Raw genomic sequence first — 144,179 nt, 5'->3', positions numbered from 1 at the left:
CAAAGGAACGAAACATCACAGAGCTGCCCCTCAGAACTTCTCATTGCAGTCCAGATGTTATACTACAACACCCATTATCCCTGAATATTGGCCGTGCTCGCTGGGGCTGATGGGAATTGGAGTCCAACAGCATCTGAATGACACCCCAAAAAGAGCATTGGTTTACAAAACCTATACGCTTCCATGGAGGGTGGGAATGCGGGTGGGGGAAGTTGGTGGGAGGCTTTATGATTGCTGTAGGTGGGTGGGTGAGTTTTTACTCATTGGTCACTTTTCCCATGGGGCTGCTCCTGCAGGAAGCCAGCTGTTTGTGGCCAGTGTATTATAGAGTTTGCTCTACAAGATAGGCAGAGGAAGCTGGGGAGCACATCTGGGAATTGCCTCTTGCCTTGTGTCGATAATGGTTATGCCTGATCTGGACACTAGTAGAGTTGTCCGCCAACAGCTGTACAGAAATAGAGCTGCAAATTTGCGTTTCCCCCCACTTCCTGTAGGGGGCAGGGTGATAGTCTTTCACTGTATGAAGCAGAAGGGGAACACACACACACACACACACACACACACACACACACACCCAGCAGTGCTGTAAAACAAGATTATTGCACCTCTATCCCTCTTTCCTTCCCTTAGCTGGAAGAAGGCTGCCTTCTTCAAGCTCCAATGGGTGTTGCATTCCAAAAACGAGAGAGAGAGAGTTGCCTAACTATCAAAAGCCTCCTATCATTAGCTCCCAATGGTGAAACATCAACTGATCATCCCGGGTTATTCGCTGGCACTCAACCAAACAAACAGATGTTTAGTCAACAGGTGTAACAACATGGGATTGCTAAATAACTCCTGCATGGAGCTGGCACCATAATCTCATTTTGTGACGACTCTCTCATGTTAAACCTAAACCTGGCTATTAAAATCCATCTTCTGCTTTCAACTCTGTACCACCTTACTGCGCTTTTTGGAACTTCCCACTCTACTACTGAAACCCAGTCATACTGTTTTGTCTATATATCCTCAGGTGAGTTGCCCTTCCCTGCTGCACCCTTTTAATGGAATTTCTCCTGTCAAGGCACAGCTTTCCTGCAGCGTCGCCTTATCGCAAAAGCATGATCAGATCTTTTAAATAAAAATAATGATAGTGATGATAACCCACTCTTCTACATTCGCACTCAGGGCAGTTTACAACAAAATACCAATAAATATACAGCAATAAGGCAATAAAATAATCCCATTAATGCTGCTAGCAGCAGTTCTAAACCCAAGGCAAACAAAATATGGAGGCAACTGCAGAATAATCAAACACTAAAACTCTGTCAAAATATGCTTTTATGACAGGTTTTATTGTCACTTTATCACACAGCTCAGTCTGTGATTCTCAGGCAAAATCTTGCCATATCAAAACAATCCATGTTTCATGATTCCTCAATAAAACAATTTCATAATTTGTGTAATCTCCTGTGGTTGTTTACATAACACTTTGTTACTAGGCTGATCCTTTTTCTCCTGCGGTGGAACCACTTCAGATCGCAGGTGAGGAAACTGTACATTTGCATGCCTATCAAACTAAGATCAGCTTGTCCTTGGTATGCCAGCTTTCCACAAGCAGGGATATTTTCACAAGGGGAAACATTTAAAGATGCAACTGCGGCAGGTAGGTAGGGGTGTGTGGGTGTGTGCAGTGCTTTTTCTAAAAAAATGTTTAGGGGTAATCTCATTTTGACTCAAGAAAATCACCATTTTATAGTTCAAATTGGTAGAAATAACCACCATACATCCACATTCCACACTGCTTCACACATTAAACACTCACTTCCGTCTGAGACTCAGGAAACACTGGGAAAGGAAATAAAGCCCCCATCAGAGGTGGTAACAACGAACTGATCAATCAACATGCTAGATTCCAATTCCTACTTCACACATTAAGTGCTTGCTTCGGTTTGAGAGTCAGGAAACACCGTGACAGGCCGCCATAGGGGGTTGCAATGGAACCAATGATTCATCATGCTATTCAACGGAACTGACAATTCACCGTGCTAGAGAAGAAACTAAAATTTAATATTTTTTTTAGTTTCTTCACCCATTAGATTCACAAAATGTTAGAGGCCTTAACGGTTGCATTAAGTAAGATAAGTGATTCACTGGAACAGCTTAACAAGAAAATAGATGTGACAAATGTGAAAGTGGACGCTGCAACTATTAAAATTGACTTAAATACAGAAAGTATAAATAATTTGGGACAAAAGGTGAATATCAACACAGAAACAATCAAGAAATTGATACAGGAATCTACTTTGATACGGCAGACTGTGGAGGAAGCTAGGGAGAAAGCCGTTGCTGCTGAATGTAAAGTAACACAATTGGTGAGAGAGAGAGTCCCAGCCTTACAGAGGCAACTTGATGACCATAAGTTGACGCTTGCTATGATTGAATTTAAAGAAAAACAGATGAATTTGAGGATCAGAGCCCTACCTGAATTGGAGAAGGAAAGTTTGATAGACTTCTTCACACAGGAATTTGCTGATTTTTGGGACTTGGATCTGGGTCAAGAAGAGTTTAAAACTGTGAGGGCCTTTAGATTTGGAAGAGGAGGGAAAAAAGAGAAGAACAGAATAAGAGACTATTGGCACTACCAGAAGAACCTAGAAGTACAACAGCCAAGAGTGGAAATTTTTAAAGACGTCCCGAAATACCTTTTGGATCTTAGGTCTAACTACGGAGATTTGGTTGCCCTGCTGAGAAGGAATAAAATCATCTTTAGGTGGGAGTTTCCTCAAGGTCTATTCTTCAGCTTTAAAGGAAGGAAAATAAAAATAAGATCAGTAGAAGACAAAGTAAAGTTTTTGTATAAATACGAAGAAGATTTGCAGAAGGGACTTGGAAAAGAGCTAAGAGCACCGGACAGAAGATCACCAGGTTGATGGACTATATGGAATTGGCGGAAATGACTGGCAGAATCCGAGACCAGGGAGAAGAGTCGGTGGAAGAAGATTGGAAAAAAGTTTAAAGACTATTTATAGAAATATTGTAAAATTAATGAATGTTAGGAAAATGTTGGAATGAAGTTATATGGCTTTAGTAGAAATGTTATAAGGAATTAGGTATAAATAGATTATTAGAGTATTAAAGGAAAAATAAGGTTAGAATATGTTAAGATAATTATAGGACAGAAAATAGAGGAAGATGGAAAGGAATTGCTGAAACAATTAATAGAAGTGGAATACAAAAAGGGAGGTGTGAGGAGGTCATTGAAACAAGTGAATGAAAGATAAGATACTGAAATTGTATGATGTGTGTTAAACTGTTTTTGTTTAGTTTAGTTTATTGTGTTAGTGTTGTGTAATTTTTTTATATTGTATTGTATTGTCTTTTGTCTTTTTTCTTTTTTTCTTTCTTTTTTTGTAGTGTTTAAAAGTAATAAATATTATTTTTTTAAAAAAAAAATCACAAAATGTTTAGGGGTATGCGTCCCCCCAGAAAAAAGCGCTGTGTGTGTGTAATTTAATTTTTCCTTAGATAACAATAACAAACAAAACAGAATGAATGGATACCATTTCAAGACAATCAGTCGTTCAAGAATATAAACTTCTCTACATGAAACGGAGCAACACAGTCCTATCACTTAACAATGAATAAAGTCAACTAAAAATGTCCTCACCATGTGTTGATGTAGACTGTCAACCATGTTCTTCATGTGAAATATATGCAATAAAGCAAAAGCAATATGGCTTAGGTCCAAGATATCTGAAATAACATATTCCCTTATATGAACCTGCCCAGATTTTGAGATCTTGGGGGAGGTCCCATGACCCTCACAGACATGCTTTGTGGGAACGCAGAAGATGGCCTTCTTGGTGGCTGCTCTCAGACTCTGGAACATCCTTCCCAGAGAAGCTAGACTGGCTCCCTCCTTGCTGTCCGTCTACAGGCAGATGAAGACTTTTTTGTTCTAACAGGCTTTTGAGAACTTTTAATTAAAGGGCTGGTGGCGTGCTGTTTTTATTGTAATTATTTGTATTTTTAAAGCAGATTTTATATATGCAAATAGTTTTGACTTTACCAGTGTCTAATTATTTTTTAATGATGGGGTTTTTTCTGTTTTTTCAGTGCTTCCTGTTTTTATCTGTAAGCTTCCTTGAGTCCTGTGAGGGAAAAAGGCAGGTTATAAATAAACACATAATAATAACAATAATGCCAGCTTTCATTAAGAACAGTCTTTGACTGCCATTCAGCTTCTTCTGCTTTAATAATTTTTCCATTAGTGCAATCAGCCATAATTGTTGGTACCACTTCTCCATCAAGTTATTTAATGTTTACCAGTGGTTATTTTGGCTGCAACAAAGAAAAATTCCAAGAGTTCCTTGTGCAAATCAGCTTTCCCTGCTCCAAAGATGGAGTATCTGGCTTAAGTGGTCGGCCAGTTATTTGTCCAATCTCACTTGTTCAATAATGTATTTTTGTTGTGTTATACTTTCAAAACCTAGTCAATGGCCCAATAGCCTGCTTCTTGACTTTGGATATTGATAAGAAGTGCTGTATTTGGTGGGATTGTAGCCAAGTGTATCAGGTATTATTATTAAGCTTTTCCTGAATTTGAAGTTGAGTCTGCATTAATGGTGATGCTCCTGAATAGATATATTTTGCCATATAAATGCCAAAGTCTTCCCAATGCCAAAATTTCCAAAATCTTGATAGTAGAAATGTGAGCATATTTTTTTTCAGAACGCATGAGTCGGCTCCAACAGTGGCCAGGCTCAGTTTCATTAACCACCTATTATTATTATTATTATTATTATTATTATTATTATTATTATTATTATTATTATCTTGTATATCACCCTTCACCCAAAGATCTTGTGGCAGTTCACCATGCCTCTCCTCCAGTTCCCCATACAAAAGTACAGCTCCCATGTACCTGGCCATGTGCCACAGGGTAAGATGGGAGCCTTTCACCCCTTCCATGTCCCAGGAAATATTCTCTTCTGTATACAGCTGCCCCATGTGGTGAGCTAACATGCTCCAGCCCTGGACTGCCTCCACCCACCCAGGCTGGCCACTGGGCTCTCTGAGACATAGAAAAGGCTTCCTGTTTTGGCTGCGATGCTGGATGAGCAATAAGGCCTTCCTGATTTTGGAGTGTTTCTTGGCTCTGCCTTTCTGTCACAGGGCTTGCTTCACCTCTCACAACTTGGACAGTATCCACAATGAGGCTATCCATAATCTGATCCTTGCAGAGTGTTGGTTGGAGGGAGCGAGTTTATTGTGACCAGTTAATAGGTGGATTGTGGGCCTGTTGAAACCACTGTAGATTTTTTTAAGGGCCTGTTTTCTTGCTTCCTAAGGTTGCAGTGATGGATCTTGTGCCAGCAAAGTAGTTTGAAGACCAGCGCCTCCGAGCATGAGTCATTATTTCCTCACTGATACCTATCTGGAAGTCTCATTACTTGTGCAGTATTATTTATACATACATTCTTATTTTTCGTTGGAACCAAGGTAACTGCTTGCATGTTTGACCTGCTCTTAAAAAAAAAAGACACCGCTTTTGAAAATATAAACTGTCCAGAGAGGTAGCTGTGTCAGTCACTTGCAGTAAAAACAACCAAAGAGGTTTGACGCACCTCAAGAGACAAATGCAGCCACGTTTTGAATACAGATATGTTGTTTTTCCAGTCACGTAAACAAATCCATTTGCACAGTAACATTATAAAAAGTGAAAACTGGAGAGGGGAAAAAGGGCAGTTAGTTGTCACCCAGTATTACCACATCCTCACAGCTGTGACAATACAATACTGTGACAGTTGGAGTATCAGTTACCGCTGAAGTAATAAATGCCACACAGTGAATCCTGGACAAAAACCTGTTTTACTTGTTGATGTGTAAATTAAGGCTATGTTCCTTTTCATTCAAACACTTTTTTTTCCAGCCACAGAAATGCTTCACAGTTGACTAAGGAATGTTTGTCCAATTCCTTTAATAAGCCCTTTGATGTAGTGATGTAACAGTGAGTAGGCACTATTTAGGGACAAGGGAAATACAAGAAGTCCTCATGGCAATCAAAGTGTGCTTGGGAAGGGCCATGGCTCAGTGGCAGAGCATCTGCTTTTCATGCAGAAGGTCCCAGGTTCAATCTTCAGCATCTGGTAGATAAAGGCTGGTAGATACTCCCTACTTGGAACCTTGGAGAGCCTCTGCCAGTCAGGGTAGACAAAACCCTGAACTAGATTGATCAATGGTCTGGCTCACGGAATGCAAATTCCTATGGATGCAATGAATCTGAATCTGGAGTGCAGCAAGTAGGACAGGACCCTAGTCCAACACACTACCTATTACACTATGCTGGCGTCCCAAGGCATTTGGGTGGGTGACTGCGTCATGAAGCTGGATCCAGGCAGATACACACAGTTGTTCCTTCCTGGTATCAGCGTATATAAAGGTAAAGGGACCCCTGACCATTAGGTCCAGTCGTGGCCGACTCTGGGGTTGCGGCGCTCATCTCACTTTATTGGCAGAGGGAGCCGGCGTACAGCTTCCGGGTCATGTGGCCAGCATGACTAAGACGCTTCTGGCGAACCAGAGCAGCGCACGAAAACACCGTTTACCTTCCCACAGGAGCGGTACCTATTTATCTACTTGCACTTTGACGTGCTTTCAAACTGCTAGGTTGGCAGGAGCTGGGACCAAGCAATGGGAGCTCACCCCGTCGCAGGGATTCGAACCGCCGACCTTCTGATCAGCAAGTCCTAGGCTCTGTGGTTTAACCCATAGTGCCACCCGCGTCCCATATCAGTGTATATAGATTTTTATTTATTTGGAAATTTATTTCCTGCCTTTCTGTTTCAAAAGAAACACTCTAGCGTAAAATTTAAAGACAACCAATCAAACATATAGAAAATGATCTACATAGACCACTTAAGATGGGAATCGCAGCAAAAGTGTCACAGAAAACTCAGGAGGCATTAAGGGGACATCAACAGCTTGATGGGCCAAATGCCTGTCAAAATAACAAGATGGGTTGGTAAAAGCAAAACCATCCAAGGTAGGGGACAGGTCTCCCTAGGCTGGGATTTCCACAGCCTAGTCTGAGCCAATGAGAAGGCTGTCTCCAGCATCCCAAGCAACAATAGTTCTGACGTTCAGAACCAGAGGAATGCCTCTCCAATTGTTCTTCATTGGGCAGATTTACATGGGAAAAAGCAGTTCTTTAGAGCAGTATTCTTTGACAATGGGTTCTCAGGTTAAGGTGGTTGGGGATGATGGGAGTTGTAGTCAAATGTTATTTGGCGATAAGAAGTTGAAGAGCACTACTTTGGAGAACCTAGTCTTCAGTACTGGGCATCAAACTAGTCTCTGTACCTTGCCACGAGCTGGATCGTGTCCAATCCCCCAACCCCAAAGACCTTGCCTCTTAATCCAGAATTTTAAATAACCACAAACATAGAAGGGAACCTTTGTAAATACTTGGCCAAGAGGGTGCACTTACTGATTTTGCCTTCTAAGCAGAAATGGGTGGACATGGATGGTGGAGGATGCATATTAACGAATCAGAGATAAGAAAACAATGTGATACAGTATTCTGTGCCTGGGTGTGAACACGGCCACATCCCGGTGTTGCTGTTTTGAGGGGTTTTAATCGCAAAGTGTCTAATCAATTTAGAGTAAGTGGCAGGCATCTGGCCTAGTTCCCAGGGTCTGCTTTTCTCAGAGAAAAGAAAGGATTCTGCGAGACACAGACAAGAGGCATCATAGTGGCTTCTTGCATTCCAAGCATTGCATCAAAGATTAAGTTGGAATGGTTTTGCTGTTTGCTGAAATCTCCTAGGTGTTGCAGACTGTATCCCCTTTTTGGGATGTGGCAATCCAGGTGGAGTTTCTTTACTCAAGGAGACCTTTGTGTACAGAATGGCATTCAGAGCCTGTGAAGGACTAGGTGGAGATGGTATGGAATAAAAGGACATTTTGACTGTTGATATTGGAAGGCAAGTAGCCGGGCTGCAGGGAATTTTGCACTGGAGCCGGTCCTGAAGAACAGGGCCCACCCAAGAACCGTTCTACATGCATTCCAGAGGGGAAAAGCAAAGATAATCTGCTTAGCCCAGACAAAACCTCTGCAGTTTGGGTGTCTAGAAATAACAAGCAGATAATTACATGTTATTTTTGGCCTTTCTTCCTTAATCAGGCTGTAATACATATAATGGCTTCGATCCAGAATTTAGAGAAGACCCATTGAAATCAATGGGGCTTAAGTTAATCATAACTGTCTTAAGTCCTGTTGATTTTCAGTGGGTCTACTCTAAATAGGACTCTAAGTCTAGAGCCAACCCACAGTATAAAATTTTAATACTTTGATAGTCAGCCTCTAGTCTTTGTCCTGAGTGCTAAGCTTGTGGCACAGATACTCAACGCATTAACCCCTCTATTTACCGCATTGCTTCATTTACAAGGGAGTACGTTCCATCCAACAAAGTCAGGTCTACTTCTGAGTAAACATGCAGAGAATTGTGTTTGACAACTCTCTAAGGGGTTCACAATGTTTCACTAGGACCACACCAACATGCCAATGAAACACACACACACACACACAGCCATTTGAATGACTTAGTGCCTGCCATGAACTGGCAGAATGAAGGGAAGGAGGAAGACGATCCCGGCAAGGGGTGACTGGGACACACTGGGGCAAGTAGGGAATGAGGGAGGAAGTACTCACAGGGGTGACAGAGGATGGCGAAGGGATGGAAGTCAGTGCACAGGAACCAGAGCAGCAAGACCCATCTATATCAGGAAGGGTTGCTGTGATTCCTCTGCTGGAATAGGCTTGGAACAGGTGAGGGTCATGTTTCTCATCAAGCCCAGTTGCTTCAATCAGCAGGCAAAGTACAAAAGGGAAGCAGAGGTGAGGCACTGTGTCTGCTCAACTGCCCATGTTGATGGGCCTTGGCTTGGATGCTCCTGGACCTCTATGGGACTGTGCTTTGGGTTTGACAGTACACTGTATCCTGACGGCTGGCCTTCAGACTTGGCTACTTGGATTGCGTTTCTTCACCTTTGGACTTTGCTTGTGTGGTTTGGCCCCCTGGATTTGGACTTTGGACTTGACATACTGGCTTGCTGCCAGGTAGGCCAGGGGTTCTGAATAGTGCCCAACCATGTACTTGATGGAACCTCCTTTCATATCAACTGGCCTGGGCCCTGAAATCAGCTGGGGGGTGGTATTCAGCGGGTACTACTTGCTGTGTGGTGAAATGGAATAGGGTCTTCTCGGTAGTGATGCCCTTATCATGGAATTCCGCACCCCTTGGAGGTACAACTGGTCCCTCCTTGCAGTCTCAGGCTTCTAACACCTGGTCAAAATGCATTTGTTCACTGTCTTGGGTGAAAGTTGAGTGCTTGATTTAATATTTTTCCTATAATGTACTGCTGTTGTATTTTTCAGATTTGAAGTTTCAGTTCTATTGCTGTCTCAGTTTTAAAAATTTGTATATTGGTCTTTACTGATAGGCAATTTTTGATGTGATGTTTTGTGAACTGCCCTGTGATCTATTCAATGAAGGGCAGTCCATAAGATCGCAGTGAATACATCATATGTAGAATAAACCCTCAGCTGCTGGTGGTGTAATAACTTTACAAACCAGCTCCTAGTACCAACTGCCTGCCAGGCAGCTCCATTGCTGCTAAGCATGTAGGCATCAGATTTTGTGTTGACCTCCACGAGGTGGCTGGACAGCCCTCCTGCTGGTCACTGCTCTACCTACCAGCATATAACCATGATTGCTTGGTTGGCCTACTGCTCCCAGTTACATCTGGAAGACCAGGAACAGGACCGCCACTTCCATTCATTCAAACGTAGACACAGAACTGCCCCAACCCATACAACTTGAGGGTCTTGATTAGATGTTATAGAATTCCATTCAAATAAGCATTCAGAGATACTTGTGGCCTTTAACTGATCATTCCTAAGTGCATTGAATACAATGAGTTGTAAGTGCAGATGTAGGGAGAATGAGAGGAACTAAATTTAATATGACTTCTAAGAAGCAGGTCACACAGGAATGCAATAATGTCTGAAAATATATAATAATATAATAATAATTTATTATTTATACCCTGCCCATCTGGCTGGGTTTCCCCAGCCACTCTGGGCAGCTTCCAATGGAATATTAAAATACAATAGTCTATTAAACATTAAAAGCTTCCCTAAACAGGGCTGCCTTCAGATGTCTTCTAAGAGTCTGGTAGTTGTTTTTCTCTTTGACATCTGGTGGGAGGGCGTTCTACAGGCCAGGTGCCACTACCAAGAAGGCCCTCTGCCTGGTTCCCTGTAACTTCACTTCTCACAGTGAGGGATCTGCCAGAAGGCCCTCAGCACTGGACTGAGAGCCAGTGTGGTGTAGTGGTTAAGAGCGATAGACTCATTGTTTTGACACATATTCGTCATTTTATTTAAGCAATTTAAATACTGCTTAACTATAATAGTATTTAGCGGTTTTCAAAGATACAATGCAACAAATAAAAATCAGTTAAAACTATAAAAATCAAGCTTCAGTTGTTACATTGCTTGCTGGAGTTGAAAAGTCTGCAGTAGTCACCAGAAATTCAATAGGGGTCTGACCTGTCCAAACCATGCCTGAACCCAAATTGAAAGAGATCAAAGTAATTTGTCTCCTCCAGGAATTCTTGTAACTGCTTGGCCACCACCCACTGCCCCACCTTACCCCCAAAAGGGGTACAGTGGAACCTCTATTTACGTACGGCTCTACTTACATACGATTCCAGTTACGACCTTCAGTAGGGTCCCCATCCCACCCCCCAAGCTGTGGAAGAGGTGCTGCCTGCAAGAGGCACAGCAGGGCGCACTGCAGCCCCAAACCCCACCGAGGAACTAATCTGAGGAAGTCCAGAGAAGAACCTGGCCTGGCAAGGAAAGCAAGTGACCCTGGCCGAAGTGAATCAGCTCTTTACTGACCCTTGCCCCACCCCCAGCTTGCCCACCCACCCTCGGTGCACGTAAGGAAAAAAAAGTTAACTTTTTTCATCTACAATACTGTCTTATTTATTTTATAGTACAGTACATTGATTATTGCCTTAAGTTTATGTATCTATGGTCTCGTTGGAGAGTAAAATCCACATTAAATTGCTGTTTTAGGGGGTGTTTTTCATCATCTAGAACGGATCAATTCACTTTTCCATTACTTTCTATGGAAAATTGCACCTCTACTTATGTACGTTTCTTGTTATGACCGGACCTCCGGAACAGATTGTTTGTAAGTAGAGGTTTCACTGTATTTGAAACTGGGTGGTACTTATAAACTCTAGGATTCAGGTGTTGTTTTTTTCAGGAGTGGGCACACTACTGACTGCTTAAGTCAGGCATCACTCCATCACATAAAGATGCATATAATGACTCTCTAATTCCTTGTAATGTTTGATGCATTTACAGAACAGCAGCTGACAGCCCAAATAACACAGCATATATGGATATAATATATATCTGGAATATTTTAAATTGTTAATTTCTACAAAACCAAACTGAGCAGCCAGAAATAATTGTATCCTTATTTTAACTCAAGCTACAGACATACATTTTAACATCTTATAGGGAGTTTTCAATTAAGTTTGTGGGGGTTAGCCCATAAAGTCTTACATTTCTCATGTCCCATGTCACAATTCACGTTTTCATGACAATCCATAAAATGTTGAAATAACACTAGTCTCAGAAACACGTGTTGCTTTTGCAAAGTGCAATGCAGTCAATTTCTTTCATTTTTGCTATGGTCAAAGTGCTTGGATGATTCAGTATAACCATTTCCTAAATGCTCAATACTTTAAAAAAAATATTAAAATTTGCTCATAAATTTTGTAATGAATGTGTTGGAAAAGAACAGTTCTGGAATTATAGTGTTGGTATAATGACTCAGACTACATTAGTTAGTGCATCAGCTTTTTTTCAACCCATACCTATGAACCAAAAGCATTCTATTGATGCATCAGTGGTGAATATTTAGAAACAAGATGGCCTTATCAAAACTGTGCAATGCTCAGTATATTGGATTTCCAGCTATTCTCTCTGCTCAGCCAGCTCAGGCTTCTCTGGCACCTTTAACACAGCAGTGGATAACCTTTTTCAGCTGAAGGACCACATTCCCTTCTGGGAAAAGCCTCAGAGGGACCAGAAGCAAATGTGGGCAGAGAAATGAATGCTAACTTTACCTTTGCACTGTAGGCTCATTTCTACTCATGCCCCTCTCTATCCTCTATCCAGGTAAGCATGAAGCATTATCTCAGAAACACTGTTGTTTAGTTGTTTAGTCATGTCCGACTCTTAATGACGCCCTGGACCAGAGCACGTCAGGCACTCCTGTCTTCCACTGCCGCCCACAGTCCGGTCAGACTCATGTTTGTAGCTTCGAGAACACTGTCCAACCATCTCGTCCTCTGTCGTCCCCTTCTCCTTGTGCCCTCCATCTTTCCCAACATCAGGGTCTTTTCCAGGGAGTCTTCTCTTCTCATGAGGTGGCCAAAGTATTGGAGCCTCAGCTTCAGGATCTGTCCTTCCAGTGAGCACTCAGGGCTGATTTCCTTAAGAATGGATAGGTTTGATCTTCTTGCAGTCCATGGGACTCTCAAGAGTCTCCTCCAGCACCATAATTCAAAAGCATCAATTCTTCGGTGATCAGCCTTCTTTATGGTCCAGCTCTCACTTCCATACATCACTACTGGGAAAACCATGGCTTTAACTATACGGACCTTTGTTGGCAAGGTGATGTCTCTGCTTTTTAAGATGCTGTCTAGGTTTGCCATCGCCTTTCTGCCAAGGAGCAGGCGTCTTTTAATTTTGTGACTGCTGTCTCCATCTGCAGTTATCATGGAGCCCAAGAAAGTAAAATCTCTCACTGCCTCCATTTCTTCCCCTTCTATTTGCCAGGAGGTGATGGGCCCAGTGGCCATGATCTTCATTTTTTTGATGTTGAGCTTCAGACCATATTTTGCGCTCTCCTCTTTCACCCTCATTAAAAGGTTCTTTAATTCCTCCTCACTTTCTGCCATCAAGGTTGTGTCATCTGCATATCTGAGGTTGTTGATATTTCTTCCGGCGATCTTAATTCCGGCTTGGGATTCATCCAGCCCAGCCTTTCGCATGATGAATTCTGCATATAAGTTAAATAACCAGGGAGACAATATACAGCCTTGCCGTACTCCTTTCCCAATTTTGAACCAATCAGTTGTTCCATATCCAGTTCTAACTGTAGATTCTTGTCCCACACAGAGATTTCTCAGGAGACAGATGAGGTGATCAGGCACTCCCATTTCTTTAATAGTGTCAGAATGACCGCTCCCTGCTTAAAATGGGGGGCGCCCTTTGCGTGGACGCGCACAGCCCTGGATCTGGAGCGGCCCCATCAGCATAGGCTTGGCTTTGCCTTCCCTCAGGTGGGATACTTAGAGGTCTCCGCCTACCTCAGTCAGTTGTCCAATCCCACCTGGGGGAAGCGTTGCCAAGGAGACCAGGCCAGGTAGGGGAGGGATTACCTGCCCACACAATAGAGGGAGGATCTTACCTGGGAATCCTCACTTGGCTCCAGAGCTTCTCCCACCCTACCCACCCTCAGTTAATGTCTTCTTTTGCAGGTTAACTTTTCTTCATAGGTTTTGCAGGTTAACTTATCTTCACAGGTATGCGGGCGCTGCTACGTTAAGGTCGCTGTTAAAGGGCCGGAAAGGAATTTCCCTGCATTGGCAGGTTTCGCCTTTCCCGTAGCAAAACGTCACAACTTTGGCGGTATCAGGCCTTGGGCGGAATCCTTTAGTCCATCTTCCTGTTTGCGGCGGCGATACCAGGGTTCCCTGTTAAAGGGGTTTCTGAAGGGAGGCTTTGACCGTACGCTGAAAGGTCGTCATTGCTCTCCCCTGTGGCGGCGGCGTAACGGAGGCGGCTATCTCTGCTTGAACATATGTTCTCCAGAGCCGGCCCATCCCCCCCCACACACACACTGGATAACCCTGAAGCTCCCTAGGTCCCCGGCTGGGGACTGGGGAGGGATAACGCCCAATGCCTGAGCCAAGGTCTACCCACATTTGAAATTTAATAAAGTTGTGGCCAATTTAATCCCATAGCACGTTGTCTTGAGTCGTTATTCCACATGACGGGGGGACCGCTCGGGATCTGGGGACTCCGCCTGTCCATGCAAACACTAGAGCCACGCAAAAACACATGAGGAGGGTGCAAACCAGAAGGTGTGACCTGGGAAAGTTTGTGTGTCTGGGAAGGGTATGGCCTGAGGAGAATCCCAAGGACAAGACAGCGAGGCCTGGAGGTCACATTTGCCTCCCAAGACTAAGATTCCACACCCCTGCTTGGTGAAAATTTGATCCACAGAAACTAGATGCATTTATCAGGTCATAATGGTAAAAAGGATCACCTGGCAGTTGCCAGTGTCCAGGGGCACCAACTTGGGCTCCAGATTGTGGGTGCCCATCAGTGCCCACATGTTCTCTAGCTTTCCTTGATTCAAGAGTTTTGTGTGGCTCAAAATTTTGCATGCTTTCAAGCTAGCAGAAATCTGCCAAATAATAACGACCAAATATCACCTTACCTGTTATAAAGAGCTCATTCAGTGGTTTAGAAAATGCAATTGGTCTCTAAGGAAGCCATTTGAGCCTCAAAATGGGAGTAATTTATATAAAGAATCAAAGGTACTCCTAACATATCATTAAACTAGCAGCTGTTCTGAAAACAGAAATTTGTCTGCAGTGAAAATATAACCTGGTTTTTATTTATTTGTTTTGTATTTTAAAGGACACATGCAAGCTTTGGCACCGCCTAATCAGCCACCCTTAGTGCAGATGCAGGAAAAGATTTGAAAGTGCAATGAAACACCATCTAACTTGTAAAGATAAGGAGAAATGATAAAACAATAACTACAAAGCTGGCAGATATGATGCTTCTCTGGATTTACATGTGCTTTGAGCATATGATTAAAGAAATCAAGAAGCCAAGGAAATGCACAAAAGACATATCTGTTCTAAACATTAATTAAAGGATTAAAAAAACAAAAAGAAATCAGCAGGTGTTCCTAAAAGTAAACACAGATCCATTCTGGGATTGTACACCTGTTAGCTTTGAGAAAGAGTTATGGTTATTGCATTTATTGTTAGCAATCTGATGATGCATGTATTGTGGTAGATTTTCTTCCCTTGTTTCTCTAAATAGCACCAAATAGAAACTGGAGGGTAGGGAATGCCCACCATGCCTTCCCAAGCGTTTATAATCCCCTAAAATGTTACCTAATTAGCAGAAATGGCCATGTGATAGCCAGAGTAATAAGATATGATCAAGCCTGTGAGATGTCAAACTGACTGAATGGGGGCACCTGGTTAACATCTTGCATTAGAAACCACGAGAGACATCGAGGAATCTAATCAGCTTATGCAGAATTTGCTCATTAATTGGAAGGACATGGTCACATTGGGCATCAGAAAATCTCCTTTATTGCTGGCAGAGTTGCCGCTTTGAAGTGATTTGTGGCAATATGTGACACATATGGAAAGTCGTAGGGCAGCTGCTTTGCATCCAGAAGGTCTCAGGTTCAGTCCCTGGCAGCTCCAGACAGGGCTGGAAATATCCCATCTGAAATCCTGGAGAGCTTCAGCAAACAATAAGGAGCTAGATGAACCAGTGGTCTGACCCAATGTAGCTTCTAATGTTCCTGGAAATATACATGCAAATACAGAGGGCGATTGCAAAAGAGAAACCTGAACGGTCCCTTTGTATATTTCCTGCTAGAATCAGAGTATTTGCTGTGGTGTAGATAATAAACAAGTGGTTTTGGAGTGGGGTTCTTATGGCACGCAATTATTAGACGAATACAATGCTGGAATAATTAGTCAGGGTATAGAAAGAGCTTTGAATAATGGAACGCAAAGTGATATTTTTGTGGTGTGGGGGAGGTAATAAGGCTCTTATCAACTGCAGGTGGGTCTTTACCCCCTCTGGAACTCCCTCCCAGTACATTGAACTCAGGAATATGCACATCTTAAAAGGAAAGAATAGTGGCTGACAACCATTTAATGCTTGGGAGAGACTCTCATTTAAACTGTAAGCATTTTCCCCTCCTCTATAGTGCATAGTTAGTTAGGCATTGGGGGCCAGGATGGAGAAGGAGCTGAAGAGAGAGAAAAGTCCCTTTCAGTCTCTATTTCATGGTTTTCTCGGCAGAGAGGTAGCCCTCACGTTTTTGTCAACCAATGTCTCCTCTTGCCATCATTGTGTTTGGAATCCCCCCACTGGACTGACAGCATGGATTTCAGTTCCTCACAGCAGGAGACAAGCAGTCTGGAAGCCAACTAGTAGGATGTCTTTGTCGCCATTTGACAATTCAGAGGAGGACAAAAGTTCTCCTGCAGGTTAGGAAGATGGATTTGCTTACTATTTGACCAAAGCAGATTTCATCCCTAAGATTGCCTAGCAGCGCAAGATGAAAAAAACCACAAAAACCAGGCAGGATTTGCCTCCATATTTGCTCCCTAAAGAACATTGACTTGATTTTTCAGTTAAAACCACATTTGCCAACTACTCAGATTATGCCCATTATTGACCTTCATCTGCTGGGTGCCGATTCCTTATTACATTTATATTCCGCTCTTTTTCCAAGGAACTCAAGACGTTTATATATGTTCTCCCTGTGTATATAATCATTTTCACAACAACACTGTGGAGTAGGTTAGGCTGAAAGTGGCTAGTCCAGGATCATTCATTGTGGCCAAATGAAGATTTGAACATCAATCTCCTAGGTCAACGCACATCAGGCCCCAACAAATGGGGTAGGAGTACCAGATGTTACAGAACTATGGGCATAGGCCTCCTCAGCCTCTGGAATGGGAGGCTAATGTAAAGGAACCCTATGGTAGAGCAGGACATCAAATAAATAAAATTAATGTGAGACCTGCAACAGAATGTTGCGATGTATGATGCTCCTATTCAGCGTTCCAGCCCATCAGCCATACTTCCTTGTGGGAAATTCCATTCTGTTCCCTGTCCACCTTGGTTTTCCATTTCCCATCTCTTGAGAGACAGTCGTCATTCCATCTCCATTAATTAGCTCTGTGCTAATTCATTTGTTAGGAGGACTAGTTTCTTGATTAGTTTCTCAATCCTGCTTAAAAAAAAAAGCTGCAAAACATTAGGGTTTTAATGAGCATACCGTTACCTCCGTCTTATTTGTGAATGCTGCTGTTTAGGCTATGTAAGGATATGTACTCAAATAATTGAACTCATTATTGGTATATATGATTTAAATAATGCTTATGTGTATGTATAGTTCTGTTGGTTTCACAGTAACTACCCCTGAACTTTTGTGTGATTTTCAAAATCGAGGATAAACTAGGAGAAAGGGATGTAAGTGCTTAAAATATAAGAGGAAACAAAAGAATCACCACCCAAGGACATTCCTTTTTTTTTTTTTTTTTTTTTGCAACATCGCCAAATGGGATGTTTAGAAATCATATTTGGAGCTTTATGTGCTCTAACCCCAAATTTATAAGCTGCTTTTGACCCACTGGTTTATTGGTGACTCTTATTGTAAGCATAATATGACAGCAGCAGGAGCACACATTTCTGATTCAAGCAAAACACGGACATTTTCTAAACATTTGTATGTAGTAGAAACATTTTAAGACACTTTGGTAAAGAAACAGAAATGAGAACTTGCAACACTGGCTCGAGTCTCCTAAATCTAAATTCCCAGTATTAAGTGAATCATGCATGTCAACCCTGAGAACAGCCCCAAACCACCAGTCTTCATTCTACCTAGCTACACCAGACATCAGCAAGGACCTGCTGCTTTGTGGCCCCGCCCCTCCGAGAACTGTTTGCATCAGCATCCATTCTACTTGGCTCTATTTGAGGAAAAGCCAAAGTAAGCAAGGACCTCTTCGTTGGCTCAGCTGGGACCTGCTGCCATTTGGCTCCTCCCTTCCCAGGATGCCTCTGCTGTGACCATTCCACCTTATCCTCGTGTTATTTTCTTTCTTCAACACCATGACAGGGTTTATATACCTGGATAGGATTCTGTTCCTTTTTCTTCCCAGTTCTGTTTTCGTTTGGAATCATGCCCCTTACAACTGCAAGCTTATAAAATGAAAGCTACCTCAAGTACTTTGGCAGAATATATTTAAGTGTAGTAAGGAAATGAGTGAATATGTAAGTGAGAGGCATGCGCCCCTAAGCAGGGCCAGAAGAGTTTGTTCGCTGTTCTTCTGCTAACTGTACAATGTGAGAGAAGATTAGTGATGGCTGACAAGCTAGAATACTATATCCCATACCAGATTTTACCATCATGGAACCTTGATAAACCCTGAGAGGTCTGTGGAGCACAGTTTGAAATAACACAGAGATTGGTTTGGAACAGTTAAAGGCCATGATAGTAATTCCACCTCCACGCCCTGCAAATTTATAAGTTTCCATTGTATCCTAAGCAAGGAAAGCACGAGAGATGCAGGAACACCTGTCATTTAGCAGTTAACTGCAATGATATCATGTTCTAAGTGGCAGGTGTTAAAGTAGTATGGTTACTCATAAAGGCTAAGAGCGTTCAAGGACTAGGTTACTACAGATTAAAATGTTTGTTTGAGAGGGCAGCGCTCCAAGCTCTGCCCTCGCACACTGACATGTAAATCCTTTGGGAGCCCATATTTAATTTATGTTAATAAATTGGTTTGAGACTGAATTGTTCTTCGTGCTATTCCTCATTTTGATCTTGTATTTATTTTTGCAAACCAAATCCTTAAGAGAACCCTTTCAAAACAGAATGCTGAAGCCAAAGTAGGGTGACAACACTCAGGTCACACCGGCACTGTACATTTAAAGCAGTATCAAACTAGTTTAAATAGTCATGGCTCCCCTCCATCCCCCCCAAAAACCCCTGGCAACTGTAGTTGGTTAAGGATGCTGGGAGCTGTTAGGAGCCCTTTATTCCCCTCAGAAAGCTAAGGTTTGCAGAGTGGTTTAACAAACAATCCCTCTTCTTGGGGAACTTTGAGAATTGTAGCTCTGTCAGAGGGGTCTCCTAAAAGCTCTCAGCAACCTTAACAAACTACATTTCCTAAGATACTTCAGAATTGTTCAAGTGGTATAATAGTACTTTAAATGTTGATGTGGATGAATCCTGAAGAGGAGCAAAAATCAGCCATTGTTGTATTCATTGGAAACTGGATAGAGGCTTGATTTACAGAGGTGTGCTTTAGTAATTTTGGATTCTACACAATGGCTTTAGTCTCTCTCTCTCTCTCTCTCTCTCTCCCTCCCTCCCTCCCTCCCTCCCTCCCCCACACACCCACACACCCACACCCACACCCACACACCACTCTTTATAGAGTAATGTATATTGCTTCACTCACTTCAAAACATTGTACTGTAAGGTGTTTTATTGGGGGACCAACCTATTCATTTTACTAAGTAGAACCCTTGATTTATGCTTGCATGTCCTGCCCTCATGGTACCACTGCCAGGTGAGGGGGTTAATATTGTAAAGGGTCATTCAGATATTGCAAATGAGTTACTAGCAATAGATTTTCCTTAGGAAATGTAAATTGGGATTAAATTGTGATGGCGGGAAGTATGTCAGTATATGCTCTCCATATGTCCAAATAAGTATTCGGAAGTTGCTTTAAATAGTGTACTGGCTAGAGACAGGGGGGATTGGATTCAGTTTACCCTTAAAAAAATTATGCCTAATTCACAATTTTTGAAACAATATGTGAATCAAAACAGGCATCTTTTGAAATTTGCCTTCCTCTGAAATTCACAATGCAGTTTTCTCTCCCCCCCCCCCATGCATATACTAAAGTGTGCATAAGAATGCATATATTTGTAGAATGAACTTGTGAGTAGGTGAAATAGTAGGTGAAAGTACATGGCAAAAATGTGTATATTAAGCAAAATTGCACACACAAATGTGTATACTGGGGGGAAATACACAAAAATGTGTATGAATTTTCATTAGGAGTTTTCTTTTTAATTGCAAACTAATGTGGAGAACTGGAAACTGGAAAGATAAGAAACTGAAATAGATAGATTCACCTACTCAAATGTAGAGAGGGTAGTAAGGGCTTTGGTTTATGGAATAACTGGGGACAGAGAGCTAAGTTTCCACCATTGAAGTATAAGTCTCTTCATCACTGAAGGTGCTTTCATAGTCTATTTGTGTTGCCTGTCTGTTCCAAAGAGCAGGAATATAATATAGAAATGCATGGACATTCATGCCATGTGCATTTGATGTCTGTGATTGTAGATAAGTAGCCCATAGATTAAGTCAAACATCTGACTGTAAAGATTTCTATATGTTAAGTATATATTACCTTCCTGCCATAAAATTCAGGAGATTGTCATCATGTCATTAAACGCCCAGCATAAATAGCCTGTTTCATGCAGAATTTGAAAGTGGATTGAGACTGAGCTTTTGCTGTTGAGACATCTAATAAACCATACATTGAAGGAAATTTCTAAATATCTCCAACTCATTTTTTCTAAGGGGGAGAACAACATCTCTTCCCTAAGAGTTATTCTCATTCCACTAGTTCATTACTAGACAATTATGCAAAAATAACAGAAAATTATTACAGGCAGATATGTAATGAAGTAGGTGGCAGTTTGTTCATTCCATATACGTTTGGGTACTGTGGGTTTAGGGACGCGGGTGGCGCTGTGGGTTAAACCACAGAGCCTAGGACTTGCCGATCAGAAGGTCGGTGGTTCGAATCTCCACGACGGGGTGAGCTCCCGTTGCTCGGTCCCTGCTCCTGCCAACCTAGCAGTTCGAAAGCACGTCAAAGTGCAAGTAGATAAATAGGTACCACTCCGGCGGGAAGGTAAACGGCGTTTCCGTGCGCTGCTCTGGTTTGCCAGAAGGGACTTAGGCATGCTGGCCACATGACCCAGAAGCTGTACGCTGGCTCCCTCGGCCAATAAAGCGAGATGAGCATCGCAACCCCAGAGTCGGCTACGAGTGGACCTAATGGTCAGGGGTCCCTTTGCCTTTACCTTTACTGTGGGTTTAGATGACAAAGTTTTCTTTCTCTCCCCTGCATAAAGAAGCAACTCCTAAGGAGTGTGTGCAGAGAGGGAGGGACTCTTTCCAGGCTATGGCAGTAAGAAAGTCAGCTATTTTCCAGGGACGTCCCTGATTTAGAAAAGCACTCCTGTCCCAATTTTCCTTCTGCTTTCATTGGAGAAATGTTGGAAGGTATGGAGTTATCCAACCCCTGAGCCATTTGAAGGCAATCCTGTATAGGTAAGGTTGTTGTTGTTTTTTACTCTTTAATGCTCTATTATGTTTTTATATATGTTGGAAGCTGTCCAGAGTGCTGGGGCAACCCAATAAGATGTGTGGGGTATAAATAGTAAAATTATCATTATGGAAAAGATGTCCCTATTTCCATTGGAGAAATGTTGGAGGGTATGGGATCCCAAAACAGACTGTTTAGCCACAAGGTTGCTTGAAAAGGAAGCCAGTAGTGCCTTCCCCTCCTCCTTTGTTCCCCCTTGCCCCCCATTCAAGGTGAGCTTTGAGAGCCATTAGTTATAAATAACATTTATTTTGTAGCTTTTATGGTCCCACAAGACTCTTTGCTGATCTTGAACTCAGCCAGCAATTGTCGGTGAAATGGTCTACATCAGCGGTTCCCAGTTCTACATGGACTTCCCGTACTCTCTGCTACCCAAAAGAAGAGATTTCCTGGACCATTGTTTTTGTTAATAATGATGATGGTTTTATTTATCACCCCTCCGCCTTCACCTTAAGGTCCCAGGGTGGGTCGCAACTCTTAAAAATACAATAAAAACAGTTTACACAACTTAACAATCACAAAAATTGAGCGGGTCCTAAAAATATAGCACGTCTCAGCTGTCAAAAGCCTGGGTAAAAAGCTGTATCATTCACTTTAAAACTATAAAGTGAAGACACCTATGGAGGGAGGAGATTCACTACTTTGGGGCTGCTACTAAGAATACTCTCCTAAGCCATCACCACCTTGAGCTTTTGAGGGCAGTTAGTCATCTGCTGATCTCTAAGGAAGGAGGCAGTCTTTTGGATATCTGGAGCCTAAATAGTTTAAAGCTTTAAACGCTAATATGAGCACCTTGAATTGGCACCAGATGTCAACCGGCAACCAATGCAGCAATTTTAAAACTTGGAGGATATGATATTTAAATGGAACCCCAGCCAGTAGTCTAGCTGCTGCATTTCAGATCTGTTGAAGTTTCTGAGTCATCTTCAAGGGCAGATTCAGCACACACTGTAATAATCCAATCTGGAAGTTGGCGGAGTACAGTGGCCAAGTCATTTCTGTCCAAAAGGGGTCGTAGCTGGTGAACCAGCTGGACCTGGAAAAACAGTTGTCGAATCCAGGAGTACGCTGAAGTCCTTGCTCCTGTAGCCTTAGCATTTACGTTCTACCTAAGCTTCTAGCCAACTCCATGTCATGGATCTCATCCTGTCAGGTACCCCCCCCCCCAAAAAAGCTGGAGAACTGATAATAGGCAGGTCCTGCTGTTGGGCAGATTGAGGAAACTGCCTTCAGGCAACTGATTTGGGATGTCATGAAGTTATTTAATTTCTTGCTATTTGCTTTTTACTCTCAGGGGAGGAGAGCCGTTTGTAGATTGTTTGTTATTTTCCTTAGGTGCTATGATAACTTTAGCCTTATTACTATGCATCTTGGCTAGTGGGTTGGGGGCAGGCATTTGCTGCTCTGCCTCAAGCATCGAAATTACTTGGGCTGGTCCTGGAACCATTATATTGCCTTGTACTACAAGTGAGAAACTTCTGTAGGGTTCAATGACTGCTCCAAATGTCCAAGAACTTGCAAATGCAAACTCAGAAGGGCCACCCACCTACCTCAGCAATGCACAGTACATTTATTTTGAACTCAGATGCAATGTCCAGAAGCTACTTCCAAACACAGTTGCAAACAGCATCCATCTTTGACCTCTCTGTCTACATCTCAAGAGTTTATGCAGATGGAACCACCTGTGTCTATTACATTTCGGTGCATCAGCATCTTTGAATCAGAAGCCCCTTTCTATGATTTGACAACATGAATTTCATTTCTTGACTGTGCTGTTGCCCTTTAGTGCGCTGTTAACTCTTATGATGGTGGTCTTCATAATGAAGCCTTGATGGACATCATTAATAGGTATTATATAATTACTGAATCACCCACCCAGATGGTCACAGGTTTTTATAGCATTCTATATACAATATACAATTTATTTTTGTACTTGGAATGCCTTTACAATTCATTTCTGCATCCTCAGTTCTTGTTCCATAGATTCAGTTTTCACATATCTGCATTGCATTTACCAGATGGATTAAAAGGTATTAAAGAAAAGCCTTAAGGGATGTATTATTATCTCCATGCAAGGGAAAGTCGGCTGGTGTTAATGGGAGTTAGATGTCTATTGCCACATACAGGATGACAGTATACGCGCTGGAATGCAGATGGAAGGCTTTACATGTGGAAAACACACCTTCCTGTGCTCACAATGAACCTCTTTTTGTTTGGCAACTTGGCCAAAAGATTCTTAACTACTATTATTAAATAGGATTTAAGTCACGGGGACTTCCGAGAGCACTGCCTGCTGTTGACATGCTGGTTTGATTTAGAAGCATAATGCTACAAAACAGTTTATAGTTAGAGTACAGTAACACCCTATTTAAAAATAAATAAATTTAAGAGTATCCAATAAATTACCCTTATAGACAACTATTAAATTAAGGATTGGAGTGGAGGTTGATTGTGGGACGTGGAAGGTTATAAGAAAAGACACACATGGCAGAAGATTCCTTGCTCCCCAGTGAAGTGTAGTGTTGAGCTGTGAGGTTTACATAGAACACTGCAGTGAAAATGAATTTAAAAAAATATCTGCGTGGTGCATACAGGACTGGAAATCATGTTTATGCAAGGAATGTGTTATGCACCTATGGTTGTGTTATGCAACAATGTGGGGATTTACTAAGGAAGCTACTATACTGAGTTAAATCACTGGTTTATGAAGCTCAGTACTGTTTGCAATAATTGGCAATAAACTTCCAGGATTTCAAACAGGAATCTTACCCAACCCTTCCCAGTGATGCAGAGGGACTGAAACAGGAATCTTCTGTAGCAAAGCAGATGCTCTACCACTGAGCTATGGCCCCCTCCCCCAAATGATGCCCCTAGATTGTAAGAACATGAAAACGGTCATGCTGGATCCATTCTACTCTATCTTGTTTTGTATTTAAAAGATCCATCTAGTCTAGAATTTCAAAGCATTCCAGTGTCGTGGTTGTGCGCAGGGACCTCTCCCTCCCAGCTGCAGCAATGTGAGCACACCCACACCCACACCCACCCAAAGCTGGGCTTTCCCCAGAGCATCACCCAATGGAACATGTCAAGGGAAATATCCCTGTGCATGTGTGGAAGTGCTTTCTGCTTGTGCACAGAGGTGGATTCCAGCCTCTTGTTTCCTCTACCACTAGCCAAAGATGCCTCTGGGAGCTTATAAGCAACAACTGAAGGTTATGGTTGGCACGTCTGTTATCCAGTTAATTGCCTCCTCAAGCTGATTTTCCATAAATGAATTGCAAACATCATTTACCGAGTTAGGAACCTAGGTAGCTGCCTTATACCAAATCCATCAGTCAAGCATTGTCTACATGGAGAGGGGAAGCTGCCATGTATGCCATCTTGAACACCTTGGAGGAAATGTGAAATATAAAAGCAAAAATAAGTAAATAAAACCACCTGGTACCTTGTCCTTCTAACTAGAGATACCAAGAATTGAACTTGGGACCTTCCACATGTGTAGTATATTCTCTACCACTAAACCATGGTGGTTCTCAGGGGTCAGAACTGTAGTTTCATAAATCTTTGGGGCATCAGTGGATCATTATTGTTACACATCCAAAGCTCACTTTATGCCTTAACAAGCAGCATTATTTTGCAAGAGCATCAGTCTATTTTTTATGAGGTTGGGGTTTTTTTTGTTCAAATAAAACTACTGAAGTAGATTTTAATGTGTAACATTTGGATAGCTTGGATTATTATTCTATAAAGATTCAGTTTTGGTTTTTTTCTGGACATTAATAACAAATTTAATATAATATCACCACCTCTGTCATTCAAAATGTTTATTTCTGGTTTTAAGAACTTGGCACAGTATAATTAGGGTTAGAGAATGTGATGTCATTCAGATGCTGTTGGACTCAACCTCTCATCAACAACAACAACAACAATGATAATAATATGCTGCCCATCTGACTGGGTTGCCCCAGCCAATTGTCAGGGGTGGTGGCAGTTGGAGTCCAACAGCTTATGATGGCCAGAGTTTCCTCATCCTTGTCTTAGCTACTATTTTGTACTTGGCTCTGGATGATGGCCCTTCGGGTTCTACCACCACCAACATATCTCCCACAATGCTTCAAAAATGATACAAAAATTTAGCACATTATTATTATTATTATTATTATTGACATAATTGTAGGACTTGCATTATGTCTTCTAGCCTCTGCAGTGAATAACATCTGTGGCATTCTACAGCCACAGGACAGTTTTCCTACATGGGGAAATACTTTACGTATATATTGTAACATGAAAAAGTGCACATGGCTCTATTTGTTCTCATGCTGCAGCACCAAAACTCATTGTGCAATGTCACATGTTTTAAGTGCTGTTTTCCTGCATGGAACTTTATCTCTGTTTTTGCAGCTCTCCAAATAAGTTACATTAATTTCTTGGCTCCAAAAATTATTTTGGGAGAATCAGAAATGTTTGTATCGGCAGTTCAGAGCCTATTTAAATACAGAAATCCATGTTTATTTTTTTTTATTCTTATTATTACATGGTGAAAAACAGCAGGCAGAATTTGCTTGCAAATTGTCGCTTCAAGAAACATTTTTCTTTCCTTTCCCCTTGCATGAACAAGCTGGCCATGAAAGAGTTCCTATTCCCCAGAATAGGAATATAAAGACTACCTACCTGTTCCATTATTCACCTGGGAATAAAATATTTTCCAGATTGTATCCACATATTATGTTTCCCAATTTTATGCATGTTTATTTGAAAATATGCCTCATGGAGCTCATTGGGATTTACTCTTAAGTAGGTCTACAGGATTGCAACTATACAGCATGAGCCTATGCATGTTTACTCAGAAGAAAGTGCTACTGAGGTCATTAGGGCTTACTTCCAAATACAATAGGATTTCTATGTCCCCCAGAATGGTAATTGTTGTGGTTACTATCAATATCATTAGAATACACTGGAGACTGATTTATGGGGTGGATTATGTGCATCCGCAATAAAGAAAAAAATGAAATGCATTCATAGAGTTTCCACATACATTATTTCAGAAATCCTTATAGCAGCCATACATAGGTCAATATTAATTATCCCCATATTGCAGATTGGTGGAATCTGGGGCACCTAATGAGTTAATATCTGAGGTGAGATGTGAGTTGAGCCTGAAAGTCCCTGCTTCATAATAGCAAACTATTTTCACAGCAGCTATGACCATCCAATTAATACTAAAGGAACCAAATTAATACTAGTGATGATTATAATATATGCTAACCATGACAGCAACAACAATCATTTATTTATTTTTGCATTTGTACCACACAGAGCACTCCGGAGCAGTAATGATAATCATTGTCCAGCGCTGAGCACTTGGTAGCAATTATAATAAATGAAAAGTAATATTTTCACATTTGCACAGCACCAAGCTCCCACAAGCAATGATGATGATGATGATGATAATAATAATAAATATGTTTGCATTTGTACAGCCCTGAGCACTGGGGACTAATAATACTAAGAGCAGCAATATTTGCACTTAAGCAGTAACAATAATATTTGTGCTGTACAAGGTACTTTGAAATAATATAACATAATAATAAAATATAATAATGTATAATAATAATAATAATAATAATAATAATAATAATTTTTGTCAGCTGTACAGCAGTGAACACTCGGTAGTAATATTACTAATAATATAGCAGTAATAGCATGATCGCGCCTGTACAGCCCCGAGCACCAGGGAATAATAATGACAATAAATAACGTTTCTTTGCATTTGCGCAGCCCCGAGCACAGCGAGCAGCGCAAGCGTGTCGGGCTACCTCCGCCCGCGCTCCTCCCCGCGGCGGAGGGCTGCCTGCCTCCTCTTCCCCCCGGGCTGCCCCTGCCCCGGGGCGCCTGCTCCTGGCCGTTGCGCTGGCTGCTGCGACCCTTGCGGTATGTGGCTGCTTTTGGCAGCGAGCACATGAAGGATTTCATTGAGTGTGAAGACAGAGAGCAGAGACAGAAAGCAGAAGGAGGCGGCCGCTGCCTTTGTAGTCGGGGAGGAATGCGGAAATGTTGAAGCACTATGTCAAACTTTTTTGAAACGGGGTCAAGTCACATTCAGCCAGCGTGGGAAACGGAGGGGGAAAAAAAGTGGAGGCGAGGTGGGGGGAAACTCTTCTACTCCTGCTGCTGCTGCTACTCCCAGACTGAGCACAGACTGAGCACAGGAGCAGAGAGAGAGAGAAGCGGCGGCAGGAAAAAGAGTGGCAGCGTGGAGAGCTGGTGTAAGAGCCCCGCACTCTCGGGAGACTGATCGCTGCAAGGCTTTGATCAGCCCCAGAATAGTTAGCACAAGCCTCTCTCTCTCTCTCTCTCTCTCCTTCTTCTCCCCCCCCCCAAGGGAGGGGGGAGGAGGCGAGATCCTCTGTGCATTAAGGTGCAGCCTGCCCTACCGCTTGCAGGAAGATGCGAACTCAGGGCAGAGGCAGAGCCCCAGAGGAGACGCTGCGACTACCTGTGTGGCCCCGCCACGGTGCCTGCTGAGACCTGAGCCTGCAACCTCAGCCACCATCACCATGTGAACGCTTCGAATCCGGTTCGGTGCTGCTGCTTGGACCCATCATTCTTATGAGATGCTGATTATTTAAGGAAAAAAGAGGGGGAGGGAAACCTCTCCCCCATCTTTTCTTGTTTTCTTTTCTTTTTCATTCTTTCACCCCCTCCCTCCCCCCCCCCTTTTTTTTAAAGCCCAGCTCTCCTGGAGATCACTTTAGGTGGGAGTTTTCCTCTGAAGACCGAGGCAGTTCCAGAGCAATATCAGGTACTTTGGAAAGTGCCCATGTGCTCTCCTGGGTAGACCCTGTAACTTAATGCTCCACTAATTTCCTATTTAGGGGTAGGGGGTGGAGAGAAAAGTGGGTGGGAGCAGGAATCTTTTCCTCCCCCCCCCCCCGCCCGAAGATCTCGCTCTCCGCCTTTCAGACATTCCTTATTAATTTGCAGATTGTGCCGGATCGAGCCCACCCACCCATCCCGGAGAGGGGAAAAAACTTATTTTGCCTTTCTCCCATTGCGTGCATGCTGTATAAGGGAGCTGCTTTGGGGTGGTCCTCGAGCACGTTTTCTATGAAATGCCACGAAGGGCGGGTGTGTGTGCGCGCATGCATGGATGTGGGTGGGTGAATAAGGACTCATGCGGGCATTATGGAGAGGCTTGATCCTGGTCTGAGTATTTTGGGGGGTGGGGGCTGCCCGCCCGCCCGGGGAGGCGTTGTTCTTGTGGAAATCGCTTACCACGCATACTCGGCCACCCCCACCCCTCCCGATTCCCCCAGTTAGGGGGGGGGCGTTGCAGTGCGAAATGTTTAGGGAAGAGGGGCTCGCCCGCCTTTGCCGTGCAGTTGCAAGGCGGCCGGGCGAGCACGCAGGGCACCGAGCTCGCGCATGCATTCTTCATGTGACTTGGGAGGGGGGCAAGTTGCGATGTTAACCGCGCTCGAAAAGGAGCTCGGAGGGAGGAAAGTAACAACCCGCCCCCTTCCCCCCCCCCCCCCCAGGATGTGCGTTTCTTATAAGAGACCGGTAACTTTCCACTGCCAACCGGCCCGTTTGCAGCCTCCGGTAGCGGCTCCTCGCGGAACCTCCCTTGCAGCGAGTCTTCTCCGGGGCTGCGGGCTCCCTCGCCTCAGGCTGGCCGGCAGGCGCGGCGGTGTAGCCGCAGGCCCCGCCCCCTGGCGACCCCCCACACGCAGCTCCCCCCCCCCCGCTCTCCCCGCGCGCCCCGCGTTCCCGACCTCACACAGACACGCAGGCAGAGGCCGCCTGGTCGGTTGGGGGCGACCTCCATCCCAGAGGCACCCAGCGGCCCCGCCCTCCCCCGGGCCGTTCTCTCTTTCTATTGGCTGACGAGGCGCTTCCCTCAGAGGATCCTCTTCTTCGCTCGCTCGGGGGCACGTGGAGCTTTTTTCCTTCCCCTCCCCACCGGCCGCCTCTGCAGTCGCCACTTTTCGCTTTGCTGGGCACGCGGCGCTATTCGTTTTGTCCACCTCAGGTTTTTTGTTTTTTTTTTTAATTAATTATTATTTTTAAAAATTGGTATATCTATATCTATATATGTGTGTGTCTGTGCGTGTCAGAATGCCGGGACCTCAATTTCAAGCCCAGCAGGGCATGGTGTGAAGGTAAACGAGGCAGCAGCCAACCTTGCTTGGAAGCTAAAGCGGTGTCCTCGATAGGAGGCAGCATGGAAAGCTCCGTGGTGGGAGGAAAAGTGGGATATAAATATAAATAAATAACTTGGGAATAACAGAGAGAGAGAGAGGCGTTTAACATGCACATGGGTACCTGTGCCTCACAATAAAATAGCCACAATAGGTTTATGGGATAGGTTGTCAAAATGTTACTGCTCAACAGACTTTTTTCCCCTTTCTTTGGCCTTCCCATCTGAAAATGGTGCAGGTGGTCATAGCAGTTACTTCCATAAATTGGGGGGAGGGGGTAATGTAAGCAGCCACTGTGATCTGCCTTTGCTAGATGGTACCTTGTTCACATGGCTGGACTTATTTCTCTGGGCAGTTACTAACTGGTTAGCTGGCCTCTATAATGCCTGAACTGGCTCAAGGAAGGCATAATATGAAGTGTACACCTACCGTTTCAAATTTAAGCTCTCCTGCTGACAGTACTCAGTTATTCGTTGTTTCTGGCATATGCTTTAAAAATAATTTTCATATCTAAGTCTTGAGTTGGGGGTTTTTGTTTTGGTTTCTTGCATGTGTGATGCAGATGTAAAGTGTACTTTGGCAAGAATGTGCATTCGGGTTGAAAAGGCTTCTGTTTTGCATCCACCTTAGAAACATGGATGCATTTAGACAAATAGCAAAATATAGGCTCAAATGTGCTTTTACACATGCCACATATGAGATTGCTCTAAGGCTGCCATAGAGCAGTTACTCTGGAATAACTGTTGTCATTGTTACTCAGATGTTTCCGAAGCTTCGGTAATAGAACTTAGCCAGAGGTCGAACATATGCGCACGCACAGTTACATGGTCTTCGAAAGTCATATAATGCAATATGTTACTAAAAATGAAATTACACGCACATGTGAAATGCAAGAAAACTATTTTCAGAGGGGTCCATAGCCCAGTGGTAGTGCACATGCTTTTTATGTGGAAAGTCCCAGAGTCAATCTCTGGCGTCTCAAGTTTTAAAAAGAGGTAGCAGGTGATGGGAAAGACTTCTGCTTGAGACTCTGGAAAGCTGCTGCCTGCCAAAGTAGACAATATTGGGCTAGTTGGACAAGTATTTTGACGTGGCATAAGGCAGCTTTGTATCCCCCAAACAGAAGTGATAAAGTAGGGCTAAAATAATATGTCAAAATAAGAACTAAATCACACAATTGAAGGTTTTAAAAAATTATGTCAAATAATTGCATATCAGAACAGAAATACAGTGTCTATAGGTACCACAGAAAAAGTCTTAATTTTGTATTGATCTGTTCTGGTCACCTGTGAAGACTAAAAGTAGCATGCCATCCTCTTTACCACTATTTAAGCATTCCAAAGACCAATTTTCAGAATAATACAGTTTTGTTCCCAACACAATTTAAATCATGCTTGACTTCACTGCCAAGATGATGAGGAAGACAATTTATTTAATGTATGAATTGCTTCGCAAAGCAATTTACAACATAATGGAAATATATATGAAACAGATACATATATAAAAAGTTAAAACAATTGCATGTATGAAATCACACATACATAACGTACACATACATTTTAAAACAACAACAGAACATACATAAAATCAATTCAATACAGGTACCAACTTGGATAAAGATCTCAGTTATTTCAATAAATGCATTTATGCTGTGTGCTGGTTCTCATCCATGTGTGAGAATTGGTGAGTGAATGCAAATATGATTTTTCTACATAAATCCAACCTGAATGCGATTGTTTGGATAAAAAAGTTGGTGAAAATGATTAGTAATTTTCTACTAAGTGAGCTTTTGAAATATAGAGAATATAGAGTATGCCTTCTTATGCTGTTGCTAACAGGTAAATGACATATAGATGAGGTATTAGCCATGCTCCAGACAGAACTATTACTACTCATCAATATTGTACTGGGAAGAGAGAAGGAAAATGTTGAAGCAAACACCTAAACATGCGGGTATTTTATGGTAATCATGCTGTCTTGCTAAGTGTTTTTGTTCACATTGATCTTTATGTCTAAGAGTAGACAGCAATTGGTAATTGTTACTTATCTCTTGTCTTTCTCGTATGGCATCTTCCTTGCCGCTGAATGGTCACAGCCATTTGGGTATAAGACTTTCAGACATTGACACCACTAACGTTATCACAAACATCCGTAAGCAAAATATTGTGAGCACCAGAAAGAAACAATGTGGTTTCTCCAGAGATAATAGTTATCCCTACCACAAACCAGTATGTGAACAAGTCTAAAATGTGGGCACTGATAAGTGGCAACTGCCGTGCTGTTAGTGCAATGGGAGAAGTACCCAATAATCTGGTTTATTCAGTTGAGTTCTCTCATGAGCCTATAGGTCCATTCTACAACATGTTAAACCACTGTTACATACATTCTGTGCCTTACTGGAGTTCCATAAGGAGTCCTGAACTGCTGGTTACTTAAGGGCTCTATAACACAGCATGATAAGATATAAATATCCATCTTTATATGTTCTCTACTCATTTCACAATGCGTAGCATCTGCCTAGTTCTTAGAACTGTTTGCATCTTCATCTAGCTTCATATCAGTTAACATTGTTGTAGTTCTAATAGGTGTCAACAGCTACTAGCCATGATGGCTATGTTCTGCATCCTCTGTCAGAGGCATCTTGCCTCTCAATACCAGTTGCTGAGAATAGAAGGTGGGCTGAGTGTTATTGCACTCATGTCTTATTTGCAGGCTTCCCACAGGCATCTGATGGGCCATTGTGAGAACAGAAAGCTGGACTAGATGAGCCATTGACTTGGTCTAGCAGGCTGTTCTTATGTTCTTAGTCTTAACCTTCCTTCACTTCACCAAGTTCCTTTTCATCTCATGGTACATACTCTTAGCCTGGCCTTGTGAAAATTTAACATATGCCTCACTCTGCTCTGGAATATATTTTGAAAAAGTAGTTGAACTGGACATGGCGAGTTCCTCTTCTATGTTTCCGTCCCTGCCCAGTTTGTGACACTTGTAGCCCAATTCTGTGCATGTTTACTCAGCAGCATCCCACTGTTTTCATTAGGGTTAATTCTTAGATAAGGATATGTAGAATCACAGTTCTAGTTTTTCTCTTTCCCTTCTAGCACACTGATGACATCTCTATAGAACAGGGCATGTCCACATTATAAACTTGATCATTCTTATTTCCAAGAATTCTGGGAATTTTAGTTCAGTGAAGTTAGTGGAAGCCTAAAGACCTGTAACCAAAATCCTCAGAAGCTCAGAAAATTCCAATTCCCAGAATTGTTTTTGGTAGAACATGTGGCATTTACACAGTAGGTGTCTACATATCAACAAATGGAGGGTGGCAGGAGCTCCATATCATCAAAATTGGAAGGAATAATGAAACATTATCTATTCTGTTGATTAAAATAGAAGTGCCATGAATTTACTTGAAGCTAAAATCAGGACAGAGATATTTCTATGATATAAATTTGAGTGTTTTACCTAAAGTTCCAAAGAAGACACACTTGATTTTAATTTGATCCTCCTAATCAGCTAAAATGTGCCATTTAGCTATTGGATAAGCTGCTGTGATGTCATGGACTCTTCATAAACCTTTGAATTGTTCAAGAAGTTGTCAGCAACAAAGTTCTGTCAGTTGAGCTTAAAATATGGGAAATGAAAGCCCACATTGGGGGGAAGGAAGACCACATCAATTACATGGAGGCAGGATCTTTTGGCAACTCATGGGTGCTAGGAGTGGAAGGTGAAAGGTGGGAAGGAAACAAAATGAGAAGAGAACCAATGATATAAGAAGGCAAAAAGTCAGAGAGCCCGGAAGGTAGGGTAGACTAGATGGAGGATGCAGAGGGTTGAGGGAAGGAGAAACTTGTGTGAAATACAGACTTGCGAAGTCGTACAATACTTAAAAAGAAAGCTGTGTATTTTAGCACAAATGACAAAGAAAAGCAGATCTACGAGGAAGGCTGTATGGAGAAAAGAGTGAAAACAAGATTAGAGGAAAAGTAGCTGAAGGACAAGGGACACACCAGTTGGTAGATCCAGAAGTAGATCTGGTAGGGAGTTGAAAGGCAGGGCCAGTGTTGGGAAAAACCAAGGGGAAAGCTTACCCAGGGTCTTAGAGGCTGGTAGGTTCTAAGAGTCCAGGAGCAAAACAGGAGAGGCAGATATACACTTGATGAAAAAAACTCAACTGCATAACCCAAGAACATTGGAAAAGTAATGCTAAAGTCTTGCTGTATATATTTTTCTAAGTTGTGGTTTTATTGCCATCCTTCATTAGCTTTGTCTAATTTGTCTCCCAAACCTGACTGCTTTAATTTCTGTTTTTTAATTTATTTGTAAAATGTTGGCCATTGTAATCTGTTGCCAACAGTCTGAGAATTGCTACATTAAAAATGAATGCAAATAATTGTTTTTCAAAATGGCTCCTTCATGATAAGATTAAGATTGGCTGTTATGAATAATATTTGATACTTGGTTATGCTTTGGTTAATCATTAGTATTTGAAAATAAAGGAAAGTTGTGATCTGTGTGTAGGCAAATTTGTTGCTATTCATTACTTGAAAGATGGATTTGCTGTAAAAAGGTAAAGGTACTCCTGCCTGTACGGGCCAGTCGTGTCCGACTCTAGGGTTGTGCGCCCATCTCACTTAAGAGGCCGGGGGCCAGCGCTGTCCGGAGACACTTCCGGGTCACGTGGCCAGCGTGACTAAGCTGCTCTGGCGAGCCAGCACCAGCGCAGCACACGGAAACGCCGTTTACCTTCCCGCTATACAGCGGTACCTATTTATCTACTTGCACTTAGGGGTGCTTTCGAACTGCTAGGTGGGCAGGAGCTGGGACCGAAAGACTGGAGCTCACCCCGCCGCGGGGATTCGAACCGCCGACCATGCGATCGGCAAGCCCTAGGCACTGAGGTTTTACCCACAGCGCCACCCGCGTCCCCTGCTGTAGCTAGTCATAATTAAGCATTGATCTTGCATAACAACTCTTAAATTAAGAGATAAGAGACTTGGCCTGCTATTGCCACATCTTTGCTGGATTACTTTGGTCAAGCAAAGTGACCTCTTGGTTTTCATTTTTCCTTCTCAATCTTAATTTGGTTGAGGGACAAGAAAGAACAGAAATCTATCTATCTGTACAACTATCTGGCTTCCATAATTTTACCATATTTTTTCATTTAGAAATGATCCAGTCCTCATCCAAATATGCATTAACAAGCTTTGAAATGTATTTGTATAAAAAATATACCACATAATATATAAAAAAATCTCTGAGTGGTTTACATTCTTACAGCTTATTATTTTTTAGATGAATCCAGAGGAGTAATAAAAGTATTACTGAATGTTTATCATAATAGGGCAAGATACAGCATTAAAAGTCTTGCAGGCTGCAGTGGGAATGTTAAACACTCTGCCATGATTAAATTTCTCCCACTTAAAGCAGTAAGATTTAACTGTGCTTAACATTGCTTGGATTGTGCTCCATTTTTAGCCACAAATGATAAAATATTATATTCAGTTTTCAATCCAATAAATGGAACTACAGCGATTATATATTACCTAATCTGAAAGAGCATAATATTAATGTAAAACTCAGGCTTTACTGGTACAGCCTTTTGTGAGTACAAAATGGGATGAGGATTATATCAGCAATGAAAAATCAATTGCATGATTCAGAAAATGAAACTTAATATCCGGCTAGTTAATAATGCACGTTCAGAATTTAAGTACTCATGGTCATTGTGAGCCATGTGTCCTAAAGATTTTGTCAAGTACTGCCAGCTGTGCAAGCAGTTACTGAAATGGTCTCAGACTAAATCTAAGCCCAGCTCCTTTCTGTTTAGTCTGAGTACATGTTGGTGGATCTGGACACTTGTCATGCATGTTATACCGACTTGCTGATTAGATTACATGGGTCTACCCGTGAAGATGTTTCAGAAACTTTAGCTGGCATGAGGCACTAGGCAGCTACCAATTTGTTTATTAGCCCAATTTAAGGTGACGGTTTTGCCCTATAAAGCCCTAAAACACAGCATTCTGATTATCCCAGGAAGTGTCTTATTCCATGTGTTGTCCCTTGAGAATTGAAACCTGCAGATGGAGCCATCCAGGTTCTGTCCATTCTGGATGGTAGGTTGTATTTCACAATAAACAGGTTTGTTTTCTTTTTTCTGTAGTGACCCTGGACCTGAATTCCAAGAGGTCTTTCTCTTTGTTTGTTAAAGGCTAGGTGGACTTTTAAAAAAAATTATTTCATCAAACCTTTGGGGTTTTAAGGGTACAGCTTGTGCTGTTGTTTTTCCTGGTGTATAAAATATATTTTTGTATATTTATTGCTGATTTGTGTTTGTGACTTGGCTTAGATGTAGCAGGAAACCCACATTTTGGTTTCAACTTCCAGGCATATAATAGGCAAACCATGGTTTAGTGGTGCTTGCCTGTTTAATTTTCTATCTGGTCAGAACTTGGGACGTGTCCATTGGGAAAGACAGCAACACAGGTTGGTTGTTGCAGCACCACGGATAGCTCCTAGTGAGCAACTCCTCCATCCAACAAGGGTTGGAAGCAGCAGTCCACTCCATCTTAGCTAAGGGCTTATCAACACTTAAAATTTTGCCCCACGCTTTCCAGGCACAGGCCCATGCTTTAAAGCTCTGTGTCTAAGTACTCTTTTTTTCACCCCAGAGCTTTCCTTGAAAAAATCTGCTTGGACACGGAGTGTGTGGATAAAAGGTCATTGTCTTCTTGTGGAAAACAAAGTCTCTTAAAGGGCCAACTCTAGCATGAAGACAGACACCTCTCCTGCTTTCCATGGCCTCCCACTTGGCATGTTTCTTAATATAAGAATGTTTTTGAACCACCAAAAATATATTGCACCATTGGTCTTGTGTGATACTGTGGGGGGCACTTGGTTCCTCAGACCAGATGCTTTGGGGAGCTCTTTCAATGGGCACATGTTTATCAGGTTTAATGATCTGATCACCAACATCTGGCTTAGGAACTTGGTCTGGCTCCTTAGCTGGTAGCACTGTAGCCCCTGACTTGGTGTTTTGGTCATTGCTGGACAGTCCCCCTGAGGCAGAGCAGTGACTCTAACTGTGCTTTGTTGGTTGTCTGCGAATTCAGTTATAACAGCAGACCCCAGTTAGCCTTGAACTTGTAAATCATCGCTCCCCATCTAGATTTACCTGCCTGGAGGAGGTTAGAAACATTTTCTTCCATTTTCAGCTAACCATGGTTTATCTTTATGGAACCAGGAACTACTGCTTATCCAGACAAGCATGTTTAGTTGCCTCCTAGCCATGCAATACTTTCTGTGCCATTCAGCCAACCCACAGGTTTAGGGCAAGGACGGGAATTTCTCCCTAGCATAGCATTGTACAACATGGAAAAACTTTTTAAAAAACTTACCTGCAAGAGAACAATTTGTTAGCAGGCAGTTGCATCTGCTGAAGCACAGAAATATGTCTAGGATTCTTTATGTCTTCTATTATCAGATGAAGACCTAATGAGACACACATACCTCCCCAAACCTGCCTAACACTACCGTTGTTTTAAATAACATGCCAGTTTCTTACTTGAGATCAGACAAGCAGGCACTCCTGACAGGGTGTTTTAATTGGTGCACCAAGACTGTGGAATAAATTCCTATGGAGATCTGTCAGGCTATCTCTCTTTTCATTATTATTATTTTTTTGCTATCTATGGAATACTTGTTTGTTTCAATGTGCCTTTGATTTGTGAGTTTTCTGCCATTTTGCTGTGCTTGTTTTTTAATCTGCCGCTGCTTCACCTGCCATGTTTTTAATGATGGTTGTTTATTTCTGGAACCAGACTAAATTATTCTGAATGAACTGCAGAATGCACATTTCTTAATTTTTATAATAAAGTCCAAGTGTAACATTTAACTTGATTCAGTTCACAGAGCACAAATATTCTGTCCCCTTGATCTGCATCCCATTGCCTCTTGTAATTGCACTGTTTAAAGGGCTCATTTCACTTAAATGTGTGCAAGCCAGTTGTATTACATATGCCAGCTAAATGTGCAGACAAAGTGTTTAATGGCAATATTCTATTATGGAAGCCGGTGGAGAGATACTCCTAATACTAATTATGTTCTCTTTGGTGGTTTTTTTTGTCCCTTAGATCTCATTAGCTTTACAAAGATAATGATTCCAAAGACTACCAGATAATTGCCACTGGCTAAGCAAGAAGGCTCACGTGGGCATTACTACAGTTCTGGAAGGGTGCAAGAACCATCCTGCAGGCTGCTCCATCTGTCAAAATATCTGGACACCCTGTTCCAATAACAACTAAGGACAGATTTGCACATAGGGAACAAGGGCAACAGCCACAGCACCTGAAACACCACAGAAAGAAACTGGGGAAGAAGGAAAGCGGTGTCACCATGGAGAAGGACAGCATGACCCTAGCTGATCAACAATATGAATGTGTAGCTGAGATTGGTGAAGGAGCCTATGGGAAGGTGTTCAAGGCCCGGGACCTGAAGAATGGTGGACGTTTTGTAGCACTGAAGAGGGTGCGGGTGCAGACAAGCGAAGAGGGGATGCCACTTTCCACCATACGTGAGGTGGCTGTATTGAAGCATCTGGAAACATTTGAGCATCCCAACGTGGTCAGGTGAGGAAGGTGCGGGGGGGGGCAGTGGCAAGGCATATGGCCAACTGTATCCCAGTTACACAGTTTGGGTGTTCTGAGCATCATGTTTGGGGTATGTGGCTCGATTGAGCACTAGAATAGTTGTCTGAAATGAATTTGAAGTTTGCTCAAGTGTATGTTTTGCCAACCTGCCTAACCCACCTTTTCTTGAGCTCTGCCTCCCACGCATTCAAACATCCATCTCCAGAGGCATAGGTGTGTGACTTAAGTATTTGAGTGGATGGGCATGGAGCCACATGTAAGCTGTGGTCTTTTTCAGCACAAAAAAGGAAGAATAGAAAGAGAGAAGCTCTTTTGTCCTGGGTATTAGTTGTGCCTAGTAAAAGCTGGTGCTATTTTAGCGCTACTAAACACTGCCTATGTGGCAATAAGAATCTTTTATACTAGGCAGGACAATTCTGCAGTTTTAGAAAGCTCAGAATTTGTTCTTGGTTAAGTAGCTTTCTAATGCTTAAAATGTTAAAAGTAATATGTAAAATTCAAAATGAACATGTAAATAAAAATATTAAAGGTTGAAATCTTGCTCAGCTGCAACCTTAACTCAGGCCACCAAAATCTCTGCCTGATTTTTTTTTTAAAAAAAAACATTTCCAAAAGATGCTTAGACTTGCCCTTCATGTCTCAGTGTGCCTAAGGATCGGTCTAAAGCATACCTTAAAATCATGGTCGGTCATGGGATAGGTGGTGGTCTGGCAAGTATGTTGGACACAAGCCATCTAGTGAAACAGAACCTCAATTGATTGACAGATGGTATAGAACCCAGCTGTATGTGGCCTGGAAGTACATTACTTTTTAATTTTTAAAAATAAATTCATACTCCTTCCTTCTTCCCAAAGGAGCCATTACTTGTTAGTCCACAGTGGTAGTCCTATTTCTGTCAGCAATTCTTGTCCTTCATCACTCTGAAGTTGGTTGATTGTGGGAGAAGTCAGAAAATAGAACTGACTTATTTTCATTATTGCTGCTCTGATACATGACAACTTTAGTTTAGTTTTGTTCAAAACAGTGCAAGGCTTCCTGTCAGCAACCAGACAGTCTTGTGTGTTCAAATCTACATTATTTTCATTGTGTTCTTGCTGGTAATTGTGATAGCTGGAGAACAGGACTCGTTGACCACTTTCATGGGTGTAGTCTCAGTACTTTTAATCATACATTTCTTCAGATGAGTAACATGTTAGATATGTGATAATGTGAGGTTCAAGTCTGAATGGTGATTAATCATAGAAAATCGTGCCCGTACATACCAAGAATCATGATAGAATTTGGAAAGAATCAGGCTTGGGAGTTTTTGTGACATCTTCTAAGCAATTCTGAAGTATATAATTAATCCATAATAAATCTTCACATTGAGTTTCTTATTTTGGAATCCATTAAGATAAACAGTAACATTTGTGTTTACAAAGTAATTTTATATGTGCAAAGTCAAGTAGGTTTGAAAACCCTTATTTTCTGCCTTTTTTAGATGCAGTGAAAGATCTGTCTTGTCATTAGGAAGACTGGGTAAACTGTAGTTTGTTTAAGATGGTGGATGGGATTATTTTGTGCAAAAGATAATTCCATCCCACCCAGTACTGCTGCTGATCAAACTCCATTGATTTCAGTAGAGTACAATCTAGTTAAAACCTGTTAATTATTACTCTCTGAGTGCAGTATTCAACTAACTGTTCATCTACCTTATACTCATATATATCAAGCTTTTGTAGGAAGTTAAAAGTCTTGCTGAAATCCAAATATGATTAGCATCTTTTTCTACTAAACCACTTCTTTATTTAAATAAAGAAACTGTGTTGGTCTCATATGACTTCCTCCTAACAAACTCTGTTGGTTATTTGTAATAACATTTATTCTTGAACTACCCAGAAACTGTAAAATTGACATATTTAAAGGCCTTGTACAGTGACTGCATACAATTTATTTATAGTAATACCTTTGAATCACCAAAAATATTATGGTGGCATACAAAAAATAATTGAAACGTCTTAAAAAATAAAATCATAAAATACAAAATAAATGACCAACGCTCAATCAAATTAATATTGTAATAGTTTAGAAGGCTGAATGTTTATTTCTTCTAAAACGAAGTTTAGAAGGCCCATCATCTTAAGACTAATTGATTATGAGGCCTATTTGTGAGGAGGTATCTCAGGGTTGTATCATTAATCTTCAATAACCATAAAATAAAGAAGAGAAAACATATTGCAACAACTTGTGTCATTCTCTATTACCCTCTTTCTTCCATATCTTTAGATCAGGGTTTCCCAAACTTGGGTCTCCAGCTGTTATTTTGTACTACAGGTCCCATCATTCCTGGCCACTGGCCCTGCTAGCTAGGCATGATGGGAGTTGTAGTCAAAAAACTGCTGGAGACCCAATTTTGGGCAACCCTGTTTGGATCATATAGCATAGTATCCAACTAAGTTTTGGGTGTTCTCTTATTTTAGATAACTTTATAATCCACTTATTTTGTTATATATCTTTTAGATTTTAGCCATTAATTTAAATACCAGATTGCCCTTTCAAATAATCAAATGAGGCCTGAGTCTCCATGTCCTTGCCATAATCCTCAATCTGATGGCCCTGCTGGGGTGAAAGTGCTGCACCCCCAGGTCCCTGTGCACATCATGGAGTTTTGGACTACAGATGTTAACTACATCAACGAGATCACTTCACCAAGATAAAGCACAGAACGAACTCCCTCCCACGTTTTAATTCCTGGAAGAACCTCAGGTAGCAGGACTAATAAAGCTCTCTGTGCAGGATCTTGAAGAAATGCTCTTTCATATAGCTTTCCTAAATGCCAAACACTATCGTCTAGGTACGTGCAGAACATAAGCAGCCTTACGTAATCAATCTGACCCTAGAAACATTCGCAACAGAATCTGCAGTTTAGAGCACTATGAGCTCCCTTTGAAAGAATTGTCCGGGTGTAAATGTTCTGTGTTTCACCTTTCCCCTACATAGAAAACCAATCAGTCTTTTGTCTAAATGTCTGTTTGGCATACCATGGACATAAGCACATCTTACTGTGTTTTGTTTTTTAAGAATCTTGACATTTCAAATGTATTTAGTAAGATAAACTTAGTGTATCCAGCCCAGAGTTCAAATGAGAAGATGAAATGCTTAATTAGCCTTTATTGTGCACAGTAGATAAATCTGGCACAAATATGTCCACTAGTTATGTAAGTTACTGCTGCTCTGCTTGCGGAAAACATGAAGTATACGTAGACAAAGGAGAGACTTTGCCAGGAATAAATGACATATTGGATTCAGGAAATTCCTGTGTGTAAAATTAGGAGTATTTCCTGCTGTAATGCATCTGTAAGAATTCTTCTGATTATACTTGTTGCATTCAGCTCCATTAGCTTGCATATACTAGAATCTGCATTTATAGAATATGACTCAGAACTGGGATATTTTAAGCTAAATTGCTACATTTTCAATGGAGAATTTATTTGTTTGGACCATAGGTCATAACAAAAATCGTAATTTGCATTTCAATTAAATGTAGTCACTGAAAGTTTAAAGCGTTCAGTGTCTTCAAGTTCTATAGGCAGATAATACCTATGCTTGTAGTTTCCCCTCCACTTGATTCTTGGAACTTTGTTTTCTCCTAGAAATATCGTGTTAAATGTTTTGAGGAGTTATTCTCTAAGCTTTGGGTACACAAAAAAGCCATACTAGAATGCAGTAATCTGAGTTCTGTGCTTGTTGCTTAGGAAGCAGCCCAAGATGCTGGTATATGTAGCTATTTCTAGTAAAATTAGTTATGTGTGATAGAAGTAGTGATTTCTAAGCTCACAAAAACACTCGGTGCACAATTTCTTTTTTGGGAAAACAACCTATCTTTTTCTTTTTTTTGTTTGTTAACTCCCAAGGCACCAATTGAGGAAAATTAGCTTCAGCTCCAAAATCATGAATCAGACTACATGAGATATTGTATTACTAACGATGTCTCCTAAAACATGGGAATACAACCTCTAGGGAGGCCAAAAAGTATTGCTCCTATTCTTTGTGCAACTTTCAAAAAAAAAAAAAAATGCCACAGGAGCTGAAGAAAATGGTTTTACAGAGGTCTTGCGAACCATATTGTTTCCTGTCAGGTGTGCCAGCAACATGGTTGGACCTCTCCCATCCAATGATGGCCTCTCACTGTCATCACCAACCACTTTCCACGTGGTGTGATGACCATACAGAAGCTTTCACAACCTGAAGCTGAAGGGAGTTGCAGTCTAAACCATCTGGAGGGTGCCAGGCTGACAAAGCTGCCTTGCGGTATGGCTTTGTCTGAATGATGACACAACTTCTCTCAGTGTTCCCGTCAAGCCACACCAGACTTCTGAAATAGGTGGGCAGGTCTTGGCATACATACTGGTTAAAGTTTTGCTTTGAGCTTGGGTGTTGCTGGTGCCTGACAGGTTAATGTGCCAAACCCCTCAGGACTCAATAGGTACCATTCGTTTCTGTTTTAAATACATGAAATGATAACACACACCAAAAAAATTACCCAAAAAAGGGACTGTTCAGGAGGTGCACTCAAAATTGATGACCCTTGCGATGTAGATTGGCAGGGATTCTTGAAGACTCTGGTTTGATCCTTAGAGGATGTTCTGTGAAGAATCAGGCGTCAAACAATAAACAGAAAATTACATAAAGCATAATTGGAAGAGCACAGAAGATATGAAGATATGAAGATAAGTGTTTTCTCTGCCTCCCAAATATGTGTGTTTGTGTGTATTATTTATATATTTATGGAGAGCTAGAGAGAGATTTTCCTAAGTGCTCAAAGCAGTTCACATATAATTATCGCAACAACACTGTATGGTCACCATAATTATTCCCTTACTGTAGACCGTCTGAGGCTAAGTCAGCAGCTGAGCTGACATTTGCACTAGGGACTTCCAAGCTCATCATTTATATTCCTAACCAATATTTGACATCCCTTTTTAGATGGTAGTTAGCACCCTTGCTGTATGGGGAAGAAGCTGACAATATTTCTTCTTTCTGCCTGGAGCCTTGATCAGAATACCTTGAACGCCATATATAGCTGCTGTGGAAGTCTAGTTAGTTGAACAGTGTAAATAAATAAACAAACAGAATAACATTATTGACCTCTTAAAATTTAGCCATGATGGCTCCTTCTGGGATTGCCTTTTGTCTTTTAACATTAGGAGAAAGACATTTCTTGTGAGCATCTTAAGTGGCATGGCTGTTTTTTGTCTGTCCCTTTAATTATCTTCTAACTAATGTCTGCATTTTGTGGTGTTCTCTTTTTTGAAGTTAATTGTTACTGTGGTAGGTTTTCCTACCCCTGCCTGCACAGCTGTTGAACTTTGAATTCCTTATGGTTGCTGTTGTAGCACACGTGGACTGATTTTTATGCCAATTCAGTGTTGTTCATAAGACCCCATAGCAAGGCTTCATTGTCATCTTGGATCCAAAGCAGTTCTTTCATGTGATCTTGAAAGACAACTGCTTTCATACAGTCAACATTTCTTCCACATGTTAAATGGACAGCAGTGAGCATGGGCATTTATATTATAATGATAATTCTATTGGGTTGTATCTAATGTAGCAGTGGGTAAAATGTTCCATTAGTGCAAGGATTTATGCTTGCGCAAAGAAACTTTCCCCCCTACCTCAAGGATAGTTGTGTCCTGCACACATGCAATAGCAGGTGCCTGAATACATAGCTAGTTAACCCTATACTCCCTAAATAAGTTGCAACAAGGCAATGGGCCTCTTGGGCTTGATGTCCCAGCTCTGTCCCAGCTTCTGCCAACTTAGCAGTTTGAAAGCATGCCAGTGCAAGTAGATAAATAGGCACTGCTGTGGCAGGAAGGGTAAACGGCATTTCCGTGCTCTCAGGCTTCCATCACTGTGTGCCGTTGGCACCAGAAGCGGTTTAGTCATGCTGGCCACAAGACCCAGAAAGCTGTCTGTGGACAAACACCAGCTCCCTCGGCCCGAAAGCGAGATGAGCGCTGTACCCCATAGTTGCTTTTGACTGGACTTAACCGTCCAAGGGTCCTTTACCTTTACCTTTTGCCTGTATTACATTCCCATAAGATATACAGGCAGTCCAGGACAGTAAATTCCTTGACATAGCCCAAGAAAGAGTAGCAAATCAGAGCCTTTTATCTTTTGGGGTTTAAGGGTATTTAGGATGGTCATTTACAGTAAAAGAAATTTGACACTGCTGTGTGCAGGAACATCTGTCTGTATCACTATAGGCCTGTAGTGCCTCCCAAATGGCTAGCAAGCTTTCTTAGAATTAAGAAGGATCATTGCTCTTGGTGCATTTTTAGAACTCCGTTTGTCAGCAAAACATGTGTGCTTTACTTTGTGTTCTCTACGTAAACTCTACACATTCTGATGCAATGATGAACAAGTGGTTTTAAAATATTATACATATGGGCTTAGAAAGGCACAAGAGTCATATGTAATTAATATATAGCGTTTTCCTGAACCGAAAGAAGACATTCCTTTGCTTAGATAAATTATTCAATAAATATGTTCCATATTATAATAGCAATAATGTTGTAATGAAATAAGCATTGGTAACATTTTGAAGTGCTATACATTTGAGCTGAAAAGCACTTGCTATTTATAGGGGAAAATGTTTTGTCAGTTTCCATGGAGAATGGTGTAATGTGGTTTATAGTTTTCCTCTGAGAAAAAGGTTTTAAAAGGAAATATTCATATGCCCAAAACTCAAAATGCTTCTCAATTAACTGCCATAGTTCCTGACTTACAATAAGTTTTTCATAAAAGTGGTAGACTGATATATTAGCTGCATACAAATAAATATAAATAACTACATTGATATTAAGATAATATCAGCATTTACAGGTGAATTGGTGCCAATGTTGGTCCAGTTTGCATGTCAGGGTAAACCATAGTTAATTGTTATTTGCTGTTAACACACCTTTCAAGGCTGTTTTGTCTCCTCTTTGCTAGTGTGCAGAGGAAACAAAATACAGTCCCTTGCTTAGCATTACAACTGAACCAGAGATTGTGGTTTGTTTTGCTCCAACAAACCATGATTAAGGCAAGAGCAAACCTTGGCTACGGATCCTGATTCTTCGTGAGTAAAAGCAACCAGAAGCCTGGTTCAGACATAATGCTAAGCCAAGGGTCATGGTTTATTTTCTCTGAGCATGAGCATAGTATAATAGAATTGTAGAGTTGGAAGGCATCCAAAGGTCATCTCGTCCAACTCCCCGAAATGCAAGAATTTCAGCTAGACCATATATGAAAGATGGCCACCCAGCCTCTGTTTATAAACCTCAAAGCAAAGAGAGTCGTCCACCTCTCATGGGAGTCTGTAGGATGGAAACAAGTGACCAAGAGTTAGGGATTCACAGTAAACTATTAACTATGGTTTACCATTATATGAGAACAAGGCCAGTGAGACTTTTACATATATTAGTGTACTTGGCAACACACACATATTTTCCTGATTTTAGAAGAGATAAATATATATTTCCCAAATTATCATACACCATCTTATGTTGGACTGTCAGATCTGTGCCAAGTAACAGAAGAGCACATTTTTATCATGCCACAGAAAGTATAATTTCTGACAATTTCCAGGGACAGGATTTATCATGAGCCCTCTGCATGATAGTAAATGAACACGACCAGCTTGGTATGGGCTGGGAGTTGGATTTTAGGGGATCAGCCCTAAACCGGAAGGGACCTAATCTCAGTGGCAGAGCAGAAGCTTTACACGCAGAAGTTACCAGGATCAATACCTGGCTTATTCAGATGTAGTAATCAGGTAGCAGGTGATGGGGAAGAGACATCTGAGACCTCTGGGACCCCAAAGGGCTACTCCGAGTGGACAGTGGATTATTTTTCTTACAGTGAAGTGGTATATAAATTTTAATAAATAAATGTTCACTTGTTATGTCATTGTCAGTGAAGTTACCACATCAGAAGTCATTTCTAATAAAAGTTAAAGGGCACACGTAGACCTTTAATTCTTGTAAACTCTTTTGTTGATCCTGGAGTTTCCACTGAAAAACTGAGTCAACTAATTTGGGAAGGAACCTGACTAATACAACCAAGTGTGCATGTAGGTTATGATCAGAAAGTCACACAGTTTTAAATAGTCATTTTTAGCTTTATAATACAATTCTATGATTCCTAGAGAAGGTGGGGCTGCTGAAAAGAGAACAATCGGAAAAGAAAACAGATTTTGGTGTGCCCATGTTGTTGTAGGCATTCCCCATGTTTGTTTATGTAAGATATAAAATGAGTCATTATCACTTTATTTGAATCTTGTTAATCTAACCTCAGCAGAATGAAAAGACTTGCTTTAAAATGAGATATATATATATATTTGCCATGAAGTGTTGGGTAGTTTTAACATATGTAGATGAAACTCTACAGATGAAACTTGGGTAATGACTCAAAGTATCTGTTGCTGTTTAGTATTTCTGAGGAATTCCCCTCTCAGAATTATCATGATATATACTGGCTGTGTCAGCTTTAATGTTTCCCAGACTAGCACATTTCTTCTCCAAGTGTTGTGTGAATGCATTTCCCTGTGCATGGGTTTTGTTTCTCTCAATCTTTCAAGCTAGACTTATAGTGTAAATGGGAGTTGTGGAAAGAGGGGGGAGGATTTTGCATCTTTATTCCCCCCCCACACACACATTTGATCTGGTAGTTTGCATACAGCTGCTGAGTAGACAGTTACCTTTGAAAGGAACATTTGGCTGGTCTAATTTGATTAGAGCAAGCCCCCTCAATCATTTCTTAACTAATAGTGCTTTCATTTTTGCCTGGCAGTAGGAGTTGGGAAAGTACTTACTGGTAATAAGATATTGGGGGAAATTACAGAAAGTGACACAAATGAACTAAATGATAGAACAGTTTAAGTGGAGTTTTTATTTTATTTTAAGTCTACACTAAACCCTGCTTTTTTAAAAAAAAACTTTCAGAAAGCAGATTAAGTTAACAAATGTACTTTCTCTAGGGCAGGAGGGGAACCCCAGCAAATTAAGATCAGTTTGAAAGTTCCAACAAGAGCAGAGATATTTTGTAATTCTTCACTTCAAAATTTGAAATTAAAAATTGTGGGAAGATAATCACACGCACACGCGCGCGCACACACACACACACACAGAGTAAATTCACACTCTTTCCTACCTTTTTGCTGGATAGCCCAGTTGTCAAAGCACTGCATCAGAAATCTCACTTCAAAATTTACTTTTAAAAAGCAAGATTAAAAGGCAGTTTATTTTATTTTATCCCCATGCATATGATTAACTATCAGAGTTATCAGAGAGTAGTTGCCTGATTTTATTTCCAAATGAAATGAATTTAGTGAACTGGAGGAGGAAGAGTTTGAGATTAAAGAAATAAATTATGGGAAATTAGGAAGCGCTATTTAAAAAAAAAAGTCAACAAAAGATGCAGAGGGTGGACATACTGCACATTTGTGATTAAAATGGTTTATAATGTAGAAGTGATTTTAATATGTTTCAGAAAATTATCGCAATTGCAAAAAAAGTAATTTTGTATTTGACGGCAAGGTTACAAAGTTGGGAGGGCAGCGTTATATCTGCTGTAGCCTTGTTAGAGACTTTGAGTTATTAATTTATTGGATTTTTGGTCCGCCCAGGGCAGTATAAATATGCAATATTAAAATCAGTTAAAACAATTTACAATTGGGATAACAGGGTGTATCCTAAAAATCTGCCAAGTGTTAAAGGACAGGGTAAAGAGTTGCTTCTTCAGGATATTCAGAACGACACATTCATCATTGGAAGTTTCCTTATTTGACTCTTATTTTACAAATTAAGTATTATCCTTTCTGTAGTTCAGTGCTTCCATAAGAAAAACAAATTATTTTATCAGTTAACAATGCAAAATAAATTTTATTCTTTTCACATTCTTCCAAGCAATGCTAGTGATTCTGTGCAAAAGTTTTATTTTGATTACAGTACATAATCAAAAGCTGCCATAGAATTTAATTTTTCTTGTGCATTAATAATGCTTCTGCGACTAGATATTCCCTCATTAGCAACCATGGTTTTGCTCCTACCCTTTGAGACAACATTTCATCACTTCACTAAGCCATGGCTTTTTGAAACAAGCTGCAAATTAAGCTGTCACTTAAGATACAATAAAACTTGCTTGCCACTGTCAATCTTAAATAGGATGTAATGCTTATTGATATCAATTGAAGTGCCTTTCAAGTATGGAGGCTTTGCCTAGCTGCCTTATAGATGGTTGTGCCAGCCATAACTCATCTGGGAATATCAGAAGCCCTTCAATGCATATCTTGCCCCATTTTCTTCATTCTTCCAACTCTGCCCCCTTCAGTTACCTAAAGGTCTGCTGCCTCACAGTTCAGTGAGACATATCTACTCAGAAGTACGTCCCAGTTATTTCAGTGGGACTTACTTCCAGTTCCTTGTAAGTATGTATAGGACCGTAGTCTTAAATGACCCCGCCCACTGTTCTTTGCGGGGGCTTATGCCTGGTTCCCAGAATTTCCCTGTAGTACCAACACTTTGTCCTCAAAACTCATCTTTCTTAAAGAAGTCATAACTCCAGGGGTGAGGAATCGCAGGCCGGGCAGGAAGGCTTCTCATTCTTCCCTTGAGACTCTCCCCAGTGAACTCAGCTGAACTTACTTTTGAGTTGAAAAATACAGAAATGTGCTGTGAATTCATCTTATCCCAAACTCAATATTTAAATATGTATGTACTGTATATTTTCTCTCAAAACGAGTATTTAAATGTGTATTTTTATTAGTTTATAACTGCTGATAACATTTGGAGATGTATGAAATCTTTAGGATAGCTAATTTCTGATCCATGCATTAACTGGGAAGCGTGGGTTGAGTCATTTCATATAAGAATTTGGAAAGAATGAATTCCTCAGACATCCCTCAATTCACAGTTTGTGCCCAGTCAATCAATTGAAGAAGACATCTGAACAGAAACGTAGATGCGTGCTGTAATTATTATTGTTCATTGAATAGGTCCAGCTGCCTCCTAGGATAAAGTGTTGGCTATAGTGACATCTCACTAGGCATGCTTCTCCTTAAACTATTAAAAAGAAAGTAAGAAATATACCTCCAGACAAAAATGATTAAGAAGGGTTGGCATGTCTGGAAAAGAGTGATGTACTGAAAAAGCAAGAAGGGAGGGATGGAAAGAACACATTATTGGGCGCTGTTTCCTTGATGCCTAACAATGAGACCTTTTACGGGGCTGGTGACATGGTGTGTTAATGAGGCACTGGCCTTTATAACTCTTGGGCACAAGCTGTGGAAGTGAAAATTAGTTTGGTGGTTTCAGCCTAGTCCCTACCAGACATTTGTCTCCATCCCCAAACCACGGTAGAATTTGGCAGTCAGGACAATGACACCTCAAAACAAGTCTAGGGCTAGAGGAATCAGTACTGTGGAGATGCCCAAAGGCAAAAACTGTGTACTGAAAGATTGCCCAGGCTGACCTTACTGAGTTGGCCATGATCCTGAGCTGTTTACTTCATTTTCAAAAGAACTCGCTTGTGTGCACGCTGACATAGGAGTAAAACAAAGAGTATAATCTGTTCAGACCTCATCCTATGAACCCTCTGTTGCCCAATAAGATGCAATATAATAACTTCCTTGCTGGTGCAGTGCCATCACCTGTATATTACCTTGTTCACGCCTCCATGCATACCTATTGCGTTCTCATCATTTGATTACTCAGCAGTTGATGACTAGCAGCTGAATGTGTGAACGTGAGACCACTGGGATATGTTGACACTGGATGGTCTGAAACTCCTGTGTGGTAAATAGACTATGATGGTTTGTTCATGGGTGCAAGTCATTTCTTGGTTCTGCAGGTAGGGTGATGAACATACATGTGAGAATTGGCTGAGAGCTGTTCTGCACATTACCAAGTTTCTGTTACTGTTCTGTGTCAAGTGAGGTGAAAAAAGGTAAAGGGACCTCTAACCATTAGGTCCAGTCGTGGCCGACTCTGGGGTTGCGGCACTCATCTCGCTTTATTGGCCGAGGGAGCTGGCGAACAGCTTCCAGGTCATGTGACCAGCATGACTAAGCCGCTTCTGGCGAACCAGAGCAGCGCACGGAAACGCCGTTTACCTTCCTGCCGGAGCAGTACCTATTTATCTACTTGCACTTTGACGTGCTTTCGAACTGCTAGGTTGGCAGGAGCAGGGACTGAGCAACGGGAGTTCACCCCGTGGCGGGGATTCTAACCACCGACCTTCTGATCGGCAAGTCCTAGGCTCTGTGGTTTAACCCACAGTGAGGTATTGCATGTTTAAATGGTCCACTAAATCAACATCTTGCTGGCCATGCAAAAATAGCTCTACCCCATACTTCCTCCTGATTTGCTTATATTCCATATGCAGGAAGATTGGGTGTTTGTTTGTTTGTTTGTTTACATAGGGGGTATTCAGACAAGCAGTCCCTCATCTACAGTCTGAAGTAGTGCAGTCTCAAAACCACTGTATGATGTGACTTACCCGGGATGTACAGATCAGTTTCCCCAGAATATTGTTTTAGTTCAGTGGCATGCAAATAGTTTTGTCTCAAAAACAGCCACCAGTACCAAATGAAGTTTAAAAACAAGAGAGAGGAGGCCAGAAGCATCTGGTCAGGTGGGATGGAGCTGGTATGCTAGTTTCCTGGCAGGTAGATTGCTACTGCTTAATGGGAGGAAGAGGGGCAAGAAAGGTCAGCCTAGTACAGACACACTGGCAGGAGTGCAAGACTGACTCCACCAATGCATTTGTACTGCACCAACGGGCCCCCTATCTCTATCCCTCCCCGTAAGCAGCAGCTGCCCACCTGCTAGGAAGTTGCCACAACTCTTCCTTACCTGCCTGATGAATTGTTTCTGGAACAGACTGAGTGTATTTTTTGCACAGAGCCTTTCTTTCCCTCCAGAGATCTTTAGACTCCTAAAAACTTGAGGCCACAGGTGATGCCTTATTGGTAATGCTGATAATTCCTTGCCACTGCCAAGGAAATGGCAAAGGGGCAGGTAGAAAGGGAGAGAGGAAGAGAGGAAGAGGGACTGCAGCTGGGAACCCGACATTTCTCCTTGATGTTTCTCTTGCCTTTCTTAATTTTAATCGTTGTAAAGAATGAAAACATACAATAGGTTGTATTTACGGCATTCAGTAGGCAAATCTTGTATTAATTTGGATGCATTTCTCTTTATTATACCTGCACATAATGTAGCCTTTTGAAGCAAGTTTTTCACATGTTCTGGCTTGTTACAAAGTTATAATAAGCAGAAAATGGGTGGGTAGGAGGGGGAACCCAGAAGTACTTTTGAGTAACTCATTATTTTTAACATAGTAGGCAACTGTTATGGAAACACATCTGTATGATTTTCACAGTGGATATAAAAAGGATACAGTTTGTAATAAAGAATTCTTACCCAAGCAAGAGGGTGTTTCTCATGGTGTTGTCTGATTCTTCCAGAAATATTTGGCAGAGACATTGCTAGAAGTTGTTTTGTAGTATTAAGGCCTAATACATGTTCTACTTAAAGGTGCTTAGTTTAGATAGCATTTGTGGCTGTAGTTGTAGATATTTATGCTCAATTAGGGACAGACGGGTAAAGGGTACTTGTTCAGTTTACTGTCTTCAAAATATTTCAAGATCTTTAGAATGTTCTTCCTGCTATTGTTAATTCAGAGGTGCTGACACTGGGTATACCTACTACAGTTTTAAACCAGTTTTGAACTTGGTGTCTCCCGGAGAATCCTAGCAAGTGTACTTTGGACAGAGTGTTGTGCTAAAAGAGCCTTAGAACTATAGTTACCTTGGGAGAGGGCATTCATGTTAATACAGCTAAATCCATAATATAGTCTTACGATTGGGTACACATAGCTTCTTTGCACAAATTGTATACAATGGTTGCACGCACAGGTTGGCACTCCCATGGATAACCATATTGTGTGAACTGGTTAACCATGGATATTGGCATGTAACAACTCCCACTAATGCAGCTGCTAGAAGTGCTTTATGTCGATGGGAACAGTTGCTGGCTATATTTGTGATTGGCTAATCTACACCATAGGGATGCGGGCGGCGCTGTGGGTTAAACCACAGAGCCTAGGACTTGCCGATCAGAAGGTCGGCGGTTTGAATCCCCGCGACGGGGTGAACTCCCGTTGCTCGGTCCCTGCTCCTGCCAACCTAGCAGTTCGAAAGCACGTCAAAGTGCAAGTAGATAAATACCGTATTTTTCGCCCTATAGGACGCACTTTTCCCCCTCCAAAAATGAAGGGGAAATGTGTGTATGTCCTATGGGGCGAATGCAGGCTTTCGCTGAAGCCTGGAGAGAGAGGGGGGTTGGTGCGCACCGACCCCTCTCGCTCTCCAGGCTTCAGGAGAGCCCCACAAGCTCGGGGGACAGCGGGGAGGCGAAGCGTGCCCAGGCTTAGCTTCGCGCAGCTCTCTGCAAGCCGTGGGAGCCCGGCCTGGTCTCCAGCTTGCGGAGAGCTGCATGTTCTGGGGGCTGGGGTCGGGGGAAGCTCGGGCTTCCCCCGCCCCAGCCCCACGCCTGGGGGGAAAATAATTTCCCCCCCTTTATTCCCCCCCCCCAAATTTAGGTGCGTCCTATGAGCCGGTGCGTCCTATAGGGCGAAAAATACGGTAGGTGCCTCTCCAGCGGGAAAGTAAACGGCATTTCCGTGCACTGCTCTGGTTCGCCAGAAGCGGCTTAGTCATGCTGGCCACATGACCCGGAAGCTGTACACCAGCTCCCTCAGCCAATAAAGCGAGATGAGCGCCGCAACCCCAGAGTCGCTCATGACTGGACCTAATGGTCAGGGTTACCTTTACCTTTACCTTTAATCTACACCATATATTTGTCCTAGGGAATTAATGCCTGGGAGACAGACTGATGTGTTCCTAAAATGTGTTTTGTGAAGGAGTGAAACTTCAGGGTTTGTGTACATGTTGCCCTGTTGCTGTATGTAGAACCAACAACCCCATTTGTAATTAGGTAGCTACACACTTATTTCTATGGAGAGGCTTGAAGTAATTGAGAACTCTATTTTGCTGTGGACAGACGCTGATGGCTAGTACTCTGGAGTAAATGAGAACAAAAGCCTAATGTGTGCATAATTCCAAAATGACAAGACCAAGCTTTAATTGTTTTACCTTCCAATCTACATCCTGAAGTACTTTGATTTAAATGAACTTGTTGAATTCTATGAGACTAACAACCTGATGCACATTGCTCTCCATTGACCCACATTGTATTGCTGAGAAAGTGGGCATAGTGTTGCAGCTTAAACTGTATTAAAACAAACTATATAATTTTATCTTGGTTGTGGAACACTAGGTAGCCCTACTGAGAGTCTTTGAGCTCCACATAAGCCCTTTGTCAAGAAAAAGATATTCAGAAGATCTGCAGGTGTGCATTCCTTTGTCTTGAACAGAGGGAGTTAGGATTTTGAATATGTTACAATATTGTACACTGAATGCGTGCACTTGGGAAGTGGAGTCACACCTGCTACCCCTCCCCTCTCCTCCCCATTCAGCATCACTATTAAAAGAGCCTATTCATGTACAAACAAACTGTACCTGCATACGCTCTGTATAAATGCAATTAGAAACCATGCTTTAGATATGCATATCTAAAGTATTCTAGATGATGTTCTGAATGTATGTTGAGAACACATGTAGGTACATAAACAGAGGCATTATGACTCTGAATACCAGTTGGTGGGAATCACAGGTGGGCAGAGTGCTCTTGCACTCATGTCCAGCTTGCAGACTTCCCACAGGCATCTGGTCAGCCACTGTGAGAACAGGTTGCTGGACTAGGTGGGCTGTTGACCTGATCCAGCAGGCTTACCTTACATTCTTTGGTTTCTAAAATACGTTCATTGGGCACCAGTGGAAATGATCCTGCTCTCCCCCCCCCCCCCCGATTCAGTGTACAGTCGTACCTTGGAAGTCGAACGGAATCCGTCCCGGAAGTCCGTTTGACTTACAGAATGTTCGAAAATCAAATTACGGCTTCTGATTGGCTGCAGGAAGCTCCTGTAGCCAATCAGAATCCGTAGAAGCGCTGTCGGATTCCAAAAGAACGTTTTGGAAAAAGAACCAGAACAATCACTTCCGTGTTTGCGATGTTTGGGAGCCAAAACGTCCAAGTTCCAGGGAATTCAAGATCCAAGGTACAACTGTACACAATTATAACAGTCCTATTGTACTCAGAACCTGACAGTTTGAATTGACAAACTTGTTCCAACAGATTCACATGTGGGTAGCTTTAAATGGTGTTCTAAAGACATGGCATTGAATTATTTGGCTCTCAAAATATCAAGGCAGATACCCACGTTTTGTTTAAAATATATATTATACAGTTCAGTAAAAAAAATAAATTAAAATAAAGCAGATAGCTGTAATGGGAAGTTTTTATTGTTTGATGTTTTACTGTGGTTTTATACTTTGTTAGAAGCTGCCCAGAGTGGCTGGGGCAACCCACTCAGATGGGCTGCATATAAATTATTATTATTATTATTATTATTATTATTATTATTATTATTATTAATCCATTGATACCAATTGCTTGATATAATGAAATATTGATATGTATAATATTTGTGCTTTCAAAGTGTCTCATAGAATTTATGAACAATTTGTGGTTGCCAACATTCTGCAACCTGGTAGCATGGCCTGTCTGGTGGTAACTTTCTCCAGGGCAGTTTTGGAATCCTAGTCATGAATTCCCTCCCCACTGAATTGTGGCTGCTGCCACCTGCCCCCAATCACATTCTTTCCATAGGCAGTGAAAAACGTATTTATTTCTCTGAGACTTTGGGGAAAGTGGCCCATTATTTATTTCTGATGAATTGGATTAAAAATGTAACAAAACAAATAAATTAAAAGTCCCTCCTCACACTTTCCAGAAAGTAAAATAGATATATGGATTTCAAATAAGCTTTGGAACAACTCTTGAGTTCTACTCCATATTTGTTTGCTATGTGCATACAACTATACCGGGGAATTATCTCATGCAGATCTCATTGAAGTCCTGTTCCTTAGCAGTGCTCTCTGTACTGGAGAGGACCCTGGTGGATTGTGCCCTTGGATTTTTAGCCTGTCCTACGCACTCAGATTCTGCAGTGAGTACTCAAAATACTGAGTTTGACAGGGAGGTTGATCAGTCACTAAAAGAACCCAGCCACAGAAACTTGGCCAGAACAAATCATCCTCCACTTGCTTGCCATGCACATGGGTAGAATAATAATATCAAGCCAAGTAGCTTGGGCAAGATGTTAAAACATATTGTAGTTTAATGTTACTTATTAATTAAACTTATACCACTTTTCCAGTTGTGTATTTCCCAAGATAATTCTTCATGACAACATTATATGATGAAACAGAATGCACAACAAAAATAAATGAATGAAAAAAGAAACAATGCCGCCAACCCCCAAATCACTAGCACTATACAGTCAGGAGCCAGAGGTGTAAAACCCTTTACAGCCAAGGGACCTGGCAGCTGTAAGCATTTGATTGACCTCTAGAAGAAATGTGCAGAATATTGATGGTGTTCACATTCTACACAGAGGAATCTTTTTAAAAATACTGCATTAGGTGAAAGAGTAGCTTTGCCAATGTATTAAATACTTGGCAAAAAAAGGTGTTTAAAAATTAAGTAAATGTTGTTTAACAAAAACATACAGTTGGAAATATTTTCCAATGTTTATGTTCAGATCTCATACCTGCCTGGCTCCTCTATGTTTGTTTACTGTGATACATGATTTATATAAATATATTGCAAATTATTAACTCCTGACAAATTTCAGGGAATTTAAATTTAACTAGTGACTTCAGCCCATAGTAGTCCTGCTGTGCAAAGGCACATGTTCCTTACCTAACTGAATCTAAGAAGATCTCTGCAGGATCAGACAAAAGCTATGAGCACAGTAGCAGCCTCTTGCTCACGATCCCCAGCAAATAGTGTTCAGAGACATACTGCCTCTGATAACGGACATGGCACACATAGCCATCATGACTCAAAGTCCTTTTTTCCTCCATGAATTTGTCTATTCTTATTTTGATCCTTGAAAACGGGCGGTTTTACCTATGTAGGAAAACACCGCCACAAGTATACAACTGGAACCTGTCCTTGTGTCTGAGGAAAGTTTTTGTCGCATGAAAGACTGATAAAGAAATAACTTAAAATTGGCATATTTATACTATGGACAAGGAACACAAGATTTTAAACTGTACTAGGCCACTTAGAATTTGTATAGATGTACAGATAGGGTGAGACAGAATGGGTCGGTACCTTTATTTCTCAGTGTGTGAGGTTTTCTCTTTGCATGATGATCCTACCACTTCTCAGTTTCAAAGAGATGCCTAATGTATTATAATTTTTTTAAAATGGATTTGGTAAAGGCTTCATAATTCATTTTTGTGACTGCAGCGGTAGACACATATCTACTTTTACTGCACTAGTTTCCAAGGCCAGATAATACATAAGCCATGGCAGAGAAGATTCAAAGGACCTTTCGCAAGGTGATGGTCACTGAGTAACGTGAACAGTTTCATGCTGGAAGGGAGAGTTCATGCATGGATTGTTTCTGCTCCACCACAGTTCCATGAGTCCCCTCCTCTAAAACTACAGTGAATTCACAAGTAGCCATTTTGCGTGAGCAGCTACATTCACAGGTAATCTAGCTACTGCTACATCTAGACAGACACATGGACAAACCCAGTATAATTGCAAGCCATTATTCTATACCAGTTCTTTTTCTGTACTTTTTAAATATATGTAGTGCAACTATGTTCCTGTCATTCATCAAGTTACCTGGGTTAGCTTCACTGAAGACTAACATCTCTCACTGGATTTGCTAGAAGATACCATGTTATAAAGCATCATCTGTACAATAAAAATACTACATTGCTTAAAAAAAATTAACAGATATTTAAATTCATCCTTTAGTTATTTCTCTGGCGACTCTTTGTCTACTGCAAGGTAGAAGTACTTCAGGAACTCATCTTCCAATTTTCCTTTAACTTGAAAATGAATTTGGCTGAAGTCTGTAAGCTAGTACAAGCCCCATTCAGCTCTGGGTTAATTGGGGCTTCTCTGCTTAGCCCAGGTAATCTCTGAAATGGCAGATCAGAATCTTAACTGAAAGATTACTGTGCTTCCACTTGCAGGTTGGTTCGGCTCTTTGTTCTTTGGGATATTAATGCTTACCCAATTTGCAAACTTCCTTTGATATCTGAAGATGAAAAAGTTCTAGACAAAGGCAAAGCATTTTTCTTAACTATATTTTTCTTAACTGCATTGTGACCTGTCTGGTATTATAGAATACACAACTTACTTACAAGGGGCAGATGGTATCTTCAAGAGAGAAATTAAAGTTGGTAGGAAGCAGTTGAAAGTGGAGCCTAGAAAGAGTGCATGTCTAGGGCAGATTCAGCTGTGTAGTATGTACCGAGTTTGGAAAAGTAAATTGCTACTTTCACTGGATCTTCCCTTTCTCCATAGTTTATGCTTCTTGGAAAGGGTGGTGATGGGGGCAAACTGCTTGATACACCTCCCTTTCCCTTTGAACATACCGATAGCTGTACAGAGAAGCAAAGTGCTCAAGGACCTGGAGCAACAACTCCCCTATGAGGAAAGCCTACAGTATTTGGATGGGGGGAGAAATTAGTAAAGAGGGACATGATAAAAGTGCATAATATTATACATGATGTATAATAATACTATTATGTGGGGTCATCCAATGAAACTGAAAATTGGAAAATTCAGAACACACAAAAGTACTTCTTTACATAGCAGACAGTTAAACTATGTAATTGTCTCCTACAATATGTACTGATGGCTGTTCTCTTGGATTGCGTTAAAAGGGGATTAGACAAATTCAGGGAGGATAAGACTCAGTGGCTGCTAGCCGCAATGGCTGTATTCACCCAACTCTATTATTTTCATTGCCATGATCCTACACTTTGTTGAAGGGAAACTTCCCACCGGAGTAGAAATCATATATCGAACAGATGGAAAGCTCTTTAATCTGAGTAGGCTGAAAGCAAAGAGTAAGGTCATAGAGCTTCAGTATGCTGATGACAATGTGTAAGCTTTCGCAGAATCTTACGAAAAGCTTGGCCTATCACTCAACATCCAAAACACCAAAGTGCTGCACCAACAAGCAGAAAAGAATCCCTCTGCAGCGCCACAAATCCAACTCAATGGTGTAACATTGGAAAGTCAATCACTTCTCCTACCTCAGCAGTTATCTTTCCACAAGGGCCAACATTGATGCGAGTGCAGCTTTCTTCCTTGACGTGCAGGAGGTTTGAGAACCAGAACATTCGCTGGGAAACCAAAATGCTTGTTTACAAAGCTATTGTACTACCAAGCTTACTGTATGTTTGTGAAACATGGACCACTTATAAGCACCATCTTCAACTCCTTGAAAGATTTCAGCAACAGTGTCTCCAAAAAATGTTTACCTATAACTTGGGAATGCAGGGGAACTTGCCTGATTATCATCTTCCAAAGCAACTACTCTATTCTGAACTTTAAAATGGAAAGTGTAATGCTGGTGGTCAACAAAAGAGGTTTAAAGACTCTCAAGGTAATTTTGTGCTTCTACTGTGGAAGGACATGTAGATCCAGAATTGGCCTCCACAGTCACTTACAGACTCACTGTTAAGACCGTGTTCTTTGAAGACAGTCTTACTCTGCTATGAGTGATCACCAAAGAAGAAGATTCTGCTTCCAGAATCAGTGGCCATATGCCTCAGAATACCTCTTGCTAGATATCTGTGTGTTTGGTACCCAGATTCAGCAGGATCTTTCTGCATGTCATGTTTCATAATAAATGAAAGTTATTTCAAAGGACTCCTTTGCAGTGTTCAAAACTCCCATTATTCTAGGCGCATTTTGTGACTGGGAATATCATTAGTATGAGCAGCTTCTAAGCTCTGGGCGCAGTACTGTGGCTAAGATTTCATATTAAAACTGCAGAGTTGAAGGATGAGAGGACCTTTTTCTGCCTTCCAACTTCCAGCTACTCCGAAGACTGGAGAAGAGACCCTCTTAAGAATATTAGGGGGTGGGCAGGGGAAGGACAAGACAATGTGAAAAATGAACATAATATTTTAGCTGCAGTTCATTCATTTTCAGCTTTGTATTATAAAAAAAAATGCCTAGACATTTGGTTTTGTGCCCATAATCTAGGTTTAAGGTGCCATTTAGATCCTAGCTTTCATATCTCAGTTTCTAACACTAATCTTTTGCTGGTTTCCACTCATTTACTTAGCATTTATGTGTTTTTCCCCTTTCTTAGGTTGTTCGATGTATGCACAGCATCCCGAACAGACCGAGAGACGAAACTAACACTGGTGTTTGAACATGTTGATCAAGACTTGACCACTTATTTGAATAAAGTTCCAGAGCCTGGTGTGCCTAGCGAAACTATAAAGGTATCAAAGAAGGGTAGGGGAGGTTTGTACATAATTTTATGGAATAATATGCTAAAGACAAACATACAGCAGAAGCATTTTCAGGATGACTTCTATCTGATTTAGAGGAGATTAAATTAATTACCTCTCTCTCAAATTCGGAGGCATTGGTTCTTATAAAAATAATTTATAATTATTTATAAAAAATGCTCTTCATCATGGTTTCAGCTTTTGGGTTGAGAACAAGTGGTTTGAATAAACCAGTTTGCAGTGTTCATCTAAAATCACAAACTACAGTTTGTTGTAAATCAGAATCAGAAGCTTCTAGTCATACCCCCATTTATCTAAAGGCTGGGTACATATGGGGAAAGGGGAGGAAAGTGTTTATGAGCCTGAGGCTTCCCATTGCTTGTGCTTGTACCAGCAAACCATGGTTCACAGCTGAACTGGGCCTCTGTATTTATTATCAGCCTCTAGTAAAGAACCATAGCTCAGCAGTAGAGCTCATGTTTTGTAGACAGAAGCCCAGTGGCATCTCAGGTAGGTCCAGAAAGAGCATGGAACTGCTTTTTGGAAAGTTGCTGCCAGTTGATTGGGGTAGCGAAAGTGCTATCATTCAAATGTTGGTGGTCTGCAGTTTTCATCATACCAGATCTCTGGTCATGGTTGCAGAGGGTGATAGGAATTGTAGTCCAGCGATATCCGGAGAGCACAATGTTAGCTAATCCTGTTGTACCCAGTAGTAAACTATATGGAGCAATGGTCTGACTCAACATCAAGCAGCTTCATATATTTATATGATTTTGTTATTTATTTGTTATCCAGAATATTCCTGTATTGTATTTTAGTGCATTCCACTATCATGTTCCTGTGACTCGTGTTTATGTGTTTTTGATAAGTCTATTAGACAGCTGGAAGGCAGAAAGAGCCTGTCCAGTTTTGTCCAGTATAAGAGGCAGATAGTAATAATAAATTTATTTTATTATTTATACCTCGCCCATCTGGCTGGGTATAAAGGCTTGATGCTATCACTTGGGCAGGCATGGTTTTTTTATTTGATTCATATATTTTAAATATTTTGATCTTTCTGCAAAATGCTCATGGTGGCTTGCAGTTAATATAAGAAATACACTAAAACGATGAATACACAAGAGCTGCCAGCAACAAATTATCATGTCCTTAACCAAAAGCTTGAGAGAAAAAACAGGCATCACTCAATGTCTAAATGATAAAAAGTAGGCACTAGGCAAATATTTATTCAGGGGGGCTCTCCATAGGAGGGGGTGCCACTACAAAAAAGGCCCTGCCCCAGGTACAACTCAGCCTCTGAAGATAAGAATGCTCGGGGTAGGACTTGAGATCTTAAAGAATGGGCATGTTCATATAGAAGAGGACATCCTTCAGACATTGATTACAGGTCACTTAGAACTTCATAAGTCAAAGCCTAGGACCTTGAATTGTATCTGGAAACAAATTGGAAATCCTTTGACATCTACTAGATATGGTCATTACATATAGTAAAGGTAAAGGTACCCCTGCCCGTACGGGCCAGTCGTGTCCGACTCTGGGGTTGCGTGCTCATCTCGCTCTAGAGGCCGTGAGCCGGCGCCGTCCGAAGACACTTCCGGGTCACGTGGCCAGCGTGACGAAGCTGCAGCTGGTGAGCCAGCACTAGCGCAGCACACGGAAACGCCGTTTACCTTCCCACTATAAAGCGGTCCCTATTTATCTACTTGCACTTAAGAGTGCTTTCGAACTGCTAGGTGGGCAGGAGCTGGGACCGAACGACGGGAGCTCACCCCATCATGGGGATTCGAACCGCCGACCATATGATCGGCAAGTCCTAGGCACTGAGGTTTTACCCACAGCGCCACCCGCGTCCCTTTGGGTCATTACATATACATCTGCTATAAAAAAAGTAAAGCCAGAATGCCATGTTTGAGCAATGGGTACTATCTTTAATGATATACTCAGTGGTGGATGCTGTGCTCCACTATAACTCTGCAATAGGGCATGGGACCAGGCTGCTAGTTATTGCCAGCTCTAAAGAATGCTTGCCATATTTTACCCCATTTCGGCAGCTGTCCATTGTGAGGTTTTCACAGTCTAAGTGGAATGGACTGCACGTCTGTTGCCCATTCTGTATGCTTTGCATTTTCCATTCTGTCCATAAAACAGGCAACGCATGACATCATTGCATGACAAAGAATCAATTACTGTGAAGATCTGGCTTCTCTGAGAATGTCAGTTTTCAGTGTTGAGGCAAGAGCCATTTGCCATCTGTCACTGATGCTCATAATCAGTTGATCATATTTGAGTATTGGCACAATGCACAAGATGAAAAACTCCAGGACAGATATATATAAATAACAGTGAAATAAACAAAAGCTGAGGAACCCCAGAGTTTTAAAATCATGAGCGTTGCTAGAATTTAGCAAAAAGTGAAGTCATTGTATATAAATATAAAAATCATTATTTCCTGAAAAGTACATGGATATTTTACATTTGCCTATTTGAAAAACATAGTGAATGTGTTGTGTTACTAATTCCATTTTTACTTTTAATTCTACTGCTGCTTAATTAAGTGCCAACAATCTGGTAGACACTTTGCAGGAGCAACAAAGTCCTTTTCTGGCATGCTAAAGCTACAGTCCTGTGTAGTTTTAAGTGGAAATAAGCCCCACTGAAATGAATAAGACTTCGTTCCAAGTACAGGCAGCCCCCAATTTACATGGGGGTTGCATTCTGGGTCATTCTGTGCTTGCATGAAATCAGAAACCCACTGAAAAATCTTGCAAACGCCCCTTTCCACCCTCGTTCTGCCCTTTTAGTGATGTTTCAGTGATGTCTTTATGACGTTTCTGGTCACTTCCAGGTTCGTTACTGTGCACAATCGCATGCATATTTCTCACACCTAAAATGGAAGTTGCCTGTAAACAGCATTGGATTGTTAGCATTCAATCCTACTTATAGGCTTAATTGGAAGTGAATTTTACTGAAATCAGTGATACTTAAGTTAATGAGATCAAATTGTCACCAACCTTCTCCAAGATGAGAGCCTGCATCAAACAGCCTTGCATAATTTAACCCACATAGTTGTGGTGATCATATGCTAATTTGAAAATACCTTCACCTCCTGTCTGCAGGGGGTGCATGGGAAATCTCCACTTATATTCCATAGGTTTGTCAAATCAAAATTTCAGAATCAAGCACAGGACATCATTAAGGACCTGTGATAGCTATTTGCAGATTAGTAAGGAGCTATAGGATTCTGAAATCAAGGATACCATATTATGTAACTCATTTTTTGAGTCTTCACAAAAACCTTTAATGATCAGTCAGGAATAATGCAATTTCCATACGTGAAAAAAATGAAATCCTTGCACTTACAAAAAAATAGCAATATCCTGGGACAGTTATTGTTTCTTTTCAAATCCATGCAAGCTCTTTTGGAGGCTATTGGGAAGAGACTAAGAAAACCCAAGCAAACATCTTTTCCAGTTATGAATTTCATCATTCCCCCCCCAAAGTATATAAACAGTTAAGTAAAGAATATACTTAACTCTCCTATTGAAATCAGACAGATGTGGAGGTACTGTATTTTTCGCTCTATAACACGCACCCGACCATAACACGCACGTAGTTTTTAGAGGAGGAAAATCCGTAGGCATGCCACCCGTAGGCATTCCCTCCATAACACGCACAGACATTTCCCCTTACTTTCTAGGAGGGAAAAAGTGAGTGTTATGGTGCAAAAAATACGGTACTTAACTTGGTGCTCACTCTTTGAAAACGACAACACCAAAGAACCACGTATACAGAACAGAGATTCTCCACTTCATTTCTTCCTATGTTTGAACACATTTACACAACTTTTCCCTCTCTCTTCGTCACTATTTCTGATAACCAGCGTGCCAGTCCAGTTTCTGGTTCGTCGGGTTTCAAATCAGTATACATAGAACTGCCTTTATTTTGAGAGTTTTCCCCATTTTTAAAATAAACTCAAACAAAGTACACATTATGGGAAAGTTAGAGTGTTGCTGCCAGCAAACAGAAAACTACGAATGAAGACACGAGTGAAATAACAGAGATGCACTGTTTGGGTACTTAATCCTTTAGATACTTACCTGATAAGATTATTTTCACTTCAGTAAAGCAGATCTGATATTACAGAATCTAAGAGATATCCACACATTTGGGCAGGGGGAGCATATAGTATAGCCCTCCTGGGACTGCATTACTCCAGAAGGCAGGAAGGTCAGAGGCTAATATTTGAATGCTTCCCCTATATATTTAAACTCTGTACCAGAGCCACCCAAAGAGTTTTTTTTTGCTCCCTATGTCAAAGGACAAGATAGTATCCCTCCCCAATTCCACATGCAGTGTACAGAAGGCAACCAGACTGGCTGTCAACTCTGACATTAACACTGGCAACACTGGCAATAGGACAATATTCATACTGCCTCTGAGGGCCGCGGGCCAATTTTGGGAAACCACACAGCTCTGCACACCTTACTGCCACTTCCCGTCCCAACATCTGTCTTCTGAGATAGCTTCTTCATTCTGCCTAATGATAGGGACAGCTCTCCAGACTACACACAGAGTCTTTCTTGTCATAATACTATTACATTGCAGGGAGTTGGACTAGATGACTCTGATTCTATGAATATTTCAGGGGCAGGGATTTTTAATCAAACATGCACTTGTCACATCTACCCTCTAAAGTGCTGTACTCTCAGGACCATAGAATCAAATGATTTTTCTGGAGATACAGATCTGCTGTTAGGTTGGTGGGGGGGGGTTAGTGACAATGGATCAAGATCATTGTGATTTAAAATAAACTCTGGTTTGTTAAGCATGCCAGCTTCATAACCCAAGATTTGAAGTTGTCTTGTTTTGCAACTAAATGGAGTTTATTGTAAGCTGTGATTCCCGATTTATACATGACGAAAGTGAAACTGAATATTGTGGAAGGAAGAGGCTTTGCTCAGTCTCATACAGGCTTCTGCGCATAATGCTAAATCATTTTTTAGCATTAAAGGCATCTCCCTACTTACACAGACATTACATTCCCAGACTCCGTGCATGTATGGGAAATCACATAAAGTGGGAAGGGCACTGTTGAGAGAGGCTGGGAAACGTACCTCTCTCGGCAGATCCCACCCATCCCACTTGCCTTCCCCGGGTGGTGATGTGCCCTTGCACATGTGCACCCACCTGCCCTGCCTGCCTCCAATGATCGGAAAGTTGAATGGTGGGTCAGTGGCTCCCAGCGCCCATCACCACTGTGCAGCCTCTTGGTGCTCTCCCTGTTAGTCTTGGAAGTTTATGGAGACAGTTCCCTTTATCTAGTTTCTCCCCCATCCCCAAGAAATAACGTGGCTGCATGCTTGTGGGATGGCAAGGAAGAGGAACAAAATGGCCACAAGCGAGGGAAGAATGGGCAGGTGGGTGGTCAGAGGCATGGAGTCCCCCCTCCATACTGGCAGGAAGAAAAAAGCCAAGGAGGGTGAGTGAGTGGGGGTGGAAAGACACTTGGAGCGACCTTGCAAGCTGTTTCCCTCCAGTTCTCTCCTGTTCTTTTCGTGGCTCTCTTGGCACCATTTCCTGGTTCCAGAAAATTATGCATTTGGCAGCAACACACGTACATGCTGTTGCACACAAGTGGAATGCACACAAGTGGAGTGTTTGTGTGCCTGTGTGTGCAATCCAGGCCAACATGTATTGAGTTGAGATTTTAATTTAGCCAAATGGCATGACAACCTTGCCTTAGTTAAATTGCATCAGAAATCCAGTGCCCCCACTGTAATACTGAAGTAGCACAAAAATGCTTAGCTTTGTTAGCACTGTACCCCCCACAAAAAAAGGTAGTGGATTGGTGTTAAATGGACATTTTGATGGTATACAGGTAGATATGCTCGCATAAATGCATAGAATCAAGAATATTGTTAATATGTTCCAAGTATTTTATTTCACTTACTCCCCAAAAATTGCTCTTATTCCTTTTCACATGAAATGTGCCCTAGATTTACATTTTGACTAGCACTGAATGCCATTTTGACCAACATAGCTGATGCTATATGTAATCCATCTCAGCATACTTGGTGCAATAAATTCGGCAGACAAAATACATACCATTTGTTTTGCAGTAGGACAGTTCTGCTGTGCAGCTGCAATTTAGAAATCTCAAAAGGCTTCAGAATGTTATGTTACAGCCATTAATGGAGATTCCAAGGAGTTTTCCATCCATTTTTATTGCAGGAGGGAGGTGGGGGGGGTGGAAGTGGGGGTCAGAGAGCTGTTGGAATGAGAGGGTGTGTGGGCTGAAGTATGAATCCACATAAAATATTATTTCGTTTGAAATTAACCCAAGACATCCCTGTTTGGATAAGCAAAGAATATATTGTGTTGTGTGTGTAAGAGAGAGATGGAGATCTATTCTAATAGTACTCCTCCCTCTGTAATACAAAGGAAATAGCTGCCGCCCAAGCCTGGACTCCACAGTTCAATAGAAAACTTTCCAAAAGAATGCATAGGATGTTATAAATATAAAAAGGAGTTTAATGAAAGAGCGTACAGATGTCTTTCATGTATTTTAAATTGGAAAGACTAATTCTGAAACTATAAGAAAAACAACAGTGAGCTACGAGCCATATGCTTCAGATTACTGAAGTATGACTTACACAGGCCTGTCATTCAATGAGAAGCAACACAGACTAAAACAGGAGATGTTGAAAGAAAAAAAAAGACTTGTGGGAAGTCAAACCATCTCTAAATATGTGTTTTATTATCTTCGGGTGTTCTTTGCTGAGTTACCACTGTGATTAAAACCAATGCCCTGGCACCAGGAGGATGGGATTCCTTTAAGTTCCTCTTCCTTCCCCACATATCAAGGAAGGTACATAGCAGACTTGACTGCGTAGTGGTGCAGTTTCAGCAAAAGAGGAGCAGCAGATAGAGAGGCGGCTTTGCAGCCAGCAATGCCACATCCACATTTGAACTCATACTTTTGCAAGGGTGTTAAAGATTGATTTGATACCAAGATTCTGCAAGGTGCTGTGCATGGAACAGAAATCACATAGTTGTTTCCAAGGGGGCTTTCCGTCAGTACTGAAGGGAAGATATTTGCAAGGAAGATCGGAATTGACAATGAGGAACAAGGGCAAGAACATCAAAAGGCAGTGCAAACACAGTAAGACCCAGTTCATATATTACCATCTGAGGCATGGCTGCTCTCATGCTGCCCTGGTAACACTGGGGCCTTCTCTGCATAGGTCTTCAATGGTGTAGGGCTAATGTGAAAACAATGTAGCAGGGCTGTAGCGTGAAAAGAGCTAGTGGAAGTGGGTCATGGTGATAGGGCTAGGCACATGAATAATCCCCACACCAGTTTTGCTGGCCTGCAGGGGCATGGCCCCTGTCCACATGACACACTTGATACATTACTAAGATGGTATAGGTGGGGTCACACTGCTTTGGCTCTCTACCAGTGATGTAAGGATATGAATTGGGTCATAGGTTATAGTTGATCAGGGAAATCTAAAGCACAACATTATTTGAGAATCTTCTGAACCTCACAACTCAGTTAAAAGGTGGATGTTCCTCCTCCCCTCCGTTTTTTACACACACCCAGCATTCCATGACCACGAAGCATGATCAGTCTCCATTGGCCTCTTTTGGGTTTGGTTTCTTTTCTTTTTAAAAAAAGGATTTGTTGTACTTCTGCAAAACTTGGGGTTCCTGCAAACCTGTACTGGGTTACCCCAACCACTCTGGGCAGCTTCCAACAAATTAAAACATCAAACACAACAAAGCATCAAACATTAAAAACTACCCTATGTCAGATGTCTTCTAAAAGTCAGATAGTTGTTTATTTCCTTAACATCCAACAAAAGGGTGTTCCACAGGGCAGGCGCGACTACAAAGAAGACCCTCTGCTTGGTTCCCTGTAACCTCACTTTTCACAATGAGGAAACCGCCAGAAAGCCCTCAGAGCTGGATCTCAGTGTCTGGTCATAGGTGGTGCCATTTTGGTTACATAAGTATCAGCACTCCGTACCTAACAATTGGAAAGAAAGAGAATACTGTAATGATTTACATGCAAGACGCCCTAGGTTCAAGCTCAGCATCCCCATTAAAAAACCCCTCAAGGCATAGGACTGGAGAGGAGTTCAGGCCAGTTGATCTAGAGGTCCCAAAGTTTGGATGCACAAATTTTCCAAACTTGACCTGTTAACATGTAGTCCTCCATCTCCGCCTGAGTCTCATAAGGCAACTGGAGAGCAACTTGCTGTATGCCATCTTCTCAAATTTGTTAGTCAGCCAGGGTGGACTTGCACATCTTCCAGTTTATCTTGCAGCCTGAGAAAGCTTCAGGGAGCACAATGCCCTGAGAATTCCCTTGGGAAAGGCTAGTCCCGAGTAGCTTAGTTATGCAGACAACCAGCTCCAAACCAGACATGTTATTGGATATAGTCCTCAACACACATATATAGTGCAGAATATTAGCCTGGAGGAAGATGGTTTGGCTGGGCTGATTTCCAAAGCTCTGAAACTGCTGTGCAAGGCACTTTTGCATTAATCCACAATGGCCAGTGCAGCTCTATTCATGTGTAAGTTCTGGTTCCAAAGTTCTCAAATCTGTTGGTATGAGCTTGCAAGGCAGCAGAGGAGATCGGGGGCAAAGGGCAGGACCAACAAGGCTAGACTCAGACCTCTCCCATCTCCAAAACCAGCCCACTCATATTGTCGCATTCACAGTGGGCTGGGTGATTACTACAGCTGTGTTGTAGTAATCCCTTCCAAAGCACACAAAGCAGTAAATTACGTTTTTGGATTATGATCCAAAGTTCTCCAGGCGAAGTAGTGCCAATTTTGGCCTGCAGTGGTGAATTGCATGGATTTTGCAAACTGGCCTCATTTTTTTTCCTGTACAATCATGGAACTTTTACTGATTTGATGTGCAGAGGCCATAATGTACTTCTAGAAGAGCAAAGACGTCCTGTTGGCTGCAGTAAACCAAAACTGCAAAGGGTAGCATACTTCCCGGGAAGGTTGTAACAAAAGCAAACCCAGTCTCTTTCTGGAGCATCCAAAAAATATCTGAACAGTCAGAAAGAAATTGTTAGTTCATGAGAACAGGTGGCAATTGTATTTTGAGTTTTTCATCATTGGCTAACCTGCTTTCCTATCATGTGTTTCTTTACTTGAGCTCTACTTGTGCTTCTACTTTTAAGTTAATGGAAAGACTGTCGGTCAGTAGTAGAGCATCTGCTTTGCATGCAAAAGTTTCCAGGTTCAACCTCTGCCTGGGGAAGTCTCCTGCATGAAATCCTGGAGCACCACTGCCAGTTATTGTAGGCAGTACTGAGCCAAGTGGACAATGACTATAATAACCCCTGCTGGTCAGACCCAGCATCACTGCCTCCGATGCAGAGGCAGAGCACAGCCATCATGGCTAGTAGATGTTGATAGCCTTATCCTCCACAAATTTGTCCAAAGCCACCCAAGTTGGTAGCCATGACTGCTTCCTGTGGGAACTAGTTCCTCCGTTAGCTGAGCGCTGCCTGAATAAGTGCTTCTTTTGTCTGTCCTGACTCTTCCAACTTCCAGATTCTTTGGGTGCCCAGGAGTTCTAGTCATATTGCCTCTTCCTCGCCTTTCCCCTAAAATGAAAAGCCTCAGATGCGGAAACCTTTCCAAATAGGGAGGTTTCTCCATCCCCTTGATCATTTTGAGTACCTTTTTTATTTTCAGTTCTTGCACAGTGATTCCTAGCATGGAATTTGATTTTTTCACTGCTGCCGCACAATGGGTCGGCATCTTCATTGAGCTATCCACTACAACCCAAGGTCTTGGTCCTGGCCAGTCACCTCCAGTTCAGACCCCATGAGCAAGCAAGCGACAATTTCACATGGGGATTCTGTTCCCGGCCCCCACAGAGTGCGTATAAGAATGCCCTATTTCATCCCCATTCTGTCTTCTTCCAGATCCAAAAGGACCCATGAATCGGTGATCATGTGTGAATTGGACTTACCTAAATGGTCACCACCTATACGTGAAATAAAGGTTTTTTGCCCCTTCATGCATCAGTTTATACTTGTTCTCATTTTCCTTCTTCAGAGCTAGCAAACGGCATTTTTATTTTTGTTTTAAAGGAAGAGAGATAAAATTATTCAGGATGGTGAATTTTACCACTTGCGTTTAGGCAGTACAATTGCAAAAGCACAGGTCCACATAGTCCCTGAATATGAGCTGTGGCGAGGTTTGTCAGCGCAGACACAGCTTGAGAAAAACTTGAAGCCACAAGCCTGCAATCAAAATTAAGTAAGTGGACCCTCATGCAACAAACCGGAGGCCTTAAATTTTATGGGTCCTCCCCACACACGAAACTGATGAAGGTGACCCTGATGAGCTATTTAGTGAAGTCATTCTGCATTGTGAACAGCAAACCAAGAGCATTTCTTCAGCAAGAACAAGAAAGACCCACCTCACAGTGATTGATGAGAATGTTATAAAAGTGCAATGAGCTGGAAAGTCATCATCTTGTCTTTTCCTTTTGCCACCGGAACAGCATAGCAGAGAGATCTCTTTTCTTCTGGTTCTGCATAAGGAGAGGTTACACGGCATGGAAATGTGTTACACCCAGCTGCTCACTAGTTTGCAGGGCACACAGTAAATAATACTGTTTAGTATATCTAAGGCACAAAAGAGAACAGCACTCTTTTGATGGTGATTCCTAGCCTCTTTCATTTGCTTTCCAGTTTGTTTCCAATTCATTGAGTGGCATTTTGCAACAGTGCATATTTTAGTGTGGTGGGTTTTCTGATTGGTGGGTTGTTGTTGGGGTCCCCCCCCCTTAATTGGCATGAGTAAATGAAAGGTTACTTAGGCCCTGGTGTAGCAGAGGCACTTCAGTTTGTTTAAAGTTGTTTGCTGAACTGAGCAATATCTAAATTAACCCTCTGAATTCATTCCGTGTGAGCTTCATTCATAGCGGGAGAAAGCCCCAATTGCTTACCACCATCAAGATTTCTTTGGCACAATGGTATTTTATTTTGAAAATAATATATTGTTTGGAAACTTGCTTTTTTCATCTTTTAAGGTTTCATTCTATTGATCAGTTCCTAGGGCAAGCTCAAATTATTTTGCATTTTTTCTTCTGAATTCGAAAGTTGTGTTGAAAGTTGGTGCAGTATACAGTGGTGCCCTGCAAGACGAATGCCTCGCAAGACGAAAAACTCGCTAGACGAAAGAGTTTTCCGTTTTTTGAGGTGCTTCGCAAGACGAATTTCCCTATGGGCTTGCTTCGCAAGACGAAACGTCTTGCGAGTTCTTGCGAGTTTGTTTGCTTTTTCTTAAAGCCGCTAAGCCGTTAATAGCCGCTAAGCCGTTAATAGCCGCTAATAGCCGTGCTTTGCAAGACTAAAAAAACCGCAAGACGAAGAGACTCACGGAACGGATTAATTTCGTCTTGCGAGGCACCATTGTACTGACCTTAACACTTGTTCTACGTCTGAAAATGTATTATTTATTTAATACATTTAATACATTTCTATACCGCCCTTCATCTGAGGATCACAGGGCAGTTTATATTTGCCACAACTTCCTCCTCGTTCGAAAAAAAACTTGCTAGTTGGATTCCTGTTCCTCTTAACAAGCTTACCCTTGACAATTTTACCCTCTATATTTCTTGGGGAGGTCCCACAGTTCAGTGGGGCAGCATGCAGAAGGTCCCATGTGCATTCCTAGTTAGACTGGCAGAACTGTGAAAAATCTTTTAGATTTTTGATGCAGTGAATATATCAACACCATATAAAGTGAACTGCCTTATACCAAGCCAGACCTTTGGTCCAGTTAGCTCAGTATTGTCAACTCTACACTGACTGGCAGTGGCTCTTCTGGGTTTAAGACAGGTATGTTTAAGCCCTACCTAGAGATGCCGAATATTGAGCCTAGAACCTTCTCCATGAAAAGCAAGTGTTCTCCACTGAGCTCCACAAAGTATTCCAATGTGGTAGACTCCCTCTTCCCCACTATGATGTTTCTTCCCCCATACTTTCCAAGGAGTTGATCCACAGAAAGAATTAGCTTTGCTCCTGCTTTCTGGCCCACCTGTTTTCCTCTCGTAATGGGATGGGCAGTGGAAGAACAGAGAACTCTTCCTCTGGTCCATACATTGGGAGAAATGTGTGGTGCCAGGGAGCAAAAAGTTACCAGAATGCATTTGTGGACAAAGGTTCATCTTCACCCCTCCATCATGTGGCTTTAGCATGGACTCATGGGAAGTAGGTGTGGTTTTGTAGAAACAGTGGTTACTTAACTTCTCCCAGTCAACTCTATATTACTTTATTCAGAGACAGTGAAGAACAAGCTGTTTTATTGCATGATCTTTCTCAGTTTCCCAGGAACCTAATCCCTGAAAAAAATAAGTTCAGCCCAAGCCCAAGGGACCACCTCTCACCGTTATGGCCACAAATGTGTACTTACCCATAACAACCTATCTTGAAGGTAACTGTCATAATAGTAGGGCAGCCCTAAGCAGATTCTTCTAGGTCTTAGATTGCAGAGTTTGAGAACCTCTGGTCTGAGCAAGTTAGACGTCACAGAAAGGTGTTCCATATAAGAAGGTTGTAAGGTATGCACATGGGTAAGTATACTGCGACTAAGATCAGTCCACAAGTCTATTTTCATAATTCAAATGCCTCGTTGAATTTCTGCCGGAGTTGTCTTACGAAATTTGTATCACCCTAGTCCACCTTAATATGCAGAGTAAGAAGGTGGTGAAACATTCAGATGCTCTTATTTGAGTAAACTTGATCTCCTGATCTGAAGCTGCTTGCAAATGTTTTTTTCCCTCCCCCCTTGGTGCATTGTTTCAGCTTCCTAATCACTGACCAGCTGTCTTGTTAGTGAATAGAGCTGTGGGCCCCTTGCCATGTTTCATGTGAGGTCTTGGCTGGGTGGCCAAGCAGGCAGCCTGCAGCCACTGTCAAAGCAATTCAAGAGGTATTGGCACAGCAGTGCCACCATTAATTTCTGCTTGTCACATGCTGTCATGCAAGTTACACCAGAGAGGAAATGACCGTTGAAAAAAGTGTGCTTGTGGCACTTTGTCCCCTCTAGACATTATCCCTGAGGTTAAACAAGTGGATACAATTAGCTGCTGTCCACAAACAGCTGTTAGGAAAGAGAAACCCAGATCTGGGCCCCATAGCCATGTGTCTTTCCTGTTGGTGAGGACAGCCTGCTATCAACATCTGCCATACTTTAACCCTTCATTGAGGTGTTAATTTCGGCTGTATAGAGTCAAATCAGTGACTGACGGCAATCCTATGTGTGTGTGTGTTCAGAACTAGTCCCATTAGTTCAGTGTGACCTACTCCTAGGTAAGTGTACATAGGATTGCAGCCTGTGAGCTGTAGTTCTGAATCAGTAGACAGGATACAGAGTACTGAGTGGGTTTGCTCGAGATGCACGGCCAATAAAAACACACTACTCTGTATTTCATTCCCAGAAATGTGCCTGTTTGCAGTACTACTTAGTTCAGGAGCTTTAATAATTGTATAGTTTGGTGAATGGCCTGTTAGTCATCTGGCAGGATAAAGATAGTATGACATATCATGGCTGATGCTCACATTCAATTTTGGCATGGTAAGGTCATCACCATGTTCTCCTTTTTTTTATCTCATCAGTTTGGAGTGGCCAGTATATTTTCCTGGAAACAGTATCAAGGGTAAAGCTTAAGAACTAGCTCCTTAACATACCCTGTCAACTGTCAAAAGTGCATTCATAAGAATTTTTCACTGTGTGAGATTGGTGAGCTTATATCACCATGCCCACAACAATTTGTGTGGAAATAGAATATGTAGAAATTAGTATTCAGAATGACCTTGGCATAAACCTTTGTCTCGTACAACTCTCCGAGCTCTCATCTGGGTGCTTTCCTTTCTTCTCCCAGTCTCCTATCCTGGGATATCTTCCTTTCTCTGCCTCTCACACAGGGTCTTTCACCTGCCAACCATCACATTTTTAGCGTTATGAAAAGAAACTAAAATGTAGAATTGTAGATGGAGACTCGGAATGGTACAGGTGACAAAACAGGTGCATTTCCCCCCATTTGTATGCATTTGAACATGTAAAAGACAGAAGCAGTAAACATGATCACCAAATACCTTTGAATATTCTGTGTTGCTTTGGTTTGGATTTTAATATTTATTGGTCATTATAGTGATCCGAGTCATTTTTTAAAAAAATGCTACAAAACTCAACCCTTCGGTTGAGCAATTAAATGTTGTGTGTGTAAATTATCATGTTGGATTAAAGCAGATGTGGGAATCCTTTGACTCCAGATGCTGGACTCCCATCAGCCCCAGCTGGCACACTCAGTGGCCAGGAATGATTGGAGTTCTACCGCAACAGCATCTGAAAGACCGCAGGTTCCACACTCTTGGATTAGATAATGCATTTCGAATGTGAAATTGATTAAGGAGGCTCAAAAGCCTTGAGAGCTTGCAGGTCAAAGTTCTTGTGACTGTGCCAAACACCCCTGTCACCCTTGCATTTAAGTCTTGTGAACTCTGCAGGTGTGAATACAGGAGATGGCACCTTTTCAAGGCACTGCTTTCAAGAAATTTGCATCAGGTTTTTAATAAATCTTTTTGGTTATATGATTCCTCATGTTAAAAAACTGTTCTGGGTGCTTTATGAGTAGAAGAATGGTGTATAAATAATATATTATTTACTAACTACATACTTTTAATTGTCAAATGTTAATAGCCTATTTTTGTTGTGCAAATTCTAATAACATAGAGACTTATGTTTATCAGCTTGCGCATAATCCGCCCTATATGAAAAGTTAGTCTTACTAATGTAATTTCTATTGATTTAAATGAGACCTAAGTGCAGCTAGCTTAGGGTGGATCCAACCTAATATAAACATATCTCTTCAAGATAGCTCAATTTTTTCCACCTATTGATAGAAACCCTCTTCTGGCCTAAAGAGGGAGCATAGGTTGAGTGGACTACGGGAGAGGAGGGGGAGCCCCTGAAGCTGCGTGAGTCCTCTGGCCACTTCATGTGTTTACAGCAAATTTCTGCAGCAGGAAGCTTTGTGTATCTAGATGTTTCCCATATGAATGGGACTCTTGATCTTCCAAGGTCTTTATTCAGTGGAAAGCCTCCATGAATACACAAGGCTCCCCATTGCAGCACTTTCCTGCAAACATATAATAATAATAATAATTTAATAATAATAATTTATTATTTATTCCCCAGCCACTCTGGGCAGCTCCCAACAGAATTGATGATGATGATAAAAATGTGCATTAAGGCAAATGTGCATTAAGAGGGCTGTTTGTGTATCTAGGGACACAAGCATAGGTACAATTATCAGAACCATGTGCATGTTTACTCAGGAGTAAGTCTCACTACCTTAAATGGGGCTTAATTATTGTATATATATCCTAAGTGTATATATAGGGTACCCTGTCTATATATTTAAGCTGTGCAAAAAATGACATACTTTGTTTCTCATCAAAACTCTCAATTGCTTACCCTTAGGACATGATGTTTCAACTCCTGCGAGGGCTTGATTTTCTGCATTCGCACAGAGTGGTCCACCGTGATCTGAAACCGCAAAACATTCTAGTCACCAGCAATGGACAGATAAAATTAGCCGACTTTGGCCTTGCAAGGATCTACAGTTTTCAAATGGCTCTTACATCTGTGGTAAGTTTCAATGTGTTCTTTCTTTAAATCTAATTTCAGGATTTAGTTTCGCATAGGTGTTGTTTGGTCTTTATTTTAGAACAACTAAATAAAGCAAAAGATAGCTGTTACTATTTGAGAAGCGTTACAGTTGAACTTTATCTGAAGCGACTGCAATTACTGCAGGGTGGTAAATTATTCCTACAAATTGCTGAATCTGACTGCTTAGTCCTGTACTTGTTTCCGTGGAAGTAAGTTCATGAAAAGTCCAGTGTACAAAGAATCAAAGCCTGATTGACATTCCAAGACTATATACAAAGGTGGACTTCCCTGAATATTATGCTTTTGCATCTTTTACTACTTCATTAAACTGTTTTAATATGCAGCGACTGCACATTACACAGGAGGTATAGTACAGTTGGCATTTTTCCTCCCCTTCTGAATCACATCTTGATAGTGCTTAGAAGGAGGCCTGCAAGTTTCTTAAAAGATAATGTAGCAGTTACTGCTTTGCTCAGCAGGCGATGTGAGTAGAGCACAAGAGGGAGAAAAATAAAATATGGCACCATGGGCTTGTTTACATGACTACTTGTAACCTGGTTGTGCATCAGTCAATTGCCATTTGTTTATGGCATTGGAGAAGGAAAAATGTGAGATGATCAGATATTATTTCCTTGGTCTTGTGGTGATATTTGGATCATCATATTAGTCAAACAAGAATTTAAAAATATAAACGGAGTCCACTATGTGTCCCACTTTCGGTTTTTTAAAAAAGATTGTGATCTCCAAGCATGAGCAAAAAACCCCGCCTGCCTCTCAAGCAAACCTTACAGTTCTAAAATGTGGGAAGTGCAAGAGAATTTGTGGCAGATCTGAACCTTAAGCTTCCTAGTAATCTTAAAGGGCAGCTCCTGAGACAGAAAGAAACGTATGAAAGCTGCCTTATACTGAGTCACACCATTAGCCCATCTAACTCAATGGCAGTGGGTTTCCTGGATTTCAAACCGGGAGTCTCTCCTCACCCTACCTCATGCATGCAAAGGAGATGCTTCATCACTGATCTGCAGTCCTTCCTGGACATCCCATATGGCAGGGTCTTATTATAGAAGTGGCCTTAACACTATATGCAAATGATAAAGAATACCCTTAGCTTATAGTTACAGTCTGCTTCTTAAATAAACAAGGTCAGGTCCAGGTATATATGTTGGCATGTGGAGTTTGTCTGCTGCAGCAGAAGTTGACTTTAGTTAAATGAACCCTTGCTTGGAGCATACCTTTAGTTGAAAGGTATTCAAACTAAGGCTTTGGTATAAAATAAGAAAGCTTATGTTTATTAAAGGAAGTACACTCTTGATAGGAAAGCATTCTGTAGTCCTATCTGGTTGGAGAAATGAAAAAAGCTATGCTTGTCCCTTTATTCTCAGAAGACAAATCCAAACTGACCGCTTGCCTCAAGGTCCAGAGAAAGTGTGTGAGGAGGAGCAGGGAATTGTAAACAGGATGCAACCTAAGACTTACTGGTCATCAAAGAGCTAAAGTGGTCTGCATAGAGATAAAGGTACAGAGATAGGAAGCTGGAAATCTTATCCCTCTTAACCCATGCAAACCTCTCTCAGCCAACTGACTTGCATCCAGACTTCCAACATCATTTGGGAACAATGATATAGAACATTGTACTTCTGACACTGCTCCAAACCTTATGAGGACTCCTGTGTGCCACATGGATCCTGTGGTTTAGTTGCACATTGACACAGCTGATGCATACAATCTCCATTCATAGTATAGTACAGTGTTTCCCAGCCTTGGGCCTGCAGCTTTTTTTGGACTACAATCCCCATCATCCCTGACCACTGGTCTTGCTAGGTAGGGATGATTGGAGTTGTAGTCCAAAAGCAGTTGGAGACCCAAGTTTGGGAAACACTGATATAATAGAACTGTAGGTAACACCTAATAGGTCATCTACTCCAAACTCCTGCTCTAAATCATTATCATTTTCCAGCTAATGGTTCCCTTGCAGATATCTGTCCAAACTGTCCAAAGAAAGTGACTTCACATTGCTGAGCTTATCTAAATCATCAGGAAGCTCTTCCTAATGTTTAACCTAAACTCTTCTCCCCAGAGTTTAGAGTCTTCGCTTCTGTTCTTCACCTTGAGAGTGAACAATTTGTGAGTCACTTAACAGATGTTTCTATACAGGACTGAGTACCTCATGTTCTAGGAGCTGTGCACATAATGAAGTTACAGAAAGTCCCCTGTCAGGGTTATCATTATGATCAGTCGACATGTGAACTCTCTGTCATTTCCTACAGCGGTGCAGTATATTGAGGCCAGATAAAGAATTATTTCTTGAAGTATCAGTTCTTTCCCAAGATACATCCTCATTCTCTGACGACAAAGGAACTCCTCTAGTGGAACAGAAAGAGCCATGAAAGTAAGGCAGCATAAAGCCTAGTTGACTGGGTGCTGCAAACCGATAACTTCAAAGTATTTTAGCTGCAGTGATTACTTCCCAAATAGTAAAGCATTCTTTTGGCAGGTAAACCTTCTGGGCATATTTCTGTCATTTGTTATCCCTTGATGCTTCCTCTGATAAATGAATGAAAGCCTCAGAATAAATCGACACATGTTTATGTAGAGAATACCAGTCCCGGAGCTAGGAAATCGGAGCAATTGATAGTCCTATGTTGAACATCTGGGCTTGTTCTCAGGAGCAGAACAATGCGGACAAGTATTCAGTGTCATGTGGAGTTAAACTGTTCTGCAAGTGTTGGTGCTGGCTCTTGGGAAAGCTTTGATTAGAAGAGGCGGGAACTGTTTGAATCTTTGGAGAGCTTCTGCCAATTGGATTTGATTGTGCTACACAGGATAGACCGATGGCTTGACTTGATATGGTACAAATGGATATGAAAGGTTGCTTCATTTGGGGGGTATAGGAGAAATGGCATCAAAAATTGCAATGAATGCAGTGAGCTAAGTAATTTATTTATTTATTTATTTATTTATTTATTGGGGGGGGGGGATAAGGTACAGCCCAGTTTACCTAGTTTATCTAAAGCCACAATGTTGATATAATCAGACGTTTGTTTCAATGACAGTTTGGTTTACATGCTATTTTATTCCAAGAATGGGGAGCCCTTGGCGCTCCTGATATTGTTGAACTACAACTGACATCAGCCTCAGTCAGCCTGTTATGGAACAAGTACCCTGCCAGAAAGGGTCACCAGCATAATTAAAGGGATAGCCTTTTATTTATTTATTTTTACACATTCATATTGTGCCTTTCTTCCATTGTGGAACCCGGTTGGGGGTGTATGTGGTTCCCAGGTTCTTAACCTATCCGAATACTGACCAGACCCTGTCTTGCATAGCTTCAACAAGGTGGTGGCCTCACGTGCCTTCGGGCCATACGCTGAACCATCTACATATTCTGCAAGTTTACTCTTATTAATAAATCAGAGAAGCTATGGCCCTCCAGATGTTGCTGGATTAAACTATTTATCATCCCTGATCAGTGGTCATGCTGGCTGGGACAGCTGGGTGTTGGAGTCCAGTTATATTTGGAGTCTTCTCAGATTCCTAAGATCAACAGTATACAATCAGGTTCATATAATCAGCAGTAGAGTTCATATATTAACATATATAGTTAATATATGTTTATTCAACTGTATTTTTCATCTCATGTGTGATTTCACTCTCCTTTACTGAAGATATACCATTTGCTGTATTCGTATGGCAACCAATGCTATGGTTAACAAATACCCAGTCTGAAACTTCAATGCAACAAAAGCATGGATAGTTTTAAACAATTTGTTTCATTACAAGCTATCTTTACCTTGTGTAATTCGAACGGTAGAAATTTTAAATAAGTAGAGTCCCATCCATCGTATCAGTTCTTGTGGGAAAATATGCTTCAGTGACTTACTGGCACTGGCTATGGAATGTGGCATTTAAAAGTACCTTTTTACAGTGGGAAAGAATTTGGTCGAGAATAAACAGTCTGACCTTGTTAAATGGACCAAAGTCTGTACAGATCCTAGTTCCAGAAAGCTAGTTTCTACTAGACTGTGAAAGAAAGCTCAGTTTGCAATTAATGTCATTAGGAGTGGGAAGGCTTTGGAGAGTCCTACGCACTGTGTAAAGCTAAATGTTTCACATCAAAACTGTGGAATTAAAAAGCCGTATATAGCATTATTGTCTTGATATAATCACATTTGAAAGACGTGATTTATATTTATATTTGGAAATAGAAATTGAAAACTAATAATAATAATAATAATAATAATAATAATAATAATAATTCCACCCCCTTTTGTGGAATGCTCTCCCCAGGAAGGTTCCTCTGGCCTTCATTATACACCTTTAGGCGCCAGGCAAAAACATTCCTCTTTAACCAGGTCTTTGGCTGATTTACATCCAGTGCCCTTTTAAATGTGCTGTGGAAGGGGGATTATTGGTTTCTTTCTGTTCTTATGTTTATTATGCATTTTGTGTTTTTTATATTGTAATTTTATGTTGTGAACCGCCCTGAGGTCTATGTGTATAGGGCAGTATGAAAATGTAATAAATAAATAAAAATATGAGAATCCGGACCATAGGAAGCAGCCTTATTTCAAGTCAGACCACAGCTCTGTAGAGGTGGTTCAGGCAGGAGTCTTCCCCATCCCTACCTAGAGATACCAGGGATTGAACCTGCAAAATGTATGCTCTCTCACTGAAGCTGTGGTATACAGAAGTTCTTAGAAAAATACAGATCTACTTCGTTTTGCAGCACTAGCAACAGAACTCTGAGACATCCCAAAGCCCTTCAGCTGTATAGATTAGGAGTCATATGATGCAAGAATCTGCAGAAATTAATTTACTGTTTCAGACAATTATCCTGAAGGGATCTTCCTAAGTAAACATTCTAAATATCAAAAGAGTGAGAAAATAAAATATATACTGAATACTTTGATAAATAGTTATTTCCCCTAATGAATATGTTAATTCACATTAAACTTCCACCCTACATCTTCTACATTGAAGACAGACACAAAGGATTCATTCAGCTTCTCTTCAGTCTCCTTTTCCTCCTTTTGGACACCTTTGACTCCCTTGTTGTCCAAAGGGCCAACTGCCTCCCTTAGCCGGTTTCCTGTTCCTAATATATTTAAAGAATTTTTTTTATTGTTGGTCTTTTAGTTTTAATCAAGAAAGTGAAATGTGGTATATTAACATAAGATGGTTTCAGCTCAGTACAAGTCAAGAGTTAGGGTAGAGATTACCTTTGGCCAAGTTTAAAGGCTGTATTAAAACATAACAAAACAGAAACAGCAGCAAAGAATGCTTCTTTTGAATCTCTGCATTGTTTCCAGATTTTTATAACCAGTGTAAACATTACCTGAACTTTATCTGAGCTTCCTGAATTGCCTTTCATTTTGTAACACCAGCATTTACCATACAAAGGTTGACATAGTTGCCAAGAGCAAGCAAACCTGCCTCACCAAGCAAGCTTAGCATTGAACAGATTGTATATTTGCAACCATTCTCAGTGTACAGTGGTACCTCGCAAGACGAAATTAATTCGTTCTGCAAGTTTTTTCGTCTTGCGATTTTTTCGTCTTGCGAAGCACGGATTTTGGAAAAGCTTCAAAAATTACCAAAGTCTTCAAAAACCTCAAAAAAGGCTACCACACCGCGTGCTATGAGTTGCTCCTCGAAGTCAAGTCGCAACTGCACCCCCTGAATGCACGGTTTTAAGAAAAAGGAAACAAACTTGCAAGACAAAGGAAACAAACTTGCAAGACGTTTTCGTCTTGCGAAGCAAGCCCATAGAGAAATTTGTCTTGCGAAGCAACTCAAAAAACGAAAAACTCTTTCGTCTTGCGAGTTATTCGTCTTACGAGGCATTCGTCTTGCGAGGTACCACTGTAGTAACTTTCTGAAAGCTACAAGCACAGTAGAAGACTGCAAACCAATAGCTGTTCTTGCCTTTCCCATCCTTTCTAAATGTGATTTGGGTTACTGTATTGTTGGACAACCATAGTCATCATTTGACTTCGACTGGATATGGGCATCTTACCTCAACTCCCCAATGCTTTCAGATCCCGGAGACTAGAGTGCTTTCCCCTACAAGGCCCTTTTCTATTTCTGATTTAAACTAATCAGATTGTAGAATCATCTTTCTACATAGGGATATCACCAGCTGGATTGAGATCTAGGAAAGTTCCCACTGATTTTTGTTGTTGTTGAAATCACTACAAATGACATTTACATATGCATAGCCTGACCTCCATAACTGCACCAGTGCTTAGGCATAGATCTGAATATACAGAGCATTTGGCTTCTCAGAAGAGAGGAGGAAGTGGTGCAGTTTTAAAAGGAAAACCTTAATAATCACAGGAACGAGAGGAGAAGGAATGGAGTATTGATTTGCCATGGTAGCCCAAAATTTAAATGTTTTGTCTCCTTGGATCTCTCTTTGGCATCCAGGTTCCCTTAGCCTAGGTGTGTGTGTGGGGGGGGTATTCAGTTTCCTAATTGATCATAAGGCATTCGATATTCTTTTTATATCCCTGCTGCTTGGTTTACTGCATAGCTGAAATTCTTTCCCAGTGAATATGTGAAATATTATAGCCTGGATTAGCAATTAATGTCACAGATGACATACCTTTGTTCTACGCATTACTGAAGGTAGGTGTCCAACAAGGAACTTTTCCATCTCAATGATTTTTTTTTAAAGCCAACCACAAGACATGCCTAATAGGTATAGACAAGTGGGAACCTGTGAAAAAAATTCCATTGTTTGTGCACTTTGCTCCTGTTTTTTACATTGATGTTGCTGCGTTCCCATCCCCTTTCCGTGCATGTGTGAAATATGGGGTCTTCTTTTAGCTCTGTGATTTAGATTTCAAATTTCTGTTCATTGCATGAACAATTCTGGTGCTTTTGATGTATCTGAAATATATGAACTACATAAGATGGCACAGACAGTGGGAAGGGCTGTAGCTCAGTGGTAGAGTGTTTGCCTCGCATGCAAAAGGTTTCAGGTTCAATCCCTGGCATCTCCAGGTAGGCCAGGGAGAGACAAAAACAAAATGGGACTAATAAAATAATACTAGTTACTCTGACCTGGTTTGCATGTCACATTAAAGCATAGTTAAAATAAACCATGGTTTAATGTGAGCAAGCAGCGGGCTGGTGGTGGATGTTACTGAAATATTGAACCACCACTGCTCCTTCTGCTACTGGGAAATGTGTACTGGTCTGGCTTGTCATGTTGCCTAAACCTAGGCTTGTGATTTGTTTCCTTCAAACTAGCCACATTCAGTAAGCCAAGAATAAACTTTATACGTATATTCTGTAGCAATACTACTAGCGCTATGCCCATATTGCATGGCCTTAACAGTGGGGGATTTGGAAACTACGGCAATTGCTCAAATGTCCAGAAAACGGCGTGGGATTCTCATACTAACTGGTTTTACACATCAGTCATAGCTTAGTAGCAAGTGAAGCGAATGAAGAGTGAGCCTGGTTTGTTGTTGGATCCTGGGGGAGAGGGAATGGCTGTATGCGTCAGTAGATTAGCCGGCTGATTAAGAAGAGGAAGTATATGTTGTAATTGCACGTTGATGAAAAGCGTTTTTAATCTCCCATTGCTATTATATCTGGAGCAAGGGGGAGGGGAAACATGGGGGGAGGGGTGGGAAATCTATTTAAAATACCAGACTAATTAATACATTCAAGAGAATGTTACAGACATATTTATAAGCCCTGGAATTTCCCCTCCTGTTTAGCTCTGCTTGCAACCATGCATAATGGCAATCTGTGGTCCATTCCATATCCCAAAGAGCAAGCGGTTGGAGAGGTGCAGGGTGGGGAGGGGTGCAGAGAGAGCTCCCTCAGTCCCCTCCCCTCTGGTCCTCTGCTGCTGGTGCTTTTCCCCCATGGCTTTTCATGTCAAGACTTCCATAATTAAAGGGAGGAAAGTAAATTAATTACATGAATATTAAAAGGTTACTCATCCGTTTTAACATTTGGTCACTAGTTGGCTAATGAAAAGGAACTCGGGGGGCTGGAGGCCTGCCATGCTGCTTCTCCGCTTTCTTTAGTAGGCCACATGCTGAAGCAATGATTGTGCGTGACAGATTCTGGAAACAAAGAGTCTGCGCGCAGCTCATCCAGACGGAGCATGCTTTGCTAAATTGCACCAATAGCAGGGTGGCCTACAGGCAAACAAAATGGTTAAACAATACATAATAAAAGTTTTTATTTGGTATTTCCTGTGAGGCCGTGCCAGTTGCCAAGGGGTGTTCTCTATTTCCACCTCTCTACACCCCCCACCCACCCCCCAAAAAACTTTGGTTGTATTAATTGTTGACCACAGCTGGCAAAGAACCAAACTAGCAGGGACAGATAAGGAAGGAGGGGAGGGGTGGGGTAATGGCATCTGGACATTGAAGAGCGGGGGGGAGCACAAAAAATTACAGCATATATCTGGAATTTTCCAGCTAACGATGTGCGGATGTGGTAGTGCTAGAGAAAAAGAGCCAAACTGAGACTGCTTTGTTCGGTAAGAGAGAGGCCCCCTGTAACATTCCTTTTAGCTGTGTATATTTTGGCTTCAGTTGTGCAGTGTTAACTATATGCTGTGTATGGAGCACATCAGTTGTTAGCTGCATGTATATATAGAGATAGATAGATTTTGTTGCAATCGATAAAAGATCGTCTATGGCACATGAAAAATTTGGTAAAGGGACACCTGGAGCTGCTCGGGGTGTTTTGCTATTTGTATAATATTAAGGGTTGGGGGCAGATGCAAAAAATGCAAGACTTCACAGCAACAGCTGCCTTTAGGGGACACACAGATGCAATGAATGCTGCCTTTTTAAAACCCATCAATGAAGTGAAAGAATTTAGAGCTAGCTGATGTAATGAAAAGACCAGTGACTTAACATAGTTGCTTGGGATAAAAATAGGAAGTGAAGAAACTGATATAACCTTTTCTGTTCTGTTCTTTATTCCTAACCATTAAGCAATTGACTCTTTGTTAAACAGGGAAGTTTTACAGTATGCTGAGTGATTATTCACAATAGCCCTATCACCGCCACCCCTGGCAGTAATCATAGCAAGAAAATCGGGAGCCAAAATGATTTGCTGTTGTTGTGGGGAAGACGCTGAAGGAAACCACAACAACTAATTCGAAATACGCTGTTAAACTGCAAAAAAACAAAACCCAGAGAAATTGAAAGAACAGAAAGCAAAGGTTAAGAGTCTTAAGGGTACCATATGAAATGTGTAGGCGTAAAGACGTCACCGACCTACGCCTCAGACTGCATGTTAAAGTTGCCAACTTTAGTAGCCTCCAGGAGTATCCGGCCCTCAGAAGTCAGGCTAGGATCCAAGGAGCTGCTTTAGGCATTGCCAAGGAGCTTCAGCATCCCTGTATAATTGTTGTAAACTCCGCCCTTTGAATGGGAGACTCCCATACTGTAACACATACTGCTTTTTGAGAGCCCCTCCTTTTCATTCTGCTTACCGTGCTGCGTAGGGGGCTGCCTTTTAAGAACTACTGTTGGGGAATGTTCGTAGCTTAGTGGTGGAGCATCTGCCTTGCATTTAGAAAGTCCTAGGTTACAGCATCTACCAGGTAGAAGTGGGGGAGATTCCTGTCTGAAACCCTGGAGAGTAGCTGCCTGTCTGTGTAGACAATACTGAGCAGGGATGGATCTAATGGTCTGACTCCATATAACGTTCCTACATTCCTTGAGTGCCTGTAGTTTCCTGTTTCCATCATAGTAGCAGTGAAAATCTACGCAAGTTTGCTCACAAGTAAGTAGATAAATAGGTACCGCTCCGGCAGGAAGGTAAACGGTGTTTCCGTGCACTGCTCTGGTTTCACCAGAAGCGGCTTAGTCATGCTGGCCACATGACCCAGAAAAACTGTCTGCGGACAAATGTCCCTCGGCCAGTAAAGCGAGATGAGCGCCGCAACCCCAGAGTCGTTTGTGACTGGACTTAACTGTCAGCGGTCCTTTACCTTTTTTTAAGTCTTTCTATCTTGAGAGGGGCTTACTGCATAGGATTGCTCTGCCAGCCTTCTCTGGTCTATGGCACCCAGTTCAGACACCTTAGATGATAGCTTGCGCAAATCAGAGCTGCCAGATCTTCTGATTTTCTCTCTCAGGATTGTGGGTATTTTCCTAAACCATAATTGTAAAATGTTAAAACGCTTAACATTGCAGTGTACATAAAATTTAGAAAAAAAGATAGAATTACTTACAGTCCAAAGGGCTTGTACAAAATAAAGCAGGGAGAAGGAAGAGAAAACAGGAACATAATATGCAAAGATGAGGTCAGCTCATTGTCCGCTCTGTGAAACGCTTCCGATGCTCCTGAGTCATTTCTGGTTATTTTGTTTATTATTATATTAATAGCCCACATTTCCTCCAGGGAGCTTAAGGTGGAATGCATGGTTCTCCACCACCCCTCCATTTTATCCTCACAGCGACCCTTTGGGGTAGGTTAGTCTGAGAGACTATGACAGGCCCAGGACTACCCAATGAGCTTCATGGTTAAGCGGGGATTTGAACTCTGGTGTCTCAGGTCCTAGTCCACACTCTGACCTCTACACCTCACCGGCTCTCTTTCCATATCAGCTCCCACTGAAGAACCATCAGCCACCTGAGCATTTAGCCAGCAACCTCCATAACAAAACTCTGGCTGTCACCAAGGAAAGGTAATGGGCAAAACATTTTGGAAAAGTAGGCTTCGTGATTATGAGATGTTACTTACTTGGGTGGTTGAAATCACAAACAAGTATCACAAGGTGTTGGTCCTGTCCCATCTAGATTGCTGCAAGGAATGGCTGTATTTGCAAGTGCTTGCCTGCTAAGCCTGACTGCCTTTCATTTCATTTCATTTCTTCCTTTCATACTCCTATGCTAACCTTGAATGATGAAACATCATTGGGAAAGTGTGCAGTAGAAGTTGGGAAGGGGGAAGAGCCAAGCAGGGGTAAAGACTGCCAGTCTTTTCCTTGCAGGGCTTCAGATATCTTTAAGAGCAGCATGACAGGCAGGCCTCTAACAGGTGAAGCTGTAGCTAGCTTGGAAGTTTAAATGATGGGGAAACTCACTGCAGCCACACATTGGCAACCCTTGCAGCCGTACATGCAGGGAGATTGTAGGGGCTGAGCAGGTGTGAGAGGAAGCCACAGCATGGAGGCTGTAGAAGTTAGATTGCTTTATAAATTAATGTGCCCATCAAGTTTTGTAGTTGGGAAAGGCTGCAGAACATGCAGCAAGTTTGGTTAGCAAGTAAAATTTCGTAAACGTTTGAGGAAAGCAATCAGCAGATGTGTAAGGCAAACTGGGAATAGAAGGGTGACTTGTTTGCTCTGCTTTGCTTATCCAAAAAAGGAGAAACTGAAATCTGTGAGGTGCACCTAACTCCTCTCTGTGTTGAATCCTCCCTTTTTTGCTTCAGTCTGTCTTTAATTTCAAGACCAATTCCTTTAGTGAGAATATGCCAGGAGGAGGAATCACCACCAGCAGTTCCAGCAGTGCTCATTGGCTAGGCAGGAAGAAAGCATTTCTTCCTAAATTGGATGCTTCCTTCTCTCCTGCAGACTCAATATGCTGTTTCACAACCCTGTAATCTAAAGTCCATTGTTTGCTCTTGGGAGAACCTTCACGCTTTGTGGCAAACAGAGGGGGGAAAGAGGGAGTGTGTTGCCTGTCTACCTCTGGCTGGAGTGACCTTTTGGGAGGAGAGAAAGGGAGCTCTCTCCTGTGACCCTGATAGTCTGCTGGGAGTCTGCTGTTATCCCAGCATTCCACGGCTGCCACAGCCTGACAGGTTTATGCCCGGAAGGGGGCAACTGTGCTTCCACGGGAAGGCATTTCCTTCCTAAAGCTCTTGTGCCCACAGTCTCCAAAGGGTTAACAAGGGAGCTACTTTGAAAACAGAGGCAGAAGGTCATAGGCGGCAACAGCAAAGGCTTGTGGAGCCTGCCATCGAGAGCCTTTGACCCTGCATTTCCCACCCAGGGGATTGTAAACATTGGCTTGCAGCCAGGGCGCTCTAAAGAACTCCTCTGTCCTGCCAGCATACATGGTTACAGGTTTTAGTGGAAACTGCAACACAGCAGACTTATTTCTGCATGTCCAGAGAACACTTCTGTTCCAGGGGAAGAGACGGGGTTGTGGGGGAAAGGGAGAGAAATGTGCCATCGCTATGTTGGAATTTGAAAGCACAGAGATAGGCTTGTTTCGTGGTGCTTCGCATGTAACATAGCTGCCTTTCTCGAAAACTTCCTCAACTTGGAGGAATGTGTAGAATGCTGTCACTTTATCAGTAGCCATAAGAGCCCTTTTTATCTGGTGTTTGTTAGTAACTAGCAATATCATTCTTATCTTGCTGCCCTTTAGCTGGATGTTATGCTCTCGGACATGAGAACTAGAAACATGAAAGCGCTTATTACCTTGAACATTCTTTGGCATTGCCTTTTTGTCATTGACCCTTCAGCATGTGAAGAGAAGGTGCTTTTCCGAAATGCATAATAAACAAGCCTGTTCCAGACGTAGCTAAACAGGTTTTAATTTCAAGTACAATGGTTGCAACTTGAATTTTAGATATATCAGAAGCTGTGATGGGAAACTTCTTCAGGATTTTAATTAGAAGGAATGCCAGATGTGGCCTGGCCCCTTACTTTTTGTGATGGCCCCTGTTACTGTTTCTACTTTTTTGCCATTTAATTTTTATTCATTTTCCAAATTTCTAGCACATCAATGCCAAATGAAAACTAATTTAATCCAATTTTTGTCTGTTACTGTTTTTAAAAGACTAGAGGGAAGCTATGATTTGACTAAAATTTGGGGAGTCAGGAAGTGAAGCTTGTGGGTTTTTAAATTTTTAATTTTCCCTCATAATTTGTTCATTGTCTTTGTTGATCTGCTAATTTTAAAACTTGTTTGTTTGTTTGTTTGTTTGTAAATGAATAGTGTGGTTTGATAGTTTATATGGCTGTGCATGACTCCTCAGTTGTGCTTCTCAATCTTGGGAACCATTCTGCTAAATATGGAGACTGTTGGTTCAGTTTGGAACTTTTAGGTCTATCATCTTGATTCAAAATGGTGTTAAACAGTATTCAAACATAGGCGAAAACCAACTCCTCCATCTTGGGAACTGTCATGCCACATATGCTGATAATATCTCAAGAAGCATCTGGATGGACAGACAGACAAACCACTTTCCAAAATACTTAGAAGAGCAACCAATAAGGTCTCTAAGGCATGCTTGGAATTAGTATGTGGTATCTAACAGTTGGCTGTGGGTGTTACAGCTTCAGATAGGCTTGACAGTGGACCAGAAATAAATGTGTTGGCCTGCTTCTGTGGCTTTAGATAGAATGCATTATCATCTACCAATGTCTGTAGATCAGTCTACTGTTAAAGCACAAGAGTATGGGTTTTTAAAAAAAGAAAAGAAAAAGGAAATTCTAGCTGAAGATGCAGAAGATGGTGATTAAATTTGATTAGATTTATATCCTGCCTTTCCTTCCAAAGGAACACATGGCATCAAACACACAAGCGATCAGACATCTAACAATTTCAATACAGAACATGTCTATTTAAAAGGCCTGTCTTCAGTATGTGCTGAAAAGGCAACAGAGATGGCATCCCTCACAAATGAAGCTTGTGTGGTCAAGAATAAACATGAGAAGTGAGGCCTAGCTGTGCTTTGGCCAACCAGTGTACTTGATCCTCTCTGCTTGCTCGCTCTTGGTTCTAGCAAGAGAAATCTTTGGTGACCAGTGCTATGTGGGCTTTAGGGTGGCCAGATGCAAAAATAGAGCAGGACACCTGCCCCTTGGCTACTTGTGTAAAATAGGGAATGCCATCTCCTGTTTTGCATCTGGCCACTCTAACTTCACTATATTGTGACCTGCACCAGTTCATCATCTAGATGAAGTCCGTATTACTTACCTAATACTATCCATTGCACTGCATACCACTGATTGCAAGGAATGCCAAGGTAAATATACTTGCCTCATGCAGAGTAAACTGTGAAAGCTATTTGAATGCATGCTTCTCCCCTCAAATTTCCCATAGGGTGCCCTTTCTCATGAAGACCTCAAGAAGCAACCTCTCTGCTAGGAAGAGTTATCATGGCAATTCCGCACCACAGAAAAGAAAGAAACGTGAATGAACTATATATAGTTGTTTAATGGGCTTTCTAATTTTTATACGTATATTTTAAAAAATCCATTCCTATTAAAAATGGTTAGATTTTCTAGAATTAAGTGCAATACAAGCTTTGAAATATACTGGTAGTCTTACTTATGTAATCAGGGCTTGGTTAGAAAATTTAAACTGCTGTTCTGTCTAGTAACAATTGCATACACGTGCATAATGCATGAGACTTGATGAAAAAAAATCACTATATCGAGATGAAGTGCCTTCTGCTAGTGTTTATATATACACATGTTCATGTGCATTGAGATACCTAGAAATACTTTAGAACAGCACCAACATTCTAGGGATGTGGTTCTTCCTAGAAATGTAGCATAAAGTTCTGATTAGTGTTTTGGTTAAACCATCAAAGGAAACAAATAGTTCTTATATTTAACTCTCATAGCTGTTCAATTTTTCTTTCCTTTTCAAGATGCAGATGTTCTAATGCAACACATAAAACTGTGCTTATTAAATTGGAAGTGCTGTGCAAGACAATAAGAAAATACAGTTGAAAAAATAATTCTCACACACTGAACCTTAAAAGTAATTTATGCCCCATAGAATCAAAAGTAGTGTCAGGGGTGGGATTGCCTTCACAAACTAATAATTAGAAAATATGGTTTCCTTTCTAATAACATTGTTTGGAGTGAAAGTTACCAAGTACAGAAACAATTATTTTAGTTTTGTTAAAAAGTCCTAGAACTTAGTTGCTGTGGTGAAGATGGTGCAAGGAACAGTTAAGGAAATATAAAGGTTTTCCATATCCCAGAGAGGTGAGAAAAGCAAACTGTCAAGTATAGTAATTTTAGTCTTATTAGTGAAAATCTGAACATGGTTGTTCAGATAAATACTGCTGAGTTTAATGATACTTGCCCCCTAGTAAATATGTTTAGGATTGCTGTCTTACAAACCCTTGCAAATTATCTTTTCTCAAGTAGAAGTACAATTGAACTTGAGATTAGCAAGATGCCAGGTGTCTATTGATGCTGATATGCCCCCACCCGCTATTATCATTGACCATTGGGCATACTGACTAGGCTGATGAGACCTTTAATCCTGCAACATCTGAAGAGCCACAGGTTCCCTGCAGGCACAGCATTGGACTAGAGTCTAGTTTATGTACAAGGCTATCTTTATAAATGAATTCATTCTTCAAAGAGCCCCGAACCATATAGACTAACTGCATGAATGCACTATCCTCCCTAAAGGTCAAGAGCAGTTGACAAGACACAAAATGTTCCTTTTGAGCGTACAAAGTCTTACAGTGCTGGTTATCTTCTCATAACATGAAAGCAGGTACAGCATTAACAAACACATCAGTGAGTGAAGAAATGTAAACCAAGAAAGAATCCACACCTCTGTTCTTTGTTTTGGTCTTATTCTTTGTATAGAGCCCTTTCATTTGTTAAAAAAACCAGCAAGATAATTGCATCATAGAGGAATCATAAAGAATTATAGAATTGCAGAGTTGGAAGGGACACTTAGAATCATCTAGTCCAAACCTCTGCAGGGCAGGAATATGCAGCTGTCCCATACAGGATCAGACCTTGGTGTTATCAGCACCATGATCATGATTTGGTAGATCAGTTGTTGCTTAGCAGTTGTGGAACAACTGGATAACTGTATGTGGAAATCCTTTTGATTTGCTTTTATTTTTTATGTTTGTGATATATGAAATTGCTGTCCATTACATGGAGGTATTCCCCAAATACTCCTTTCAGTGCCAAATGCCTGGTGTCACACTTTTGCATTATTCTCTCTCTAATCTAACCATGCAGTTAAATGGAATCATGTGATGAATTAAACATGCTAACTAGGTACGTCAACACTCTGTTTTGGGTAATGTTAAAGCCTAAAGCTTTGGGTTTATGTTACAATGCAAACTCGTATCACAGAGAGAAGGCACAGAAAAAAATTGATTAACCATTTTGATTGTCGCTGAGATCCTAAGAAGCTAATAAGAGAGTTTCTACTGACTCCAGCAGAACTAGATTGCACCTTTAGGCTGCTATACTAAATACCCCTACTTAGGGAATAAGCTCCATTGAGCATCTAGGTATAGGATTGTGCTATTGTCAACCTTGCTGTTTGGCTCTGCCTTACCTGTATAGTTAAATCTGTACAGTGGTACCTTGGAAGTCGAACGAAATCTGTTCCGGAAGTCCGTTCCACTTCCAAAACGTTTGAAAACCAAAGCGCAGCTTTTGATTGGCTGCAGGAAGATCCTGCAGGCCAATTGGAAGCCACAGAAGTCCCATCGGACATTCGGCTTCCAAAAATTGTTTGAAAACCAGAACACTCACTTCTGGGTTTCGATCGTTGGGGAGACGATTTGTTCGGGAGCCAAGGAGTTCAAGATCCAAGGTACAACTGTATTACTATTTAAAAACAGATCTTATTCTTAGGAGGGTACCTGGTTTGTCCTTCCTTTAGCATGTCCTAGCACTCAGGGGCACTTCTACATACCCATAATGATGCAATGCCATTGTTTTCTTTTAGAGATGAAACATCCCTCTTTTCTGGCTTACCTAAGCAAACACTTTTGTAAGTGAAAAATAGAAATAAAACCAATGCAGAAGAGGAAGTTCTGCTCTGGTGTTGAGCTCACCATATCCTGCCTTCAGAATAATTTCCATTTCTGCTTATCTGTTTCTGTGAATGGAATGTCCACAAATATTTATTTGGTTTCTCTGGTGAAAAAGGGATGAGGCAGAGGGAAATGGTCTTCATGAATCAGTCACTGCAGATTCACTGCATCACTCTGAGTTGTTTGGGGTTGTTGTTTTTTTTAAGTGAGAAAAATATCCTGTGGTTATTCTTTGCATGCAAGTTCCTTGAAGGCAAGCGGAAACATTTTACCATTCTTAACATACAGATTACACACCCTGAGAGACCCCTCCACAGTGAAAAATTATACTGAAACACTGCAGATCTGATAATTGAAATGCAACCTGCTCTTTCCCTGTAAAAATTGTGTGCAATTTCCAAATTAATAATTCCAGTTACAGATAGGTAGCCGTGTTGGTCTGCCATAGTCAAAACAAAACAAATTCCTTCCAGTAGCACCTTAAAGACCAACTAAGTCAGTTCTTGGTATGAGCTTTCGTGTGCATGCACACGAAAAGTGTATCTGAAGAAGTGTATCTGAAGAAAAGTGTATCTGAAGAAGTGTGCATGCACACGAAAGCTCATACCAAGAACTGACTTAGTTGGTCTTTAAGGTGCTACTGGAAGGAATTTGTTTTGTTTCAAATTAATAATTTTTGCCTCCCCACTTCTCTAATCCATTACCCACCTTATAACATGTATTTAAATATATAAATATATAAAATACAAGGAGCTTGCAATGCAAGGCCTTTCCAAGGTTTTATCTCTTTTGAGGTAATGCTTCTAAAAGAAAGGAAATTACATATCCTGACATTCAAATTACAGCACTGGTTTCTGGGAAATGCTGCCCCCCACCCCCGCAAAATTTCATGCTGGCAACAGGAATTCATGCTGCTGTGTGGAATGAAGGTGTGCAAATGTCTTTGGCATCTTAAGGCTGGTGCCCATGACATCACTGGTGAAAAACTACACAACTTATCCGTTCACATCCCGTTTTGTGAACTGTTTTAAAATTATCACAGTTCAAGGATGCATTCCATCCAGCCAGAACTGAGGGTGTGAAACAGGACCAGTGAGTGGTGCATTCTGGGAATATGGCCTGAGGCGGTAGACGGGAGGTGCCTAGGTAGAGCCTATTTAGCTCTCAGGAATCTACCTAGTCTGCTAGAGAGCTACACACAGCTTGTGGACCTGAGGGCCCCCAACCTTGCTTTTGAGTGTTTTTCTTCTTCAGTACTGTGAACATTATCATGGCTGCTCTCTGCAGCATGACACACACACCCCTCCCATGGAATCTGTTTGCATAGATGGAATACTATACAACTGGGACTTGATTGTAGCTCACATGAGTGTTGTGACAATAACATGGGAAGATTGTGGAAACAGAAATCACAGCTGCACCTTCCCACCTTTTCTTTAAAAAGAAACACATTCGAAAATACATACAGTGATACCTTGGTTTTAGAACAGAATGCGTTCTGGAAGTCCATTCAACTTTTTCCAATGGGCTCCCGATTCCAATGGGCTCCCATGGTTTGCTTATTTCCCAATGGGCTCCCGATTGTGCAGGCGCACCAGAAACACCAGAGACAATAGCAGAAGCCTCATCGAACGTTCAGCTTTCCAAAGAACGTTCGAAAACCGGAACACTCACTTCCGGGTTTCGATCGTTCAGGAGCCAGAACGTATGAGTGCCAAGGCGTTTGACAACCAAGGTACGACTGTATATGCTAACAAGAAGAAAGTAGTCAAAGTGTATCTGCTTACTGTGTGGCCTTCCTCTCAAAGAAAAGGGGTGCAGCATGACTGTCACAAAAGTTTGTGATACATCAACTAGTATAACATTCATTTACATTGTCCCATTCGTGAAGAAAGGGACATCATTTTTTCTGCTTCTTCCCTGAAAACAATAAAGGGAATAAGCAAACCATAAGGGGATAAGCAAATCTGTCAGTTTTGATTCCTCCCAGTTTCTTGTTTTTCCAGCCTGAAGTTCAATCTTCAGATTTCCACATCAGTTTGTGATTTCTTTTAAGTACAATTCCTCTTGGAACTTCAGCATTTCAGTGTTTTTTCCCCCTAATACACATTTTTATGCAATTTTGCTAATACAGTAGAATGTATTTTTGTATTTTGTATTTCATGAATATATGCATTTTTATGTACAATTTACCCTAGTATGTGGGGTTTTGCACACATTGCTAAGCTAGAGAAGTGCATTGCAAAATTTGGAGAAGTGTGAATTTTGGAATGGCTGCCTTTTGGTTTGCATTTTGTTTAAGCGGGGGCGAATTAGGTAGGTGTGCATTTAAAAGTGAACTGGGCTGAATTTCTCTCCCATCCCTAGTGTGAACCAGTTGTGGGCACAGACACCGCTCCAATGTGTAACACCACTTCAGTCATTTGACAAAAGCTGAATGCTGTGGATCAGTGGCAGTGTGCCTGTTCAGAGAGTTAACACAAGTTTACCAAGGAGCCTCATGCATGAAAGAGTCATTTGAATCATCCTAAAGAATCACCAATTTAACACCTTCCAAGCTCAGAAAGCGAATGGGATTATAGTTACACTATCCTGCTGTTGCAACACCAGTTTAGATGGTCATTTATGTCAAAAGTTCAACAGTCTCAGCTTTCTTTTGCCCTTAATTTATTGAATTGTTCCTAAAACAGATGTTGTAAGATCAAAGTGCTGAAAGGGCTTTTAACCAATTTGACCACTTGTGTAAATATCCTTGAACTCCCCTCATTTATCCCTTCAACATGTCCATTTTATATATGTTCTGTATGTTTATTCTGATTTCAGGTGGGTCTGACAAGCAAATTAAGCTGATGTGGGTGAGAGGAGGAGTCTTCCAGAAAGCTCATGTCATTATTATAATAAGAAGGCTGCTTTTAGCATTCATTTCTAAATCTGAGCAGTACGTTCTCTAAAGCTCCGATAATAGTTTCCTTTTCATCCTAGTAGCTATAAGTGTTGGTATATCTCACAACTATAACAAACTTTATCTCCAAATTCTTCCATTTATAAATTTATAACAATGTTGTTTTAATTTTAACTGCCCAGAAAACTAAAAACATATCTGTCAGAGCTGCCCCAAGGTCCCAGCTCACAGAGGACCAATGCCAGGTCGTCGTTATATACAAAAGTCTTTATTGAAGTTCAGTTTCCATTTCAAAGCCGTAGCGCGCAGCTCTACGGCTTAAACCCTAGACCGCCGAAGTTCCGTCTGAATCTCCTCCCCCCTGACACCAGTTTAAGATTCTAGCCCTGCTCCACCTCTTCTTCTGCTCTCTCCTCCTCTGGGTCCTCCTGTCCGCTGAGGCATTCCCCTTTCTGGACTCTTCTGACGCTGAGTCGCCTGACTCCTCCCCCTGCCTCTGGCGGGCTTTAGGACCTGGTTCCCAATCCTCGTTCTCTGCTGTCCCGCGCGCCTGCACATTTGAACTTGGCTCTCGCGCCAACCCAGTGACCTTCCTCCTGACCGTTACACTGCTTCTATCACTGCTTCCCTCTTCCCACCGGCTGGACCTGACCCATCTTCTCTCCCTGCTGGGGGATACGCTTGCCCCGATACCTGGGACTTCCCCCCCCCACTATGCTCTGGTGGGGAAGCTGGCCCTGATCTCCAACTACTGCTCTGGGAGTCCCCGCTGGCCCCTTGCTTCTGGAGTGTCCCCCTTGGGACCCCCCTTGCCCTGGCCACCGGCGCCCCCTTCTGTGAATCTTCCGATTCGCTGGAGAGGCTCATGGAATCTCTCGGGCCACTGTCATCTTCTCCTACGCTGCCCTCAGATTCTTCCCCTTCGCTCTCCCTTTCCTCCCTTCCCTGCGCTTCTGCTCCTGAGCCCCTGACAATATCTGTTTGCCCAAGTCTGTCCTCACCAATATTAACTTGTCTGTCATGTGACAGTATCGCTTGAGATGGTATTTTCATTTAAATTTTGTAATTTCTGTATAGTTTTGTTTTGCCTGTTTTATATGTTTTTATATTTGTAAACGGCTTTGGATACATGCAATATAAAGCAGTATATAGATGTTTTTTGAAATATATAAAATAAATAAACAGCAGCTAGAACTCAGCACTTATAAAAATGAAAGAGCTACGAGCCACTGAAAGTCTCCAGTCCAGCAATGCATTTTTGTTTTAGCCAGTAGCCCAGCACTGTAAAGCAAAGGTGGCTTTTCCGTCTCCTAGTGATTACCACACATACTCTTTCAGATATATTCATTTTGCTGAATCCCACTCTGCTTTTTGTTTTGCAGGTTGTCACTCTATGGTACAGAGCTCCTGAAGTTTTGCTTCAATCCAGTTATGCAACGCCAGTCGATCTTTGGAGCGTTGGCTGCATATTTGCAGAAATGTTCCGTCGAAAGTAAGAAATGATTTAATTTTTTTAACCGTGGTGGGACAAATGCTAAGGATTTGCCACAGCTGTTGCTGGCATCCCATTTTAAAATCTTTACATTTGTAAAGGCTCGTTTGTAAAGAGATGTGCTGGGTTAGGCTGCTACGGCCATGTCTGTCTTCCTCATATTCAATGCCTGTGGGCCCCGTACCTGACAAGCATATGTTGGGAATAAAGAAGATGGTGGTGAATGCAGCCATGAGGGTTTCAGGCAGTGGACTAGCTTTCGCTCTATAAGACACACTTTTTCCCTCCTAAAAAGTAAGGGAAAATGTGTGTGCCTCTTACAGAGCGAGTGCAGGCTGCGTGGCTATCCCAGAAGCCAGAACAGTGAGAGGGAGTGCTGTGCTGAGCCTTCATCCCACTGCCCTGGAGAGGCTTCGGACAGCTATCCCAGAAGCCAAAACAGCAAGAGGCTATCCCAGATGCCATATGCCTCTTGCTGTTCTGGCTTCTGGGATTCAGAATAATTTTTTTCTTGTTTTCCTCCTCCAAAAAACTAGGTGCGTCTTATCGTCTGGTGTGTCTTATAGAGCGAGAAATACGGTAACTCATGATACTTGGCCAGTTCTCATTATTGCTGCTCACTGTCCACCTGCTCATTGAGGCTCCATGCCTTGCTTTAGTGTCTATAAAGGAGGGCTTTATCAGAGTGAGGCATTCTGGGCGAGGTGGTCAGGAGAGTGGTTTGCCTCAGTGGCTAGAAAGGTTGTTAGAACTAAGCTTTTTCGAATCTTAAACATTTCTAGCCCGACAACGGCACAGAAACTCTCCAAGCTGCTTCACCCAGGATGCCTGCAAGGCAGGGAATTGGGAGAGAAAACACCATTGCAGCTGACACAAATATGGCAGCAAAACAAGTTGGGGAAGGTGAAGTGGAGGGGGAGGAGGCAAGATGTGTGGTAGTGGCAGGGGGAATAGGTGGGGCAGTGGGCAGTGGCAGCAGCAAAGCGGGGGGCCCACTGCCCTATCAAACCTGGTTCCAGCCCTGAGATTTGAAGATCTGTTTTAAAGTTTTCGTTCTGTTGTAGCATTGTTCCTGCCCATTGTCTTGTTCTTGGTATATGTAAATCTAGATTGCTGAGATGTTGATTAAAGGGGACCTTTGTAGAACTCTAGAAAGAATATTGAAGGTGTCACAACTGGCTTTAGGAGATCATTTTTGCCTGCATTTAACAAAACTTTTAATATCTTGAAAAAGAAATGGCAGGGCTCTCTTTTGATTGGAAACCCCAACTTTTGATTAGGCAATATTCCCTTTTTTAAAATATATAGTGGCTCTTTAATTACTCTGTAGTGGAAGAAATACACTCTGCATCTGCTTGGGGAAACTTTCATCTGTTCTTACTACAAATCTGCTAGGGTTAAGCCCACTGAAAACAACTGCCAGCCAAGTCTGAGCACAGTGCAATCTAGCACAAGTAAAGTCCTTTCCACAAATGCTAGTACATAACACCTCACAGGTGATAGTGATCATTGACCATAGGTTGCATGTGAATAAAACTGTAATTTTTGGGGAGGAATCCTTTTATTATTGTTTGCTGCAGCAGGTACCATCTTAAAAGGAGCATTCACTCATTTGAGTGAGAGGAGGGTAAATGTTTCTTGGTTGCTGCCATCTGTACTTTTTAAAAGCTTTATATTAAAAATAATGATCATCATTTTTTAAAAAAAAATATGTTATCTGATTAATTGATGGTACCTCTTTAGTTGATCAAAATATTTTTGGTGAATCAATCTGATTAACTCAATAATTGATTCATTAGATTAATTTAGGAATAGTCTGTTTTCCTTTTTTTTTAATAAAGTAAAACTCTGATTTCTGATTTCAAAGTAGACTTGGGTGCAAATGTTTGCATGTTGTCACAGCCACCCAGGTGGGTCCCAGCTCACGAGAGACCTTACTCCGTTGTAGTTTACTTACAGGAAAAGTTTATTGAAGATAATTGCTTCTTTCACAGTTCAGCATTGTGGCTGTACGTCTGTCACGTTAGACCGCCGAAGTCCCCCTCTGACTCCTCCCCTCCTCCACACCAACTTAATAGCCTGGCTCTAGACCACCTCTTCCTCTCCTTTCTTTTCCGCAGGGTCTTTCTGCCCCCCTGGGTTCTCTCTTTCCGGGATTCGCCTGAGGCTGAATCCTCTGCCGCCTCCTGCCCCCTCCTTCTGGCTTTGGGGCCGGGCTCCTCCTCTGAGCTTTCCCCACTTCCGCGCGCCTCTATGTTTGAACTTGGCGCGCGTACGTTGCTTTTGACCTTTCCTTCGTCCTCTATACTGCCCCCTGTTCCACTCTCTACCCTTTCCGGCTGAACACCTTGCTCCAACCCCCTCTCTCTGTTTTCTCCTGTTCCTCCTCCCTCCGAGAGGCTGACAACTCCACCCCCTTTACTCCGTTCCGGCTGAGACCCCTCTGACAGCGTCTGTGCTTCACTGGGCTTTCTCCCCTCCTTCCCTGACTTTTCACAGCTTCTCTCTTCTCCTGCTTTTCGCCTGATCATGCTAGCTCCCTTTTGGGAATCCTCTGACTCACTGCTTAGGCTCATAGATTCCCTTCGAATTCCGTCATCTTCTTCCTCGTCTCTCTCTCCCTCCTCCCACTCGCTTTCCGTCTCCTCTGCCATCTCCTCACTTCTCCCAGAAACCCTGACATCCATCCCCCCCTCGAAGCCCCCCCTTCCCCCCTCCCGGTCGCTGGGTGCAGGTTGAGGGAAATGTGGTTCTTCCTGGGTCGGTTCAGGATACCGGGTGTCCACGTCAATCTTCTCCTCTGGCAGCTCCGTATACGTGTGTTCGAACTCGGGTTCCCCCCCTGAAGGCATCACAGTCTCTTCCTCCCTCACTGCTTCTCCTGGCGCTGCCTGCCAAGGACCTATCATCCACCTCTGACTCCATACCTCCCTTGGCTGATCCACCCACCAATAAGGGTTTGTCTCTCCCCCCCCCCAGGCGGGGATCCCTGGTCGGGCTTGTTTTGGGCGTAGAGCCCTCGGGCGAGGAGAAACCCCCGAACGTGCTGCCCGACAAAGTGGGCGTGAAAAGCCAATCATCAAAATACTCCTCGGGCATGGGTTTGTGCGGAAAAATTGCATGAAACTCCTCCTTCAACAGGGGTTCGTCCAAAGCGTAACCCGGCACCCAGCTATTTGCAGAGACTGGAGTGCCTTCCCTGGCGAGAAAATATTCAACTCCCTCCTCCCCCCATCGTGAATCCAGTATCTCTGTGACCTCATTAAGAGGTTCTGGTCTTGGCGACTCCCCTCTCTCAGGCGCCCTTCTACGTGGCTCTGGAGGTGCTCCTGACTCTTGAAACCTGTGTGGGGCTTTGTAGGGAGTGAGCACCGACCTATGAAAGACCGGGTGCACCCTGGAGCCCTCCGGAAGGGCTAGGCGAAAAGCCACCGGATTGATCTTAGCCTCAACTTGATATGGTCCTAGCTGCCTGTGTTCTAACTTCTTTTTGGCCAACGACCTGGCCGGCATCGCGTGGGCTGCTAACCATACCCAGTCCCCAACCTGAATGTCTTCCCCCGCCCTTCTGTGTTTGTCGGCTTGCACCTTATACGCCTGCTTTGCCAGCTCCAAATGTCTCCGCAGCTCCTCGTGCACCTCTTGCAACTCTGCTGCAAACTGGTCGGCATTTTGAGGTCCCCCCCCTTCAGGTGCTGTAAAGCTCGGGAAGGTTCTGGGATGACGTCCATAGTTCGCGAAGAAAGGCGTCACCCCGGTGGATGCGTGCTTCGTGTTGTTGTAGGCGAACTCAGCCATCGGCAGGTAGTCCACCCACGCCGCGGGTCGCTGGTTGGCGTAACACCGTAGGTACTGCTGCATGATCGCGTTGACCCTCTCCGCTTGACCGTTGGTCTGTGGATGCCTCGCCGACGTCAGGTTGATCTTGACGTGCAAGATACCCAGAAGCTTCCGCCAGAAAGTGGAAACAAATTGGCGCCCCCTGTCGGACAAGACGGACTGCGGTAGTCCATGCACTCTGAAGACGTGATCGATGAAGAGCTTTGCGGTCTGTTCTGCCGTCGCCACCTTGGCACAAGGAATGAAGTGCGCCATCTTGGTGAACAAGTCCACAACCACTAACACCGCCGTCTTACCTCTGGAGCTGGGCAGGTCTGTAACAAAGTCCAACGCTACCCTCTCCCACGGTTGCTGCGGTGTCTCCAGCGGTTCTAACAATCCCGCCTGCTTCTGATGCACTGGTTTGGACCTCTGGCAGATATCGCACCTGGCTACGTAGTCCGCCACCTCTCCTCTCATCTGGGGCCACCAAAAGTCCCTTGCCACCAACTCCATCGTCTTCTCTTTGCCGAAATGGCCCGCACTCGGGGCATCGTGCAATTGTTGCAAAACCGTGGCGCGAAGCTCGTCGGTGGGCACGTAAAGGGCGCCCTTGCGAGTCAAAAGTCCATCCTGCAACTGAAACTCATTGTTGTCAGGCGACCCTCTGCGGAGCTCCTCCATCTTGGATTGTGCAAACTGATCCTCTTGCAGCGCGCGTCGCACCGCGTCCAGGTCGACTGCGATGGTAGCGCACGTCCACGCCTGCGGTGCGAAAATGTACTTCGCTGCGATTGGAGCTACTTCCTCCAGGTATTGAGGCTTTCGGGACAGCGCGTCTGCTATAACATTGGAGTCTCCAGGGATGTATTCTATTTTGAAATCGAAATCCGCAAAGAATTCCGCCCAGCGCATGTGTCGTTGGGTTTGCAATTTAGCCGTCCGCCAATACTCCAAGTTCTTGTGATCCGTGCGGACCTGCACCGTGTGCTTGGCTCCTATCAAGAAGTGTCGCCACGCTTTGAAAGCTGCATGAATGGCCAACAACTCCCTGTCCCATATGGTGTAGTTGCGCTCCGTCTTGCTGAGCTTCCGGGAGTAGAATGCACCCGGTCTCCAGTTGCCTTGCGAATCCTCTTGCAAGAGGACGGCCCCAACTGCTCTGTCTGATGCATCTGTCTCTACCCGCATGGGCCTGCCAGGATTCACGTGCAGCAGCTGCTCCTCGGAGGCGAAAAGGCTTTTAAGCTTCCGAAAGGATCGCTCTGCTTGTTCGGTCCAGACGAACTTCTTCTTCTTGGAACTGAGGGTGTCAGTGATTGCCGCCGTCGCGTTTGCAAAACCTTTAATAAACTTGCGATAAAAATTGGCAAAGCCGATGAACCTCTGGACCTCCTTCCGATTTCGAGGGCTTTTCCAGTCCAACAGCGCTTGGACTTTAGTCTTGTCCATGGCCAGTCCCTCGTCGGACAGCTTGTAGCCAAGGAAATCTACCTCTCTCACATCAAACTGGCACTTCTCCAACTTGGCGTACAGCCTGTGTTCCTTCAGCCTCTGCAGAACTTCCTTCACGTCCTTATCGTGATCCTCTGGCGATTCCGAGAAAATCAGGATATCGTCGAGAAAACAGACACACTTCTTGTAGAGGAGACCTGCCAGGACGTGATGCATGAATGCTTGGAAAACATGGCTGCCATTTTGTAGACCGAAGGGCATAACTCTGTATTCGTACGTGCCCAAAGGAGTGAACATGGCCGTCTTCCACTCGTCGCCCTTCCTGATGCGGATGAGGTTGTAAGCTCCACGTAAATCCAGCTTGGTAAAAATCTTCCCCCTCCTGACTGTAGCCAAAAGGTCGTCAATTTTGGGCATGGGGAAGGCCTTGGGCTTAGTTAGTCTGTTTATGAACCGGTAGTCCACAATGAGCCTCTTCTGGGGCGTGTCTTTCTTTTTCACAAAGAAAACAGGACTGCCTCCCGCTGCTTTAGATTCCTGGATGAATCCGCGCTTGAGGTTGTGTTCTATGAACTCCCGAAGCTCTTGCAGCTCGTCTTCCGACATGGAGTACAGCTTGGCAGTTGGCAACTGCGCGCCTGGCACTAAGTCAATCGCGCAGTCGTAAGGTCTGTGAGGCGGCAATTTGTCAGCTTCCTTTTCGCAGAAAACCTCCAAGAACTCCGCGTACTTGTGAGGAACCGCTTGCACCATACTCAGATGCAGCTGCTGTTCGGCTTCTCCTCCTTGATCGGTTTGGATGCAATTCTGGGCGCAATACGATGAACAAAAGGTGATCTGCCTCTGGTACCAAGCAACCGCGGGACTGTGCCTGTCCAGCCAACTCATGCCCAACACGATGGGCGTGTCCGATAAGTGGGTGACATTGAAACTAATAAGCTCTCGATGGTCTCCAATTTGCATCATCATGGGAGGGGTTTGCTGCACCACTTGCCCCCCCAGCAACTTCCTGCCGTCTACCGTGACCACGTTCAGAGGCGTCGTTGCAGGCAGGAGCGCTATGTTATGCTGCTTGACGAACTGTAATCCCACGAAATCGGCGTTGCTTCCCGAATCGATGGTTGTTGGAACCTCGAGAAGTCGCCCATCAGGCAGCTGGAGTGTTGCTGTGAGTAAAACTGCTGGTTTGGGAGGTAAAGGGTCCATGCGGTGCAAGGATGCTGGGGACTTCTCTACAGATCCGCCTGGCTGAGCCCCAGTAGCTCTGCTTCCAGCCAGGCACTGCAGTTTCCCTGAAGCTGCTCCTCTGATTGCACCTCTGCTGTCACAGTTGCTAGTGCTGCAGTGTGCTTCTGGAGCCTCTGGGGGCACTCTTTCGCCATATGGTGTGCACTGTCGCAGATGTAACACTTCCTGGTCCCTCTAGGAGGCTTCGCTTTGGCTGCAGCAGGGATGGGGCTCTGGGATGGCTTTTGAGCCCTAGCACCACCAATCTCCATTGGCTCTTCGCCTTCCTTCCCCATTGGTGAGGGGTGCGCACGGCTGAAATCCCTGTGCACAAAAGGGAGAGCTTTTGCTTGCGCGCGCGCTTGGGGCCCCCCCTCCTCGTGCCACGGACGTCCCTCATGTCGAATTCCTATAGCCAAAGCCCGTTGCACCACGTCTTCCAGGGTCTGGGGTCTGTCCCCCCTTGCGATCTCATCCTTGACGGAGGGGCTCAATCCCTCCCAAAAAAGATCCCTGACCGGTAGACTGTCCTTCGGCCAATCTAAGGCGGTGAGCAATGCAAAAAATTTAGAATGATATTGGCGTACAGTGGCTCTCCCCTGCCTCAGCCCGTGCATCTGCCGGCGCGCAATGTCCTTATCCACAGAGGATTGAAAACAAGCATCCATTGCCTTGATAAACGCATCTGCATTGCGACGGGCTGGTCCATCTTCGCGCCACAGATTGCGTAGCCAAGCCCTGGCCTCCCCATGCAGGTGCGAAACAATAAATCCCACTCTCTCCTCCTCATCTCTAAAATCATGACGGAGTAAATGCAGTGCATACACGACATCTGCCCTGAAGTTGGGATAGTCTTGCAAGTTGCCATTAAAATGCGAAACTAGGGCACCCCCCCTCCTTCCAAGCGCAATGCCCTCCGCTCTGGAGCCCGGGGTCCCCGCCTTGTCCGCATTTTCCCACCTTGCTTGCAAATCCTGGCAGGCTTTCTCCAAGTCAGCATTCTTCTTCTGCGAAGCAATGACTGCCGTTGTGAGAGTGGTAATCTGATCCCGGAGTGCAGCCAGCTGTTCCTCAGCACTCATGGCTGCCCCGTTCGTGAGCTTCGCAAAAAAAAATTTTTGCTTTCAGAGAGAGGGGGACTTTCTGTCACAGCCACCCAGGTGGGTCCCAGCTCACGAGAGACCTTACTCCGTTGTAGTTTACTTACAGGAAAAGTTTATTGAAGATAATTGCTTCTTTCACAGTTCAGCATTGTGGCTGTACGTCTGTCACGTTAGACCGCCGAAGTCCCCCTCTGACTCCTCCCCTCCTCCACACCAACTTAATAGCCTGGCTCTAGACCACCTCTTCCTCTCCTTTCTTTTCCGCAGGGTCTTTCTGCCCCCCTGGGTTCTCTCTTTCCGGGATTCGCCTGAGGCTGAATCCTCTGCCGCCTCCTGCCCCCTCCTTCTGGCTTTGGGGCCGGGCTCCTCCTCTGAGCTTTCCCCACTTCCGCGCGCCTCTATGTTTGAACTTGGCGCGCGTACGTTGCTTTTGACCTTTCCTTCGTCCTCTATACTGCCCCCTGTTCCACTCTCTACCCTTTCCGGCTGAACACCTTGCTCCAACCCCCTCTCTCTGTTTTCTCCTGTTCCTCCTCCCTCCGAGAGGCTGACAACTCCACCCCCTTTACTCCGTTCCGGCTGAGACCCCTCTGACAGCGTCTGTGCTTCACTGGGCTTTCTCCCCTCCTTCCCTGACTTTTCACAGCTTCTCTCTTCTCCTGCTTTTCGCCTGATCATGCTAGCTCCCTTTTGGGAATCCTCTGACTCACTGCTTAGGCTCATAGATTCCCTTCGAATTCCGTCATCTTCTTCCTCGTCTCTCTCTCCCTCCTCCCACTCGCTTTCCGTCTCCTCTGCCATCTCCTCACTTCTCCCAGAAACCCTGACACATGTGAAACAGAGTTAGATAAAAATAGACTATCTTCTGGAGCTTCCAGAAATAGTTTTACAATCCTGGTCTTAAAACCCAGGAAAAAATGGTTGAAATAAATAGAAGTGCAGTTGACTGAACAGCTACCAACCACGTTCATACCATGGTAATCTACAACTTCATTGTTAACTATTTGATGTACAGACATTGTCACAGTACCGCATTGAATATTTTCAACTCGAATTGTTGTATTTATATAGTTTTGCAATAGCTATGGCCTAAGATGTGTTATTTCCCTAAAGGCATGTTGCAAGAAAACAAAAACGAAAAGCTGGCAATATTATAGTCTTAGTATCAATAAACTGTGAAGTTTTGCAAACACCCATGGATTGTTTCTGAAGTGGCTATTTAAATGCAACTCTTACTTCTGTTAGCTTTATCGTGAGCTGCTTTTGACTCGTTATTTTAGGATGGAAGTTTGACTGTTGGGTCAACATTGAAACAAACTTAATTTGTTTGTTTTATTAACATGGTGACTTATACTTCCTTTTTCTCATCTCTTCATTGTTCACATTATTTAAAGGATTTCAGGTGTGGCTTTATTCTTCTGTACTTTCCCACTGTTTGGTATGCTGCTGTTGAAGCCATTTTGGTGGGATAAGAATTTCTGTAGAACTGCGTATTCTCAAGAGGGCCAATGCATGAGGGACTTGCTCTTTTGCCACATTTTGCAAGCCATTTTAATGTTCTCTTTAATGCTAAATGGTCAAACTCCAGAACTGCATTGTGTCCACCTCAGGCAAAAAAGACCACTTTTTTAAAAAAAAAATGGTCTAGGGGAGTGGGGAACCTTTTACAGAACAGGGGCTGCATTTCCATCTGAGTAGCCGTCTAGAGGTCACATGTCTGTGGTGGGCGGGGCCTCAGGTAAAAGTGGGTAAAGCAACAAATACCTCTAGCCAGACAGGCATAAACACTCAAGGAAGGTGTGAGGTATACCTGGTGACTGGTGTATCTGAGGAGAGGGTGTGGCCTGGGGACAGTCCTGAGGGCCAGATAGAGAGGCCTTGAGGGCCACCAGGCCAGAGGCACCACACCCTTGGTTTTAGGGAATGTAGGGCCAATGAGGAGAGAGAACTGGCAGAGCTGAAAAGCAGGTTGCCAAGAAGGCAACTCAGAAGCAGGAATGGGAACGAGGCAAAGAGAAGCTTGATATGAGACAAGACTGGAGGAGAGGAGAAGGCAAAGGTATGCAGGGAGAATTAGAAACTGGGGAAAGAAATACAGACATGCCTCATGTTGTGTCCGCTCCAGGCTACATCTTTTCAAGTTGCATCCTGCGGCAACCCAGAATAGCCTCCTCCTTACACATAGATGGGCTGCTGTGTATGTTACTTTCGGCATACACCATGACAGAAACATTCTAGCGTAGCAAGTTTGCGCTGCCAATTTCTCAGAGCCTAATTTCCCAGAGTCGTTTATTTACCATAACTCTAAAAGTTTCGGGAATAGTAGGAGCTTGGTGACCGGCTGAGAGTAGTCAATGTCATAGCAATAACAAAGCAACCACATATATGCTTTTATATGAAGCCCACGCTATTTTGATATATTGGGTACTAAAGGACAAATGTGTCTCCATAAGCTATCAAGAAAACATTAAATTTCTGCTGCATTCAAATTATATTTCTGAAGTTGAAACACCTTGCTTTTAGCTCTGTTTGTGTATCCTGGGGCAAAGACTTGGAATAAAAAATATCGCTTTTCAGCAGACCTGTATGCCTTGCTGCCCTTTTGTCTGGTAGGGAAGCATGATTCAAGCTGTCATTGTTATTCTGTTACATTGAGAGGTCACTGGGTTAAATTAGAGGCCTGTGTTCATTCAGCCTTGATGGTATGAGTCCAAGACTCCAGAAGAAAAGCTGAAATAACCAATCTAATAGGCTGGCCACCTGTCCAGTGATGAATTAAAATTCAGACCAGGACTAGCTTGAAAGTACTAGAAGCCTCCATTGCATCTATATGCCCATGAAAGATGGAACAAAGGGTTGGGGGATGAGCTTAAACACAGAAAAAAATAGAATCTAGATGTTTCTCAGAAGAAGGGTTGCTCTTCTAGTGTAGATCTATACTGTAGTGAACATTTAGAAACATCTCTTCATTAATTTTTTCTTACTTTTACTAAAATAGTTTTGAAAATGGATAGCACCAGGTCCAACTCAGTTACAAGGGATTTTGGGTCAGTAATAGCAAAGTGAGATCTGAAGTCGGTATAGATACTGATTTAGAATATTAAAATGGCCACTTTTTCTCTGAATGAATAGGGAAATTGTGGGATCCCCTTGTATTTACATTTTTCTGCTATGCATATTTTACAAAAACCAACCAGATAAATTGGGACATTATTTTGTTCTTTTTCTTAGCTCCAGGAATGATAATGATAATATTTTATTATTTATATGCCGCACATCTGACTGGGTTGCCCCAGCTACTATGGGCAGCTCCCAGCAAAAAAGTGTAAAAACACAGTACAACTTTTGTCTTGTTTTTCACTACAAAAATTATACCTCACACCTGAGTGCATTTAACTTAGGTTAAATTGATGCTTTCTTTGTGGGGCTACCCATAAGGTTGTCCCAGAAACTGCAGCTAGTGCAAAATGCAGTGGCTCATCTACTCACTGGGGCAGATTGTCACCATCAGGTTCTGTCATTGCTGAAAAACTTGAAATGCCTGTCAATTAACTACCAAGCTAAATTCACCCTTATGCAGCTTGGATCCAGGGTACCTAAAATACTGTCCTATCCCTTCTAGATCAAATCAATTCCTGTGCTCTGCAGAAGAGGGTCTCCTGCAGATACCACCTCATCATGAAGGCCATTCCATAAAATGTTGGAACTGGACTTTTAGTGTGGCAGCGCCTGTCCTTTAGACCTTTCTCACACTGTATACCAGAGGGACACTGTCTTTATTTTTATTTTATTTTTTGGCTACCTATTGAAGATCATTCTCTTTCAAGTGAGGGATTGTCTTGTTTAAGTGAAGATCTTTCAGCCTGCTCTCTAATCCGCAGTTGCCTACAAACTGTGTTTTTATATGTTTCACTGTTGATGATCAACATCTTTATGCGCCCCCTTGCCCAGCTTGTCCTGAGTTTTGGGCTGGGTTGCCATCAGTATGCCGATGGCACCCAACTCTATCTGTTGATGGATGGCCATCCTGACTCGGCCCCAGACACACTGACCAGATGTTTGGAAGCTGTGGCTGGATGGTTACGTGGGAGCCGCTTGAAGCTAAATCCTTCGAAGACAGAGGTCCTGTGGCTGGGACGGGACGATATGGGATTGGGGGGGCAACTCCCATCTCTTGCGGGGGCACAATCAGTGCCAGCACCGTCCATTAAGAGTTTGGGTGTAATCTTCGACACCTCCCTTTCCATGGAGGTGCAGATTGCAGCTATAACAAAGGCAGCATTTTTCCATCTCCGCCAAGCTAAGCAGTTGGCTCCTTACCTCTCTTGCCCTGACCTAGCCACTGTGATCCACGCGACGGTCACCTCCAGACTGGATTATTGTAACTCGCTCTACGTGGGGCTGCCCTTGAGACTGACCCAGAAACTCCAGCGGGTGCAGAATGCTGCAGCGAGACTCCTTACGGGGTCTTCGCTGCGAGATCACATTCACCCGGTGCTATACCAGTTGCACTGGCTCCCGGTAGAGTACAGGATCAGGTTTAAGGTGCTGGTTTTAACCTTTAAAGCCCTATACGGCCTAGGACCCTCGTACCTACGGGACCGCCTCTCCTGGTATGCCCCACAGAGAAACTTATGGTCTTCAAATAAAAACATCATGAAGGTCCCAGGCTACAGAGAAGTTAGGCTGGCCTCAACTAGAGCCAGGGCTTTTTCGGCTGTGGCTCCGACCTGGTGGAACACTCTGTCACAAGAGACTAGGGCCCTGCGGGACTTGACATCTTTCCGCAGGGCCTGCAAGACAGAGCTGTTCCGCCAGGCCTTTGGCCAGGGCACAGCCTGACTCCCTCCTTCAGCAATCTTCGCAGAGCTCTGGCCCAATGGTGGCCAGTGGCTTGAATTTAATTAATTTTATAATGAATGAATTTAGAGTGTTGTTTGTGCTGTACTTTTGTACTGTTTTATTGTTGTTAGCCGCCCTGAGCCCGGCTTCGGCTGGGGAGGGCGGGATATAAATAAAATTTATTATTATTATTGTTGTTGTTGTTGTTAAATAAAATTTGTTGTTGTTGTTGTTGTTGTTGTTGTTGTTAAATTACTTCAGGATGGTTTATGGGAAGTGCTTCATAAATGAAATAGATAAATATATAAACTTAAGTAAGCTGCAGTGAAATCATTGGGATGAAGGGGCAGCTTCAGCTGAAAAGTTTGGTGTTGGCTGAGGTGGTGAAGACACCATGAGAGTTGTGTCTCGGTCATGTTTACTTTTCATGTGAATACTCTGGCATAGCACATGGCCAAGCTTTAGTTCACCACCTCATAAAACGTGAGGTGGTGAACCAACAGGTGGTAAACCTCTTGTCGTATGTCTGTGATGGGTCAAACAGTCATCTTCCCAAATAAATCATCCCATGGGGCTTAATCTCTTCAACTGTTTGTTTGAATCTGTCCTATTTCCATTTGAGCATGTTTGGGAAAAGTGCGCCCTTTTGTCTTTCGTTATTTTTGCTTCAACTCATTGGTCTACTCTTGTTCTTCCTTCAGAATTGCACGTCTGATATGTCTGTGGGATATGCTCTCATTCATAGCAATAAACATTTAAGTACAATTAGATTGTATAATGATTGTTGCTGTCTTGGTGTTAAACTGGTGCTTCCCTCAGCAAATCTGTTATGTGTGGACAATGTTACCTTCTAAACAGCTTAGTTCAACAAGGTTTTTTAGATGCAGGTGAATGGGTGATTAAAGATATGTGTACGCATATATATGATGTCCACATTTTATGTATTTGCAGGAAACACTAACACTTCCTATAGCTGTCATAACGTGTGGTGCTCCCCTGAGGAACCAGATCTATTGTGTGAAACATTTAGGAGTTAGAAAAGAGTTCCATGAGGCTAATAATTCCATTTCATTATATAAACAACTGAAAAATATTTCGTATTAGTTTCCTTCTTCCTTCTGTTTTTTGGCTTGTTATCTTCCCAAGGGCCTACAGTTGAGCTGATTGATAACCGTTAGTCAAATCCAGTAACTGTATCTGTCTGTGGTTGGAGAGGGGTGTTGAAGTGGATGCCAGGCTTATTCAGTTGTGGTTTTTTTCTTCAAGCTCCCAATCATGCCAGGCTTTGTCACAATAGTAGATATGATGGGCAAAGGAAACCGTTGATAAACCATAGAAACCAAAAACTGTTACTTGCCCTAACAAAAGTGAAGAGGGGAGGGGGAACGCCAGCTTGGCAGACAGGATATTTTTTATTTATTTATTTATTTTTTGAGAGAGAAATATTTTAAACAAATGCAAAGCAGTGACAGAATTCAGTTGTGTTGCTAAGCACAAAGGCAGCATTTGCTAGAAATGATGCAGCATCAAACCTTTTGTGAGAGCAGGAGAGCTGAAAGAAAGAAAGAAAGAAAGAAAGAAAGAAAGAAAGAAAGAAAGAAAAAAAGAAAGAAATGTGTTTGCGAGAAGTGGGGAGCAAAGGGGGTTTATTCATTTGTTTTATTTTTGGTCTTGTTCTTTTTATGTATCTTGTTAATTTTAGCTTGGATTTTTATGTTGTGAACTACCCTGAAATCTGTGGATGAAGGGCAGTATACAAATTTAATGAACAAACGAACAAACAAAATCCTCAACTGATAGCCTTGATCTTTGTAAATAAGATTTCTGTTTTCAAAGTTCCAATTGGTTGTTTGTTAAGTATAAATTTAAGGCAATCCGCTAGGAAGGTACTCTGCACAAATTCTATTGGAATGAATGGCAGCCTCATGGGAGAATGGCCGTTTCACCCATTGAGTTCAGTTCCTTTATATGTGGCTGCAATCTTATACCCACTTACCTGGTAGGGCGTCCCAAGGAATTCAGTGGAACTTAAAAAGGTAAAGGTAAAAGTACCCCTGGCCGTACGGGCCAGTCGTGTCCGACTCTAGGGTTGTGCGCCCATCTCACTTAAGAGGCCGGGGGCCAGCGCTGTCCGGAGACACTTCGGGGTCACGTGGCCAGCGTGACGAAGCTGCTCTGGTGAGCCAGCACCAGCGCAGCACACAGAAACGGCATTTACCTTCCCGCTATAAAGCGGTACCTATTTATCTACTTGCACTTGGGGGTGCTTTCAAACTGCTAGGTGGGCAGGAGCTGGGACCGAAAGATGGGAGCTCACCCTGCCGCGGGGATTCGAACCGCCGACCATGTGATCGGCAAGTCCTAGGCACTGAGGTTTTACCCACAGTGCCACCCGCGTCCCGAATCAGTGGAACTTACGTTTGAGTACATGTGTGTAGGATTACACTGTTAGATTCTATTAAGATCTTTTGAGAAAGCCTACCTTTCTGAAGCTCAGCGGGAGATAAATTTGTTGTATACATTAAGAGCTGTTGTTTTGTTGCAGGAAGTTATATTGAAAATAACAAATGAAAATAAGTCTGCAGTCTTAACTACACTTGCTCAGAATCTGTAAACTTCACTAAAATCAATGAGGCTTACTTCCATGTGAATGGGCTTAGGTTTGCAGTAAAATCTAACCCACTTACAAAGATAAAGCTTTGTATATTTTGACACTTTGTATGTCATGCTGACATCTGAGACTGTTTGAAGATGAAATCTAAAAGGTCAGAGACCCAGCTCTTAGGGAAATAATTTCGTCCATCATATCTATATCTATATAGATATATATCTATATGCTAGTTTGAGGTGATTAAGAAACATCTTACTTTATCCAGTATAGTAATGAAAATGTATATGTGGTTGTCCAGTTTACAAGAGGCTGCCAACAAAATAGTTTCAGATTCCAGACAGGAGTGCAGAATATTCTTCCCACTTTGGGATCATTTAATTCAAACTAAAGATATTTCAAAATGCACCTTTGTGTTTAGTTTTTCTAAACAAAAAAGTAGTTTACATGGGTTAAAGGAGGCAATTTTATATTTATAGGTATAAATCTATCTACTAGTTTGCCCCCTTTTATCAGATTTGTTTTAGCAACTCCCTCTGTGCTCATCAAGGCTTTTTGTTTTATTCATTTTAAAATTATTTTAAACCATAAGGTTAATAGACATTCAGGCATGTGGAAAATCAAATAGATATCTGAAAAAAGATAGGACAGCGGGACATTGACAGCCGAGGCAAAAACATAACACAACTCTGAAATATTTTGCCATCTTGTACCAAGTAATTACAATCCTGAGCCAGATTTGCTCAAAGGGAATGAGAGGGAGCACAGTGTGGGATCTGATGCTGTTTAGACATTTAAAGAATTATATATTTTTTCCAGTTTATAAGCACATCACAGCTCCTTTGATACTGGCTACCTCTGTAGACACCACATCGTTTCAGCCAGAGGGACTGTGAGAACATTTTATAGCCTGTAGATCAGTGATTTGCGGACCCTTTTGTGGAATCTAGGAGTAACTCACAATATTCCAAAGCAGCTGGGGGCAGGTGGTGGGGAAAAGAGGACTGAAATGGAATGTTTCAGAAGAGTGATATAGGAAGCTCCCTTTTACTGAGTCAAACTATTGATCCATCTATCACAGTATGTATTGTCTACACTTACTGGCAGTGTTTCTCCAGGAACTCAGGCATGGAGACTGTTCCAAGCCTACCTGGAAATGCCAATTATTTACATGTGTTCTGCTACTGAGCTATAACCTTTCCCCATAGGGCATATGTTTTGTTCTCTGCTGATCCGTAGTTCATGACTAGATATGTGGATTTAAGTTCATCATTCTATGGGCTTAAGCTACTAGCCATGATGGCTATGTTCTGCCTCTGAATGCCAGTGGCTGGCAATCACAAGTTGGGAGCGTGCTGTTGTACTCACATCCTGCTTCTGGGCTTCCCGTAGACATTGGGTTGGCCACTATGAGAGCAGGACTGGATGGGCCATTGGCCTAATCCAGAGGACTCATTTAACCTTCTTAGAGGGTAGATTGATTGAACCTTAGGAGAAATTTATTGATGGCAAGAGCAGTTCAAGAATGGAATCAATTACATTGAGGGGTGTTGGGCTCACCTTCACTCAAGGTCCTCATCAAGAGGCTGGACACATCAGGGATTCTTTGATTCAGGATTTCTTGCATTGACCAATTATCTTACCATTGTGTGCTTGAGCTCCATGATAATAGACTATTATCCAGACATAGTTGTCTGGAGCAGTTTTTTTCTTTTTCCATGACAGCAAGCTGGTCATCATGACCAGGTCAGAATGTATGTTAATGCTCAGCGACGAGCTATTCTTATCTTGCTGTGTGTCTCGCAAATAAAACTGTCTATATATTGAGATCATCATTATGCATTACTTTCAGAGTGCCTGACACATTAGTTAACACTCATAACAATGCCTTGTGCTCAGGCTTAAAAGAAAAGCAACAGCCAGCAGATCGAAGGCATATGGAAAAGAATGGGAAGGATGAAGTAGTATATTGAAAACAGGTGGCTCCTATTTATCCCTTAGATGAAAATCACTTGGTTTTTCAAATACATATAGAGGCATGTAAATAACTTAACATTCTTTTCCCCCTTTAACTCATTATTTCTTGAAGCACTTCAGGTATATTTAAGGAGTATTTTTAAAAACACGTACAGGCGGCAGTGACCATTTTGCATGGGGGGGGGTCCATTCCTCCCCGCCTGCCCCCCCTCCCGGTCGATGGAGCATGCATAAACCTGCCCTGTTCTGCCCCCTTCTGGGTCCCACAGGATGTGTGCAAAATGGTCACTGCCTGTATGCATGTTTCAATATAAGACAAGATCAAAGTACTTCATAATTTTGATGTGAAATCAGACTCCATGTAATTTTGTCAAACAAACTGATTTAGTTAAATCAGAGCAGCCAAACTGGATGAACTCAACACCTTTGCCTAGTCCTTCCTGCTGAATACTGCATATTGTATTGTTTTGAGCTCAAATCACTATGGTATATACTATGAACAAAATATCAATTTTCTGTCTGCTGTCACGAGAGCTCTTAATTTCTTCTGCACGTGTTTAGTAAGCTTTGATAAGGCAAAGCAGCTGCTCCAAATTATATATTTTACCTCATCTTGCTTTCATGGCTTTTATCCCAAAACCCAGACAGCTGGTATAAAAGTTGAAATTTCACCTTGTGCTGCATAATAGCATAGTATTTAGTGTTGTAACGGTTTCCAATGCTTTTATTGTTTTGAAAGTCTAACCTTCTTCTGAAGCCCTTTGCTAATCGCCCATGTTCCATTACATATAATTTCAAACGTTTGCTTTATTTGGTTTTTAACTATAAGTGCAGGCCACACTGTGAGCCATTAATTATCGCTTGATATAAGCCGCAGAGGTGGTACCAAGTATACCTTGATCAACAAGCTGGGCAAATTAAAAATGTACATCAGTGGAAAACCAAATCCAGCATTCACACTGTTACTCAAGCTATGCCTGTTTAAATTAGGTTACATTATTTTGTTTCGTGGCAAAATTCATATAATTTTTAAAGGAAGTGGTAGAGAATAAGGAAAGATCAATGCTGTTGATGGAGGATGCCACCCCATTACCAGTATACAATTAAGATTCTGTTGCCAGACCAGTTGGATTATGTGTGTTTCAGGCAGCAAAAGGGCATTCTCAACCCCCTTAATAAAAAGTACAGTAGACAAGCCCAAGAGACCATTTTGGGTTTTTTTAAGAGTTACATGAACATCATCTGCCTTTAAAGGCGAAGGACCATAGCTCAGTGGTAGAGCATCTGCTTGTCATGCAGAGGGTCCCAGGTTCAATCCCAGGCCTCTCTGAGTAGGGCTGGGAATGCCCTGGGGAGTTTGAAACCTTTCTCCAAAGATTCTGTGTTGTATTGCCCCAGCATGCGTGGCTTAATCCATGATTCATTGCTGCTTATAAAGCATTTAGCACAGTTTTTAATTCTATTTTTCAAACACCGGTGTTTTAGTGATAGAAACAGAAGATGGTGTTAATTGTTCTTCTACAAGGTACTTGTAACATTTGAGGTAACCAATAGGTTGACTGCTTTTGTTTCTTTCTTTTTTTTCTATTTGCTTTTTGCTCTGGTGTTAGAAAGGCCTCAAGTAGGTAAGAGTTAACTTCCTTCATGCTTTCATTCATGTGTGCAAAGGCTTTCAGCTGATACAAGTAGGAGTATGTTTGGTTAAGCAAAGTTTATTCCATGAGAAACTGACCTACTGGCATTAAACATTTGCTGTTCAAAGGTTTCCCATCATAGCAGTCTGATTAGAAATATTTTCAGTTGGTGAGGCCCAAAGCAAATATATCTCAAACTTGGAAGGTAGAACTAGGTGTTTTTAAATAAAAAACATTCTAGTATGTTAGGAATGGTCTTAATACACAACTGGTGGGACTATACATCACTCTGACAGCCTCCTATTCAACTACCACTCCATAGTAAATTGGCACCCCCTCTTTTGCTGTTACAAGTATGTTTTGATCAGTGAACTGATCAGTGGTTGAAGACTTAAATTTATGAAATGGTCATTCCAGATCCCTTTCCACAAATGACCATTCGGATAACCTGAATGCTGTCCCATTGTCAGTTTTGAAATAACATTGGCCTTTGCACATGGAACGGGAGGCACCTTCATGCCCTTTGCATTCTGTAGCAAAATGTCTTGGACTGGCCCTGTTTTCAAAAGAAGCAGTTCACATGGTTATCTGAGAATAATTGGGTGATGTACAGCACATTTTCCAAGTGAAAGAGGAAAACAGCTGTCATCATATTCACTTAATGCTGATGTTAAGTGGTCCTTACCCATGATCAGATTGCAAGTGAAATAGGAGAACCCAAATACAGTGGTGCCCCGCAAGATGAATGCCTCGCAAAACGAAAAACCCGCTAGACGAAAGGGTTTTCCGTTTTTGAGGCGCTTTGCAAGACGAATTTCCCTATGGGCTTGCTTCGCAAGACGAAAACGTCTTGCGAGTCTTGCGATTTTTTTCGCTTTTTTCTCCCTTTTTCTAAGCCACTAATAGCCGCTAAGCCGCTAATAGGGTTGCTTCGCAAGACGAAAAAACCGCAAGACGAAGAGACTCGCGGAACGGATTCTTTTCGTCTTGCGAGGCACCACTGTATAAGATAGTAGTTTCTTGGGCTAACACGAGTTATAGTCCACAACATCTGGTGAGTAGCCACATTGGCTAACATGTTGAATTAGAATGGAGGTCATGCTTTTATCATCTGTAGAATTTTACATTATGTTTCATTTCTGAATTGTTTCTGTTTTAATTGTGCTTCTTTTTCCTCTAACCATCCAAAAGGAACCTCTAATGTTGTTGTTGTTGTTGTTGTTGTTGTTGTTGTTGTTGTTGTTTCCAGCTAATTCTTAGAATTCTGGACTTCTCTGCCCAGCCAGAGTTTGTGGAGTGTCAGCTGGTAAAAGAAGCGCTACATAGTAAAGTGAAGCTGTTCTTTGTGAAAAGTTCCAAACCTTTAAAATTTTGCTCATCTCTGTAAGGCCAAAAGAACAAACAGTCCTAACTAATGTAAGGATTAACACAGTTTGGCACAAACTGCTCATCAAGACTCTTGGTTGCTTTGCTACGACCAAGTAGCACAGTTAAGCACTCTGTGACTGGGATGGGGGACCTGCGGTCTTCCACATGTAGTTGGAGTCCAGCCAGTAGGGCCCGTGGTCACGGATGATGGGAGCTAGGGTTCAACAACATCCAGGGAACCACATGTTCCCCATCCCTTCCCAATGAGGTCGTAATGCAGAAGAGTCATTGCATACTGGTAAGGGAACCACAGGTGCAACTAGAGCCTTCTTTTCCACATTACCTGGTGAAAAGGCAAACAAGATTTGAAAACCGAATCACAGCTTTTTGCATCGGCTTCTAGGAGCTGCACCAGTAAAACTACAAAGCAAGTTTCAGCCTTACAAGATTCCTTATTGCGCATGTAAGTAGCTCATTTGGATAATGGCCAAGGTGTGTAATCTCACTCTTTGATTTTTTTTAAAAAAGTATTTCTCCCTTAGAAGGGAAGCGGAATCTAAGCAGACTTGACTATAATCTTCATGGATTCCTTATCTTGTTTCAAGGTTCATTACCTACTGAAAGGGTTGACATAAAAATACAGTGTCTGTATTCTTTGTCACCTCCCAGCTTCCCACATCTCTCTAGAACAAATCATATGACCCTTTGCAAATGGCAGAATGAGAGCTAAGAACCCCAATGTTTCCTTATAAAATGGATGCCCAGTAAAGCTGTCGTTTGATTTCTGCATTAGCTTCTCCACTTACCAGTCAGCATGCAGTGAGGTTTGTACATTTTCTAGCACACCACAGTATAAATTGAACTAAGAACAAGCCAAACAAAACACTGGAGTGACCCAGTGAGATGGATTTGATTCAAATCTGACCATGTGAATCAACCTTTCTGTCTGTCTGTCTGTCTGTCTGTCTGTCTCTATTTTTTTTTTATAAGCCACTTTTTTTCAACAGCTCAGAGTGCTCAAGAAAGAATACAAACTATATGCATGAGAACAGGATAAATCAAAGAGCAAAACTAAAATTAAATAGAACACAGCTGAGCCAAAATAGCCACTAAGAATCACAGTCAGTCGCTTGTCTGTTGACATAAAAATGCATTGCACCCTTTCCAAAATCTTGCAAAAAACGGGCTTTCTTACCTCAGTGCATTCCAGGGTCTGACACTCCACATAGAAAAAGCCATTCCCCCAGCAACAGTTGTAATGATCAGACAGTGCTCAGGGCTACCACCCCCATATATCCTCATATGGAGCATGTGTGGCAAGACAGTCCTTTGAGTATGTGGGTCTCATGAAGAGGTTTAATCTTGAAACCAGAGCCTTTGCAGATCTTCAGCTTTTTATGTAGTAAAATTTGTCCAGATGTAACTAGGGGCTCATCCACACCCACAATTGCCCCACCACTTTCCCCGGAGAAAACATGTGGTTTAGTGCTGAATCGAAACAAACAGCAATTGAGTTTTCACCAGATTGCTGTTGGTTCTGATTTAGCGCAAAAGAGCCGGTTTCTTGGGGGAAGGCAGTGGGGGAAGGGAAAAACCACTTGGAACCATCCTTAGAAAGCACGGGACAAGTGGTTCTAGGCACAGGACAAGCAGAAGCATGGACAAGTCCTAACATGGTGCCCTCCAGAGGCTATGGAACTCCACCTCTCATCAACTCCAGGCAGCATGGTTCATCCCTGATTTGGAATGTATCTTCCAACCACCTCCCATTATTAAATGGCTCCAATATCTGTTTTTCTATGGAAATAACTCAGTAATAACTCTGCTTTGCACCCCAGCAAGTCTTGTATTTCTTGAGCTTGAAGCCACTGGATACTTCCAAGCTTTTTTACATATGGCTGAGGTAGCTTTCTGGACTATGCACTATGCTGTTATTATTTATAAATCATGCTTCTGAAAGAGATTGTGTATGTATGCCTCATGGGTATGTATCAACATTCACTTTATTCTGGATAATAGTATCTCAGACAACTCTTTCCTGTTCCAGCAACAGCTCATCTGGCTATAAACTCTACTTCCGCTTATATATGTATATGTAGGGGGAAAGGCAAATATAAAGTGTATATCTTAACAGTGAATGTTTTTAAGCGTTTGCAGTAACGTGAAGGCTGTAGCCAATCACAAAGGAAGGGTGACAATTGTTCATGCATCTGTTGAATGTCCAAAATGCAGACCTACACTAGGCTATGTGGAGTCCATAATTTCAGATATTCTCCAGATGCAAATGGGATCATAGACAGTTTCTGCTGTTTGGACATTTATCTGTAACAGATATATAATACTTCATTTCTGGGTGATAACATAATGTTCCACAATCTATAAGAAGGTTGGCATTGAGAAGGTTGTTTTGGCTGTTTACCTATACTTTTATGCCTTACAGCCAGGGTTGTACCAATAGCCATGTCTGCCAAGGAAATTTACCTACTGGGATTTGGTTAGCAGACCTTGTTCATTTGACTTTTGGAAGCACATCACTGAAAACATAACCACCACCAAAACCAAAAATCTTTAAAGACATTAGAATCAAGAAACCAGTTTGGGAGGTGGTGAACTGGTGAACTTCATTAGTAGTTTTTAAACAGAGGTTGAATGACCACCTGCCAGGGATTCTTCAGTTGTAATTCCTGCATTGCAAGGGGTTGTATACTTAGGGTCTCTTCTAACCGTAATTCTATGATACTTTCCAGCTTTGTGCCCTACTGCAATTGGACTTGGTCACATTGCGCTCAGATGCAAACTTAACACTATCAGATTCCTGCCATTTCAATGTGCTGGATGTTGTGGTAATTTTTTGTGCCATTTCAGATTAAACTCATATTGACACCTACAAAATGGTAGGCCTATTTCTAGAAGTAAGCACACGTTCAATAGAAGTTTCCCCCCATCTAGCTGTGGCCGAGTCATATTTTTTTATTTTTGGTAAGGAAATAACGTTTGCTTGTAATCATGCTTAATAGCGACATTCAGATGAACTTCCTCCTGCACTGTGTCTCACATCCACTTGCACAGACATAGTAACTGAAAGGAAAGAAGAGGAAGAAGTATCTGACCACACTGAGAAGTTTCATGCTCACAGAGAGGCAGCCTGGAGCCAAGCAGAGCTCATTTCAGGAGCTTGCATTTGACTAGAAGTAACTCAAAATGGGCCCAAATTATGCAGTGCTGTCAGCTGTGGCTTGTGAAAAATTTTCCCCATGGTTGGTTTAGAGCTGTAAAAACGAGGCTGTATCTCAAGATGCTGAAAATATTGAGGATTTTATTTTCAAAGCAATCCCTCACATTTCAGCCAATTATTGTTTACAGGTATTCTGCAGGGTGCTTTCCAATTTTTGCATTTTTTTGCATTTTTGTGTACAGCACAAAAACAGAACTGAGGAGAGCCCAAGCAACATTAGAGAGGGATTTTGTGAGATTATCTCACTTTGGGGCTGTGACATCTGCTAGTTCCTTGCCTGCCATTTGGACTCCCTGGGGTCAAAACACAAAGACCTTCTACTGGAAAGCAAACTAGGGTATTTGACATTGTGCTGTCATTATTTAATTTTGTGGAAGATCCAGACACCCGCATTCAGTAAGCGTGTCAGTTCTAGGGAAATCACATGTTCCCAGGATATAAGCTGCAGTTTGCTGGGTACATCTGTTTCTGCTTGGTGGTTCCTCCCCATAATGGGAGGTTTCAGTTTTAAATATTCAGTTTTAACGCTGTTTTTATGGAGGCTAGATTAATCCAGTAGAGAGGGGCCATAGCTCAATGGTAGAGCCCATGCTTTGCATGCAGAGTGTTCCAGGTTCAATTCTAGGCATTACCAGTTTAAGGTCAGGTAGCAGCTGATCCCAAAGATGTCTTGCTCAGAGCTAGTTAAGAAAACTGTGTTTTGTTGTTTTGTTTTGTTTTGTTTTGTTTTGTTTTGTTTTGTTTTGTTTTGTTTTGTTTTGTTTTGTTTTGTTTTGTTTTGTTTTGTTTTGTTTTGTTTTGTTTTGTTTTGTTTTGTTTTGTTTTGTTTCAGATGTCATATTACCATCATTCCTCATTGTGTTGCTGTTGGTTTCCACAGTTCAGGAAGGTTGAGCTTGGAGCTGTTGCTTCAGTAATAAACCTGTTCAGACTGAGAGCTTATCAGAGGAGCTGGAGGTTCCACCCCTTCCTGGTTCTTTGTCAGGACTTGACTTACACATGCTTCTCCCATCTCTCAAGTAGCTAGTTGAGCACTTTGCTGGTGGCATTGAAGCTCCTGCCTGGAGTGTCACCTCCTCTAATCCTGTGGCCCTGGAGGGTGATTGGCAGGGTGTCTGACGGTGGGGCAGGAACCAAGGCAAGCAGTATTGAGACCTCTGGTCCTGGGATGAGAATGTCCGGATCAGACGGCTGTTCACGGAGGGAGGGGGAAATAAAAATAGAGAAAAGCCAACCCCACTGCTGCCTGTCTAATTCACCCTCTTCATAACCTGGAATATTTTTTTACAGACCACAGAATAGAACCACACACATCTTGGCAAATAAAAGCAGTTGTTCCTCAATAAAAATGTTATAAATTCTTCCATCTTACAATTCTGTAGTGAGTTGCTTACATAGTCATTGGACTGTGGTGGGTTAAAAAAAAAAAGAATGCTGTTATGGAGTTCCTGTCATTTCCTTGAAGGTGACAAAAATATTGGAAAGTTGACGACCACAAGCAGACATTTTAATTGGGTGATATGAGTGAATTTGCAACGCTCTTTCGAAAATATTTGATGCTGGATTGTGGAGAAAGTAAGAACATCACGAGAGGCAGCTACCATCTTAGCTGGCTATACTGTACTAACAATGACAGAATCCAGATATTTGTGTTTGGAAGTTATTTCTCTTGGTTTTCATCTCTGGCTTCCAGCCCAGAATTTGAGGCTGCTGTATTGGCAGTTCTAGAGGGTCCCACGTGGCTCTCCGTAGTGTATTTGGATTAGAAATGGGAGGTCTTGTTTTTCTCCTAAACACTAGTTTCCCTTTCCTATTGTACATACTTGGTGGATTTTGTCATGCTGTGAGGTGGTTTCCAATGAGTTAATCTGTTGAAAATGCTTTGATACTCATGCCTGGCTCAGGATGAGTCATTCTTAAGGAACTAAGTATAAGGCTTGCAAAAATAGGCTTTCTACCTTTAATGCATGTGGCTTCCTTGTTGCAGAAGACATAAACAGGTTCCTCATATTCACAATTAATTTTGTTTCTATTGTTTGGATAAGGAATAGCCCTGACATTGGCTTGTACATGGAATGTAGCTCTACTCATTTCAAATGCACAACTTATGGAGTTGCTGTCAGTGGCACTATTAAACCCAAAGCATTTGTTTTAGTCTTATGAGACACGTATAGAGCTTCTTTTTAAAAAGACTTTTCAGCTCTCACTTGGGAGAAAAATATTATGTTGGAAATGGTTTGGGAAGAGTGGATTCTAACAACCAGCTTTTTCTCTCTCAGTGAGCATTGATTTTTACAGTCTCCAAGTGGTGGGAAGCAACTGAACTGACAGAAGGGTCCAACAAACCCCGCAGCTAGCATATGTTGGATGGATTTCAAAATGTATTCTTTTGGTTGGTCAGACACTGAAGAAGCTAAAGCAGCCAAGACTGGGAAATACATAGGAAAGCTAGATGAAGGATGTTTAAAAAAATTACTTCAATTACAGAAGGTGTTTCTGTTTTTCTTTTCAGGGCACTTTTTCGTGGAAACTCGGATGTTGATCAGCTAGGAAAAATCTTTGAGTAAGTAATAGCTTCCTGCATTTTTTTCACACAATTAATTTTTAGTGCAATAAGTGCACAGGAATCATTCATCTGTTGCTGAGTCCAGATACTGCCCTTCTAAATAAAACTTCTATCTTACTTTCCAAGCACTAGATATGCCTTTTTTATAGGAGGGGCAAATCCCTTTCTTCAGATTGACTGCTCTATAGAATGTCACTACAGGAATGTCACCAGCATCTGTTGCCTATTGTCTTTAATGATGTTGGTGACAGCAGTGCAAATCCCCCTCCCCACTTAGTGAAATTCTATTATTTCATTTTTTTAAGAACAAACATGTTAGCAGTCTCTTCCATGTCTGTGTTCCATGAGAAGTGCCACAATTCTGGAATCAAATGTTCATCCTACAATTGTATTGAGTCTTCTTGCTTTTTAATTTCATAAAGTGGCAAGGCTTCCCCCTAGTGCCTTACAATTTCAGGAATTTTTGTACACTGTATTTCTTTTCTAGGTGTACCCTAACCTGCTATGCAGAGGCAGCACTGGATCATCCATCAAATCTCTTTGCTTTTGTTTCATACTATGGCATAACTGTGATGTGGTCTCCTTTCTCTTCCTTTCCCATCCATTCTCCTTACCTTGTGTTCCTTGCCTTTTTAGATTGTAAGCCTGAAGGCAATTCCCCCATCTCCGCACTTAAATTGATGTGAGCCAATTGGCCTGCAAAGATGGGTAGCTGCATACTGGCTGGTCCTTCATCCCTTGTAGCCAGGCCGTCTCCTGTGCATGCATTATATAAGGGATGAGAAACTTCCGGCCATCCAGAAGTTGCTGGACTCCAGTTCCTATCAGTCCTAGCCAGCCTCACCAGCAGTCAGGGGTTGGGAAAATGAAGAGTCCGAGTACATCTGGAAGGCTACAGGTTCCCCATCACTGCTTTATGTGCAGATAATAGTTTGTACCACTGCAGCAACTGGCACTGGAGTACCCAGTCTTGGGACAGTTTACGGAGGATTGCTCCTATTGAATAATAGAAATTCTGGGCTCCTTTGGGAGAAAGGGCAAGATACAATTTTAATAATTAAATTAAATTAATCCCCTTTGGCACTGCAGTGGTCCGCTGCTTGATACCATTGTAGTCAAAATGGGACTTTATTTTATGATACATATTTTAAAATCCTATTTGTTTCCCCTAGTTAAGTCAGTATAGTGTTTTAAAAATTGGGATTGAAAGGCAAGTAGCTTCTGCTCTAGTCTGCTACTTAGAGTTCTCCGTTGTTTGGCACAACAACCTGCAGAAATGAAAAGAAAGACTTCCCGATGCCTTTTTAACACACTTTTTAGGAAACCCTTTCTTCAGCTGTGGAAGAATGACCAAGCTATGGATAGCATAGGTCATCAGTCTTGAAGAGCGGCTGCATGCATGAACTGCAGACATGAATGGTAGAGAAGTGATGCTCGGCAAACTCAGGATGGAGAATAAAAACAAACACTGTATTAACAGGGAGCTTAAGCTTCTGCTAGGCATTAGTGTGCAAGCCTCTAAGCACTGACTTCTTCGTTCTCTCCTTTCTGTTTCTTATGTTCATTTTTATGTAGTCTTTCTTACTAGAATGTGCACCAGCCCAGGCAACATGACCAATGGTTGTTTTTAACCATCAAGCAAGGAAGCCTGGGTTGTTGGGGATTGTTTGTTTGTTATTAAATTTATATCCCACCTTTCCTCCCAAAAGAGCCCAGGGTGGCGATATATCACCGGAAATATTTAAAAATAAAAAAGAGTGGCCCATACATAACATAAACACAGGATATTTTAAAAGTTAAAACATATATGCTCCAGATCCACACATGCAGCAGACTTCTACAGCATGCATCAGATGGGTAGATGCCCACTGAATGCATTGAAGAAAGAGGGTGAAAGGGAGAAAAAGCTCCTGCTCTTTACTGTGCTCATATTCTTCCCAACCTCAGTTTTACATTTTTTATTTCTTACTGTTGACAGTTTAGTAACATTTTTATTTAAGCGCTATTCTGTATATTCTGTCAGCAATATTCCAGTATATTGAGAAGGCTACAGTATGTTGGGGCGCTTTAGTTTAGAGAAAGGTAAGTAAAGGGGGATATAATAGGAGATATCTGAATTTATTGATTATTTATTTAGCATAAAACAATGCATGGTATTGAGGAACTGGATAGAGAACGCATAATAGTAGAACCCGGGGTCCATTCAACAAAACTGAATGTTAGAACATTCAAGACAGATAAAAGGACATTCTTTTCATCTAGTACATGGCTAAACTATGGAAAGCAGCTGCTGCAAGATATAGTGACAGTAACTGGCTTGAATGGCTTCAGATTTGCAGGGGGATAAGGCTACTAATGGATGCGGGTGGTGCTGTGGTCTAAACCACAGAGCCTAGGACTTGTGGATCAGAAGGTCCGCAGTTCAAATCCTCGCAACAGGGTGAGCTCCCGTTGCTCAGTCCCTGCTCCTGCCCACCTAGCAGTTCGAAAGCACATCAAGTGCAAGTAGATAAATAGGTACCGCTCCGGCAGGAAGGTAAACGGCATTTCCGTGCGCTGCTCTGGTTCACCAGAAGCGGCTTAGTCATACTGGCCACGTGACCCGGAAGCTATCTGCAGACAAACGCCGGATCCCTCGGCCTATAGAACAAGATAAGTGTACAACCCCAGAGTCATCCGTGACTGGACCTTATGGTCAGGGGTACCTCTACCTTTTAAGGCTACCAATGCTACTGGTCATGATGGCTAGATTTTACCCCCAGTACCATAGGCAGCATGCTTCTGGGTGCTTGTTGCTGGAGTATACAAATGGAAGAGTGCTGGGAAACTTATGGCCTTTTGTTGTTGGCTTTTTGGCTTCCCATGGGCATATGGTTGGGCAGCTGAACTACAACTCCCGTCAGCCCTAGGCAGGCATGGCCAATAGCCAGGGGTGATGGGAGTTGTAATTCAGAAACATCTTGCGAGCCAAAGGTTCCCTACACCTTTGGAAGATCATGGCAAGGAAAGGAAATCTTATTTTCTCCAGACCAATTTATTCAGTTCTGAAAAGCCACTTTTTCAAAGAGCTTTTTAGAAAAGAGTCAAACAGTGCTTTTGCCAAACTTATCACTGTCCAATTTTAAAACTGTATCGTTTTCTGGAGATTTTTATTTTGGACAACACGATTTCAATAGCTGGTTTTTGTCTTTACCAAGTTGGCTTCCATTTCCTGTGTGCTCTGCCCCACTGTATATGACTCATCAGCATGGCTAATTTGTCATGCCCCTGAATAGCTTTTCCTGCGCAGTCTAGAAAAAGTCAGCCTTCAGTGGTTTGGTCTTTTTGGCGCTGGGAATGATCCCTTCAGTTCATTTATATATGGCTTTACTAGATAAAGAATGCTTTGATATGTGCACTGTGCGTTTTTTCATGGCATAAGAAGCATGGCTGCAATCCTTTTTTTAAAAAATAAAGAATACAAATTATTTATGACATTTCTGGTGGGGGAAATGAGCCAGGACATGGCTGAGCAGCCAGAAAACAGCTTTTTCTATTTGTTTCTAGTGGGTGCAATTACCTGTGTGGAAAAGAATTTCCCCATGAATCCGAAAGAGAAAATGCTATGCCAACTTGAGCAGCCACAAGACATTCATTATTGCAAGTCTTCTTGCAGCGGCAGGGAAATGGCCAAGTCTCTGTTCCAGCTGTACTTTACTATTTCTAGCATTTCTCTTGCTTCAGAATAAGCTTAGTAGCACTTTTCTGTTTCCACAACAGGCAGCCCCAAAAATCTAATTGCTAGCACAAAGATGCTGCTTGCATCTCCAAGGGGGCACATACATCACGATTTGTTTTCTGCGGACTGGAGTAGGACCAGGAATGGGCAGAAGATAGATCAGGCTCTAAGTGGGAGATCTCTGGGTGCTTTGAAGTATGTTGACAAGGGTTCCTGAATCGGAGCTGTTTAACAAATATTGATGTTGATGTTTTAATGTTATATTGATTTATATAACCCAGGTTTGATTATGCATTCCTTTTATATTGTACCTCACTCTGGGATCATTTTAATCAAGGGCAGAGCAGAAACCTTTTAAATAAATAAATACTGTAATAATGTCGACAACAAAATTAGTCCTCCCCGCTTTCTAAAGAGAGGGGGCAGGAATAGAATTCTGTACAGAAGGACTGTGGCCTTGGTTCAGTTCTGGTGCTCAAAACAAATTTCTGGACTCTGAATAATTTAATTCTAAGCGCTTTTAGCACTCGAGTCTGGTTGGGATTCTAGAAAAAAAAAGTAGATTCTGCAAGTCTAAAGCCTGCCCATCCCTGGAGTATGTTATCCATGGAAATGCTATGCTTACACAGGTGCAAGGCATAAAAAGAGGTAAAGCAAAGCATAAGGTAAGAAGCAGCTCCTTTCTCTTTGCAATGGGATATGTGAGAGGAAACAGAGCTTCCACTTTGGTTGTATATATCCACCTCCTCGAGACAAACTGTTGTGTAATGCTTTCTGTGCTGTTTCAACTCCTTGTCCTACAGTTTCCTGCAACGCTTTAAGCGAGAGCCATTTCTGCCTCGCCTCTCATTGCTCTTTTTGTGATGTTTCTTATAGAACCAAGGGAAGTGCACCAAGTAGTTCAAGAAGTAGCAAGTAGGAGTGGTCGCTGTAATTCCCAGGGTAATTGTAAAGTTTATTTGGGATTATAGAATCCAAGGGCTGGGCTGGACCAAAAGGCTATCTGACCCAACTTCCAGCTGTGATGAAGGGCCATCCCTCCATCCATCTGCTGCTTTCCCATACCGTTTGTTTATTTTTCTCATACATGGGCAGAAGGGCAGCTGAACAACCAAATGTGTTGAGCACCTAGGAAAAGTGTTGTAAAAATACCAGGACTGCGGTCCTGAGCACATTCGAGTGGAAGCAGTTTCCGTTGCAATAGGTGTTGACATCATCAGTGATGTTGGTTTTCTGGGAAAATTTGAGTGGGAAATTAGAATGCACATTAGGATAATTTGTATAGGGAAATTTGCATGGGAAAATGTTCAGTTTGCATCAGAAAAAATTATCAGATCCCCTAGAGTGTATTCTGATTTAGTATGTTGACATTACTTGCATTTAGTAAGCATAGCAAAATAATTAGAAATGGCCAACCTCACTTTATACTGTATTTGCATTTGACAGCCATTCATTGTGACTAATGAACTTATGAAACCTGGAATTTTTCTGTGGAGAAATAAGCGCTGGAAAGGTGTCTTGCCCACATCACTGGTCATCACTATTTACTACTGTATTTTTTATTTATTTGTAACTAGTTCTCAAGGTGTTGATTCATATATATTTACATGAATTGCGGTTAGGTCATGTGTTTTGTGTATCTGTAAGAAACAACATGATATCTATATGTTGACTGCATATCTTGCATTGCCCCACACTTCAGGGATACATGCATGTAGCTGCCATCATGTATGTCAGTCCTGGGAGTGTGATATTTAAAAATAGCAGTTGTGGGAAGCTGAAGTAACTCACTGTCAGTCACCTAAAAAAATACGGTACATTATGTTATGATGAATAAATGCTAATAATAGTAAGTATTCTTATTATTAGGCACTTACTCTGTGTGTGTGTGTGTGTGGTGTGTGTGTGTGTGTGTGTGTGTGTGTGTGTGTGTGTATGAAAGAAAGAAAGAAAGAAAGAAAGAAAGAAAGAAAGAAAGAAAGAAAGGACAGTCCCTGTCCAAAAACTCAAATCTTAATAGGAATGTGAAATACAACACAAAAGGAGACAAGAATGGAGAGGGAAGAAGAAAACAAATAATAAATAATGGCATCACTCGGCATCCAGTTAATGTATATGCAAATACTTAAGCCTTTATATGGTAAACCTGCTCAACCTCTACTGAAAACTAAAATAATAAGCTGATAAAGTATTGGGGTTGTATTCAATTAAGTTTTATTCAGAGAATATTTTTTTCTGTAAACCGCCCTGACACATAGGGTGGTAAATAAATTCAATAAATAAAATAATGAAATAAAAATAATGAAATACCTACTGGAATTAATGACCCTGTTAGCTGTGCCCATGGATTTTAAAGGATCTACTCTGAGTAGGACCAATGCAAACTATTTGTGACATTTCTAGTGGGGAAAATGCATTGAATACAACCTTTCCTCTCCCATTAATTGTGGTTATAGTTTTGTTTCATTTTGTATTGATTTCATTTTTAGTTATTTTCACTTATATCCCATTCAAAACCTCCCAGCAGTTTACCTGGGCCGCCCTCTCTCTTCCGGGCTGGGCTTTAATAAGATACCAGCATCTAGTGTGTTTTGTATCCTCTGGTTTTTCCCTGTGCTTCTTTTGCCTCTCGGCTAATCCTGTTATAAGGACATTCAGTTGATGTTATGTGCCATCCCGGGGTGTTTTTATATTACATTGTGGAGGAATTTTAAATATTACTGGGGAAATTCTGCATTAGTGTAGGTTTGATTTTTTTTAAAAAAACCTGACATAAATAAAGCTGCTATGATAAAGACAGTTGCAACAGAGGAAGTTGAAAGCTATTTTTTTATTTCTGACTGTACGTTTAATTTGCTAGTAAACCATGCATGCAAGACTTATGAGTTTGCACAACGGTCACAACAAAATCAACCTTCAGCACTAGGCGGGATCTGCAAGGTTATCCTGTGCCTTGTGGTTATTGGGTAGCCAAAATCAGCACTCCTGACACCTGCAGAATCCTCCACCTTGAGATACAGTAACAGCTTCACTAGACACGCTCACTAAAAGAACGGTTCCTGGGAAACTAGAGCAGTGCTGCCGCCTTGTGGCACAACACAAACTTTTCCTTCTTGTTTCCCGGCCTTCCACGTGGCTTTGTGCCTCAAAGGAATACTAAACTCAATTGCAAATGCCAGTTTTGCTTATAATCTGGTATGAAATGACAGCTGAATATCTCAATGAGGCGTCCATCAGGGACCCCTGCTTCCCTTGCTTTCTGCCTGCAGCCCTGTTTTTTAAACCTTCTGCCTTGTCCATTTAATTCCCAACTGCAATCAAACTTTTAGGTACAGTATTTGTAACTGCATTTGCCTACATTCCCAGGCAGGGATCTCCCATTCTTCTCTCTCTCTGTTGTTTTTCAACATTGTCTGTTTTGGATTCTAATCTCTTTGGGTACAGACACCTGTATGTTTCCCCTTATGTGGCCATAAGCTGCAATGCCACTGAAAAATAAGAACAGTGATAATAAGCAAACTCTGATATATCCTGATACATGAGGTTTTTCTGGCTGCAGTCCTAACCCACTAGCCTTGGAGTGATCCCCATTGAATTATAATTGGCTTTTGCTCTTTTAACTTTGGGAGTAGAGGATGGAGGATTTTGGGGGGCACAGCTGGCTCAGCCACTAGGCAGACTGAATCAGCTGCTTCAGGCAGCAGAAGCTCCCGAAGGCGACAGCCCTGCGGACACCCCACCTGCTCCAGCGCAGAAGCCGGCGTCAGCTGAAATCGTGTGAGGTCTTGCTGAGTGTGCGAGATCTCACATGATTAGCATCAGCTGCATCAGCGATGGCACCAGTTTGGGGGAAGTGTGCTGTAGAGGGATAGTGCCAGGGTGTGGCACAAAGTGCATTTTTCAAGTGGGTGAGATATGTCATCAGATAGTGAAAAAGAAGCGCAGGGGTGTGAATGAAGCAGTATGTAGTGGTGCTTTTCTTGGAGCTAAATGCCTGATTCTTTCTTCCTCTCTTCCTTGCACAGTGCAATTGGGCTTCCTAAAGAAGAGGACTGGCCCAGTGACGTTGCCCTCCCAAGGAATGCTTTTCCTGCTAGAGATCCACAGCCCATTGAGCTTTTCGTAACTGATATTGATGAACTAGGCAAAGACTTGCTGCTTGTAAGTGTCTGCTCCACTGAATATATAATAATAATAATAATAATAATAATTTATTATTTATACCCCGCCCATCTGGCTGAGTTTCCCCAGCCACTCTGGGCGGCTCCCAATCAGTGTTAAAGACAGTACAGCATTACACTGAAGCTTTAGAAACTAGCTGCTGCCAGTATCGCGTGACCCAAACAAAAAGCAATATGCTTTATACCTCAGGTTAAGAACTTAATTCGTTCTGGAGGTCCATTCTTAACCTGAAACTGTTCTTAACCTGAGGTACCACTTTAGCTAATGGGGCCTCCAGCTGCTGCCACGCCGCCAGAGCACGATTTCTGTTCTAATCCTGAAGCAAAGTTCTTAACCTGAGGTACTATTTCTGGGTTTGTTGTTGTTTAGTTGTTTAGCCGTGTCCAACTCTTCGTGACCCCCTGGACCAGAGCACGCCAGGCACTGTTATCTTCCACTGCCTCCCGCAGTTTGGTCAGACTCGTGTTTGTGGCTTCGAGAACACTGTCCAACCATCTCGTCCTCTGTCGTCCCCTTCTCCTTGTGCCCTCCATCTTTCCCAACATCAGGGTCTTTTCCAGGGAGTCTTCTCTTCTCATGAGGTGGCCAAAGTATTGGAGCCTCAGCTTCACGATCTGTCCTTCCAGTGAGCACTCAGGGCTGATTTCCTTAAGAATGGATACGTTTGATCTTCTTGCAGTCCATGGGACTCTCAAGAGTCTCCTCCAGCACCACAGTTCAAAAGCATCAATTCTTCGGCGATCAGCCTTCTTTATGGTCCAGCTCTCACTTCCATACATCACTACTGGATTTCTGGGTTAGCGGAGTCTGTAACCTGAAACGTCTTTAACCCGAAGTACCACTGTATATGAAATTAATAGGAGTATAAATGAAGTGTGTTAAAATCTTTTCTGCTCATTTTGGATATTAATAATTATAGTGTTTCTCTCCCTCATGGTAGATTGCGGCTGGGTTGGAAGCAAGGGCACGAAACCTCAGTTTTTCCATTATTTTCCTTTAATCGGAATAAAGGAACTGCTGCCATTCTTTGCTAAGCTTTTAAGGGACAGTATCATAAGATGAGCCTTGCTGTTGTCTTAGACTCCACTTCTAATTTGTTATTATTGTCTCATTTTCCCTACATACAGAAATGTTTGGCATTCAACCCCACAAAGAGAATATCAGCTTACGATGCCTTATCTCACCCTTATTTTCATGATCTGGAGAAATGCAAGGAGAATACAAACTCTGATTTGTCATCCCTTCAAAACTCCACTGAGATGACTACACCATAAGGCTGCTTGAGGTCCAACTTACAGATGAACAAAATGTAGATGATAAGGTCACCGTTGAGGGTAAAAAAACCATAGCTGTCTGACTGAAGGTTATTCCCCAGAGGCTCTATGCGTTGTCTGAGTGCTTCTTTGGGATGATGACCTGCTTCTCCTCGGAAAATGACCAAGTTGCCTTCATCAAAGCAAATGCAAGAGTCAAGGTTTCCAATGACTCCCTCTGTGGCTTGATGTTTGTTTAGTTGACCTGAGGATCACCAGGTGAAGAGAAGCTGCTGACCAGTTTTTGCTGCCATTTTCTTCTTCCTTACATTGAATGGTGCCGTCATGGATTAGAGAAATCCAGTCTCACTACCAAAACCTGACTTAACCTCGGTGTCTAGGTGCTGAAGTCTGATTCGGTACTCCTTTGGAGTTAACGGTGATAGTCTGTTTGCTTTGCTTAAAAAAAATGATTTCAGAAAATTACTTCCTTAAAAGCAATATTTAAAAGAATGACATTGAAAATACTGAACCTCTATACAGCCTGCAGTTAAGAGAAATGTGTACAAACACATCTGGCTATTGTAATCACACAGGAATGTCCTTCCCTGATAGGAAACATGAGATGATAATTATAGCATTTTGTTGCTACTCATAATAACTTGTGTCTGTAGCTTAATGCACAAGGGTATTATTAACAAGATTGTGCACATATGGAAAAGGGAAAAGGTGGGGTTTCTTTTAAAAAAAAGAATGTGAGGATCACTTCTCTAGTCTGCTGATGTTATTATGTCAGTCATCGCAAAGTGTAACTTCTTTATTCATCCTTTCATGATACTGTTGTACATCTTCAGCAGTGATACATTTCCGACATCTATCATGCCCAGTTAACATGCTTAAATGGGTATACGAAAAACCAAGTGTTCCTTTAGTATTACCTCCATATTATTTTCAGCGAACAATGAAAAGCACGTGCTGAAATGTTTTCCCTGTCTTTGGAGAACAAATCTGACTTCACAATCCTATTGTCACTTACCTGGAAGTAAGATTCATTGAACTCAGTGGGACTTACTTTTGAACTGACAGGTATAGGGTTATAGTGCAAGGATGCAATCCTGTGTGCTTTTTCCTGGGAGTAAGCTACATTGAGCACAGTGGGACTGACTTCCGAGGAAGCATGCATAGGATTGTGTTGTTAGGAGCCAAGCGCTCGCTACAGCATTGCTTAACATACAAACACTGAACGCCTTACCCACAATAAACCTCAGGCACTGGAGTGCACAAATTGTCCCTGCATATCAACCTCAGATCCTTTACATTTCATGTAATTTAGGATATTTTATTTTTCTACACCGTGAAGCAGGAGGAGCCCTTCTGAATCACCGTTTAGATTTATCGCTTTGCTCTGCTTTCTCTGCCAAACATGCCAGCCAGCTTTATTCAGTAATTCACCTAGCTGCCTTATCACAAATACTTTAAATGTTACATTAAATTTTGTATATATTTTAGTTTTAAGGGTTTTTGTTTTTTTAAAAAAAATAGAATTTTAAAAAGAAAATTTATTTTTGTAGTATGGTTTTGATGAAATATTTTTAATCCACGAGAGATGTACTCCTAGCCTGGTTCTACTGTAGTGATCCAGATGTAACTCTAGGGAAATACTGCCCAAATATGTTACAGCTGTAACAACAGCAACAACCAGAGGGATAGGTGCTGTTGGAAATAACTGATGGCTAGTACTGTTAACACACACAATAATTAATGCTGTGCTAACCCATCCTTTTGTTTTTGTTTTTGTCATTTCAATTTGCTGGGGGCCGAACTCTATGGGACAATTGGGTAGTTCTGTCCTTGGGTGCAATTTTCTCCCAGGGGACAGACTGACCAGTATTAGACCCCTAGCATGGGGACAGGTGGCTTTAACCCTTTGCATTCCCAATCTGGAGTGGGGCTCTCCCCACCCACCCACCAAATCTGTTTAAATGGGACCTTTCTTTGGAATTCAAATTACAAGTGCAGGGAAGCCCGATCCAGATCAGAATGAGAGCACATAGGGTTAAAGCCCGCTAGCCCCATGCTTGGTTGCCAATCAGAATAGGGAGGCCAGCACTGGATATGAGGACCTATACTCAAGGGCAGAACTATGCTGGTAAGGTCACTTGTAATTTGGCCCTGAACTGTATCAGCCACTCTTTTGTCCTTGCATGTTCACTTGTAGGAGATTCCTCCAACATTTCCTGGTGCATTCTCCATGCAGCAGCAGGGAAATGGAAGGATGTTGGTGTTGAAAAATTCTCCAACGCAGTGGACTTTCCCCCCAGGTGCTGCTGCTCATCCTTTGCCCTAAAGCCTCAAATGAAGTGTAGAGAAAGCTTTCTTTTGGGTGTGCCCTGAGCATCGCATGGCACAAAAGGTTTGCTTTAGGTGCAGTGTGTAGCTTCACTTTGCATGCTTAATTTTCCTAGTCTTTAAGTAGTGGGCACATAGATGCCCAGTCAGAGCAAGGGGAGGGGATGACCCTTTTCTACCACCAACATCCCATGGTGTGATCCTGACTAAAATTGCCCCCTCGGCCCCCATTGCTTTTTTGGGCACAAGGGAAGGTGCTATTGGCACAAACAACAACTGTGCGGTGGGGTTTTGATTTTACTCAATATCACATTGCAAGAGTAAAGGGGTAAAAAAAATCCCCACTGTAGGCCTGATCACGCCCTGCCCCATACAGATGGCATTCAGAACTATAAAAAATTAAGCTCCCAGGACCAAACTATCCTTTCATAAGTCCCACTGATGCAATTGGCGAGGTGTGAAATTATTCTGAGTGCTGCCACTAGGTGGTGCACATTTCCAGAATTTTGAAGGAAGCATCCCTTTTTTATGTTCCTATAAGCCAAAGGTCTATGATCAAAACACCTTTTACAAAAATCAGTCAATGTATGTAGCCATGAGTGCCACTATCTCTATGATACTGTTTTTCTTATCTCTGAAAAAAATGTTATCTGCCTACAGCCCAAATTAGCACTTTCCAGGACCTGCATTTTTTCCGTAATCAAAGTACACCTGCATCTGGGAAGGACTATTGGGGGTGCACTGTAAAAAAAAAAGAATGCTATGCTATGGAAGTTTTCTGCCACTTAACAACACATCTAAAAGTTAATTTCCAGAAGCTGAAATCATCCATTTGTCATAGTATCCATAGCAGCATGTCACTAAAACTTAACCTGCTAATAGTTGATTTATGGTAGTCACAGGGCATAGTGATGTCATGACTTTAGGTCATGTCAAGTCCCACCATCTCACAGTTACTAGATGCAAAAGCACCTTGTGTGACCAGTCGCCAACCTCAGTCTCTTTCTAGTCTACTCAAATTGCTGCCATGTTTGAGGTGTAACCAAGCTGCCCAAGAGAGGATTGGGGAGACACCATAGCTCAGGGACAGAGCACGATCTTTCCATATGGAGAGTCTCTGGTCCAGTCTCTGGCAACTCTGGAGAGCACTGCCAGCCAACATAGATGGGAGCAGGCTAAATAGACAAATAGCCTGACCTGGTATAAAGCTGTTTCCTGGGTCCCTGATTAGAGAAGGAACCTTTCCATACTTCCCAGTGTACCCCTGGTTACTGGCATATTAATCCTGTCATTCAGCTGCTTATATTTTTGTTTGACTATCCCCTTTAAAAGTGTGCCCCCCCCCCCCCGCAATACCAGGTGCCACAAAATATGTTATGGACCTCTGTAAGCTTTGGGATATGTAACTTTGTGCATATCTGTTCATTCAGCACAGGAATGGAACTATAAATGCTTAGGGCACCTCTGCATAGGAAGCTCTCCTGCCTCCAGTTAAAATCTTTGGCCCCAATCCAGAGAGCCCCTCTAGAACGCACAAGGGCTTGGGGTGACCAGTGGGGCTCCTTGCTTTTTCCACTTCTGGCAGCAGTTCCTTATGCTGCACTGGAAGGTTCCCTGGTGTCTTAGGATCAGTTTTTCAGGCAGTTGTGATGAGATGGAAAGGAATCAGCCCCCCTTGCTGTACACGCCAAGCCCACCAAACAGCTCTCTGGAGTGGGATCTATAGCACCAAAGCGGGTGTTCAGGAGGACTCTTCTGTGGGAAAAGAAAAATACTTTGCAGGATAGGACATCCCTGTGAACCCAGACTGTTCAATAAATTTTGTGGGATATTGCATCAGCTACATGGTTCTTGCCATTTGCCATGCAGGTGGGATAGGTCAACACAGGCTCTGACTACTTAAGCATGTGCAGTGTGCAATCCGAGGCATAAAGCCCTAGGCTATGTTGTACTGTACACCAACATCCTCTGCCCCATTGGAAGGACATACCCTGAAGCTCTCATATCATTTAGGTCAGCTGCTTGGGTTAGCAGAAGTCACAGACTGGCTCTTTGCTTTGTTTGGTATCATAGATCAGCCTTGTTTGGATTGTCCACCTGCATTTTCATTTGCCAAAATCTATTGTCATGTTGCCTAATGTATTGTGCTCCGTTTCTATATTTATATAAGATACTTGTTTTAGAATAATGTTTTATTTGTACAAAGGACAAATCTCTTGGCTGCTAGAAACAATGCCTATTTTAAAAGGTGGAATAATTAGATATGCTGTGATAGTTTTCTAGTTAAAAGATAACGTCTCCCTGCAAACTTACAAACATTATCAGGACTTCTATATAGATACATACCTGTCATAAAATGCGCATTATGCTTTAAAAGGTCAGGCATTTTAACTGTGTTTGCTGTGTTAAACGAAAGTGAATACAAAAGCATGCAGTGCTTTTGCGGTGTCTGCTACGTGAAACCTTTCTAATTAGTATTGTTCTGTTTGAACTGAAGTTTGGATGAGATTCGCTAGTACAATATGTGGATTAGAAATTCTCTACCAGTACTTTCTGTCAGATGCTCTCTCATATTCTGCTTTTGGACAGGGTGTTAATTAGTTCCATCCCACCCCACTCAATTTCATTGACTGGTATTGGGACATAATTTCAGGTATTCTATATCTGTAGAGATACAATGTTGAGATCAGAGCTTTGGAAGGCAGTGGACACTGTCCACAGTAGGTATACCTAGAGAATGGGTGGCTAGCCTGTGTCCTTTGTCTGCCTCCAGATATTGGACTAAAGTCCCCATCAAGCCTGGCCAGTGGACAGGGATAATGGGACTTGTAGCTGAGCAGCATGTGGAAGGCTACAGGTTAGCCACCCTTGACCTAGAACTCTATGAAATTAATAAGATTTTAGCATATAGCTCTGTGCTTGTGTTGCTCGTTCCCTCTGCATTCTGCCCAATGTTGCCAACTTCCCTTGTTCATAATATTGTTCAGCATATTGCCACAAATGCTTGCAAATGTCTGGTTCAGTGAGAATCAGCAGTTCAGTGAGGTTCAGCCGTTTCCTAGCATATAACATTCCAAACTTTCATTGTCAGCAAAGGGCTCTTTGCAAAATGGCTACTTCTGTCCAACCCATTTTTATCAAAATGTAGGGGAAAGACTATTCCTGGGGTACCCTCTGATTACAGGTTCTAGTCCATGAATGCTTAAGTTGCGAATTCCCAGCAATGTACCTTTTTGCCATTTTTATTCATTTGCTCTGAACCGATGGTGTTCAGATACTGTATTTTTTGCACCATAACACTCACTTTTTTCCTCCTAGAAAGTAAGGGGAAATGTCTGTGCGTGTTATGGAGGGAATGCCTACGGGTGGCGGGGGGGGGGGATCTGCTGCAGTCGTGAGCAAAGGACCCATGGTTCCCCTTCCTTCCCTCCTCCATGGCTCGCTTTGAAACAGCAAAGTGGGAGAAGAGCCACTGAGTGGGGTGGAGAGAGGGACAGAGAGCCTGCTTGCTTTAAAGGAGCAAAGTGGGAGAGGAGAGGAGCCTTCTCCCCTTATACCCCTCTTCTTCATTATTAGCAGCATCCTTCTCCACACACCCCATGCGTGCTCCTTCTCCCCTTAAACCCCTCTCCTGCATTATTAGCAGCATCCTTCTCCACCCCCCACATGTGCTCCTTGTCCCTTGAGTGCTTTTCCTTCCCTCCCCACTTAAAACGTGGTTACAAAGCATGGATCCACATGGATCCTCAGGATTTTTGCATTGGGCTACTCCAAACTCACTGTCAGATCACATGTCTGTGGCCACAGCATGAACCACAAAAATCATACATCCACTGTTTCGTTTAGAATATTTTTTTTCTTGTTTTCCTCCTCTAAAAACTATGTGCGTGTTATGGTCGGGTGCATGTTATAGAGCGAAAAATACGGTAATTGCAAAGGTCCTCTTTTATGAGTCAATGAGAACTGCTGGCTTTGTGATGACTTCAGGAGAGGTAAATCCTCACACGTTTTTGGGATTTTGCTCTGTAGTAGTCACTTGCTATTCCTGCTACTGAATTTGGTCAAGCACTTTAATCCTAAGCACAACTACAACCCACTGAAACCCCTCCAAGTACTGTGCTTTAAAAAAACGTTCTTCACACTAGCATGAAGCCACACCTCTTAGTATTTATATTGTGAACAACATAATGTAGAAAAGTGCATGGAGGTCGTGCAGGGAAATTATATAACCTGTTTATGCAAAAACAGTATTGTGCATGTCCTGTTAGTATGGGTAGCAAAGCATGTGGGCAAATGAAAGTAGAAGTCCCATCATGACTGAGGCTAGAGTTGTGATGGTGCACTGGGGCAAATCCCATAGGAGGGCCTAGGCAGAATGTAGAAAGCAAGAGCCATAGAAATGTAGCACAGCAGAGGTATAGCTGAGCATAGTTTGGGGAACAGTTCACCTGAAGAAGACTGGGCAAGATTGGGTAGGAGCAACAAGTAAAAAGAAAGGCAGGCAGATGAGGAAGCTAGAAGACTGGCAGGCAGAGAGACCCAAGAATAGTGACAAAAATTGCCTTAGGAGGAGAACTACAAAGCCACATAGCAGAGCCAGAATTTGGTTGTTGTCAAATCAAAGAGAGCCCTGACCAGGAAGCAACTGAAATCAATGAGGGTCAGGAGGAACTGATGGGCTGCCTGCAAGGACCCATGCTGGAACCTTGGAAGAGAAAAATTGGCTCACCACAAGAGCAAGGAAAGGAGGGTCGCCAGCATGGACAGCTGCCTTATTCTGAGTCAGACCATTGGTGCATCCAGCTCTGTATTGCCTACACTGACTCAGCAGTGCCTTTATGCATTTCAGACAACGGTCTGTTCCAGCCATCCTTGGGAGACGCTGGAGATTGGAACAAAGCAGACTCTCCACCACTAAGCTATAGCCCTTCCCCAAGTACAATAATGAGAAACATACAAGGTATTGTGCAGACAAGCTGCATTTATTACTTAATCACTTGTTCCCAATGTATTTGGGTTGCTTTTCCTCGAGGGGATTTATCCAGCAGTTAGCGCTATACATATTGCATCTCTTGCATGCAGAGGGGTGCTGTGTCCCCAAACATGATTTCTGTCACTTCCAATGGGTTGCCACAAGGGGAACCAATGCACACTTTGGGAAATTAGTTCAGTTAATTCTTGACAATTAGCAGAAGAGGTAAAGTAGCAGTGGGGAGCCATGCATGACCAAGCAAGCGTACAAGAACTCCATATAACTTTGGAGGAACTCATTTATAAAAACTTAAAAGTAGCCAAGTAAGCAAAAACCTTGGGTAAACCTTCATTAGGATAGAGCAGGATTTTAGTAAGTTTTGAAAGCTAATGATTAACGGATGCTAAGGCTATGGGAAATTGTGGTGCTAATGGGGAAAAGACTGTATTTCTGTACTGCATGCAGAAGGTCCCAAATTCAGTCTTGGGTATCTTCATTTGAAAGAATTGTAGGTGGTTGAACAAGGAAAGAGTCTGCCTAAGAACCTGCAGAGCAGCTGTATTTCTAAGGCAATAAATGCAAAAACCGTATGGTAAAAAGAGACTGAATCCATGGGCATGACTTGTTCAAACTATTTTTTTATATAAGCTCTGGATCTAGTAACAAAAGTGATTCCATAGCAATTTACCTTTCTTGCACGGTGTGACATGATAACTTTAAACGTATTTCACAACATGGAATCAAAACCCAGGGACACTTCCACATTAATATAATGTGTGTGTTGGAACTTTCATACAGAGGGGTTCGTTTTTCCTCGCTGTAAAAGCATAATGGCATCCTAGATTAAGGCTGCAGTTCTAACCCTCCCTCACCTGGGAGTAAGCATGATTAGGCTCACCTGTAGGTTATGTTTTTAAACCTACTTGCACTGTGTCTAGCACAATGTATAAGTTAATGGAAGGTACCAATGAATAGTCTTGACTGGTGCTGTTCAGCATTTCGAGCGTTTTCATAAGGCACTTTAGAATGAGCTTGTCCAAAGCCATTTCAGATCAAACCTGAAACACATAAGGTGTTCAGTTCTCTCATTAACCTGGTTTTTGCATTTGCAGGAGGAAATCCTGTTTTCCCTGGAGCGAGGGAAAGGAACCTGTCACCCTCCAGATGTTGCTTTCCTAACTATTGGCCATGCTGGCTGGGACTGATTGGAGTTCAAGTGCAACAGTATCTGGAGGGCCACAGGCTCCCACCCCTCCACACCTTGTTCAGAGCCCAGATGCTAACAGTATACCCTGGTAGGTTCTGATATACAGCAAAATGAGTATTGGTGCAGCAGTAGAGGCAACACGTTGCATGCAGAAGGTCCCAAATTCAGTCTCGGATATCTTCATTTGAAAGAACCGTAGGTAGTTGAACAAGAAAGAGTCTGCCTAAGAACCTGCAGAGCAGCTGCCTGCCAGAGTAGACCATCCTGGGCTAGATGGGCTAATGGTCTGAAGCAGAATAAGGCACCTTTGTAAGTTCCTAACAAATTGTTCTCCTAGCTAAAAAGGAAAGCACTTAAAGCCCTGCCTAAGCCTTGGAGGGCCACTTTGATGGTGGAGTCAGCAGCAGAGAGGCCAGGGCCCTGACTCGCCACCCTGCAAAGTGGCCTCCTTACAAATCCTGTTGCCACTGACTGGTAATCACATAGTAACATTCAGGAGAGCTGAATTTATATGGTGGGGGGCTTGCATTTTTAAATAATAATGATTTATCCCATGCTCTTTAGATCTACTAGGACAGGGGTTGCTCTCCAGATGTTGTCAGGCTCCAACTCGCATTTGTCCAGCAACATGTGGAAGGTCACAGTTTTTCCACTTTTTATTCTTCTGATCCAGTACTGCTTTTTATTTTTGAATGATGTGTTCACCTTAGCAAGATCAAATACCAACTGAGGTCCCCATTTTCTCCACATATTTGGCGTGGCCTTCCTGAAGAGCCATCGGTAATAATTTGTTCTCCTTGACTCTGCATCTCATGCTGTGTTCCTCAATGCCATATTGCAGTGGTCTACCTAAAATGCCTTCCCCTTCAGCCATTCCACATTTGCTTTTGCTACATATTGATGACAGAATAGCGTATATGGTGGGGAACACCTGCATTCCACCTCAGCCGCCTGCTGTTTAGACCCTGTTATAATATCCCCCCTCCTGCTAAAGAGAGTTGTGTGAAAGGCTGTGTGTCTGGATTCACTGTGTAAACACAGAAGGTTGGTGCCTGGGGCAGAATTTGCCCTGTGAACCTGAGCATTCATATAATATTATATATATATGTAAAAATCATCGCTTCAAAGACCTGTTTTATAACTTGAAATCCAGAATGTGGGGAATATGGTGCATTCTCTTAGAATCAAAACACGTTTTCATTTGTACATGTGCCATTGAGTAGTAGTTGTTGTTGTTGTTATTATTATTATTATTATTATTTAGTCATGTATTTTTATTTCCTCACAAGTTAATATTCCTTCAGTCCTAGCGCCTGAACATGCAAATATACAAGAGCAGTATAATTTGTCGCCAACAATTAAGCTAAATGCTTCAGTTGGTTTCAGCTGTGGTCCCAAGTACAGCTCCATCGTAATCAGTGGGATTTAACTTCTATGCAATAGCCTCAATCCAATGGTTCTAATGGAAGTCTAGAATGTCATGGTCATGGAGTTTCACATCTAAGCACAAGGAGATCACTCTGTACACGACAAGAATCTCCTGTCCATGCATGGATCCCTTCATGGAAGAGAACGGGAAGGTTCTGCACATGGACTGTGTCCCCTGGTTCTAAACTCTGGGTGCTGGGATGTGTAAGCAGAGCTCCCATGTAAATGGATCTCCCCATTCACTTGAATAGATGGGAGCAGCACTGGGCTATCCTATTAAGGCAAACTGATAAGATTATGTGTGCATGTAGAATTCCCATGCTTCAGTTAGACTAATGGAGTGATCCTAAAACTTACTGTCCCAAATAAATGTTTTTGATTGAGCATCCTAAGTACCATGATACAAAATGCAGCTGTATCCATTTTTGGCAGACAGATATGCCAGTGCAAATATTGGTGACAGGGCTACAAATCATCCTACTAAAGTCAATTCCTCTAGCTCAGCTGGCTTGGGCTGTTACAGAAATAGAATAAAATCTCAATCCTCAACCCATTTATCCCCGAGTAGTTTCATTTACATTCCTTGAAGCCAACTGACTTTTCTACAGGATCATTGCAGTGCAAGTCATTTCAAGACGACAGTTTCAAGGTCTCGACCCTAAGCATAGTTGCTCTTCAACATCTTCCATTGAAACCAATGAGATTTACTTGGGAATAAGTGTGTTTACAATTGCAAGGGAGTGTTTGCAGTCTCAGGTTCCTGGTTCGTAACTGACTGATGCAGTGAGGACACATGGTTAGTAACAGCACTTGGACCCAATTGTTGGGGTCAACATTTGTTGAAAAGATGGACATTTATATCCAAGTTATTTTATCTGCAATGTAAATGATTGCTATTTTAATTGATGTGTGCTTTTCTTTACTAAAATGGATACTACTATTGGCTTCTCAGAGTTAAAAACAAGTGTAGTATATTACTAGCCTTTTTAGGAAACGTGTCAGTAGCTGCAAGTTTAGAAGGTCTGTGCTTTTACAATATAGGTTGCCTTAAAATGTTTTAGATATGCAAGCTGCTAATCTGATTGTAGGGACTAAATGTTAGACAGGATATAAAGTACATAATCTGAGTGAGCCGCATAGTATAATATTTGCATTTTGCAACTGAAGAGAGAAAGCTTATTGGACGTAGTATTTTTTAGGTCTCATTTGTTTGTTTTGGGTTTTTTTAAATGTATGTAAACTTGAAAGTTTTGGTAAAGCGAAATGTACATGTAGAACAGTAGAGTGGAAAATGATCGTGCTGGAAATTAAAATTAGAAGAAAAGAGCTTGATTTATTTTCTGTGTTTCGGTTTGACATTGTCACTAGAAACTAGTCAGTGACGGATACCTAAAGCCGTTTCACTGATTTATTGTCATTAGAGTAAGCCTTAGGTATCATTGTACATAAAGGTTTTTGTAACAGAAGGAGAGGGCCGTTGTGCTTGGATCCTGCTTACAGGCTTCCCACAGGCACCTGTGGGAAAAGGATGCTGGACTAAATGGGCCACTGGCCTGATCCACTAGGCTCTTGTTATGTTCTCTTAACTATGACTTACAAAGTATTCTGTGTTTATTGATAGGATTGCCAGCTTACCACAAAAGCTTTGACTAGCCTGCTCCCGTTTCTTTATTAGTAGCATGATTTCCTGAAATCAGCAAATGACCCCTTTCTGAGCACTGAGATGAACATTATCACTGGTAGATCACTGCTTGTAGATCAAGCCGCTGATTAAAATGCTGGCAACCTAATTGTTGAACCATAAATGAAAGCCACAGAGCTAGAAGTAAATATTGGCATCTGGATATGAAAGTCTGTATTTCAAAAGTACCGTTTTCATGGTTTAGGCTTAATTGCAAGAGTTCATGCCTACCAAAATATTGATTCATTATGTGTATCCTTGTATAGGCGAATGGTTGGGGGAACATATTATGGTGACATTTGCTGTTAAATGGTTTTATTTTTATTTTTGTGATATTCTTTACCAAGATACTAATCATTGTAAATTAAGGGGGGGGGGTTAAACTAGCAAGTGTCAAAATGGGAGTTTTTGGGTCATTCTCAAACAAATATTAAGTGTACTTTGAACTTGATGCCCTGAATAATTTCCTGTAACTCTGCAATGCAGCAGGGACTCATCATATTCTGAGAGACATCTTTTTGTAAGGGATGCTGTTTTAAAATCTGAAATACCTGTGAATTTATAAAAGCCTTGGTGTACAATGTTATGGTGTTTAAAAACAAACAAACAGATTAACATCACCTGGTTCCTGTGATTTATTATTATTGTTATTTTTCACTAGTAGATGCTCCCTATCAACTTTAGTGCAATCTGTCTAAACTAAAAGCAATGTAATATAAATGTGGTCTTCAACATGGTATCTCTTAAAATAAATCAGAGAAATTTCCTGACAGCTGGGGGGGAAACACCAGAATCTAGATGCAAGCCTGATGGTCAGGGATGATGGGAGCCATAGTCCAGCAAAATAGAATTGTAGAGTTGGCAGTGACCCCAGAGGATCATCTAGTCCTTCCCCTGCAATGCAGGAATCTCAGCTGAAGCATCCATGACAGATGGCCATCCTACCTCCACTTGAAAACATCTGGAGAACCACAGGTTCCCTGGCCCTCACCTAGATAATTTTAGAATATGATCTGAACAAGG

The 144,179-nt window shown here is 42.2% G+C and overlaps 1 protein-coding gene across 4 annotated transcripts; it reads left to right on the top strand.

The window, feature by feature from the left end:
* The first annotated feature begins 27,557 nt into the window (after positions 1 to 27,557).
* Positions 27,558 to 133,480, top strand: CDK6 (cyclin dependent kinase 6). 4 transcript variants are annotated; one of them, XM_081833861.1, is made up of 8 exons: positions 27,558 to 28,129; positions 37,661 to 38,155; positions 59,516 to 59,651; positions 75,192 to 75,359; positions 96,423 to 96,532; positions 122,313 to 122,363; positions 130,110 to 130,245; positions 131,394 to 133,480. In XM_081833861.1, the coding sequence occupies exons 2-8, from the start codon at positions 37,923 to 37,925 to the stop codon at positions 131,538 to 131,540; spliced, it is 981 nt and encodes a 326-aa protein (XP_081689987.1). In that variant the 5' UTR covers positions 27,558 to 28,129; positions 37,661 to 37,922; the 3' UTR covers positions 131,541 to 133,480. The 4 variants fall into 4 exon arrangements, with proteins under 4 accessions (XP_081689987.1, XP_081689989.1, XP_081689988.1 ...); XM_081833863.1 differs by lacking the exon at positions 27,558 to 28,129 and adding an exon at positions 29,136 to 29,359; XM_081833862.1 differs by lacking the exon at positions 27,558 to 28,129 and adding an exon at positions 29,392 to 29,489.
* The last annotated feature ends 10,699 nt before the right edge of the window (positions 133,481 to 144,179 follow it).

The sequence above is a fragment of the Podarcis erhardii genome, assembly GCF_964252035.2.
Source record: "Podarcis erhardii genome assembly, chromosome: 12".
NCBI classification, from domain to species: domain Eukaryota; kingdom Metazoa; phylum Chordata; class Lepidosauria; order Squamata; family Lacertidae; genus Podarcis; species Podarcis erhardii.
Note: the sequence above shows the minus strand (reverse complement) of the source record. Positions and strands in the feature narration are given on the sequence as shown.

Coding starts and splice junctions, on each gene's coding strand:
- CDK6 (XM_081833861.1), top strand. CDS start 37,923: ATGGAGAAGGACAGCATGACCCTAGCTGATCAACAATATGAATGTGTA. Junction 59,652..75,191: donor TGCCTAGCGAAACTATAAAG/GTATCAAAGAAG, acceptor GCTTACCCTTAG/GACATGATGTTTCAACTCCT. Junction 122,364..130,109: donor CAGCTAGGAAAAATCTTTGA/GTAAGTAATAGC, acceptor TTCCTTGCACAG/TGCAATTGGGCTTCCTAAAG.